General features: G+C 37.2%; 7 protein-coding genes across 12 annotated transcripts; 4 read left to right on the top strand and 3 right to left on the bottom strand.

Annotated features, from left to right (window-relative positions):
- The first annotated feature begins 4,642 nt into the window (after positions 1 to 4,642).
- Positions 4,643 to 72,803, top strand: LOC126371871 (dual oxidase maturation factor 1). 2 transcript variants are annotated; one of them, XM_050017270.1, is made up of 11 exons: positions 4,643 to 4,799; positions 14,155 to 14,338; positions 63,086 to 63,262; positions 63,773 to 63,830; positions 66,245 to 66,382; positions 67,394 to 67,619; positions 68,001 to 68,212; positions 68,486 to 68,666; positions 70,422 to 70,574; positions 71,331 to 71,444; positions 71,865 to 72,803. In XM_050017270.1, the coding sequence occupies exons 3-11, from the start codon at positions 63,098 to 63,100 to the stop codon at positions 71,911 to 71,913; spliced, it is 1,296 nt and encodes a 431-aa protein (XP_049873227.1). In that variant the 5' UTR covers positions 4,643 to 4,799; positions 14,155 to 14,338; positions 63,086 to 63,097; the 3' UTR covers positions 71,914 to 72,803. The 2 variants fall into 2 exon arrangements, with proteins under 2 accessions (XP_049873227.1, XP_049873226.1); XM_050017269.1 differs by lacking the exons at positions 4,643 to 4,799; positions 14,155 to 14,338 and adding an exon at positions 40,448 to 40,757.
- Positions 72,797 to 79,259, bottom strand: LOC126372010 (EF-hand domain-containing family member C2-like). Its single transcript, XM_050017509.1, has 16 exons — positions 79,203 to 79,259; positions 78,799 to 78,954; positions 78,088 to 78,238; positions 76,868 to 76,980; positions 76,678 to 76,767; positions 76,498 to 76,574; positions 76,041 to 76,206; positions 75,631 to 75,793; positions 75,360 to 75,543; positions 75,134 to 75,284; positions 74,869 to 75,057; positions 74,640 to 74,785; positions 74,417 to 74,533; positions 73,905 to 74,084; positions 73,257 to 73,398; positions 72,797 to 73,094 (listed from the first exon to the last, which is right to left on the bottom strand). The coding sequence occupies exons 1-16, from the start codon at positions 79,257 to 79,259 to the stop codon at positions 72,987 to 72,989; spliced, it is 2,190 nt and encodes a 729-aa protein (XP_049873466.1). The 3' UTR covers positions 72,797 to 72,986.
- Positions 79,260 to 79,941: 682 nt separating this feature from the next.
- Positions 79,942 to 83,117, top strand: LOC126371869 (vacuolar fusion protein CCZ1 homolog). 2 transcript variants are annotated; one of them, XM_050017266.1, is made up of 11 exons: positions 79,942 to 80,228; positions 80,304 to 80,401; positions 80,556 to 80,646; positions 80,721 to 80,783; positions 81,042 to 81,167; positions 81,395 to 81,567; positions 81,759 to 82,033; positions 82,195 to 82,391; positions 82,504 to 82,589; positions 82,708 to 82,835; positions 82,926 to 83,117. In XM_050017266.1, the coding sequence occupies exons 1-11, from the start codon at positions 80,157 to 80,159 to the stop codon at positions 82,982 to 82,984; spliced, it is 1,368 nt and encodes a 455-aa protein (XP_049873223.1). In that variant the 5' UTR covers positions 79,942 to 80,156; the 3' UTR covers positions 82,985 to 83,117. The 2 variants fall into 2 exon arrangements, with proteins under 2 accessions (XP_049873223.1, XP_049873224.1); XM_050017267.1 differs by having other exon boundaries at positions 82,195 to 82,379.
- On the bottom strand, positions 83,102 to 84,878 carry LOC126371865 (protein RFT1 homolog). Its single transcript, XM_050017257.1, has one exon. The coding sequence runs from the start codon at positions 84,876 to 84,878 to the stop codon at positions 83,196 to 83,198; it is 1,683 nt and encodes a 560-aa protein (XP_049873214.1). The 3' UTR covers positions 83,102 to 83,195.
- Positions 84,879 to 84,899: 21 nt separating this feature from the next.
- On the bottom strand, positions 84,900 to 85,447 carry LOC126371891 (ragulator complex protein LAMTOR4 homolog). Its single transcript, XM_050017306.1, has 3 exons — positions 85,366 to 85,447; positions 85,149 to 85,287; positions 84,900 to 85,056 (listed from the first exon to the last, which is right to left on the bottom strand). Exons 2-3 carry the CDS (start codon positions 85,280 to 85,282, stop codon positions 84,900 to 84,902), a joined length of 291 nt encoding a protein of 96 aa, XP_049873263.1. The 5' UTR covers positions 85,283 to 85,287; positions 85,366 to 85,447.
- Positions 85,448 to 86,302: 855 nt separating this feature from the next.
- LOC126371876 (tetraspanning orphan receptor) lies at positions 86,303 to 96,502 on the top strand. 4 transcript variants are annotated; one of them, XM_050017277.1, is made up of 7 exons: positions 86,303 to 86,427; positions 86,831 to 86,945; positions 88,581 to 88,785; positions 90,280 to 90,418; positions 91,875 to 92,031; positions 92,315 to 92,566; positions 92,991 to 96,502. In XM_050017277.1, exons 2-7 carry the CDS (start codon positions 86,838 to 86,840, stop codon positions 93,087 to 93,089), a joined length of 960 nt encoding a protein of 319 aa, XP_049873234.1. In that variant the 5' UTR covers positions 86,303 to 86,427; positions 86,831 to 86,837; the 3' UTR covers positions 93,090 to 96,502. The 4 variants fall into 4 exon arrangements, with proteins under 4 accessions (XP_049873234.1, XP_049873236.1, XP_049873237.1 ...); XM_050017279.1 differs by having other exon boundaries at positions 93,006 to 96,502; XM_050017280.1 differs by having other exon boundaries at positions 90,310 to 90,418.
- Positions 96,503 to 96,773: 271 nt separating this feature from the next.
- LOC126371881 (CUE domain-containing protein 1) lies at positions 96,774 to 103,584 on the top strand. The gene is made up of 3 exons (XM_050017284.1): positions 96,774 to 97,420; positions 99,171 to 99,466; positions 100,938 to 103,584. Exons 1-3 carry the CDS (start codon positions 97,152 to 97,154, stop codon positions 101,096 to 101,098), a joined length of 726 nt encoding a protein of 241 aa, XP_049873241.1. The 5' UTR covers positions 96,774 to 97,151; the 3' UTR covers positions 101,099 to 103,584.
- Positions 103,585 to 112,079: the final 8,495 nt, after the last annotated feature.

The raw sequence follows: 112,079 nt of genomic DNA on the forward strand, positions 1-112,079 counted from the left end.
ATTTCTTAGTTCCGTTTATCTCAATAACCAGAGTGAATCAAAAATAAATAAGCATGCAGCGTGAAGGTCTAATATGAGTATTAACAAAAACCATTAACAAAATCCCTGCCGCAGATTTTTTTATTTTTTTTGTATAGCAGTGTAATCATTGTCATCCAATTTCGTATTTTATTGTCGTAAAGCCCAATATACACTGTTTTATTAATGTTTTTGGAAACCTGGGCTTTACGAGGTTAAGTAAACAATGTGAATACTCCCTAAGAAAAGATTCAACTCATAAAGAAGCTATTTTATATAATTTGTTATGTAAATAGTGTAAAAAATATAGATAATTGGTTTTAAGAATTACGAAATGTTCTTTTTAAAATGAATGTAAATATTTAAGCATCTATTTAAATAAAAGTTTGTTTACTATGATGAGACTGGAGATTTTATTCAACCGGTAGTGAATATGAGATTGGAATTTATGAAGTAGCACTAAAAATTTGCCATTTAGAATAACTAGCATTGGCATAAAAAAAAGATATATCAACCTCTAGAACATTAGCTTATTTGTATAATAAATAGAAACGTATCTATATATCTATATTTGCTTAAATACGATAAAAAAACAGGCCTTTAAAGACTAATATGACAACATTAGTCTTTGAAAAACGGACTATCTGAAACTCAATTCCAAAGATTACCTGACCAATCTTTCAATGACCTTGGAATTCATCAAGACTGTTCAGTGATTGACATTTAATTACAGTTTCCAGAAGCTTCTAAACTGATTGTTCCCAGACCTTAGGAGGCGGTCTTGGATTATTTATGGTCGGTAAAGCGAGACTGCGAGTAAGAGGTAAATGCAGCCTTGCACACTCGAGACACACAGACCCTCACTTCGGACAACAAGTTTGAATGTTTATCTCGAACTTTTAGAACACAAGTTAATAACGTAAACTGCCTATATACGTCCTACTGCTGGGCACAGGCCTCCCCTCTATCAACCGGAGGGGGTATGGAGCATACTCCACCACGCTGCTCCACTACGGGTTGGTGGAGGTGTTTTTACGGCTAATAGCCGGGACCAACGGCTTAACGTGCCCTCCGAAGCACGGAATCATCTTACTTTTTCGGACAATCAGGTGATTCAAGCCTGAAAAGTCCTTACCAAACAAAGGACAGTCTCACAAAGTGATTTCGACAATGTCCCCATCGGGAATCGCACCCGGACCTCCAGATCGTAAGCCTAACGCTCTAACCACTAGACCACGGAGGCTGTTGTGTTACGGTGAATCGAAAATTTTGTTGCCACCAATACTTCACAGTAGAAACTTACTACTGTACCAAATTAGATATTTTTATGATTATGATTTATGTAATATCTACCTACTACATGAAAAAAATAATAAGCCAATAAGTAATTTTATCCCAAATGGCCTCTATGTTAACGAAGGCTCGCTGTTTTGCACGCCCATGTATAACTCTACTCACAAATTACATTTCTACTAAAGGCCACAATACAATAGCCACGTGCATTATTGCACATTTTGCCCGCGTTTTGATGCGAATTAGTGCACTTACGACATCGAGATACATTTATTATATTCTCCTTAACGGATATTAAAAACTCGTTAAGTATATCTTATTTGAAAATCTTCCGCAAGATAATCCATTTATAGTATTTAAAACTCAAAAATGGAAACACATTCTAAATTATAATATTATATAAATTGCATAACTATGCCTAATCAGTGCACATTCGTAATACATTAATACGAGTAATGTTTTAGATAAAATTGCGCAAAAATCAAATAACATACAAAAGGTTACAACTATATCCCAATTGAGGTAATCAGAGGTACGGTCACGAGCATTAATATGTATACACTTTGGTACCATGTCAAAAATTGCCCAAATTGTACTGTTTTCATGTGTTATGTCTGATTGTTGAAATTTTAGTTCTGTGCAATAAAGTATATTTGATTTGATTTGATTAACTTATTTGACAAATGAAACCGTAAGTCTCATCAAATGTCAAATATGATAGTGCGACAGGGTTCCAAAGTGGGTACATGATATTGCTCATGACTGTACAGTCATGAGTCAAATTGTTGAGTAATTAGACAAACATATAAAAAGCTATTTTATAAGTTGATTTAATAATATGCGTACCTACCTCGTCAACCTAGATTATCATATTGGACGTAAGTAATTTCCTACGCATCAATAAATATTATTGAATGTCGATTTTCTTATAATTCAATCTTTAAAGCTGCTGAGCCCAAAAAATTAAGATGTCAGAATTTATGTATAATATGACCTCTCCTGGTGGCTCGAGAAGCCTGTTTGAATGTAGTCAAAAATTTGCAATCACACAGTTACATCACGTATTAGTAGATGAGTACAATTAGCGAGTAGATTCGACCGCGATGCATCGTGATGGGTCGATGCTCCGGTGCACTGTTGCGACACTCGCTATCTGTACTCCGTCTAAACGAGGCTTGCACTCAGTAATGCCCCTTTTAGCATAATGCTAACAAGAACACTTCTATTAAGCCTATTGCGTCTTAAGTTAAGCGTAGGTACAACAAGTTACTAACCATTACCCATCGCTTATTTTAAGTTCGCTAAGTTGCACAACAAAATTACTTTTGCGGACAACTTACACAAAAATTACTTTTGCGGATTGTCTTTCCATTAGATTTAATCATATTTGCTTATAATATAAGTACTTATTATTATTCCGAGAAGGAAGCTAATAATTTTGACTATTAAAGATATAATGACGAAGTTGAATCATTGTCACATTATAATTTATAAATACGTTAAAAAAATCTTGTAAGTATTCATCACAAGACCGTAAAAAAGGACTTACAACAACAATTAAGTCTTTTCTTCTAATCTTTTTTTTTTAATATAATAGGCTCGTGTTTCACCACAATTCTCCGGCCAAGTAGTTAATGCCATCTGCGGCAAATCTACAATAAGTCACGTCAAAAAAAAAAAAAAAACACCACAATCTCATCTGATGGTAAGTGACGATGTGGTCTAGGGTGGATCACACTTACGTAGCAAATGCCTATTCACTCCAGCCTTGAAGACTTCCAGATTATAACGAATCGGAAAAACAAACGACACAGACAGTTCCAGACCTTTGCAGTCAAACAAAGTGCTTAATTTTCCTAAAGTTGAGTTAGCAAGCGAGCAACCATCCGTATCTTAAAACAGAATCACGCTCATACACGCTCTGTTTGCTTCGAGAATGAATTATATAATCAGTAATCTCATAAATAAAACATATATTACGAAAAATGGAAGTCGCCGTGACCTTACCTAGAAACGGAAAAAAGAGAAATGGACCTATACAAGAACTTGAAATAAATTAAGGGGCTATAGTGTGTTCGTATTATTTTACGTTAGATAGGAGGAGAGCGGGTGCTCTCCTCAGCGCTCCCCATTTGCTCGGCCAAGTAGTTAATGCCATCTGCGGCAAATCTACAATCACGTCAATAAAAAGTCACTATACAGTTCGCCTCATCCAGTTCATCCTGGGTCCCCAATATCAAAACAGTGGCAATAGCCGAGTCATTGCGTAGTTTTTTCTTAAAAGTTTACCGGGAATTTTGAAAACTGATGATTTTATCGATTTTGACCTTCTATTTCCAAATTTCAACTTTGCCACCTCGTATTCTTCACGCTTGCGCCGCGTCGCCATATTGGAAAAATGACGCGCAGAAACAGATTTTTAACAATATCTCCTTTGCTTTAATTTAACTCGCCTTACCTCTCCTGGTTGCGCTAATTTGTTGCCGGCAACCTAATCCCGAATAATTTCCCGCTGGTAGGCCAACTATGGTGTCCTAGTGAGTTAGCTACGGCTCTAATTATACATTTATTCAAGGAAGTCACAAATGGGCATCTTCACTGTTGCAAACTAGCTTATACTTAACCCATCTTTCAAGAAAATAATATATTAATTATCTAAGTACCTACTACTACATTTGCCGCAGTTATTTAAAAAATAATATTGTTTAAGTAAACATTATCTAATTTCAAATCACCATATAACCACAAAACATAACGTAATAGACAATAATGTACTATGAAAGTCAATGCGATGGCGGAAAACGCCGGAGGGCGGGCGAGTTCCGCGCGGGCGCATCCTCAATCCATCACGCTTCCTCATTACGACCGCAGGAAGTCGGGAAATTGATACCATCGTGAGTTATGAGATTACTACTAACAACCTGTTGTAATCATTGCCTTGTCAACTTAGGAATTGAGTAGCTATTTTCTTTTGTTGGCATGGAAATGTAAATCAATGTAGGCAAGTAAAATGCCGTAAAATGGGGTCGTTTTTCCACTCATTTTCCCTATTTAAGAATTACCTCTAGTATTCTTGGAATATATAGTGCGTGCGTGTAAGTAGGAATGTAGGTAGGCAACAGTTCATATTGATTGATGTCATTTTGCAAAACCAGCACGCATAATCAGACGCGGACTCGCGCAGCACATTGAACTATCAACCACTGATCGATAAGAAAGCCTGTTTTTCGCGGCACGAGTGAAAGAAAGAAACGAACAGTCGTCCCTTTCCCTCGCGCTTTCGTTCCGAGGCCGCGCGCAACTCGACGCGAGAGTGGATTTAGTTTTCAGTGATCACGCGGCTGCGCGGGCGCTCTCTATCGGCGACCTCCAGCATTTCGCAACAGTTTCCTAGTGCAGTGTGTGTAAAGTATAACGTGTCCGGCGGAAGTTCACTCATGTTACGGCAGGGCAGCCCGGCAAGGACGAGCCTCCTCCGATCTCCGCAGGTACGCCGGCCGCCCCCCGACACCCCGGCCCCCTCCGCCCTCACCCGCACCCAGACATCCTTGTCCTCAATTAAAACAATTTGCCACAACTCTTATTTGAATTATACATTTAACGTCTCAATACTAAATTATTGTCGAGATAAGCACGCACTTTACACCGGTATTCGCACTTGAAATATTTACGACGCATTTTCAATATTCGCAACCCGTTGAACTCTTTATAAGGAGACAATCGCATACCGAAATAACATTCATTGGCCTTAATTCTAGACAATGGAATGTGAAGGCATACCTATACGTAGGTATACCCGCTCGACTGTCAACAATAGGCTTCAAAAAATCAATTTATTTAACCGTCAGTCTAAACTGGATCGAAATCTAACATCTTAATTGTTTTTGATTTCATTTTTGTCAAATAATACGAGTATGTTTTGAGCACTAACTTGCTCCCGTCAATATGCTACAAAAGAATTTGAACGTATTTGTATGAATTGTTCCCCCCTGGGAAAACCAAAATTGAGAAACTACTTACCATTACAGCGGCTAAGCAACCGAAACATTTAAATTATAGTTACTACCGTCTACCAGAGCTAATTTGACACCCAAAGGCAACGGTTTGGTGTTCCAAGAAAACCGCAACCGTTTCTGATCATATTTTGTTATTTCTTAAATAAGTGATAAGTATTAGGCGGTAAAGGTGGTAGAACGGTAAAAGTTTTGTAAAAGATGCATTGGTTACCATTTAGCAATTACATCTGTAATGCAATCGAAATGATAGCTAATCATTTAAATTAGAAAAAAAGTACCTATAGACAAATATTATGTGAGATACATTATTTGAGGTTTACGCGGTCATATCCCTGATTAACGCAGTAAGAACCCGGTATTATGTATTTTAATTATATGTTAGATGTTATGACAAAGAACCCTTCTCTTGGTAAAATGACTTTTTAATTAGCAATAAAGTATACCATTTAAATTTTAATATGTCTTATATTATATACTTATAATATAAGTATGTAACTTTTTATAAATTGATATAAGTTATACAGATTTCATTACCAGAAACAGTAAGTAGAGTAGCCTATAAAAAAAAAAGTTTATTTAAGTAAAACCTACGACACACATATACATTTACAACATTAAAATATTACACACATTAATATATAGTTGGAAAACGGAAAAAAGGCCTTATCAAGTGATAAGTGTTCGCCTACGTCACTAAAATACTGGCATAAAATACTTACTCGAAACATCAACATGTTAAGCATACATTTCCTTTCTATTCTACACTATAACGACATGATAAAACAATGGAAGTACTGCTAAGTAAATAAACATATAATTTAGTATCATATCGTCAATCTTTCAAACACACCAAATAAGTAAACACAGCATCGTAAGTATACTTATGATGCAACACTATATTTAAACTGCATACAGAATAAATCTAATTTCTAGACTCACGGCTTCTTATACAATCACTAGGAACAATAAATGATGATACTTAAACTTCCCAGGTCAGGATGAGCAAGACCTTATTGAGTTACGTTGCTGAGTTTATCGTGATAGTGCTAACTATAAAAGGTACCTACCTAGATACAGACATTACTGCTTTAGTTTGTTTGTTATAGTCTATGGAAGTTAAATATAGGGATAAAACAAACTTATACAGCTTTGTTTCTGGTCAGGTTACCGAATTAAATGCAGCCAGTTTGTATAGGGGTCACTAGGAGTGGGTGTGATCGATCTACCCTAGAAATTTCTTTGCATAACCTGGAAGAATCGGTAATATTAAATAATTATTTTCAGAGGGGTTAAAAAGGCTACAATAATTTGACATTTGCGCATATAAAAGTAAGTGCGCAATGCAAACAAATGTCAAATAACAGCATTGCTTTTTTAGAAGAATTGCTCCGATGTGGCCTTATAACCCCACTGGTTAATTTGTCGTTAGTCCAGTTGGATATCGGATTGCATTCCCCTAGACAACATCTCTGCTACTGCTATGCCAATAACTTTATAGATTTTGTGTTTTTATACGGTACATCTAAGTATTTTCAATCTTGAAATCCAGCTACTTTCAAAATACACAAAAGCCCTTACAAGACCATTGGCAAATAGAAAAGAATCGATTATTCCGCGGGCCTCTTTGTCCAACCAGCAGTTACCAGTTACCACATCTGTGAAACAATTCGTTTGTCAATGGTACTTCTCTAATGATCCCTGCGGCCTCAATGCTGATTTCATTTAGGACTTTAGAGTTTACTCAAACGTCCAATGTCTTTTGAGTGATATTTAAAGGACTTTTGTTGTCGTAGTATGAAGATTGTTGGTTAAACTTTTGCTTATGTGTTAACAGAAAGCTGATGTATGCTAAGTACTTAGCAACGCATTTGAAAGAGAGATACCACGTACTTAATGAAATCCACAAGTGCCTAATGAAATATTCTTATCTGAATCACTGTCTTTCTACTACAAGCACAGAAGAAGAGTTAGATAATACAGAAGATAGACTTGACATTACTAATGCCCTGAAATTCAGTAATTTGTTAAATTAGTTGTAGTAATTTCTAAATATATTTATTTCTATTAAGACACATTACAATTTCGAAATTAAAAAGTAAACTATGTAGAGAATCAGAAACATACGTAACTTCGTCACGTCCAACTAGGCGTTTAAGTGTTTTGAATCTGACCTTGTCCAAACGAACCCATTACACTAGCAATTTCACATTTCTAAATAGATTAAGTATTTTATTTTATTTTTTAGAAATATTATTATAAATGAACGACTTTTTTAATAAACATATCCTCTGAACGTGTTACTAGTAAGTAGTAGATATTAATCGGAATTTTCATCACTCATCCAGTTTTTAATTTGCGTGCTAGACGTAATCTTCAATTTAGGTTAGTTGAGACACTTTTTGTGGAGGAAGCAAGAGAAGTGTGTCAGGATCGAAGCAAATGGAATTCTATAGTCTCTGCTTACCCCGGTGGGAAATAGGCGTGAGTTTATGTATGTATGTATGAGACACTTTGCTTTACAGCACAACACGAAGTTTAATGTACCGTACCTACACATTTACAGACAAACATTGCTACATGTATAAATTAGCTTCGCGCGGTGTCTCTAGCGGGGAGGCTAGAGGGGGTTAAAGTTGCTACAACATATTTGTAATTTTAAATACTATATAAGCTCAAGCCGTGGTAGCCCAGTTGGTAGAACGCTTGCCTCTCACTTTGAGATCGCAGGTTCGAATCCAGCACAGACAACCAGTGATTGTTGAATTGGTTTTAAATTCATGTTGGGATCATAAATAATTATCACGTGCTCAGCGGTGCAGGAAAACATCGTGAGGAAACTCACATTCACGCTAAATGCATTTTCGGGGGTATGTGACCTAACCTGTATTGAGTTGGTTTTCCCTTCGCCGGTTGGAAGGTCAGACAGGCAGTCGCTTCTGTAAAAAACCGGACCTGTCAAATCTTCAGGTTAGGTAAGCGGACTTTGTGAAAAACGGGATAATGCTAGGGAGATGATGATGTATACTCAAGCTCGTCATTTATCTAATATGTCATGGATAAATGAATCGTAGCCAATATATAAATGGATAAAAAAGATAATAAATGCTACCTGTCAGTGTTTATTTGATAACAGAAATAAAAAAAAATTGATAAATTGAATTACGAAAGCGGTATATAAAGCGAAAGTTCATGGTAGGGCTGGCAGAGGAAGACCTAGAAGGACTTAAATACATTGAACAAATTGGAGATGTCCTTAGAAAAGGTTTAGTACGATCTACTCTAAACCGGCGTGCATGTATGAAGCGATTGATGAATGTAGAGGAAGCAAGAGAAGTGTGTCAGGATCGAAGCAAATGGAATTATATAGTCTCTACTTACCCCGGTGGGAAATAGGTGTGACTTTATGTATGTATGTACAAATACTACAAATATGACGACGTGTAACTAATTTTATTTGTGTTATTTATAAGTTGTTTATTAGCTAAAATGTCCAGCAAATGTCAATTTACTTAGCCAGTCTGCGTGTCTGAGAGATTATATCGTCAGGCATAAAATATACTTAGAATGAAAGTTAGTTGTGAAGCCTGTTTAGTTCACTTCCGTCGCCTGACGTTAGATCAGAGTATAAAATGAATGTTATCTATTATATACCTTTGTACTCTGTTACACTTTGAATCTAAAAACCTCGGCACCGGCCCCTAGATGTTCTTTAAAAAAACTTAGAATATTAATAATAAAACACTTGCACACAAATTTACAAAACATTTACAGGATAAACTTATACTTACTTACTTATATTGTTAAATACCTATCATAAATCTCAAGCGACTTATTTAGTTTTATGGAATGAGCTAATTTCCAGACGACGTTCCCCAAAAAAGATACAGATGGCACTATACATATTTAAATTCGCTTTAATTTCATGGATAACAGACATATGCGTGTTTTATCTTCCAACCAGTATTATTCTGATCAAAATAAAGATAAACAATTTAGGTAGCAACATAATTCTATATGTATCTGATCCAAATATCAAGCAACAAACATTTTAATACTGTATATAATGCCTCTGCCATTAGATTATAGTTTTGAATAATTACGTAAGTACCTCGAGTAATGAGAAAATAGGTCAGTAATTATGACATTTAAACTGAACACCGCCATCTATTTTTTATTTTTTTTTTGGAAACGTAGCCTGGAATGTCCCTTATTGGAACTATGTCTGCTTCGACGCAGTTTGTAACTGAATATATAACCTGCCTACATGATATAGACTCGAATCTTATTCCAAATTTAAAACTAAGTGTTAAACTCTTATTCTTCTAAAGCATGTTCCAATCCCAGTTGTCATTTTTAGAACCTAAAGCTCAGTTTCAGAATATTTTTTTTCTAATCCTTATTACGCAATAAAAATATACGTCGATCTTGACATTTGTATCATAACTACATCACCGTCATCGCAACTCCTTATCGAGAATCTTGTCCGGCACTCAGGCCATACAAAGACTCTTACATCTATTAACTCTTTTAATATTATAACTCAATAGATAGACTTATTAACGATCACAAAGAGACCTTATAATCATGAAATATGATCAACAATCATACAAGCGCATTGCTTCATTATAATGTGATTTAGCATATTATTTTCAAATGAACGAATATCAAATTATGGATCTCTGAATATCACTTGCAGTGAGTGTGTAATTTTAAATTAAATATAAGTGAACCGTAGTCATTATAATTAACATTTACCCTCGAACATGTTTTGGGCATAAATAACATCACAAGGAGAAAATTAAATCTAAAAAATAATCTAACTTATACGGGACTTGAACCCGCAGCTCCTGTCAAGCCAGGACGAACGTGTTAACCATTACACCACCGGGTCCTCCTCCTGCCCATGCGAAATTCTTTCTATTTATGTATTATCATTAAGCCGACGCCTCATTTTTTCCTCATTTGTTAATGCTGAGTTTTATTTGGGACGTATTTGAACAAATGGGAGATGTCCTAAGAAAAGTTTTATAACGATCTACTCTGAACTACTATACATGTATGAAACGGTTGATTAATGTGGAGGAAGCAAGATAAGTGTGTTAAGATCGAAGCAAATGGAATTCCACAGTCTCTGCTGACCTGCTGCTGATGTATGAATGGTTTTTTTTTTTTGTTTATTTTATTAGTTAGTTTCCCTAAGCAAGGATAAGTGCTATAAATATAAAAATCATAAGTTCAATTTGACCTTTACTTTATATTGAGTATACTGTAGTTAATGCCATCTGCGGCAAATCTACAATAAGTCACGTCAAAAAAAAAGTATACTTTATGTTTGTAAACCCTGTTGGACAGTTAGAGTTCCAGATATTTTAGTAAGTACTTATTACTTAACTTCACTATTATATTAAAGTTAAGTTTATAATCCATCGTATAATATTACTCAACTCTGCAACATCCACTCATGCTAAGTTTTTCTTCTAATCTCGAACTGTGTATGGAAATATGACCTTTACCGTATGCAAGTAATCTCAGGCAGACAAGTTTTCCTCAAGGCACCTTAACACAGTATACAAGTAGATATCGGAGTAAAAATCACCAAACCTGTGTGATGTTCACAACGTCTCTGAATAGGCAGCCCCCTATTATTAATGCTAATTAGTAATTAATGTTTGTTTTCTTTGTTGGCTCCAGTCGCCGAGACTAAGCTTTAGCCGTGTTTGTCGCGCATTGTCTGCGTGTTCCCCGACTGTCTCTCCCACAGACCACCTTAGCCCCCCACAGTACAATGCGTTACAATTTCTCACGAAAACACACGAACACAGTTGCAGGAATTTGAATATTCTGACGTAAATCCTATTGTTTTTGTTCACCCACGTGTCACGATTGCGCTCGATGTCAACTGTCAAGTATATCAATTTTCATAAACGCGATTGGCTCGGAAAAACTTGTGATTTGTATATACAAAAACTACATTTGCAACACGAGATACATGTAAGCCTCAAGAGTAGAGAAACAAGTATCAAATTCAACATTTTTATTATAAAAATTATGTGAGCATTACCAGCAATATTTCCACTCTAAAAAGCCTAAAGATTTTTTGCCTTAGTTTTTGATACAATCTGTACGTGATTGATCGGAGGTTGCATATAAGTGAGTAGTACCTTCTTTTATAAGTGACGCACAATTTACGTGTTCATAAAAGTGGAGGGTGACGTTAGAAGAAGAATATCGGGCAAGGCCATCGAGCGGTGATCGATGTTTGAACGTGGTTGCGCAAGCACACGACGAGTAAAGCTAGCCACTGCGAACGCAGATTTTTATTTACTCGTAAACGTGTTAATGTCAACGTCCTTCTGCTAAAACCGACGCGGATAATCCAATTGAAGGTTTGAGACAATTTGAAAACTTACGTTTTAAAATCTATTTTCTCTTTTCATTTCCCAATTAACATCTGAAATTTAAGTCTTGATTTAACAGCAGGCAATAATAATGGAGTCCATCAATCCACTGATGATCAACAAAGATTTGCGTAGGTATCAATGAATCGAAGCAGTTTGCAGTCACGATGTTCGAACTTGATAGGTGGGAGGACAACACAATTATTAATGGCATTATGGAGTCGTGACAAAGTACATAATGTACGCGATTGGAAAACCATTAGTGCTATAGTAATTATTGTAGATTTGAGCGATTGTAGGAACACAAAGCAAGAGGCAAGAGGCACTGGACTCCTAGTCGCCTTGAAGATCTATTTCGCAATAGATACCGTATTCTGCGCTCAAGTGACGTGCCTTAGAAGTGTCCATTGCTTATGCGTTAAGATTAATAAGTTAAAGCTAACTATCCAAATGGGGAAATGTACGTCTAATATCAGACAAAGCAATATGTTTGCAATCGGTTACGGAACGAAACGACAATCGAAGACTAAAAAAATCCCGCGGTCGCGGCGCTAGTGTCGCAGTATCTACATAGAATTATTATGACCTGTCAATTAGTTCCATTAAAATCCGTGGATATTCGTTCGTGGCGCGTACTTTACCTACATTTTTAGAACAAACATACCTATACATAGGAACTATGTAATCACACTGTCACTGATTATGACTGTGTGTGTGTGTGTGTGTGTATAGGTACACTATACAGTCTATATCTATCTATAGTCATTAACAGTCTTCTACCACTAAAAAATATTAATCAAATTACATTATCAAAGGGCATTAATTTAAATAACAAACCGATATATCTTTTAAAGTGGATGCCATTAATATTAATGTTATGACTTCTTAAAAAGGTTACTGCACACCTTATCGCTTTAAAATTTAAACAATAATGTAAATATTAGCTGTAATGTATAAAGTTCGACAGACATAGTTCGTGTTGCATTCTTACATATTATATTGTTGTGTAAATATTTTGATAGACCATGATGGACGTGCACTTTGACCACTGAATACAGTTACTGATTCAATAGGTGTAAATTACGCGCGCTGCTATATTTAATGTTTATCCTATATACAAAATTCGACTAAAGGAAGTAAATCTAATTTTAAGACTCGCAAAGAAGAAGTATATGATGGAGTACTTACTTATGGCCTATGGCTGGTATGTCACTTATTTTGTTAAATGAAAAAATGCTGCCTTTCTTATATATTTGATAATATAAATACTAAAATTATGACGACGTATACCAAATTTTATCTGTGTTATTTAAAAAAAGAAGATTATCTAAAATGTCGGGCAAATATAAATTTAAACCGGGATGTACTAGAACCGATAGCTTAAATTAATATGGTCTATTTTTAAGGCAGCAGGCAAAATTTTTAAAAGATCGTAACACTAGTGGTGATTTTTATTATCAAAATAAATTGTTTAGAGAAGCTTAAAGAAGATTTCCAATCAAGTGTGGGTGAAAACTTGATTTATATATATGATATAGAGAAAATAGAGAACGTCTTCTTTTAAAACCCATAATAGATGCAATGGAAACTGAAAATAATATTAAGAAAATTCTATTAACAACACGTAATGAACTTATACGTAAAAGGAGCGTAAAAGCTAAGAATATGAAGACAGAAATAGTGATTTAATTTGCCTTGAATGCGCTCCGTTCAATACACCAGCATCAGCGCAATCTCGATGGGTTCAATTAAAATGGCGACACACATTATTCTCACGATCCACTCTCGAACAATGTTTTGCCTCACGGATTGAGAATAATCGATGAAATTGTACGTGATGAATATTGTAGATAAATTCATAACATTTGAGTAATTCTTGCACGTCCAGTGTTTCGCAAGCAAATTTTGAATTTCTGCCTTCTTTATATTTCCGCTCGTAGCTGCCTATATTTTCTATAGGTTTTTAAACACACTTATATTTAGTCACAAAACATTTTATTTTTAACGAGATTTTATGTTTTTGTATTATTTTGAATATAGTTTCTGAAACAGTTTGAAAAATTTAAGTTCGGTTAGATGAATGTACCACTGACTACTCAAATTGGGATATAGTCGTGAGCTTAAAATAATATTAAAATTCTTCGTTTAATTTTGTGGTATAAGTTATATAAGTTAACCCAGTACATTCCATTCATAAATCACACACACACACAATAATAATCACACATTCTCGGAAGATATTCAAAACTAAATTCGAAGCCTCTAAAGAATCAGCAGATAGTAATCTATTCCCATTCAAACGATTTTTAGAAAGTAAAAAAACTTTAACAGTCAAATCTTTACTTCACGTGCGTAAAATTTTATAATATTTACACTTTCACACGTCGGTGCAATTTGTGTGTAGCTAATGTGTATTATGTTTGTTTCAGGGCGAGCAATGACGTCATGAGCGGATTCCTTTAGGATTTCTAAGTGATACTTTGTGCTTATGTAACGTAGAGTAATGATGACTTGTGAACTGTGCAAACATGCGTTCTGTGAACAGTGAAACGTTCTGAACAAACTTGTGGAGATGAAAAGAGAAAAGTACAAGGTCACCATCTCAAAACTTGGGTGAGTATTCATTGTTATTGAAGAGTGTTAGTTGTTATAATACAATTGGATTGTGTAAGACTACTCATTAACACCCGTAACAAAACATTAACAATTTCTCTATCGTTATCCCGTTTTCACGGGGTCCGATTTCCGAACCTGAAGATTTGAGACAGGTCCAGCGAAGGGAAAACCACAATACGTCACAAACCTCCAAAATGGGAATGTGGGTTTCCTTAGGATGTTTTCCTTGACCGCTGTGCACGTGATAACAATTTGTGATCTAAACTTGAATTCGGGAACAATTACCGTATAATTATACTAATTATTTTCTAACCTAAAAAAAATATAAATTTGGTGAATCGCATTTACGGATCTTTATTTATTTATTTATAAAGTAGAACCTCATCACATACATTAAAACATTTTACATTTATAAGGTTACGGTATTGTGACTAATATTACGGCATACATAACTTATACAATCTCGATCTTTGTCGCTTGCTATCGAAATCGATAGACCAAATGGTCAAGAGGAAGACTTCATGGACCATTTTATAAATATACACTTTTATCTAACTACGGAACTCTAAAAATGTTGCGCTACAAAGAAATAAAAATGAGGATTCTTAATAAAACATCATTATCGAATGAATACGCGATATTTCTTCTTACAACCCACTTCACATACCTTATCGTTGGAATGTTTTCAAGTTAGTAATTCTGCTTATACCCCCGCTGCGTCGCAATCGCTGTTCAAGTAGCCTATTACATATAATGCATATACATCGACTTAGGTAGATACATGTGTAATATACGACCATAACAGAAGTACAGTCACAAACAATTTTTATGTTTTCTAAAAAATAAACGATTTTGCAAAAATATTAATATTTGCGACAATATCACTAGATAAGTCACAGTTCATTCTAATTTGACCCCAAGTCCTAAAGGTTTTGGACGTTGAAGGTCAACTGGCGTCTTCATAAATGCAATACTTACTTGCATATTCTTGCATCTTGCATGTAATTCCGGATAATTGCCGACTTCAGTCATTTGCACCAAGGATGTTCTTGAACGCCGCGGGCAAATCCGAGCGTTGCCAACTTCACTACGGAAAATTATTGTGAAAGAAATTGCACAGCGCACTGAAATTTTGATGTATGTAAATTGAAGAACTTGGTGAATTGCACAACTTTATAGTAGGCAGTAAAATCTTACACACCGTGACAAATGGCGGATAACGCGCGGCAAGCAAACCACAGAAACAACAGTTGCACCGTTGCAGCACTCGCAAGATCGCCCGTGTTGCTGCGGCCAGTAACCCAAGTGATGAAAATTGCTTGCGTTACAAGAAATTTGCAAAATTTTATACCCTTTCGATATCTTATTGTGAAACATAATTAGGTATTCGTCCAAATTATGGCAATGAAAATCGACAATGGTGCTTCCACAATGGAATGAATGACGGAAAGAGAATTCGGAGCCAGTGTGCCAATGCGCCACTTATCCGGCAGCTGATTTCGTGATGATATAATTGCACCGACGCTGCTCGACCGGTGACGTAAATTCTGGTAAGGCCCGCGCGGTGAAAGTGTCAACAGACAAGCTCGGAACCCTGACACCCGCCGCCGCCTGTCTCGTCGTCGCCACCGCGCCGCCGCCGCCGCACCGGCCATGAAAGCGGCGGTAACTCGAGCACCCTTACCGCAAAGCACTCATAATGACCGACGACATTCCAAAGAATAAATCGAGACAGCGGAAATTAAATGCCAATGCTTTTAAAGCGTTACCCTTGCAAAATACCTCGGACACACTGATATAAATGTACAATTCAGAACAGACCACTGAAGGCGTTTTGTCCATTTTGTTTCCTTGCGCAATTGAATAAAGTCCTCCTTCGCATGAAGAAAGTCAGCTTTCTACCGGTTACCCAACGCAGGCGCGGCAAGGTCGTCATTGTTGACGCGCCTTTGTTTTATTTTTGCAGCAAACTGCGCGCGCGACGGCTGGTCATGACCGTAAATGTTAATGGTGATTTTACTCAAGGTACCAATGTGGAAATATGACGAATGTTTTATTTATGATCGATTATTCCTGTACTTGTTTTCAACCAAGTTGGTTTTCCCCATGTCTTACCAGACCACACACGTTCTTACTGTCCTGCTTCACTTATATGCAAATTTGTACAAGCGTTCAATACACATCAGAGATGTATTCGTACCACACCATTGAAAGTAATGAGGGACCTTCCAGGTTACGTACTCCAAAAAAAAAAAAATATATATATATATATATATATATATATCAAATATATACCAACTTTTATATTTGTTTTTACCGACTTCAAAAAAGGAGGAGGTTCTCAATTCGACCGTATATATATTTTTTTTTTTTTTTTTTTTTTTTTTTTATGTTTGTTCGGGCATATCTTCGTCGTATATGAACCGATTTTGATAATTCTTTTTTTGTTTGAAAGGAGATATACCCAAGGGGGTCCCATGTCAAGGAAGTCAGGATCTGATGATGGAAGACCAGAGAAATCGAGGGGAATTTTCAAAAATCGTAGGAGCGACTAGTGCGTTTGTAAAGTCATATTGATCGGATCGATCTTTAGGCTTCGGGAAAACTTCCCGACCTTCGAAAACTGGTCAGCATCAGGGAGATACCCTATGGCCTGGCAAAACTATACAACCTGGAGCAATTTTTCTTTCACGAAACGTATTTAAATCTTGATCAAATTCAATCGCCGGTGCAAAAAAACAAAATGGCGGAAAAAAAAGATGGCCGCCATACAAAATTTTGTCGATTTTGGAAGAAGCCCGTTTGGGTAAAAATAATGTATGGGGCGCTTACTCAAAACGTCATGTAGAGTACGGAAATACTTTCTGGTCACCAAAAACTGCTCCGCATCAGAGAGATACTCTACGGCCTGGCAAAACTATCGCACGTGAACCAATATTTCTTTCAGAGCACTTATTTAAATCTTGGTCAAATTCCATAGCGCGTAAAAAAAAAAACAAAATGGCGGAAAAACAAGATGGCCGCCATACACAATTTTGTTTTTTCAGAAAATGTCTCGGGATATAAAATATATATCGGGGTTGTGATCGGATCGTCATGTTAAGTATGGAAATACTTCCCGATTTTCGAAAACTGCTCCGCATCAGGGTGACACCCTACGGCCTGGCGAAACTATCACACCTGAACCAATTTTTCTTTCACGAAACCTATTTAAATCTTGGTCGAATTTAATGGCCGGTGAAAAAAATACAAAATGGCGAAAAAACAAGATGGCCGCCATACAAAATTTTGTTTTTTCAGAAAATGTCTTGGGGGTAAAAATGATGTATAGGGGTGTGATCGGAACGTCATCTTTGAAAACTGCTCCCAATCAGGGAGACATCCTACGGTCTGGCAAACCTATTGCACCTGGATTTTGTTTGTTTCCACGACACCCATTTAAATCTTGGTCAAATTCTGTCGCCGGTGAAATAAAATAAAATGGCGGAAAAACAAGATGGCCGCCATACGAAGAGGGACAGTTTCGAATAAACAGGACACGCGAGCTGCTTTAGCAGCGAGCGAACCACGCGAAATCTACTGTATCTATATGTATGCGTGAGTGTGTATGATAGCAGCTTCCACTGACAACCACATGTGTGTATGTACACATACACATGTGTGTGTGTGTGTGTGCGTGTGTGTGCGCGCGCGCGCGTGTGTGTGTGTGTGTGTGCGTGTGTCTGTGTGTGTGCGTGTATCTGTGTGTGTGCGTGTGTACGTGCGCGTGTGCTCGTGTGCGTTAGCGCGTGTGTGAGTGTGTGTGTGTAAACATGTTCATCAATAATAATTGTGATCACTACTAATAATATATTATATTATTATATATGAATATAAATCAGAAAATCTGTCTGTCTGCATCCTTGCTCGGTCTAACCATCACTTAAAATCGTAAAATAAAATAAAATTTTTAACAAAAAAAAAACCGACTTCAAACGCAAAACTAAAAAGCAATAAATAAATTTACTTCGCACAAAGTAATAAGTACGTATTTTCAATTAGTTAATTAATTTATAATTCTGAAGTCGGTGCCAAGTAAATGCTACAACAACCCTACTACAATATCAAATTACTATGTACACACAATATTGTTTAATACCTATATCAAAGCAATTACAAAACAATGTCAAACAAAAAATTACAAAACAATCAGTATTGAAAAATATATGAATCGGTACTTCGTTGTAGCATTTCCTTGGCACCTGGCTTCAGATTTATAAAATAATTAACTAATTGAAAATACGTACTTATTACTTTGTGCGAAGTAAATTTATTTATTGCTTTTTAGTTTTGCGTTTGAAGTCGGTTTTTTTTTTGTTAAAAATTTTATTTTTTGGGTATAAATGATGACCCTTGTTATTACACCCAGGCCCAACACATCTTCCACACATTATTATTCTGATCAAAATAAAATGAAGCAATATAGACAGCAACATAATTATATACGTGTCTGATCCAAATATCAAGCCAGAATTGTTTTAATATTCCTTTGTCATTACATTATATTTTATGTAAATATGTACCCAAGCTATGAGTAAATTGGTAATTATCACGTTAAATCTGAACAGCGCCATCTACATTTTTTTAGGGACTGTAGCCTGGAAAATCCCTCATTCAATAAAGCACTCGTAAAACGAACGATCCATCCATCCAACTATATTTCAAATCACTCCAACGTGGTATAACTTAAAACACACAAAACGCACAACAAAGCGTACAGAATATCAATCATTAAACTCCCATTGAATCATAAGTATAAAATATGATCCTTGAGCGACTCACCTCGATGACCGAACGCTTCTAACGACTCAACTCCGGCGCAGGAAGCAAGCGCAGATAATAAGCCATTTTAATAATAAGTCATCCCACGCGCATGACATGCGTGCGCGGGACCAATACACATCCTGCGACCTTCACTCACAATCATCACAACCAATCATTTATCCCGCAGTCAATCAATAGATTCAAATAAAAAATACCTTATCAAATATTTATATAACTAAAAATATTTCGCAATCAACGTATCAGCAAGTATTCGTCCGCCAGGTCATGGCTACCAACCTCTTCATATTTGCCAAGTCGCTAAGTATGGCAAAACCCTTAAAAGCCATGTTTATTCCTATACTGGTTTATAAATTCTATTCAGAAACAAATTTTGGTCATTATACCTATTTGGGAAACAACGTTTTTATTTCATTTAATCTGTCAGAAGACTTGAATTTAATATTCCGTCAAAGAACATAGAGGTGGCACCGTCGAACGTACCTATAGCTGAAAATGCTGAAATTGGTGACAAACTAAGAACTTGGTACCTGGCGGGCGCGCGTGCACGAGGCATTTCCTGTACAATGCAGGCGACGCGCCAGCGCACGAATTATGCAATGAGGTCATTTCGCCAAGAAAGCATAATCGCCGACGATTAGGTACTTCGCACTCCATCAATGCAACTACTTTACAAAACATCTCCACAGCCCCATACTGGCAATAAACATGATGTCGTGATTAGGTAGGCTCCATATATCTACACGCGTCACGACCACAATGTGAAATATTTACTTTTCGTGATGAATGAGTTTCAACAGCTCCCTGTGTAGCAGAAAGACAATGATGAAATTCAATTATTGCGGAAAAGCAAGCGGTTATAAACAGTGTCGAGGTGATTGCTTGCTTCTATATTTTTTTTCGCTTTTCTACTACAAAAAATAACTTTTCGTGTTTTAAAAGTAAAAAATCTAACATAATCCTCACAACCTGGTACCTACTGAACTCTCGTATGACGCACCTTGGTTATCAGCTGTTGAAAGTAACCATAAGAAAGAATTACTTATGAGCTTCTTGCTCGCCGTAATTCATGTCCTGATGATTGTCTAGTCTTTATTTTTATCCAGCCTTCTGCATAAAAATATTGGGCCAAACCTCATAGAATCGCCACATCCTGTAAGGTGCATCGCAAGTGGCTTAAACTAACAATGAACTAAATGTTTATGCTGACTGACGATGATAACAATACTTACGCTTATATAACAACCGGCATGGATAGCTACTAAGTAGATACTTCTAATACTATTTAATGAGAGAAATAAGCATATATAAGCATAACTAATATAAAGAAAACTGTCAGTTGAAAGAATGCGGCCTCACGTCGGCGGTATTTCCCATACATACCAAGCGTCTGTGGGCGCTTACACGTCATTATGCAATACAATTTCGCCAGCAGTTCGTCATACGACACTCAAGCGGCTTAGCAACTTAGACCTGACCTTGTTGGTCAATATTATGCTTCGATACTCAAATTACTTTGGCTTAATCTGTCAGTTTTGTATGGGAGTACAATTTCTACCACAAAGTCTTTGGCTTCTGCAGCGCATGTAGAGGGCAGGGATCAAACTTTTTCTGAATTGCAAATCTTCCTAACATGTTTTAGCAATACTTAAAGTAGAGGTTATTCAAATAATATAATATAGTTGCGCTGTTCTTTATAGTTACTATAATTTAGATTTATTTTTTATTTATTTCATTTTATGATGAATGAATGATGCCGTTAAACCACAGAGGTTTGTCTCGGCACCCATTCGTCGCATTAAAACAGAAAAAAGAAATATATAATTATACGCCCCTTCTATGGAGTGAGAAGCACATTCAATCAGATATTGCTTCTCAGAGAAGTGTAGCAACTTCTCATAGGTACTGTTGACGATATAGAAATCTTATCACTCTTATATTACTTACTATTAATCTTATCACTATTATATTACTTATTATTACTTTTTTATTATTATTACTATTACTTATAATTATAACAAGACTTAACTTTAGAAATCATAAATCTACATCCGCATTCTACATCTACCTCAGGCGTACAAAAAGCATTGTCACCAAGTTGCCTCCGTAGATCAATCTCTCGCTTGCGCCATTCTCACAAGGTATTATCGGAATTCCTCTCCAACATTGATCGATTGTTCGAAGTACTTTGGAGGCATTTGACAAGTCATTCGACTTTCGATGCTTATCATTAAAATTCTCAGATTGTGAATTATGAAGCAAGAAAAGGTCACCGCGGAAGTGACTCTTAACTCTTAACCTGCGTATATCGCACGCAGCTAATTATGAACCTCACTGTTGTGCATTATAGGGTTGCCAAAACGCAACGACGTACGATTTAAAAAGAAAACGAATCTTATTTTCATTGCCAACATCTATATCGCCAGAAGCAAATGTTAAACAAATATGTTTAGCGGTATTCAAAGCTTCACAGACAAATTAAAAATACACTCTTTCACACTGACAAGAAAAATTTACTGAACTTTTTTGAATATTTCACTTCTCTTAAATCTTTCCAGTCCCATGCCACTTTCATTCACTGACAAACCAGGCCGCAGACATCTGCCTGAATGCCATTCAAATAATCGTACTCCTTCTTCCAATTCTTAAACCTGTGTGTGGTTAAAGAACAGCATATCTGCATAGGGCAACCATGCGGCTCTAAATTGTGTGTCAGCATAATACTCACGCCTATTGATTGCCGCCAGTATAGCAATATGCAACAATAGCGGCGAACTCTATCTACCTGATTCTGACGAAAGAGGTCTATTATATAACTCCTGCGGGTACCTATGTACTTGTCTTCCAGGTCGCGGGTGTCACATTCTCGCTTTTCCAAAATTACTTTTCAATCTACCTAAGTGATTTATCATAATGCATGGTATTTCGCTTGACTGCAATTTCATAGGTCAGCAATTTATTATAATATACTCTTACTTACAAACACGCACACACATATCATATATGCATATTATAACTTATTGTCTATAAGTAGTTTTTAGCAAATAAAATATTTACGACATACTTAACAAAAAATCCTCACAAACACTGAAAGATCGCCGAAGTGTGGGTTCTTAGTTCATCTTGCGATGAAAGTCTCTCTATCACCACTATCACCAGCCCATTAACGTCCCCACTGCTGGGGCACGGGCCTTCCCTATGGATGGATAGGGAGATCGGGCCTTAAACCACCACGCGGGCCCAGTGCGGATTGGTGGTTATTAACGACTGCTAATGCAGCCGGGACCAACGGCTTAACGTGCCTTCCGAAGCACGGAGGAGCTCGAGATGAAAATTTTTTTTGTGGTCACCCATCCTATGACCGGCCTTTGCGAAAGTTGCTTAACTTCGACAATCGCAGACCGAGGGCGTTTACCGCTGCGCCACCGAGCTCCTCAAAGTCTCTCAGATTACCCCAATTGGGATATCGTGAGCTTATGCTGTGTTGTTGTTCAAGAATACCTACTTCTGCAATTTTACCCAATCTTGTGCGTAGCAGACCCAGGTTAAAGAATTGTGCAACAAATTACCAGGTAGAATATAAACTGACCTCTATGGATGACCTAGCACAAGCTAAATAACACTAAAGTTTGCTAAAATCTAATTAAATGCTTAATTATTATGACGAAATGCATCATGAAATGTAAGTAGTATTTCAAACGTCTTTTAATTGTGTAAATACTTATTTATTCACGAACACTGACGCAGGTTTTTCATTAGAAGTTTAAATAACACAAGCGTTTATAGGAAGACTAAGATTTATTACTTTACATATTACAGAAATAATGGCATTTGCTTGTTTTTGACAAGATTATCTCGCACAAGCACCCCAAAGCTCTCCCGTAGAAAGAATCTTCTTCTATAGTGTGAGTTGTGAGGTGGAGTACCAACCTCATCAACCCTGGTGTCAGTGTTACTATTGAGCCGCCAAAGGCCCCTGACATAGCTCACGTAACGACTACTTACTTACATCAGTAAGTAGTTACCGGAAGCAACGGCTTAACGTGCCTTCCGAAGCAAGGATCATCTTACTTTCGGACAATCTGGTGATCAATCAGTAATGTCCTAACTAAACTAGGGACCACAAAGTATTTTTTGTGATATGTCCCCACCGGGAATCGAACCTGGGACCTCCGGATCGTGAGCCCAACGCTCAACCACTGAACCACGAAGGTCGTAGAAAGAATCCAAGATAGAGATTACGATGCCTGATTACTCATCACGCAGTCAGCCAGGACATTATCATAACGAATTGCGATGTTATATATTCTGTACATGTCACAACACCTTTACAGACTGATAAACAATAGATATAACACACGACTGTATTCCTTATCAGGATCTGACGAGTCACAGGCAGGGTTTAAGATGACAACTGATTGCGCGGGATGAAGCAAGTGAACGCCTTTTTTACTCTCATCAAATGTATAAAACACATACTTACACACATAAGATCACGCCTATTTCCACTTACTACGATCCTGACACCTTCGCTTCATGCATGCTCGCCGGTTCAGAGTACTCTTGACCTGGTTTTTCTTTTAAACATCCTGGATCTGATTGCAAACATAGAAAAAAGTTATATATACCAACTATTAAATTATGTAAATTAATCCTAACTGTCTCGTAGACGTCTCCGGCAGAGAAACCGTCTTGCGCAAGCGCCGCACGCGACTTTGCCTGCACTTTCTTTGTTTACCGCCTCACTAAACACATTGCACACACAGTCCACAGTGTGACATAATGATTTATTTCTAAACGCGTTTGAATGCCGCAGCCTAAGTTATTTATTTTTAGTGTCAACAAACACTGAGTTTGCACATTACTTGACGTGTCAATGTGATTTACTGGATTTAGTGAAATCTTTAGTGTGGGACATGTACTTATTTACTTATTATGATAAGTTCGAGTCGATACAACATCTAGTTTTCATCACAACTACGAAACGATGTTATAAAACGATATCCTGTTTTTTATAAATTGCCGTCCATATTACATAATTTAAAAAATGCTAAAACTTGCGATTTCCGCATGTTGTTTTTTCAAGCAATTAACAAGTTTGTTTATGTCCAATAACTGAGCCAATTTGTTAATAAATGCAATGTCCTATGTAAATTCCTCGACTTAGCTATTCAATGGTATATCTTTTTACGTAGGATGTATGTTTTGGTTATTTTGTAGAAAAATACGTTATTTTACATTTTGATTTGTGATTTTGATATATCGATGCTGCTTACAAAGGCCAATGGTATTTAGAGAAAAGGTCAGGGGGTCAATATCGTAGCGTACCATGACAAATTTTCGCTTATTGCATAAGACACTTCATTCAAAGATTTGACAGGCCGACACGGTTCTTTTAGAGACAATGATAAAAGTATCAATACTAGGTACTTAATAACCTGCTTACCTAGATAACTGCTTTGTGTGAAATGGTTTCCCGTCACGAATACCAGTCATGGAAAGATAATAAGTAAGTAATTCACTAAAGCAATACCTTGGTATCTATTCATAAACCTGCTATCGCTACCAGAAATGGACAGACCCACAAATTGACTCCTCTTAATCCATACTTAACATTATAAATGCCAAAGTGTATGTATGTGTGTGTCTGTTTGTTTGTCCGTCTTTCACTGCAAAACGGAGCGTCAAATTTACGTGATTTTTTTATGTAGAGATAGCTGAAGTGATGGACAGTGATATAGGCTATTTGCTGTCTCTTTCTAACCCCCCCACTTTCCTAAAATCGGGGTGGAGGTTTGTATGGAGCATTCCGCAATTTTTAAGGTAGAAGGCTAAGAATTTGTATGCGGACTATTTGCGACTAACAAAAAAAACGTGCATCATTTTTTTTCAAATCCACCCCAACCCCCCTTTAAAGAGGGGGTGGTACATTGATACATTAGAAAGGGGAACCGTGTTACCCCTTCTTTAACGCAAGCAAAGCCGCGGGCAAAATCTAGTAGTATATAAATAGGTGCCACCATAAGAAGGTAAATTATAAATGCAAGAAAAATGACCCACATCAAGTTTTATTTTAAATATAGTTTTTTGCGAGAGGAAAAAGTCAATACAGCGCAAAATCAAAACACAAAAAACAAAGCGCAAATCAATGTAGCTGTTCTTGGTGTACCTTTTATAAAAAAAATAAATACAACATAAAGACCTACTTACCTACTTGTCGCTACTACTTACTACCACTATTTGTAGTAAAATAACTTCCCATCACAAAAACTATTCGTGGAAAAATAATCAACTAATAAAACATCTTGTGTAAAGTTATAAAATAATTATAAGTAATAAACTTATAAAAAAACAATTCGCGTGCGGTAGTGAAGTTATTATTACATTATTAATTCATGTAACATTTAGAAATCCCATAATTGAATCGTATATCAATAATTACATGGGAAGTAATCTGTGCATGCGATTTTGTAAGTTATTATCGAACCCATACATCATTATTATGTATAAGCCTAAATAAATATGAAACGCATGTAGCCTACATATTAAATCTACTTAATCGTGAAACTCATTTCCGTCGTGGTTATAACGAATCACTTTTTCATGTTGATGAAATGATATAACATCATAAATACTTAACATAAACAGCCTATATACGTCCCACTGGACACAGGCCTCCTCTCAATCAACCGGAGAGGGCATGGAGCATACTCTACCACGCGCAGTGGACTGCGCACTGCGGCATAATGGAGGTGTTTTTTAAGTTTAATTGCCGGGACCAACGGCTTAACGTGCCTTCCGAAGCACGGAATCATCTTACATTTTCGGACAATCAGGTATATCAAGCCTGGAATGTCGTTACAAATCAAAAGACAGTGTGACAAAGCGATTTCGACAATTTCCTTATTGAGAATCGAACCCGGATCTCCAGATCATGAGCCCAACGCTCTAACCACTAGACCACCGAGGCTGTTCATAAATACTTAATACTAAGAAATTCGAAAATAAGTCCGTCTGATACACGTCACGTCTAAGCTGCTGAACCGACTTGAATTAAAATTTGCACATAGATAGGTAGATAGGAATCTACGATAAAAAAAATGGGTGGTTTCCAGACACGGACTGACCGTGTTACTCGAAGTACATGAAATCGCGGGCATAAATAGTATAGGCGAAAGTACCTATTTAAGGAAAGAGGAGGCTGATTTCCCAAACCGTTGTTCATCATCATTAATTACAGACGGACGATTAATTTGAATTCTGGTATCTATTAGTACCACAATTCATTAGAATTCTGGTATCTTTGTCAATTTTCCCTGTAGATCATCCAAGTAGGTAGTAAAGTTAATGAATTCAAATGAGCGGCGTGATTGAGAGGTCGTGTGGTGACGTCACCGGTCGTGACTGACACCATAGTGATGGCCAGTCGATCACTCATCCCCCCTCTTCACCCTTTATGTACGCCTGGTACCAGTATAGGCGATAAGCATACTTATAATCGGTAAAACTTACAAGAGGAGTTTGCTTTTCACTCATAAGTTACTTCAGTGTATTGTATTGTGGTCAAAACAAAGCATTTTTCTTATCATTTCTACTTATAAAGATAGAGTTCATTCATCATCAACCCATTATCGTCCCCACTGCTGGGGCACGGGCCTTCCCTATGGATGGATAGGGAGATCGAGCCTTAAACCATCACGCGGGCCCAGTGCGGATTGATGGTTATTAACGACTGCTAATGCAACCGGGACCAACGTCTTAACGTGCCTTCCGAAGCACGGAGGAGCTCGAGATGAAAACTTTTTTTTGTGGTCACCCATCCTATGATAAAAGTTGCTTAACTTCAACAATCGCAGATCGAGCGCGTTTACCGCTGCGCCACCGAGCTCCTCAAAGATAGGGTTATTATTAAAATTGTTCACAATTTATCCACTGCAATAAACAACTCAATCTTAATTTAATTGTCCGTAGACGCTAAAGTCTATGGTCCAAGTTTAAGAGCTTCGTTAGTCATTTAACAAATAACAAACATTCTTTTCCTATACGAATAGTCATAGACTTAGTATAAGTAGGTACTTACATACACTAATAGTGTTAGATGTAGATGTAGTATATTGACTTATAACTTTCCGCTAAACGCTAACAGTCAGACAGCTGCTAAGTACTTAATTACATGCTATTTACAATTACAAAAACCAGTTGCCAACCCGACCTCACGCTTCGTATTCCATACCATTTTCACATTTTCTCAAGTAATTAAACTTAAGTAATTCAATAATTCAACACGATTTCAATAAATATTTACTGTTACGCGATAATGCAAAGCAAGTAGCATTATAAAAATTTAATAATTTAAATTAAAAATCTTTACACTCCATAATACAAATCTCTTCGTCTCCAATCGTGTGGGTTTGTGAGGTGAATAACCAACCTCATCAACCCTGGTGTCAAGGTTATTAATGAGCCGCCAAAGGCCCCTGAGATGGCTCATGTAACGACTACTTACAGTAAGTAGTACTCGGGACGAACGGCTTAATGTGCCTTCCGAAGCACGGATTATCTTACTTTCGGTGGGGACATATCACAAAAATCACTTTGATCACCTGATTGTCTGAAAATAAATGATAATACAACTGAAAATGATTTACTTAATGAAAATAAAGATAAAATAAGAAAATTTTCGCCAGTAACAGGCTACATTCATTGAATTTAAGAGTAAAATATACCTAAATCTTTAACAACTCATACATTTACATCACATGAGTATTGATGACTCCATCACTAAAGTTTTTAAAGTCGATTTTAATTTATTATTATTGGATAATATTTGCATTGGATGAGCTATTAATCTCATATGTTATTAATCAAACTGTAGCTTCTAAACTGCTTTAACTTTCACATGTGCCTTATCATTATGATCACACAATATCTTTGAGTTATATATTGACATAATCGTGTAATAACAGTCAATTCAAGGGAAATCGTAGCAAATGTAAATACATTTATCATCTAGATACAAAAATGATTACATTATGGCATACCATTTAAATGCACCGTACATAAACAGCCTAGATAAATAACAAAGTACTTTCTATAGCTGAGTACCAGGCATTTTTTTAGTCAATCGAAGGAGAAGATTAGCGAAAATCCAATTTTTTTATCAAAAGATTTTATGCTGTCCATTTTCGAAGATACGTATTTGATGTCCTGAATGTTTATACCACAAAACACAGAACGATCGAACAGTCTCATAGTTTGTATATATCCGGGTACAACCGAATATGGTTCGCAAAAACTAACAATGAGTGTCAAATGACTCGCGCATTTACATCCTATGGAAACTCCGAGATTTCCATCAGGCGCCCACAGCCTTACGTAAAACCCCATACTTACAACTTGACTGCATAACGCCCTCTTTAAAAGGGCTGGTCTGAAAGGGGGTCACGAGTAAAGACTTGCGAAATTTCAAATTCCAAAAAATATTCATACATCTTCAACATACTTATAAAGCGCATAATTGTAATAATATTCAAGAGAGTTTGTAACTAAATATTACTTAGATTATAATGTATTGTAGTGCTTAAATAAATAAAGTGATATTCGGGTTGAGTACCCAGCAGACCCAAAAACTCTTTCAAGTACTTAAATAGGCACATATTTTATCTAGTTATCTCGTCAATGACATAATTACTTACAAAAGAAACTCGTAAGATGTATCGATTTCGTAACATTTCTAAAACGATAGGTGCAAATTAGAAGCCATTTTCTTACATAGGTACTTAATACTTACTTTAGAGTTAATAATTCAGTTTGACGATTCCCCGAAAACTTCAATAGTACGAAATTATTTAATAAAAAAAAACAGTTACTTATGCTAAATACACCGCAACGGTGAGGTCAAATACCCAGATTCTACTTCCAGTTTGTTATTAGGCTGTACATAATAAAGATAAAAGTGTGCTGTACCGTTGAATTTTATGTAAACGACGATGACGTGTCAGTTATTTATGTCACACAGCACAAGCATTTGCGAGTACTCGGTAAGAAAAGCTTTGTCAAAATGTCACATAATGTCCTATGGCTTATACGCCGCCTTTTGTACTTTTTATTCTCTAAAGTTGTTTGTCTACTTCATGTTAATTCTGTGCAATAAAGAGCAGTATTTAAGTAGTTTCCATATCTCGGGCCTATAGAGTCCCGGACTTTTTGAAAGGCGTGTATGGGCCCACACAAGCTCCTTAAGACCATTTAATCTATATGTGGTGAGATACCAACCGGTGATTACTCCTCTATGCACTGTTATTATATTCGCATATGTTCGCTTTTATACAACATATTCTAATCTCTCAACTTTTTACCCATCTAATGTCATTTCTCCTTTTAAGTAACGATAGCCACGTGAGGACAATCTTCAATCTTACCTTAATAAACCTTCGCTATTATCTTTATTGTGTTCAAAATGTAAACATCACGCACCTTTAGACTTTAGACATTTGAAATGTGAAGGTGAACATAGAAAAAAACATACAGCAGTGGCTCAGATAACGCGATCACAGAGATCATTAGAGAAGTACCTACCACAGGTGCACGGAAGTTAAATTTTCCTGTGCATTGTGCCGAGGAGGTCGCTGGGTCACCTTGCTTTGCTTGCTACCGTTCAAGGTAGACCCTAGGATGTGACTAATATTGTCAGAAGTACCGACCTGTACATTCCTCAAAGACAGGCACCCGGACGTGAGCCGTAAGGAAAACATACCACAACCAATGATCGAAATAATAGATCATTAAACAGAATTACATCTGAGTAATATTTCCAAGAATTGTGGGCTATCTATGTGTTAGGCATTATCATTGCCGGATTTCTCACATTTTGCCGTATTAAATGTTTTGATGCAGAAGGTCAGTGGGTGTTATAGAGGTAACCTCGTTTTAAAAATAATCTATAAGTATCGAAGTATCTCTTGACATAATAATCGTTCTTAATATTTTTGTTGTCTCAGTTGGAACATTTTGAATCTTTTTTTTGTGTCTTACTCTGGGTTAAGGAAATTCTTTAACGGAGTGAAAACCCTCAGCGGTCCCCATTTGTCCGGCAAAGTAGTTAATGTCTTTTCCGACAAATCTACGATAAGTCACGTGAAATGAAATTCTTCATATTTCCTCTGTCAAACATTGAATTTACGACAACCCTTCATCTATACCAAAGCCCAACAAACGACAACGACTCTATGTATCATCACTTCCAAACACTACCCGTCTGTTAGATGCTATCAACATAGTATCAAAACTACGTTATCTAAGAAAACCGTCCCCTGATTTTCACTTTTTAAAACAAGAAAGTGAATCTCTCAAAAACAAATTAAGTAAAAACGCCGAATAAATGACGGCAGTTATTTAAATTCTCGTAACAATTTAGTTTTACTGCGGCGAGCCTCGATTATTATTTAATGTACGTACTGGTGCCGGGCGGCCGTCTTCATCTTAACTGCCCACATCGTATTTAAATGTATGAGGATGCTATCATTAATGTTACCGGCTCACGATTCTGTAGAGAATTTATTGTCTTAGTTCTGATGGAAATGACTAACTCATGCCTGCGGGTTTACACGACATTTTCAACAGAATTCCTTTACATTATGCGGCAAAGTTATTATTACGCCAAACATTAATATTACTAACGTTCTATTCGTAACAGCGATTTAATAAAAATGCAGCAGTGCACGTTACAATTAATTAATTTAAGTAATTCTTCTGCCTGCTACCTAATTACCAAATATTTAATTGAACATTAAAAAAATAAATGCAATTTAAATGTAATTCAACTTAAAAAAGTTTACATAACTCTTCGGAAACTTAGCATTTGGGAGCAAAAATCTGTATATTATTTAGATGTTCTAAATTTAAATCATTTGAAATTTAAATGTCTTTAACACAAATAGAATAATTATTATAATAAAAGTTCGTTCGAAACGATAGAATTTACGAAAACTTTTCAATTACATAACAAAGTGAAGAAAAATATCAATTTAGTTCTATCACACCATCACCACTACCATCAACATCATCACATCACTAATTACACCATACTCAAACGTAATTAATTCAATAACCTAGCTTTAACTATAAATATCGCAACTTACAATGAACGTTATTATAATTCCCGTTGAATATTAGGTTCTGTGTCATTCCCTGGATTACTTAATAATGGATTACTTACTAGATTACTAAATAATTTAAAATAATTTTAAAGCCTCGGTTTCAGCAAATTTTAAAATATAAAAAGGCCATTTTTTAGAAGATTACTCTGCCAAAGGGGAGTATATAACCACATTGCATTTTATTTCGCAATCATGTTATTAACACAGATACGTAGGAGGATATGTGTACGGAGGTTTAAAAATAGGCGACCTCATTACTGACCTGTAATTTCTACCAGACAACCTTGATTGCTAAAAAATAACATAATAATGTCGGAGCCGAAAATGCAAGTTTTAGACTTTTATTCGCCATAATTATTTTACTTTACGTCGACAAACTTGCTTTAAATTCGTTTTTGTTTAAATATAACATATATTGAAGCCATTACTTTATTGCCTACTAAGTGAGTATTCTTCTTCTATTATGTGGGTTGTGAGGTGAATTACCAACCTCATCAACCCTGGTTTCAGGGTTACTATTGAGCCGCCAAAGGCCACTGACATGACTCATATACCGACTACGTACTTACATCAGTAAGTAGTAACCGGGACCGGGACGGCTTAACGTGCCTTCCGAAGCACGGATCGTCTTACTTTCGGACAATCAGGTAATCAGCCTGTAATGTCCTAACCAAACTAGGGACCAAAAAGTAATTTTTGTGATATGTCCCTACCGGGAATCGAACCCAAGACCTCCGGATCGTGAGCCCAACGCTCTACCACTGGACCACGGAGGCCGTAAGTAAGTATGATTATTGTATACTTGTTATAATGTAAATATAAAAATGTAGCGGATGATATTTCATAAGACAACCTCGAGCGCTGAGCCGGTGACTCAGCGCGTATCAAATTATTGCGCCTGCGACTACTATTCCTGTTACTTTACATACTGAAGTTTCAGACATTCTTCTATTCACAGACCAGTTATTGAGAGGAAATTGACATAAATACTAGCCACCACCTCCCACTACCTATCTAACTAGACGGTTACTCTAGTGTTGCAGGTCCTCTTTGTGTTTTCATCAAATCAATTCATTCATCAATTTCGCTATAAACGTAAATTACCCACATAATCAAAATTAGATTAAGTCCGAGCAAGTACGCAGAACAGGTACGCAAACTAATTTTTGATAAGTAAATAATATTTAAGTACTTACAACTCACAAGTAACAACAACTCAAATGAACAAAAAAACGAAAATATATTTTTTCCTATGAAGACCACGACCCTCACTTTATTGAATATCTCTATCAAATTTATTATTAATTTATTTTATTTATTTATTATAGAATACAAAGAAAAAATAAATAAAACATTAGTATTTATTTTATATAGTTGTAACTAAATGTCAGGTAATTAAGTTAGTTATCCGTAGTCAGTCTGTTAAGTTTAATTTTAAGTTTAGATTTACAGTCAATAAAGTTTATCCTCGACGGTTAATAAGTAACTGGCTTATAGAAGGATTGTTTGGCCTTCTTTATTGAACCTTTCAATATATTAAACACATTCTCGACACACCTATACATAGTTACAGTTAAAGGAATCTATAGTCTAGTCGTCGACCTGACTTTATTGGGCTTCCCTTCGATCAATATAAATTTATATTTCTCCAAGAAATCACTGTTAAAAATTAAATTGAATACTAAGATAGCGAATGAAGTTGGCCGTCTGCTTTTACTAGTTCAAGCGATTGGTTTTGGCACTTTATAAGGCTGACGCTTCATTTTTAATACAAATTGTTGATTAGAATTTCACATAAATAAAACAATCCTTAGTTTTATTGATAAATATACTTCTTCCCTTTACTTGTATGGCATTTAAGAATAAGTTTTCAATTTGCAACGTCATAGATAGGTCGCATCCACGGATGAGGTGGGGTACAGTCATAAGCAATATTATGTACCCACTGTAGAACCCTGTCGCACTATCATACTTGACATTTAATGAAACTTACGGTTTAATTTGTCAAAAAAGTTAATGTGACATGGTTTCAAAGTGTATACATGTTAGTAATCGTGACCGTACGGCAGGCCCACTCCTCTATTACGGTCTAATATATTTATGTACTTATTTATCGAACTTTATTTATTTTTCTGCCGCTGTTAAGCACTTCTAATGTCTTTTTAACATCCAAACCCCATTTGAACTACTGTGTCTGAATATCTGGGTCTTATAAGGTTTAAGACCTCAACGGTTGCAGAGGCGAAGATGGGAGCCATCGGTACGGGAATGCAGGACGGAAGGGGCAAGTCACAGGGACTGTAACCTGGAAACTGACAGAGGGTAGGAGTAACTGTCAGTACTATTCAGAGGCGGAGGACAGGAGTCCTAGTACGGATTTGTAATAGACTACTCTGGGCGCCATCCCACTTGCGTCAGACAGAGTACAGCGGGGCGGAAGGAAAGAGGGATACCACTGCCCTATTTTACCCTAAAAAAGTAGCATGGAAAATGCTGCACCGACAAGAGCGTGGCTCTTAAATTGATGATGATGATGAGGTTAAAAATATAATTACTACTTAAGTTTTATAAAGTTAAGCTTAATTTGATTATTTGGTAAACTTGTTCCTACCGTTTTGACTATTAAAGCGTATGGTCAAAATTATCATAGTTAAATCACGCGGCGCGTAAGGTTGCGCGCTAACACAGAAATCTTCATAAGAATCTGTTAATGTTTCGAGTGACCTTACATTATTTTTTAAATTCTGGCGTTGTACAGACTAATGTCGTAATTCGAGTGGCTTCTTCCTCTAATCTACCTAATCCTACTGTATCTAAATAGAGGATGCATAATATGCCCAACCAAGAAAAAAAATGTTTTTTCAAATCAAGAACGAATATTCTATTTATGATAATATATTATAATCTAGAGGATGCATCATGCTCTACTTAAACATATTCTGACGTACATAATTTAATTTTGCAACAATATGCATATTGTATTTTATTCAAATTCTAAAAGAATGCCTGTGTTGTGATATTACGTGCCTATGTATGAACTTACAAAATCAAATTATAACTTTCGAATGTCCCGAATAAGGTAATTCTTTGTTTTATAAAGAATTGTGTAATCTTTTGTTATAATATTAGCCATATATAAGAAATATCCAGGTTTATGTACAATAGGCCTAGAATAAGCGATATACCGATGAGTCATTGCAGCGGTAATAATATAGACAGTTGAATAATTATCTACACACTATAATCAGCACGAACGTCGTATATTTTTATATTACTATTATATTTATGTTTTAATATAAATAATATGGGAACAGTCCAACGAAAAAGTCATCAATCGAAGGAATTTAAAGTATATTTCATATTACTGTGCAACGTGATATTTGTACTTCATATACCAGTATCATATTTTACCTACTCAGATAGCCAACTCAGTTTCCAAAATTTTTCAAGCAATCTGAAGAAAATCTTTGACTCAATTAATTCGCGACCTATGGTGTTATGAACCTCTTTATTTTCAATACTCATATAAATATAATTAATATCATTTTTTGTGAATTAAAACATGTACATATTTTACTTTCAATTGGAAGCCTAGAACTGAAATCACAAAAAAAAAACCAGTCCATACTTTTTGCTTGGCATCTACAAAAAACAGATATAAAATGCGTCGATCTATTTTATTCATCACAGCTTATTTTACGATAAATTGTATCTATCTGATGTTATAACATTTAGTCACCTTGCATTTTTTATCGTTCGACTAAACTTATTTAACACGCAATGCCTTTATTTAACAACATTCGAAGCGAATTCTAAATAAGATTTATAGACACAATCGATTGGCTATTTGAATGTAAATCGATTCTATTTTGTGCTTGTTTAGACTATTTGCTTGGCATTTGAAAGATCAGCGGCAACAAACCAGGCCGACAAATCAAATTGGCCATGCTTGGCCAATCTCTGCCGCACCAATATGTCACTAGCTACAAATGCGTGTACTATATAGAGAAAGTATGTAACGTCTGCTAACATATTATTCATCGTTTGCATAATATACGTCAGTAACGTTATGACCACATTGGGTTTGCAACTATTTATAGATTTGCAAAATGTGATGTATGAATCTTATGTCGGTCTATCTTTATTTTTCGATATTTAAATTTAAAGTATTTCGTTTTAATCATTTTATCGAAATATAAATTTTGCTATTCAGTTCAAAACCAACAATCTCTTCCTTGTGGTAGAAAATTACTACTTTTATTTAAACATTTATTGAATAACAACTTTTATCCTATTAGAACAAACTTAATTGAATTAGAAATAATAACAGTGATCGTTTAGATCATTTTCTCCTGATTGTAGTTACTTGTTAGATATGTCCGTCGTAAGACTGTTATCCAACTGAGGTATGTTTCTCACTCGGTCTGTGACAACGTAATACTAGTGGTTATATGGGACCAAGCTCAAGCTTGCATGAATATGGAGAAATACTTATATATAAACTCTACAGAAAATGAATAGTAAGATTGTACTGAAAAGTTATTCGTGCATGTAATTTTTCATAACATCAATCCAAGTAAACCACAAAAAGAAAAATGTTCTATTTAGACCTGACCCCAAGTTCCATTCATAATAATCAAGTAAAAGTTCAGTAAAAGTAAAAACACACTATAATTGTGACAGTTACTCCTTGACCCAATCTGACAATTACAATTATAACAATTAGCGTAATAATATAATTTATTCATCTCGTGTTCTATTGGTCATTAACCGTAGTACCAGTTACGTCATTAAACAATGGTAGTAGAGGTTTACGTTACATTCACGTGAGGCCCCGAAACTGTGATTACGGTAGACAACGTAGTTAAGGCATTAACTTTAATAATTACACGGTACCCACATGTGCTGACTTTTCACGTTGAAAGTAGAACCTTATAACGATGACACACTTTACTTTTTTATCTACTTATTTTTATGTATACATATGTATGAAAGCATTGATAACACCAGTGTTTTGTTTAAAATACTTCAATATACGAATATTGAAATGTGATTATCGTATAACGTATTATTCCTTATTCTATGGTTTATAACTTTAACAATATTTTATATGAAAAAACCTATGAAGCGTAAATATTGACTGAAAGATTTATTATTTAATTTAAATAACTTATTAGTACAAATTACTGTAATGATAGGTAATAAATCAGGGGAAGTATAAAAAAGTATTTTATTTTATTTATACAGGGTGTTAGTGACATCGTAACGAATACTCAGGGGGATGATTCAGACCATGATTCTGAGTTAATATCAAGTGGAATTTTCCGTCGCAAAAGTCATGTTTTTTTTTAGTTTTTTTTAATATTTTCAATTCTATTCGACTTGATATCAACTCAGAATAATAAGCTCAATCATCCCTCTTACTTAGTATTCGTTACGATGTCACTAAGTAGGTATGGGTGTTAGTGACGTATACCGAGCTGGATGGTTCAGGCCATGATTCTGAGTTGATATCAAGTGGAATTTCCTGTCGGAAAATTCATGAAAATTTTAGTATTTTTTCTTTAAATATTATCGGTTCTATAGTTTTGCGACGGAAATTTCCACTTGCTATCAACTCAGAATAATGGTCTGAATCATCTTACAAAGTTTTCGTTACGATGTCACTAACACCCTGTATATCCATATTTTCAGTACTTTAAGACGCAGATACCATATTCCATAAGCTGCATGTTGTAGCTCTGCTCAGTCCGATAGAGACGATTAGCGTAACTTTTATTAAAGTATTAAAAATATTTAATCATGATGTTGGTAATGGATACGTAGATTACTTACCTACTACTCGATCAACACTTCCGATATAATTATTAAGATTAGGGCACCTTTCAAGGTTATTATCGTTATTAACCATGGTAATTGTTTGTCGACAAAAAAAAATAAGATTAATAGTAATTTAAAATGTGTATGAATAACAAGTTATAATGTATATAAAAACTTTGAAAGGAAGTGAGTAGTACATAATTATTTATTAAATCTACTCACTGGTACGTCATTAGTTCGGCCGGATACTTGATATTCAAATCAAATTATCGTCAAGGAAATAATAAGACAGTGAATCTATAATAATTCGACCTTGTGTCTAGAGGAAGTTGATTCTTGTGGTTGATATTTTAAAGCGAGTTTACATTGCAGCCGCATAATAATAGAGTTGACATTTATGTCCACAAACAAACATTTTATACAGTAGGTATATATAGTATGGTAGGTATGTATTTATATATAAATAGTATAATATTTACATTTATTTGTATAACATGCAAGCAGTACTGTTAGAATTTTATTATGTACTTAGATAAGTTTTTATTTATATATATAAATGAAATATATATATATTAACATAGGTACTTAATTTATGAATATCATCATACATATCATTCATCCCTTCTTTTTTTACTTAATATCAAAATCAATTTCTGAAAATTCCCCAAATGTAGAGGTATAACCTAATGTAATATCATCTTAATCATTTAGAACACAATATCTCGAACAACATCCGATCTGGCCGCCAACCCTGTCAAATAAAAGGTCATCCAGTCAGATGCAATTTGTATTTCACTTCCGACATACCAACCTCAGCCATATAACATTATTCGATATGATCGGAATGCCACAATTAATAAATAGTTTGTATTCTTTTAATTAGTTCCGGTGCATAGGACTCAAGGTGTTACGTAAGTGTGTACTGTCGACGGTGAATGTTTGTGAAGGTAAAGTACTTGTCACTGTTTTTGAAACGAGAAAATAAAAAAATATATATTATTTTCTTCAAGGGTCACGCGTTGATGTCTTCTGTATGAAATTAGTAATCTAATATTTTTATCATTATATTCTTAAGTCATATTTTAGGAATAATTTTCATATTAAGCTTTAATCCCTTCCAGATTATTTCCTCTTCCAGTATTTATTTATACGTATATATTGTTTCCATTTGTTCTTAATATCTTAGCCTGTTAAGATTACGATGGGTTTATATGCATCTAAAAACAACTACGGAATTACGCCTTATTTTATATTTAACATGAATTTGATCAAGGTCTACAAACATTGAAAATATAATATGATAATAAATCTTCTTTTATCGTGTGGGTTGTGAGGTGGAGTACCAACCTTATCAACCCTGGGGTCACGGTTACTATTGAGCCGCCAAAGGCCCCTGAAATGGCTCATGTAACGACTACTTACTTACATCACTAAGTAGTAACCGGAACAAACGGCTTAACGTGCCTTCTGAAGCACGGATTATCTTACTTTTTTGGACAATCAGGTGGTCAGCCTGTAATGTCCTAACCAAATTAGGGATCACAAAGAAAATAAATAAAAACACCAATGACGAAACAGATACAACACTGCAATCATATCATTTTCATTTATATTCATAATATATGACAAGTTCCGGCTAACATACAATAATTACAGACACATACATATATATACAACTAGACTGTTTACCATTCCTTATGGCAAATATAGTATGCGCATACTCGTATGGAATGGTAAGTAATTTTATGCGCTATAGTTGAAATACGTGAAGTATTGCACGGACCACCGTGAGCATGCGTGATCACATGCAAATATGTCCTTTCAGAAATGTATTCCGTCTACAAGACCCTTAACACGCCCCATTCGTTCGGCCAAACAGTGAATATGGATGAAGACTGGAAAAAAATCACATCAAGAATACTTAAAAATATTTTCAGCTAGACGTTCTTCTTCTTTCGTATCGTGTGGGTTGTGAGGTAGAATATCAGCCTCATCAACCCTGGTGGCAGGGTTATGATTGCGCCACTAAAGGCCCCTGACATGGCTCATGTAACGATTACTAACGTATATCAGTAAATAGTAACCGGGTCAAATGCTTAACGTGCCTGCTGAAGCACGGATCATCTTACTTTCGGACAATCAGGTGATCAGCCTGTAATGTCCTAACCAAACTAGGGATCACAAAGTGATTTTTGTGATATGTCCCCAGCGGGATTCGAAACCGGGGCTTCCAGATCGTGAATCCAACTCTCAATCACTTGACCACAGAGGCCATCAGCTGGATGTGAGTAAAGGTTTTATCAGTCCGAATGATCCTTGGGGGAGTCACGCCCAGTAGGGGAGAAGAATTGTACATGTTTTCGGAGGTATGTGTCCTAATCCTAACCTGTAATTGAGCTGGTTATCCCTTCGGGTTGGGAAGTCAGAAAGGCGGTCGCTTCTGTAAAAAATAGGACCTTTCAATTTTAGTTTAATTTTTAGTTTAGGTTAGGTAAACGAACCTTGTAAAAACCGGGATAATGTTGGGAAAAAGATGATGATGCATATTTCATCATCAGGTAGTTTGTCATTCCATACACTTTAGTTACCTAGCTATTGATTGGAACGTTGCTATAGTAACATTATGCATTAGCGTGAATCTGAATAAACACACTTCATTGGATTTTCATGTGTATAAGGTACCAGCCGCCTAAGCAACTTTGCGTCTCCTTAATTGAGTATCTCGGACTGCTATGAAGAGGATGCTTTGCTTTAGCCTCACTGTGATTAATGCAGTTTATAAGAAGACTACTCACACATCTAAGTAAGTTAATAGAGCTATTCAAACATGACACCGTAACTCTAGGCCGATTGTCACATGTTTACAAACTACTAGTCGCAAGTCACAACGTCCATCGTACGACACTAGCAACAAATGTAGATACATTTCAGTTCACACGTGAGAGTTCGACAAAGTTGATGTTTTCAAACAAAGGCCACGAGTGAATCAAATTGACGATATTGATCCATTACTATTTCAACAAGCTGAGACACACGTTATGCTTCTAGTTATAGTGTTTTTTGCGGGCCATTGCAGCAAAAAGGGCCAGAATGTAACTTGAAACTATCCGTCTCCACAGTTGGTTATTATAACATTGAAACAAGCATATGTGAAGCTCCTAGCGCTGCACGACCTTTCAAGCCGAACCAATCTCGATAGTGTCACGAGGCGAGTACGCCGCGTACGCGTTCGTTAGTTTCGTGGCGATTTCCGCGCGATACACGTAATGAGACGAGCGAGGCGAGCGGGTCGTGAGCGACAAAGGCGACGCGAGATAAGCCTCGGTACGTGCGCCGGTGCAGGCCGCGGCCGGAACCTTGAACACAGCCGCCTTCCCGCGGCACAATAATACACTCAGTCCGGCTCGAGCCTCCGATACAACACCACCGCCCTGTCTCACTCGACCGTTCATTGACTATACTCGAACGAACGGACGATGTGTCCACCCCTAGTGAAGTGACAGTGAACCAGTGGTAACTATGCAGTGACACAACACACGGATAGTGCATATTTGTGATGTTTTGTGCCAACCCTTGTGCCATATTAGGAGATACTTAAATTCCAGTGTTGACAAAAGGTGGGTATGTTCTAGATGTTTGGAGTAATTATATCGTGAGCGAATTACTAATTGTCCACACAATTGTTTACATAAATAGATACCAAAACTACCCAACGGTATACCTAACATAATTATCTTCCGATTTATAAATAACATTTACCTAAAGCTAGTTTTAATTTAAAAACAAAGCTCTCAGCTTACAAAATGACCTAGACACTATTGAGCCGGTTTCTACAAATATTTGTATACGAACAAAAGTAGGTTTCTTTCTGAATTCTGTATCATATGAATTTACATAGTCTCAATTACGATATTGCACATAAAGTAGGTTCGTTTCGAGGCCCGGCGTATTGTTTTGGTATACAAAGTGTGTTTCCTGCGTTCTAATACTCGTATCATGTATGTTTTGGTTTTGTTGGACACATACTATGTACTACGTGATCGATCACACGTTATGTTGACGTACCTATCCATTACATTGTGTCAAATGCGTACAATCCTTTACTTTGTAACTACATATCTAATCAAATACTTAATTATTACTTGTAAACAGTATAATTGTCCTTACGCTATCGTAAAACCAGACTAAAGATGAGAACTTTTAATTCTATACTTCATTTAGTTAGATAGGTATTTATATTCTAATTTACTCAACGGAAATGAATTGAATCTACGTGTCATTATGTTATCGCTCATTAAAAGCTTTAGGAACTTATGTATTATATAGATTTAAAATTGGTAAATGTAAATTAGAGTCACAGCATGGTCCTTTGGCACAGAACAGTTTAAAACACCGGTGTTGCTATTACATACAAATTACCAACAATTACATAATTAGAACAAACATCGACAGAGTATTGCGAATACTTCTTCTTAGTCATCTTTATTTAAAATACCGATTTCAAATTTCAACATACATTGCTTCTCTTGGTTTTTAAAAGCTAATTACTTACACTTGGAGCAACAGAAGAATACATTTTATTCTTATGAACGTAAAAAAATTGCTTAGCTAGTTTTAAGTAGATTCATCGTATAAAACAATTTTGAGTAAGTACTTACACAAAAGTTACCATTGCAAATCTGCATACAGAACCTGATAATATGAAAAAAATACAAACTCACAATGTAACAGGATACCTTAACAAGAAACGAAACGAAAACGAAAAATTTCTTGTTATGGTAGATTTAATTATTACGGCTGGTTGAAACCTGCACTGAAAAACGATTCGTCAAATAATTATGTCCAGGATATTAGTGACATCGAAACGAAAACTTTGAGGGATGATTCAGACCATGATTCTGACTTGATATCAAGTAGAATTTTCCGTCGCAAAAGTATGAAACTGAAAATAATCAAAAAAGCACTAGACAGGAAATTCCACTTGATATCAACTCAGAATCATGGTCTGAATCATCCCCATATAACCCACACGATAGGAGAACAAGTTAAAACTAAATAAGATGCATCACTGATTTAAGAGCTACGTTCTTGTCGGTGTAGTATTCTTCTTGGTACTTTTTTGGGAAAAATAGAGCAGTGGTTTCCCTCTTGCCTTCTGCCTCGCCGTACTCTGCATGACGCGAGTGAGATGGCGCCCAGAGTAGTCTATTTCAAAACCGTACTAGGACTCCTGTCGTCCGCCTCTGATTAGTACTGACAGTTACTGCTGCCCTCTGTCAGGTTCCAGATTACAGTCCCTGTAACTCGCCTCTTCCGCCCTGCATTACAGTACCGATGGCTCCCATTTCCGCCTCTGCAAACGTTGAGGTCTTCACCCGTATCCCTGGGCAAGGGTTCTACGTTATATCCCGTAGGTCCTTATCCGAACTCAGCCACCATCTCACTCCGGCCTACTGAAGTAAGAGGCGACCACCCCCGCGGCAAGATCGCGCCGAGCAGAAATTGCCCCAGTGGAGGGCAGAGAAGATGACTCTGTCCTTCTTGGGGCCTGGTTAATGGTCTTGTATGAAACCAAAACCAAAGGCAAATAAGGCTAACAGAACTGAACTGCAGTTGGCATTTGCAACCATGTCTACTTATGCAAAACACGGACTATTTGTTCGGTTATCCGTTATTGATCAGTATGTACCGGTTACTATACAAAATGTAGATAGCTATCGGACCCGGTAGGTGAAGTTATTATAGCTAGAGTTGCTAGAGTTGTGCTGTATAGTATAAAGTAAGTAACAGTATTTATACAAGATATTTAAAAAGTTCTCTTCAGCCACTGCTGAGGATCACAATTTCACAAATCTACAATAAGTCATGCCAACATGGTGTGTTTTATAGTTTTTGCAATAACACGACACATATCATAAGCTCACGACTATATCCCAATTGGAGTAGTCAGAGGTACATCCATCGCAAGATGAATTTTCTGTTAGACCAACGTGATGAGTGGTGAGCCGTATCGCCGTCTATAATGGTCAAGAAAACTAGAATTTTGAAAATAGAATAAATTGATTCCCAATTTATTTCTATTACATATAGGTACCTACTAGTCGGCAGATCGCGTCCAAATGTAACTAAAGACCCACTCAATTAAACGCAGAGTACGTACAAATCGCATCGAAAGCCGTAATTTTTTCAGGTAAATGTCAATATTCGAATCAAAAACTAAACCTCTCAATTAAGTTCTAGACAAAAACTGTTTCTCTATGAAAGTTTCAATGCCTAAAAAAGTAAAATAACATCATTAGTTCGTATAAGGACACCCTGCTATTATCTAATATCAAACCGGATCTGAATTAGTCACGCTATCACATTTTTTATACGTTAGAGTTTAATAAATAATGTTTTTATATGGAACATGGTAATTTACTATGGGGGGCGTGTTTGTCCGTAAAAAAACTTTGTAAAGTAATAGCTTAATCATTTAATAAAATATATACGATCTTATATAATACGATAACGGTGTAGTGATCGTGATATTACGCACAAAATTGCTTTGACAACGTCATCAGAATTTTTCAAATAGGCTACTTGACGACCTAGTCAAATGAGATACTATTTACGAAACGCCCGCGCCATAAAGAAAGTTTTCTTTGGAGTTTGTATGGAAATACTGTCATATAAATACTGTGACGACATCAATAAAAGCGGTCAAACGTCATACTCGTTGATACATAAAATTCGAAAATAAGTTGAAAAGTAAAATGAAATTGATTTTTGATCACCTTAGACTGGCTTCTATTTCTTTTATCAACACAAAAATTCACCTTTATTCTGTGATAGGGATTATAATTCCATATAAAACGTGGAATGATAAGCAGCGTAGAACATTATATGTATACATTATAGAGGTACTTTTGGTCCTCGACCGTTCATATAGGCATTGTTCTCCGATTTACTTTAGATAACTGAAGCTTACTTATATAGCTATATCTCCTCGACCATCACAACAATGCTTACAAAGTGCTATTCATCTCGCTCGTCTAATACTACAACAAGTCTGGATGTTTATCTAACCGCCATGTCAGCCTGTCTTCATTTTATACACAGTCTATTGTATCAGCTGACGGTTACTACATCAACATTCTTAAGTTCAATAGAAACAGGATGTGTTCAACGACCTTTCAAGTAAGTATACAATTGTTGAATTAGCTAAAAAAAATAACAAAGAACTTGCTAAATTGCCTGCACTGTTTTAAAGTTTATCTAAGAATAAGACTTAAATAAGTGTATTGCTAGTAACAGTTTTTCTATAAAAACAAGGTACTTAATTATTACGAATACGGGCAAAAGGATGAAAAAATAAGGACCATGGCACCATCCAGCGCTGGTTTCCAGTCATTTCGTCTTATCTGTTGTATCTCTTAGTCTACGTTTATCAAGCCGTCACTGGACCCAGGGAAATCGATTCCAGTCTATAATCTAGTCCGCGCACACAGTAAAGTAATCAGCTGTAAGAAAACGCGCGTAAGTCGCGCAATCTGGACAAGCGCGACGGAAATATGAATTATGATTATTAGATTATGTGATTAACTACGTCCTTAATGTTCAATTTAGAAATGATAGGTAGGTTTTCTACACTAGTTTTTGGAATACTAAACAGTCATCATCATCAATCTCATCGATTTGCAGCATATAATTCCAGACATAGGCATCTTTCGAAGTGTACTACAATATTCACTTTTCACGATTTCCTGGTCCTTATAGGCAGGTGCATAACTAAGCAATAATGTAGTTGCTTACAAAAGTTTTGTAGTGAATAATAAAATAAAATGACTCATACAAATTTTCTAAATATTGTGTTGTAAGTATTTATTTTTTGTAAGGCGAAATAGTGTTTAATTTTCCGTCTTTGAATGTATTTAATAGAAACGAATTTATAGCAATTACCGTTCTACTTCAAATCGGTCGACAGATAAATCACTAAACTAAAGTTGCCCAACGAAACTTTAGTCATAAAGCCTTTAATGGCTGAGATTATAGCATCCAAAAAACGCCCAAAACAGGAGCGCCCAACTATGTTAGCAAGAATAACAAGCAGCCAATTATTGTTCCGTTTTGTAATCTATCTATTATAGTGATCGTGGGACCACTCCTAGACGCAGGCAAAGTGATCATAAGGCGCAAAACAGACAGAAGAGGCGGAAGACGAATGAAGAGCGCCGACGGGTCCGGACCTTGTCTCTTCTGCATGTTTTGCGTCCCACGCGACCAGTTATGGGCCGTTTCCGGGAATGTTACCAAAGTGGGAATGTTCCCGTTGTAAAAACTCTTTACTAGTAAGAACACTGGCTGCTTTTCTTTTTCAAATTGTTCTTTCTTCTACTCTCGTCTTATCTGCCTAAAGGTTAGGTAATAAAGCTCATTTTACAAAAGCTTCGCGCCTTCTTACTGCCGAGAATGTTCCCGGGAAAGGCACATCACTGCACGGAACGCTTCTATTTTGTTTTGTATGAAAGTAAGTATGTAGTTAATAAGAGCGCCAAGAAGTCTTATTGCTTTTCAACGTGACTTATTGTAGATTTGTCGTATACGGCATTCACTACTTGGCCGGACGAACGGTAAGCGCTGAGGGCTCTCACCCGGTACAAAGTTTAAGACAACAGGCCTGAGAGTGCCTCGGCACAGGGCTTCGTCTGAAGGGATTATATTTGGAAGAATTAATCGACCTAATCGGGTCGATAGCGATAAGCGTTGAATGAAAGATTCGTGCGCCAGCTCGGTCAGCATAGGCGTCTTCATCTTACGTATTCTATGTCTGTCTTGCGCCTAAGACAATCACAATGGTTAATCACCGCTCACCCACCCGTCTAATTGCCAAAACGAGGCTAGCCAATGAAAAACTTAACTTATTTAAACCCCAATGGAAATGAGAAATTGCCGAGTAACGCCTGCGCAACGCCTGGTAATGACCTCAGGATATTTATTACCTTTTTTACGTTCCAATCTTAATTGAAAGACTATAACATTGTGATAAAAAAATGTCTGTCTTCGTCATCGTCTCTTTTTTTTACTCCGCTTATACTTTGTAATACTTAAGTAAAAATGATTCCTCGAGCGTAAAAAATAAAAGGTAAAGTAAATATGCCTGAAAACGTATAAGCCTTTGTTAAGTTGTAAATAGAATGATGTTATTATGATCACATTTCACATGCCTTCAGATTTAATCATCAAAACGTTTGACAATAAGAGCAATAAGGCCACCAGAGTAGGTCATGTCACTCACACTGACACGGTACATCACATTAATGACATTTCAAAACAATACAATAGGGTAGTTTCCAACTATTCAAATCAGTTACTTTTTACTAAACGTCAAAACACGAAATGACTATGGCATTTTTATGAAAAAGCAACCTGGGACGTCATAGAAAAACGTGACAAAATGTCGCACTTATTTATTACATTTTTCTTTATTAAAATTCGTAAATAAATTAAAAAGAAAAAGGAAAACTTTTTTGTCACCTTTAGGTCTGCCTTTATTTATCTATCTTTGACCTAGTAAACTACCCAATTATTAAATTTCTTATATCAAACGGTAAAAAGTATGTTAAAAAATTATGACACAAAGTTTTATTTTTTTATACTTAAGGGGTTTTTTTTACTAAATTATATAGTCGTCTACAAAGCTAACCTAACCAAATCCTTTTGATACGAAAGCTAGAAGTAAGTTTATCGCGTAAGAAGTTAGTGAACATAAACTAAGTATATCGCGTTGGTACCTACATTGAGAGTACCCAGCCGCTAAATAAATCTTTATGAGACGACAAAAGCTTTTTAATGTTTGACGAGTAGACAAAGACTTAATAATGAATAGTAGATGATACTTATCAGTTTTCTCCGCGATTCCAACGACTCATCCCATTACGGCACACTTTCACTCATAAACACCTATTCACGGTTTTAAAACGCTATTATTAATATTTTTTTCTCACCTTGCTACTGACTGTCATTGTGAGAACGTAAAAAATATATTTTACAAACATTGCAGAACGAGTTCTATCGTACCTACTTAGAATTCGTAGAATTAATTTTTGTGCATGTCTCTCTAGAATACATACATACATAAGTACTATAATTGTACTGTATAATTTAAATTTTCTTTGTTTGTAATGTAATATACATCTGAGTATATAAAAATGTATAAGTGCTTGCTAGGCACTTTTAATTGGACAAACAAATTACATGTATATCGAATAACTTTACACTACCATATATAATCAGCTAAAAGCTATAATCATTCGTTAAAATAATAACAAGTAATTTTCAAGGTACAATTTTTAATCATCTATCTACTTTCTACTAGTTATAAGCACTTATTATCATCAAATTGAGGTTCTCGATAATAACAAGTTATGTAGGTAAACGAAGCTGGCCAAGTTACATGTATTGCAACAATGTATCCTAGTAGACCAATCACGCGAAAGCCCACTAACTAAATATCCTCACAGGGGTAACTTCTTACATACATACATGCATAAACTGCCTATATCCCACTGCTAGGCACAGGTCTCCCCTCAATCAACCGGAAGGGGTATGGAGCAAACTCCACCACGCTACTCCACTGCGGGTTGGTGGAGGTGTTTTTACGGCTAATAGACGGGTCCAACGGTTTAATTTAACGTGCTCTCCGAAGCACGGAATCATCTTACTTTTTCGGACAGTCAGGTGATAAGAATGAAAAGTCCTAACTACACCCCTGACTAATGTGTACTACCAAACCGCACGTACATCGCAGAGACCAAAAAACACCACTCTATTCCCTAACACCTAACCGTACTACCATACTACTAGACCTCGTATATATTAGCATAACAGCACTGTCACCAGCTTGCGCGGGCGCATCTCGACAGGTACCCGTCTCGTTACGCTTGATTCCCAGCATTGTGTCCGTTACGTCACACTGTTATGTCGTGCAATGTCCCGGCTCCGCTCCACCGACTTCGCTAATAGCCTCGCTGTTAATTGCTTGCTTTTTGGACCTTCTAAATGCTATGTACTATTGACATGTCCTGGAGAAGCGTTGGCTAATCTAGATTTTGGCTTTGACATGTACTCTATATTTTGACTTATGCAACACTACAATATAATATTTATGCGCTCACCTTTATATTCATTTGGCCGACACAACCTTTTCATATATTATTTACAAATAACTTATAATTAACAACATTTTCTTATTTTATTGAAACGTAAATCTTTTTTAGAGTCTTTCTTGTACTTACTTACCCATGATAAATTTGTACAACATAATACACCTAAAATCGACATTCGGAAAAAACATCTTCGTCTTCTGCAAATTTATGGTTTCAATTAATTTAAAAGTCCGGTGGAAATTCCTAATTGAAAACACTTAAGAGCACAAGTAACGAACAAATCTTTTGTGTTATTTTAAATTGATGACACGAAGTTAATTTCAAAGGTTGTGACAGACGGATGCTAGTGTGAATAACACGGAGGTTCATTTATTATTTTTTTTACAAGCAACGAGGTTAAATCAATATTGAACATTTAACAAGGCTTAAAATTAATGATATTACTTATAAACAATATTACGGACGATGATACGAAACTGATAGGTACTCACATCAAACGGCTAAGAGATGAACAACAGATATACAGATAGAGACTAAAGACATAAAGGCTACGCAAAAAGCTGTATCAATCCACATCTGAAACTTCTGAAATATCACAATAATGATTTTTGTTTTTATAGCACACACCCGTGCTTTGGGTAACTCACAAAGCGTCGCCTTAAAGACGATACATAGATGGAAAAAATTTCGCATGGACCGGCTTGACAAGAGCTGCAGGTTCAAGTCCCGAGGCTAAAAGTTTTTTCGATTTAATTTTCTCTTTTTTCACAATGTCTACCGGAAACATAATAGGTAATTATTATAACCTTATTGCCGTTAAACAACTACAACTAGTCAACAAAACAGCTACAGTACCAACTAGTCTTTACTTCTTTGTTTCTGTGTACAATAAATTATTAAATAAATAAACTTAGCCTCAAGTGGCTTCGGTCATGCTTTAGGTATCTATAAAAATACAATTTATTACTAAATAAATCATTACAAATATGTAAATAAGTAAATATTATAATAATTTTAAAGTCTCGTCATGCTAACTAAACCTCGTTGTAAATCACTTGCGCTCAGTTCACGCTCGAAGCACAAAGGACGTGATTTTACACTCCAGTGAGATAGACAAGCACACTTCCCTCAATTAAGATTAAAAAGATCCATTGTGCAATTTGTAAGTGCACACAATTACATGTAATCTAATTGTTGTTTTTATTCATTGTTGTGCTAAGGTTATAGAAGCTCTAGACCAGACGATGAGATTTTTTCATATTACTCCAAAAAATGACATCATTATGAATTAATGTTTCTTTTTGAAATTATAATTATATAATACTACTTATTTATACTTTAAGTAACTAACTTTGTTCGTTTAAACCTATTTTTGTGTAAGTTGCACTTTTATACAACTGGGCACTCTCAGGCCTGTTGTCTTCAGCGCGCAGCGCACCCCATCCACGTAGTTAATGCCACCAGAGGCAATCCTACGTACAATAAGTCACGTCTAAAAAAACTATTTCATAGAATAGAATTTTTTCTTTCTGCACATATGGAATTTAATTATATTTCTCGGTGGAGTGGTTCGCAGCGACAATACTTACATAAGTAGTTACAGAAGTCCATTCAAAGAATTGCGCTATTTCGAAAATGTCCAAGGAATAGCTTTTTAAGTTCATATTTTCTGGTCAGCTCGCTCTCAGCGCTTGCTAGAATAGGTAAACGCATTGCAGTGCAGTACCTGTGCTTAATAGCGAAAGCATAATGCCCTATGATAATTAATTATCATTTTTAGTAGTATTACTCCCAACATAAACTGAATGGCATACTAGACAGTAGACAATTCATTTGGGAAAACACAATTTAGCGTTCAAGTGTCCCTGTGAATACTTCGGCTGCATCATTCATTGGATTAACACGACGTGTCGTCATTTACGACATTTTAGCAATATTACGTGTTTACATACTAAAGTACGTATCGATATGTAAGACATGCAAATCAGAAGAACGGCAACTTTAAGCAGGTGATTCACTAAGGATTTTTCTTACACAACAGATTGAAAAATATCTTACCTAGACGAATGGTATAAAAATATATTCCACTGAGAAAAATAACATATTTTTCAACAAGGGTGTTAAGGACATATTTTACCACGCTACACCACGTTCATTACACTTTCAGTAACAGATATTAACGGACATTTGGGAAATAGTCGTGAGCTGTTATGTTAGAAATTAACACAATTGGCGAAAAATTAACAACAACAATTACTTACCCTTTTGCACTGTCTAGAAGTTTCTACTTCTAACTGTTTCGGTCTAAGGATTAGAACTGTCTCGGTCTAAATTTGTGTTCCTATCCTTTTGTCAGATACTTATAAATATTATTTCGTCCACACTAGAAATAGTGTAAACCAGATGTTATACTAAACAGTGTTGCGGTTAGACGCGCACGGCGTCGCTGTGGCCTTTGCGCCGACCTCGCCGCGTCACATCTCGCACAAACAACTAGTTGCGGAAATTTGGGCTAGAGGAACAATAATTGGTCCGACTGACAAAGGTGCGACTACTAACTAAAGCACTAAACTGTACGTCAGTTCTACGTGTAAACACTTCCTGGTTATGTCCAGCTTCCGTCTTGACAGAAACCGACTTTATACTTCACTAGATTTACAAGAGTTGCAGAGACTATGGAATTCTATTTACTTCCATCCTGACACACTTCTCCTGCTGTAACAACAATTTGATAATCTTCAGTGTGGGTTGTAAGGTGGATTACCGACCCCATCAACCCTGGTATCAGGGTTATTATTGAGCCGCCATAGGCCCCTGACATGACTCATGTAACGACTACGTACTTACATTAGTTTAATATTTATAATATCTAATACTTTGCCTAGTATCCACCCTTTCAGTATATTAAATAGCATATTCAATAGATGCGATGATATAATGTAGAAGTTACGTGAAGTTTTTTCAAGAAAGTGAATCGTATCGCTTTACGTTCCGGTATTATGCAAGACATCGCATGCAAGGACGATTTATATTTACTTGCAAACTTACTCTAATAATCTGCTTACTCGTATTATAAAATTTAATTCGAAATGAAGCTAATAAGAAGCATATTGATGATGAAGGCGTCTAATGAAATACGTAAGTACTAATACTTTGAATGAAAGCCAGAAATTATTTCATAACATCCCATTGATAATAAACAGTTTGTAAAACCATGAAATTACGTCACAATATAAGTTAAACAACACTATACACGCCGGCGACGTTCATTCACAGTTTCATATGAGATAGGGAGATTTTGAGTGAAGATAAATACGTACTCGATGGAAAGACGGTTTTCCCACGTTAATTTGGGTGCAATCGTTGAGGCAATGTTATTGTGTGGCGGTTATAAAATGTTGTCGGTGCCCTCATCTGCTTGATGACCCGTGCTGATGATTATCGGATATTTGCATACATTCGAGGCATCCAAGTGTAATCATCAATCAAGAGTACTTACCCTGAAAATGTTTACAAAGAATCCGGATCTATAGCCCCATGTTTCATTATGCAATAAAAGTGCATAGGTACCTACTTACTTACAAAATGGGTCTTTTTACTACAAACAGAAATATTTATTATTTTAAGTAATTAATATATTTATTGGTTTATTTTCGGTGTAAAAGACATGTCTTCAAAGAGAAAGTATTTAGTGTTACAAGACATTTGTGCAACAACAACTCGCATTAAGGCATTACAGCCTTCGTTAGTCATTTGAGTTCCTTTAACCCACACAAAGCCCACGCAGCCTTATAATCGCCTAAATAATAAGCACGTACAATATTAATTAAACGTTCCGAGACGTTATCTGTTCAAGCAGCGGAATTCTTTTAATTCTCTTAGCGCTGTATCTAACTAACATATCTCATTACAGGACCTTGGCTCGGATACGGACTGTCCGTTGTTTTTTATGCCCGAGTGTCATTTGAGAAGGTTGTGCCCGACTGCCGGCCACCACTCAATGCAAACGTGTTACATTGGAGCCGGGTAATGTCGGCACCGATCACTTGAAAAATGAACTAGTCGATGAACCATTACTGTCGATGCATGTATTAGAATAATGCCCGTAATTGATGGACACGAGAGTTCACCATCCACCAGCCAACTCGTCCGAGTCGCGCTCATTAGACGGTTTTTTACGTTATTAGATTTCACGCCCACCAAGGCCGAAGTAATTTGTTGAGAACATAAACCACCGCCATGTCTATTATCGCGATAAATTATGAAATCAGCAGACGTCTTCCTTGTAAAATATTTCAAATCTCAGATTCGATTTTAAGAGCTGCATTACAAATTCAAATACGGAATTGATTATTCTAAAATGTCTCGCCTTAAACGCTATTAGTCATAGATCACTAAATAAACTTTCTTTATCATGGTCCCCGTTGTTACAATTTCTTGCTACGTAAACTGGATAAAATTATGTAATATTGTAGTTAGAACTTAAAATACGCGGTCTAATAATAACTAACACTTTGAAACAACGTCAATATCGTCTTAAGCTCTGAGAATTTGTTTCTAGTCATTTCGAACAAACTATGACTGATTTCTTAAAAAAGCTTTTCCCGCCTAATGTAGCACATTCCAATCAGCTGTTTGTTTGGCTCGGCAAGGTCAAGATCCGATCGGAACACACGTTGGTTATGTAACTCGGCGATCTAGTTCGTACGATCGATCGCGCTCACTCGACCGAACACCAAGCAAGTTGATCGACATTGGAATTGGTGTTTTAAGAACACCAGTTCTTAATTCAAAAAAAATATATTTTTTAATATTCATATCTTTTTCTCTGCCGTTGAAAGACTTAAGTACTTCATTAACAGTTGTAACTTGTAGCATACGCACCTACACTTTTTTTGTAATTATTTCTGCAGAAGAACTTATACACACATTATGAAAGCACTTTTAAAAGTGTAGATACTATAATTGTAACATAAACCGTTTAGAAATCTGTTTCACAAAACATCGTTTGTAATAAAATACTTCAAGTTGTAAGTGATAATTAAGAAGACAAAATTATATCAGTTGAAGTATTACAACAGTACAAAGCCTCAAAACAGTTACTATTGAATCTCCCAAAATGAACTGCTATTAACCAAACTATCACTTGCGTTCGCATTACAAAAAAATAACATGGATACCTTCTTCAAAACAAATTCGACGACAGTCACGCTAACCATTAGTAACGCAGATTATAAGAGGGATTAAAATGCCATTCAAAAACCATGGAAAGGGCATCAAGTACCCTTGTGGAAGACACAAGTAGTAGGCATTTAATATTAAGCTATGTTGGCCTTGAATAGGGCTCAGTGTCCTATGTACTTATTGCCTCTACTCTATAATGAAGACATGAGGCTAGTCGAGTCACGTAACCATCTATAGTGACCCTTAAATCACGCTTCATCCACAGGCCTTGATTCTCAACAATATAAATGTTAGTATACAATGTATTAATTTATTACATTATTAAATTGCTGATGCCCTTTGATAGATATTGAAAATAACATCCTGTCCTTTAAAGCTATATAGTTAATAATATCCGTTATAAAGGTAGGTTCTCTAGTCTTATAAGAAGGTTACTTATTGCGAGATCAGTACATATGGTAGTCATTTTAGGTAACCATTACCATGATCAAGTACCTACCAAATAGAAAATGCTATAAATAATTTGAAACGCAAAGGGTGACAACCCGATTGTGTTAAGGCCAAACCATGTAATTTGGTCACAATTTACCTTCACGACAAGGCTCGGAGGCTAGCCACAACAAAAACCACAACTCGTTTCGTTGTAAAGTAAAATATTATCCGCGAGGACGAAACCGCAGTCAAGTCAGGTCAGGAACTTTGAACTTTATGGTGTATATAACAATTATAGAAGATTGAGTGTAATCACAATGTCGCCAAGGTGAAGTTCAATAAACAATAAGTTACCAAGTAACTTAAGTAAGTACCGGATAACTTATTTTTGTACTAAGATAATCAAAACTGAAAATATTGATAGTATGACAAACATAGAGGGCTATCAAAATTAAAGAACCACGCATATAATGTAACAATAAACACAACTTCAAATAAGTAATGTGAAATCTACTACTATTTTGAAATCAGAACAATACAAATTGATAACCTCGTGCGCAGTGTGCGGAAATTCTAAGACTTATATTTCGGCAGCACCCTTAGGTTGTCTTTTTTCTTGCAGTATAGATATTCACTCATCAATTAAATATAAAAAAATGACTGTGAAGAACAATTGCTGTGCAGTCGTGCCTTGACAAGGTTATGTTTGAGTGCCCACTTATCTGCAGACATTAATGATGCATATACATGCAAGATGTGAACTTCACTAAAGCGTCGTACATATGCCAAAAAATTAAGCCTGTACTAAGGTAAAGCGGTCCAAACATACTACCCTGAGGAAGCACTAACCGTAGTTATTTGTAACTTTGTGCTATAACGCAGCTTTGTATTAATGCAGATAATACGTTATAATCCTACAACAAGCAAGATTTGTTAATGTGTCTTCATTTTTAAATCACTGACATGTTTAACATAATAAATGCTTTAGCATAATCAACATCTATTCATACATAGCATTGGAGACACTGATTACTCTTATGTATGACTCTTGAATAAACAAGTTGCATTTATTGACTATTATGGCTGCGTGATTAAAAGGTAATCTAGGTAATAGGTAGGCAGGACTCTGAAGGCTGTTCTAGATAGGACAAGTCTATAAAACGGGTGATAAGAATGGCGGACCGTTTTGACTTTTTATATTATAGTCACTGAGACGACGACCCTAGGAGATTTGATTTATCATCCGTGCTATGAAAGAACCCCTTGTCCATTCCTGAGTACTTATAGATTAAATTAGATTCATTTATTTTATATTTGGATGTTTTTGATTTTTCATAATATAAAAAGATGTTCGTCAAATAATATTCATTTGTAGAGGTACACGTCATCTATAAATTTTGAGGACGTGATCAGCATCGGTTAGTTAGTGGAGTTCCGACCTGAGTCATTGTGGTCGCACAAGGTGTCCTTGCGTTACTGGCTTGCCCTCGACTTCGACCGACCGTGACTTCCATGCATCAAACCCAATCCTGAGTAACCTCATCATCATCCGTTTTCCTTCAAGTTTATTGAACTAGATACCTGACCGTCATTTGGTTTTTGTTCGTTGGGTTCCCTGTATTAATTAAGGCAATATGTTTCGGCGTTATAAACAATATTAATATAATTTATGAGTCGTAAAAGGAGCTAAAACCTGGGGTCGTAAACATCAAATGATATTGACTAATTAATTTGCACCAAATTGTGAAATAGAAAAACTTGTGAACTATTTCTTAATGAGCTTTAAAATGCAAAATCTATCAATTAATTTGATCAAAATTAAATTTTCAAGGTTGCATAAAGCGACAAAATTTACACCATTTTTGCAACAGATGACGGTAAAATTTAGGCTCTGTAAGTATCTACCTTAAAACCTTAATTTCTACAAAATTCAATCAACAACTGCATATCTTCGCTTTATAGTAAAAACCTCGTAAACGCCTTTTTGAAGAATGACATTCTGATGATGAACAAAATTTCTATTTCTTTCAATTAATTTTATTCCGGGTGAAAAATTAGACCCCATTTTTTTGTCTAGATTGAAACTACCTCGTCTATTGTGCGGTTTTGTTAATAAAAAGTCCGAATGCGATTTTCCAAAAAAGCGCTTTCGTGGTTTTCGTTGTAAGGCGCTGATATTAAAGATAAACTTGTATTAAAAGTTCACTTGATTCTTGATGACTAGTGACTCAGTTAAAAGTCGTATTTTTTTTTTATATGTAATTTAATCGGTTGTAAATCGGTTCGGCCGTGGCATCTATGGCTGCCCTTGCTGGTGGGAACCAAGGTCGTGCGTCGGATCAGCGGCCGCCGCTTCCGGGACCCGGACACTTACCTTATCCGATGGACTCACACAAGCCGATACAAAGTCAAATGCGGCGGTAATTTGTTTTTATTGCATCCTTTAGTAGTCTTTAGTGCTCGTAAATTAACCATTTTGGTTGTATTCTGACTCTGACGTTCACAAAGCTCTTCCGTGATCCGGTTTCGTCATACTACCTTTAAACAAGATTAAATATTAAGATTACTAAAATAAGAAGACATTTAAGAAACTTACTCTACTTACATACATACATAAACTCACGCCTATTTCCCACCGGGGTAAGCAGAGACTATAGAATTCCATTTGCTTCGATCCTGACACACTTCTCTTGCTTCCTCCACATTCATCAATCGCTTCATACACGCACGCCGGTTCAAAGTAGATCGTATCAAACCTTACTTACTCTACTTCATTTGATAATTTTGAGATACTTTCAGCACAATTGCGTATTAACGCAATTCTCGTAATAGCATACATTTTGGCACCTATGTAGTTTTCTCACAAATAACACAGCCTAGGTAACGTTATTATTTCTGTAATAAAAAAAAATGTAGAACTATCATGTACGAAGAAAGTTAACAAAGCATGACGCTACCGTTTGGTGTCGACAGCGATATATATCACGTAGAGCAGTTTTATCGCTATCTTACATAACTTAAACGCTTGTTTCAAGTTACGTCGACACATACTGACAAATTGCGCTTGTATAGTCTACTGTTATTTCAAAGGTTTAAATCCACTAAAACATTACCCTCCTTTCCCTGCGCAATCGGATAGCAGCCGGAAGTTGGTAGGTAGAGACAACGGCACAGAGTAAATAATAGTACTCCACCAACGTAGGTACTGTCAGTTTATCATAACTTAAGCCCCTGTGCCGATGGTGTGAAATGCATTGTGATAAATTACCACAAAGTAGTTACATATTATAGGTACGGACACGGACGCGGACCTTCACGTATTGGTAGATATGTATCATCCGTACTTATATAGAATCAATTAAATAGTAAACATTATTGTATGGTATAGACAACGCTAACAATAGAGTATTTGCCTAAGTCGAAGATAAATTATAAAATGCTCATCTAGAAATATAAGCCAGTCTAACATAATGAAAAATCAATCTCATTTTTCTTTTTAACTTATATTCCAATTTTATTTATGAATTAAGTAACAATAAGTACGACTTTTGACTGCTATTACTTGGCTATTACTGATGGCGTCACAGGTCGGTATTTCTATACAAATTCCATAGAAAACTTCCGTTTTGACATTTCGTAAAAAGTATCTCATTTGACTAAGTTGTCCAATAGCCTATTGCGGTAAGTCACGTCACGAAAATAAAAAGAAAAAACGCGTCGGTCGCGCTATAATCCTTTCAGTGCGATGTCCGCTAAGAAGGTTTTTATATTTACTAACATCTAAACTTACAAAATCAGTTAATCTTAAAATCCTAGCTGATTAATGAAACATTTATATGTAAATTAAAATAATATTTAAAATCCTTATTTGACGACACAATAACTGTTATACGACTAACGTGTAACAAGTTATATTTATACCTAGTTAATCCTTTATTGTAGCTAAGTATAATACTGATACTAAGTGAAAATTACTAAGTACGTAGTATCTTCAGTGGCTTTTGAAAAATAAATATACTTACCTAAGTACAATACAATACAATACAAGTACACTAAACAAGAACAACTAGCTAACTAACTAGCTATCATCATCAGCCGTAAGACGCCCACTGCTGGGCATAAGCCTCCCCCAAGGATCTCCACGATAAGTACTTGAAAAAAGAACAGAAAGGTAATGTCAAAATGGTTTCAAAATATTATTGTGTCTATGCAATAAGATTACCTACTTTCCGTCCTTGAGGTGGAGTAACGCGTGTATGCTAATAAAATGCCAATGAATATTTATCACATGAGTAATAATAGCAAATCTATTTATTATCTTCCTCGTCACACTTGCCAACAAGATCGCAATCATCTCACGCTTCAGCCGGGAAAGCATATTTGAGCAGGAAACCAATTTATATCATGTTTAATTATAATTAATTATGCCGATCAGCAGATACCTGTATAACCTACCTAATTAATCGCACGAAGCCTGTACGTTCGTAACCGGTTCAATATACTTAGCCATTTGCTCAAAAATATATCACAACGAGTAGCTAATATTAATCAACGATTTAAACATGTGAATAAATATTAATGATCATAACAGTCAATGCATAAAATTACATAGTCGACCTTTGTATGTTTTATTTTTGTGTAGCCGCAAAAGGGCCTTTAATCGCAGCATGTTTGCCTCGACAAAGGTTATCTTTCAATATTGTGTGTAATAATAAAGATAATGGCCTCGGCTGTATTCTCTTAAACGTTTCCGGTAGCCGCGAGCTGTAATAAATAAAACTGTAGGCGGAATAGCAATATGCTTCCGAATAGTTCCTACTCGCCCGCCTCAATGAATTCATGTCAAGAACTCTCACGCCACAAAGGTCAATTCTGTATTTTATAAGTAATTAACAAATAATTCTAACAAACACTCGCGTTTTGAGAGTTTTGACATAGATTAAACATGTTCATTAACTCTGAACACAGGGACTGCGCGACTTTATCATTGTATAGCATTGCGACAGTTCTACAGCCTCGGCTGAGATTATTTAAAATTCGAATTTGTAATACAAGCCTAGATTTAGAAGCCTTTTTTTGGCATTAAAACGTCTTCCTAAGGTATATCTCCAAATCATACGATTTTTTTCAGAAAAATTGGCGTACCTATATACTCTGTGATGAAAATTGACAATAATCTACAACAAGCCTCCCTTTTATCCACATACGACCACAAAAACGTGACGTTTATATATAAATACCTTTATAATTTTACATATAATAAGCAATCTAGTATGTTATACTCGTACCCGTGTGTATTGAATTACAAAGTATTACAAGAGTACAATCTACGGAGTATCAGTTTAATTATTTTAATTACAACTTGTAGAATGCCACGTGCATACAACTATATGACTGGATTTATAATGAGACCAACTCGAGTACTGTACGTAGTTCCACAATCTGCCTCGACAATTTCAATTAAGTGTTTTACAACAAAATGGTCGCTTTCCTGATTTGGAAATCGTCATCATTAACTAGCTATTTAAATATTAATGGAAATCCTTTAGATATGTTTTTTTATTGTGACTTGTAGATTTGCCGCTGATGGTATTAACTACTTGTGTGACATGTACGTACCTGGGTCTTATTTCCACTCAAATACAGTAACACTACAACAAGAAATGTAACATAGCATCCTGTATCCCCGAAGGGCTAGGCAGAGATATGCAGTACTTACACCGAAAATCTAGCATTTGCTTGTCCATCGTGTGAATAGTGAGGAAGATGAGCATATAATGCTTGTAAGTAAATTTTACCGCAAGTGCAATTCAAATATGTACTTAATGTACTTATGCTGAATAATATGGAGGCATTTCACAAAATGCGTAGTGAAAAAGCAGTTTAGGGTTTAGCGTATTGTATTATTTCTATTTCTGTCTTGTTTTGTATTTCCCGTGTGTTCTACATAGTGTTTGTTATGTTGTAAGAGCGATAGAGTAACAGTTGGTTAACAACAACTGGGTAGTACCGCCATGAGATATTGGAGATCCGCCTTACAGCGCTTTTATTAAAAACTAAATCAACAAAGCAAATTTTACAAAGTGTAGGGCGTTTGCTAGCACAATTCACGAGTAAACGGTTGGCTGCATAAAGCACGGCTACATCCGTTTCCCGGAGGCGAGCTGTGTCGCAACTCCTGCGCATTCCAGCGCTAGATCTCGAACGGCATTGTACCACCCGTTGCTACAAATCCGGGTACCTGAACCCTTGCATTATTATAGTACTGGTTTTATACATATCTTACGTCTACGTGTTCTATAGGATAGACATTTCAAAATGAAGAAGCTATGACCGGATGGAGTATGAAGTGAAGTGGTTGATGAGATAAGCCATTGATCTCACAACCCACACTTAGGAAGAAGAAGACAAGATAAGAATCTACCAGGTACCTTCTTCTCTCACTTCATCTCGCTTTTAGTTCCTCTTTCTAGAACTTAAATATTGTCGATGCTTCTAGAAATAACTAAAGAAATCAATCCTGATTTAAGCTTCTCTTAAGGATAACATGTCAGTAGATCTGCAAGGAAAACACTGATCATAACTGATGCTAGAACGTTAGATATTAATAAACTTTACGGAATGCGTAGGCGTCACATCCTTGCTATATATCACTTTGCCGCAATCTTAGTATGATTTATCAGGTATTGTTCAATAGCTACCTAAAATCTAACAGAATAGCGACCAATGTTGCGAAATCCTACAGTTTATCTGATTGGAAGTTAGAACTTATTATGCCTTTTAGAGTAATGTTACTGGCAATTTTATGGTTTAAAGCCAATTATTTGCTCTGCATAATTTTATAGTTTAACTTAATTAGGTTGTGTAATATTTACTTATTTATACTGCAGTTCATGAGTATTGTCATTGTTTGAATAGTAGTCATAATTTGAATTTCTCTTGATGGTCTTTGAAACCTCAGGTAGGTTTCATTGTTTTCCTTCAACGTTAAAGTATGTGTTATTTTATTCACCGGGTGAGAGCCTTCAGCGCTCCTTATTTGTTCGGCCAAGTAGTTAATGCCATCTGCAGCAAATCTACAATAAGTCACGGCAAAAAAAGTTTATAGATTGAATTGGATAGTCAAATACAAATGACTCTATCATTAAACGCAGCTGTCAATCAGTTCAATCCCAGCACTAGGTTTTTAAAAACCACCACCACAGCCACAACAACCATAAACATTTATTGCAGCATCCTAAATCCATTACGGTGAAGATCGCGATCCGTGTCAAGTACGAGACACGTCTAATTAGCATTTTAGAACAGTTAACTATTCATGTACACTGTAATTTGCACTTACCGCTCTACAACCTGGCCGGTTTGGAATGACCCGTCCGATTTAAGATCACCCTATAGCCGATATATTTGCCATAGACTTTTAAAATATGACACCCAACGTCAGAGGTCACCTTTAATTAGTCGAATACCATATTCCAGTGACCAGTAAAGCGAGCGATGCGCCTAGTAGGTAATTATTACTGAGTCTTCCTATTACGGCATGAGTAACCATGGACCAATTATGCGAATGACATCACGTTGCCACGAACACGCGATTTACGGAATTGCACTTTCCTTGGCCACTACGTAACGATTCCAGTTATTACGGTTATCAATCAAAAGGCCAAACAGATTCATCTCTTTCCGAAACACAGTGTAATCAGAACAGCTACTTATTTTTAAAGTAATGGTAAGCATTGAAACATAATATCCAAGTAAAAGAAAATGGAACAGTATAGAAGCGGTAAAATAATTTTAAGTCGAGGTTGAGATCATTAGATTTAGATTTTTCGTGCTTGAGATGTAGGTTATCCGTGACAAAAATCTCATTCTTCATAATATGACACCCTTACTACGAGTCCTATTTCACTAGGACACCATGGTACAGCCTTGTAACCACCTTGTGTACAGGGTAACTCACCTGCAGGGTCTGCACGGCAACCACGTCGCGCGCGGCGCAAATTATATCGACCGCTTTGACCAATAAACGCAGCGAATGATATCTACGTTAGATAGATGTCGTTCGGCTATTGGTCGAAGCCCTCGATAAAATTCGCGTCGCAGCGCGTGCAGATCCTGCTAGTTGTGCAATCAATTTGTTACCGGCTACCGAATCCCGCATAATTTTCCGCTATTGGCGCAATCATGGTGTCCTAGTGAGATAAAGCCTTATAACCAACACGAACAAAACATAGGTATCTGATCTACGTTCCACCCAAACCAACGGTCTAGTAGGTATTAAATAATACCACAATATTCAAGATCGTATGATCTTGTGGGCGATTCGATTCGCTCAATCCACTGCACGATATGACGTAAAACGTGTAGATAATCCAAACACGTGGAGACGTGATTGAATCTGACCTCTATAGAACAAAGATGATGGTCGACTTGACAAGAGTATGACGACATCAAAGTAGAAAAATGTGTGGGAACCTGACACCACGCCTGCGTCTCTCATACTCACATTAATCAGGCGATTAATGAGTCGTTTTGCTGAGTACTATGGGTGGACTAGCATACACGGTTGTCGCTAACTGACAAAAGAGTATTAATATTCAGATCATATCCACATTACGATCAATTACGTCTAAAAAAACAATTTGAAAAAATATGGTCTAGATACTTAATCGCTGATTTGTCCAAGGAAATTATCTCTAGGTGGGTACATTAAATTTCTCTAATGCAATTCGATTACATCTTTCTAGATGCGGTTAATTTCAAATTGTCCGAATTATTTGAACTGTTATCTAAGAACAATAAGATAATAATATTTTGCTGTTCCAAACGACCACTTTTCTCTAGTACTTATTGATTACTTTGATTAGACCACAAGAAAGTATCTGTAGGTACCATAAACTTCGGATTTTCACGCACACATTGTGTATATGTTCCTATTTACTTACACAACCGAGGAATTGGTTTTGTGGGGTTTTTATTGTACCCATATTTTCTGTATTTCTTATGAAAAATCAACATTTTACTTACTTACAAGAGCCAAAGAAATCCGCCAAAAGCTTAGTTCATGACATTGCAGTGATGTTTCTTTGGCAGTGTAGGCCCTTCGTACTCAACGCTGCTCAAAGCCGACATTTGTACAAATACATTTTTCCATAAATTACTAAGTTTAATGTTCCTTTCAGGCTGGGAGAGCGATGAAGGGGTGGTTCGACGCGTTCCGCGAGGAAGGCGGGCCGACCCTGTACGCGTACCACAACCGCACGGCGGTGGCGGCCGACGTTCCTGCGCTCGCGCTGCTGTTAGCCGCACTCACGCTCTACCTCGCCTTCCTCGCCATCTTCCCCGGCATCAGGAAAGAGGTAACCGCTGAAACTCAAACAAACTCAAACTCTCCAAGGTCCCAAGAGCAATCCGGCAGGATTACATGTTTAAATGTGTATGCTATGCACCCTGCCATACTATAAGTACTATGAGACGAGGTAGGCCTCGTCCCGGAACAGTCCGGAGACTTTAATGAATGCAACTACAACCGGAAAAGCAGGACAACCGGAACGGGACGCGGGATTTTGTAACCACACATTTGCAAACCGCGTCCTACGCAGGTCTGTGTGCATCTATTGGAAAATATTGAACATAGATTTCGTTCCACAAAAGAGAAGTCTCCTGGACATTAATGGAACTAAATGCCGACAGTTTGACCATAATTAATACCACAATACTGTCAATTTGCGGTGTTATAAGGTATTGGCTATAGTTACATCCCTTCGGTTATTCACCTACTCATATTTACTTTAACGTAACCACATTACGTCGATGTGTATGATAAACATAATGTCAAGGCGGTCGTAACAATAAACCCTTTGTTTCAGAGGTTCTCCACCTTCACGATAGTCACACTCAGCCTATTCGTCGGCACAGTCATCCTAGGTAAGACCCCACCCCACCCCACCGCAACATTGCTCAACAGAGCCCTGAGAAAGTCTTGACTTTTAACTACTTATCGGAATAAATATTGATAGAGGCTGTCTATCAAAGGAATGGCGCCGGTGGCAAAACGGCCTTGTTACAACTGACGTTAAAATTATACCTTCTCAAACTGTAGTCAACATATTAATTATTCCAATTTGCAGAGGAAATTTTAATGGACGCTTAATTACAACGTGTCCTTACTCCCTCTTATGTAACATCTCCACGGCAACAGATGAGTGATGTCATCGCCCGACAAAAAATAATTAATAGGAGAAATAAAAAACCTGAAAGAGAACCGCCAACAACATAATTAATTGGAACGAAATACTAAAGAAAAAGTGTGAGGATTAATATGTTCAAGCGATTTAGTAATAGGACCACATAGGACTCACTAATGAAGCTTTTACAACGAACAAAAGCTGTTGATGAATGCTCTTGACAGGTACATTACAAAACGTTACGTTCTATTGGCTGTATAACTTAACATAACATAAACTGCCTATATACGTCCCACTGCTGGGCACAGGCCTCCCCTCAATCAACCGGAGGGGGTATGAAGCATACTCCACCACGCTGCTCCACTGCGGCTGTATAACTTATTCTATTGTAATTATGATTACTACTATTATTTAATAATAATAACATGTCGTGCGTGTGCGCATGTACACTTTAAATAATATACGTAAATAGGTATAACCTTTCAATCAGTAATACTTACCACGTGCACAAAGATAATTTTCTTCTTTGTCTGTAAGTTTAAATAACGTCTTAATTTGTTAAATTATTCGCCTATAATTAAAACCAACGAGCGGTTAGGTGGCCATTAAGTTTTGCAAAAAAAGAAATCATTTTTCGTAATGAGCTCTGGCTATTGTTTTCGGGTGACCGCCCAAGTGGAGAAATCCACACTGCATTCTGCCATTGACCGCGATATTTCGTGTGTCAAACGCAATCCGGTTCGACATAAGTGTCCATTAGGCTTGTAAGCGACCCCTAATGCGCACAAAACACTTACATGAAGATATCGATCTAGCTGCAATTTTTATAACCTAACCTGCTTAATTTTGCTTAGTTCCCATTTCGTACCTCGAATATATAAAATTTGCAAAGTTTTAAAATTAACATTCGAAATAACAGTTGCTTATTTGCGTAGATTAGTTTTTTAAACAGATTGGTGTATCCTGTGTTACTAATTCACATAGATATTTCAAAATAAGTTCGTCAATATATTATAACAGAACCGAAAAATAAAGTACGAGTACCATGAACCTACGGTGCAAGCTGAAATGTCCGAAGTACCGTACAGTCAGACGGTCAAACGTTATCTCTAAAGGCGTTACAACTGCAACTTGTACATGTTATGTATGACCGTGAGAAATGGCACGTAGATGTGGTGGTAAGGAGTTTGCAGTGAAACGTCAAAGAATAAAAATAAATGCTTAAAATAAACTGTAGCTTATCAGACAGGTTAGCGGAAGTGTCTGTGCAGTACCAGAGACTATACAAGAATAGTACTTACGTGATAATGCGATGGACTATTAAAAGACCTTAATTCCAAATGTACTAGAGGTATAATGATCATGTTGAAATATTCACTTGTCATCAAACGGTTATATCTTCCTACGGGCCAGATTTCTGGACGCAATAGTTAAACAATACTTTGGATCTTAACACCATATTATTATATGTTGAACATGCAACATAACCGTACTGTCTTCTAACACATCGCTGTATAATTAATTTATTTGACTTACCAACAGTTACAACATCTATACAATAAAAATTTTCAATTCAATTCTTTATCCATAATAAATATTACACGTCAACAATTATTTTCACAAGTTACACATTTCATAAATTACGTTACAATATTTCAATATAAAATCATAATATACAAATTACATCGCTATATTGTCGTCATCCTAATTTTATGTTATTGAGAAACTCTGTTAAGTCATAATAGAGGCTTTATGAACCAAATAGTGTTTTAATTTATTTCCGAAGCATGCGCCTCTGGGTGCACCCCTGATATCGCTGGGTATGGTGTTGTAGACTTGTGGCCCAATACATCGTTACAATAGCATACATAAGTACTACTATTATGCAAACGCCAGATCCAAAAAACCAAGACCCAAGCCCTCTTACCACCACACTTATAACTCTATGGGGTGCTTCTTGCAACAGGACTGTCAAAACCAAGTTTGGTTTTGTTAGTCACGCACGCGCCCATGCAAGGGCCCAGGCTAACACTAAGGATGTCGCCGTCGAAGGATTCGTCTGTAAAGACATCATCACTAATAGTATATTGACTACCAGTTACCAGTCTAAAAGCAGTAACTTAATTTTGTAGTGTTAACCATCTCTCATTTCAGTGTGTAAGCATGGGTCTTCGTGGCACGTGGCGGGGGCGCGGGTGGCGCGCGCGGCCTACCGAGCCTTCTCGGCTGAGAGGATGGACTGCTGGCTCGCGGTCCACGTCGGCCTGGGCCATGTCAACGTCACGCTCACTGGTAAATAATATAACACGAACAGCCCAGCAGTATTTACGACTCACTGCTCTGGCCACCCCTCACTCAACTGGAAGGAAGGTAGAGCATACTCCATTAACGTGCCCCTCGAAGCACAGATTCAGCCTACAATGTCGTAACTAATCATACACACATAACATAAACAGCCTATATATGTTCCACTGGTGGGCACAGGCCTCCCCTCAATCAACCGGACGGGGTATGGAGCATACTCCACCACGCTGCTCCACTGCGGATTGGCGTAACTAATCACTGAACAAATATTAATAGTATCTGTCAAACTAAATTATTTATTTTTGTCCGCCCAAGTATTTAATGCCATCCAAGGCAAAACTACAATAAGTCACTTAAAAACTTACCTGTTATCAAATAGCGAAATAAAACAGACAAACAGTAAAATATTAAATCGTAAGTGGGTTAACGCTTAAACAATCTAAATAAATGCACTAGATTGTTTAGTGTGTATTATTTATGTTTACGTTTGCAATATCCGTAAAGTACCTATAAAGAGTATTATTTAATGATTGTGTGAAAAATAGCATAACATAAAAGCTGTGAATCATCTCTCAGTAAAGTATCTCTCGTAACTATTACAATCATCTTTTCAACTCTATGTAATACCTCTACGATATAGATAACGATTTGCAGTAACACTAACTGCTTGCCTTACCTTGCTGACACCTTAATGATATCTGAATCACCGTACTTTCTTTTTCAAAGAATTTGACCACAATCCCCCTAAGCAGCGATGTGGTCTAAGCACACAATCTCAAATAGGGCCTATTCACTCTTGCCCTGAAAATCCGCAAATTATTTGTACCGGGGACGCAGGGAGAAAATTCCATTCTTTACCAGTTCGCATCGCAAGTAGGAAGCGAATCAGGAGCAAAGAGGAGGCAGGTCGTCGCCGTGTCGACCGATGGTGGAAAGGTGTAGGTGGAATCAGTTCGTGCACACTCACCGAAAATTCGCCCCAAATTGAAATATTTCCAGCGGTGTCCTGGAGCAACACGTCCCTGGGCGACCCTGGTGTGGACTACAACGAGCAGTTCCGCTGGGAGGAGGCCGGGGCCATCCAGGAATGGTACCGGCGCGGCCTGGAGCGCGGCCTGCCCTACCCGGTGATGTCGGTCGCCGAGCACTTCTCCGTGCAGCACGAGGGCTTCGAATGGGGAGCCAAGTACAGAGCCGCAGGATATACTACCTCCACATTACTATGGTGAGTCAAGTTCAGTGGCATAGCTTGCTGAAAAGTCCTCTATCATGTTGAGGCGCCCAAATTGCTCACACGTGTTTGCGGTTCTATAGCCTGGGGTGGTTTCTATATAGACAACTTTTATAGTGCTAAAGTACCTTACAATTGTCTAGTAGGTTTCCAACGTTCCGGTGCGTTTTATACACTTTTAAATTATACTCACATCCTTAAATTTATTTAACAAACTTAAACAAAAAGGGTTCTTAATACATTCCTAAACACAGACTACAGGATCTTTCATTTACGTATAGAATAGTATGATCAATTGATCACGCTTGAAATTCGCTTCGCTTGTTGACGTTCTGTCCCGAAACGTGTTAACATGTTTTGTCCCTGTGTTTTCAGGACGGCCCTCGCATTATGGTTGCTGATGAATCTGCTGCTAGTCGTGGTTCCCCGATACGGTGCGTTCGCGATGGCGTGTCTGGGTGTGACGCTGTGCGCGGCGGCCGGCGGCTACTGGGCCTCCCTGCCGCAGACGCCACTGGTGGTCCGGCTCGACGGAGCCATGCTCTTCTTCTCGCTGGGCTGGTGCTTCTGGCTGGTGCTCATCGCAGGTAACTAGATTATTATATTGTTCATTTTTCACCTTCTCTCCTGTGGATTGTGAGATCAATGGCCGATCCCATCAACCCTGGTGCCAGGGTTAATGTTGAGCCGAGCGCGGCCTCCGAAGCACAGATCGTCTTACTTTCAAGACAATCGATCATAAATAGATTTTTGTTATCTGTTCCTACCGGGATTCGAACTCAGGATCATGAGCCTAACTCAACCACTGCACCATGAAGGCCGTTTGTAAAATTTACTAAGTTTCATCGTAATGTTTCCAGGTTGTGCGTGTGTAGTGGTGGGACTAGTGATCGCAGTGCTGGACATGATCTGGCCACACCGTTTCTCCACCGTGCTGGAGGTGGACTACGACACGCCGTATGACCGACACGTGTTGATCGTCGACAGCCGGCAGCGCGCGCGCCCGCAGACACAGCACTCGCTGCCTTCTAGGATACTAAGGCGAGTCCAACAAGCCGAAAAACAACATACCTACTTGACTTAGCGAGATAAGGTTGGAGGACTACCGCAAACAATTATAATATCATAATATGTAAGAATACGCGTCATGTAAGCAGTCTCACGCATTTCAATGAATTAGAAGTGAGGCTCTAAAAAGGCTACAGCAAAGCGACTTGCTTTATATTGCGCACTTGCTTTTGTATGCGCAAATGTCAAATGGTCTTTTTAACCCCTTGTATTGAATTTTAGCGATGACAGTGAGCCACCCAACATCGATTCCCCCTACGGTGACTCTTTACAGTGAATGGCGCGTCGTTTCTGTAATTTTTGTACGTACTGGGGAGTTAAAAAGGCCACATCGAAACAATTTATCTAAGAAAGCAATGTTGCAATTTGACATTTGCGCATATATAAAAGTAAGTGCGCAATGCAAACAAATGCCAATTATATTGCTTTCTTAGATGAATTGCTTCGATGTGGCCATTTTAACTCCCCAGTACGTAAACACTGCCTCGTCTCTGCGGGACTTAGTTCATATCACTTTCTGTTAGTTCGGTAAGTTGCTCTAAATCTTAACATCCATTGTCTCTGTTGATCGGTTTATCAATGGATTTCAATAGTTATTAGTCTTTATTTTTTATCTTTTGGCAATCTAATTGCAGCTGATACCATTTCCTTGCATTAGTGCAATTATAAACCGTTACAATTACTTTTTTAACTAAGACATTTCCTCTAAGATAATGTAGCATTTTAATGCAATTTGGTGAGTCAAGGCTAGGTCTAATTATAATGAGTACTTGCCTAGCAAACGAGGCTAGACGATACTTAACATGTACCTATGTTAACACTAAACTAACCTTCACATTGGCCTTTGTCAAAGCATTCACTTTACTAGAAAACATTAAAACACCTGCTGTGCAATTATTGCTTTAAATTCTTTTTTTTTTGCTATGTACTTATGTCATTGGATTCGTGCAACCACTTGGGAGTAATTCAGTTTCCCCATGCAAATAAAATTCCAAGGCATTGTTGTTATATAATATATTATGTTAGGTAAGTACTATAAGTAACATAATTCAATATAGATATATCAAACCATATTTTACTAACTTTTACTAGCAGCTAGATTTACTACGAGAGCGTTCCCAAATCCTTCCCCTTCCAAATTAACCAGCTCCCTCGATCCTCAAGTCAATCAATAACTCTTCATATCACACAACATTATAAGACAATTAGAAACGAACAGAAGAAACAATAGTATTATAATTTAATTATTCTTCGCCTTTTAGTTGTCTGGAAGAAATTGCTTTAAGCGATAAGGCCGCCATTTGCCATGTTAAGTCTCTTTTGTAACTATTTTCTTTTATTTTGGTGCAAATATACTTTACTTATCGTTTTTTTTTTAATATACTTTAACGTATTATGTATCTATCTATCTATCTATTTGTGTTTGTATTTCTCACTTGTAGGTAACCTTATTGCTAAACAGTAATTTCAAGTCTTGCCAGCTCAATCAGCAATATGCAAACAGCAGTAGTGTCAGCAATGTGAACGTTTTAAAGTATCTCGTAACAAAACAACATAAGTTCATGATTATATCCCAATTGGGGTAGTCAGGGGTAAGTACATCCATCGCAAAGTGTAATAGATGGTGAGCCGTACTCGCCGTCTGTGATGGACTGATGGTCGAGCCAATTAGGCTGTTAGTGAAAACTGCACCAACTAACCAATGATTCAATGTGTTATTTTTAACAGGAGGCTATCATCAAAAACGCGAGAGACGGAGGGCCAGGTGTCGATGTCGGTGGTGAACGAGAACGGCGGGCGAGACAACCCCGCCTACCAGCACGAACAACGGAAACCGAACTCTCCTTGGAGGTATCCACTGTTCAGGAGGCAGATCGACCGGTGAGTGAACACGCTTTTTAACTTATTGTGGATCTTCTTCTATCGTGTGGGTTGTGAGGTGGAGTATGAACCTCATCAACCCTGGTGTCAGGGTTACTATTGAGCCGCCAAAGGCCGCTGACATGGCTCATGTAACGACTACTTACTTACATCAGAAGGTAGTAACTGGAACCAACGGCTTAACGTGCCGTCCGAAGCACGGACCATCTTACTTTTGGACAATCTAGTGATCAGCCAGTAATGTCCTAACCAAACTAGGGACCACAAAGTAATTTTTTTTTAGTTATTGTGGATTTGCCACGGCTTGCCCGGACAAGGAGTAATTCTATCCATCTAAATGTATGATTTCTGCCCGATTAATGGCAATAGGCCCGCTATTACATGGAACTTAAATATATCTGGCAAGGAGTGCATATATTACATATATTATACACCCCAGCCTAACCTTTCGGGGATGCAGGCGTGATGCCACCTTATGTATAAAACTGCATGATGTGGCATTACCATGCGGAAGTATACAAACCATAACTTGTTTTAAAAAGCTGCTTGAGGATTGTCCAATTAGTAGATTCAAAACCAGACACTTCCTCCTGAAGTGTTTCCTTTGGGTATTATTTATAGCGATAAGTATTTAAAAGAAAATGAACCATCTCCTATCAAATGACTCGTCTGTTCTTTTACCTTCATTTCATTAAGTTATGGAAAAGAAATAGGTTAAGTATGTAGTCTGTCTTCTATCGTATTATTGTTTATCAGAGCGGACTCGGCGTCGAGTATCGGGTCGAGTGTAAACGGCAACAGCTCCGCGATCAAGATGTCTCCTCTGGCCGGCGCTCACGTCGCCTCCACGCCTGCCATACCACCACATAGGTAACATATTACCTCCTTGCATACATTATTTTACCGACTTTTACCATAAAGCTATGAACGTGTTTTCGTAAAAAATCGACTCTTGCGGATACAACCACAGAGGAACAATCGTAACCTCCCAGGTGCTACAGGCGGACTGGATGACACTTGGTGGTCCTGCACCAGTGTTTTGTATGCATGAATCGACTTCGTACGAAAGTGTATTCAAAGTGTAACATGCCTAAAAGCTCACATCCTGTAGAGCCATTACAAGATAAGTCAAACAGAATATCTGTCAATTTTCGAGCTGTCGGTGTCGGTGAACTAAAAACCCTTATAAAATCTAGATCTTCCCACTGTAACTACTTATTTCATAATGTATCAATTTGCTCCTTATTTGTAAGTATTATCACATGGTGAGTCCAACGACATTATTTCCAGGTTTCGACCGCAGATACCAGCCGCGGAACGAGTGAAAGACATGTGGTGATCACATTCCGTATTAATTAGGTATATGTAAATTGGTGAATGAAGAAAGTATTATAGACAACTTTTATTGTGCCCGATCTCCGAACATTTTCAAATTGATAGACATTATACGTAAGTGGGGAATAATGGAAGAGACTATGTTCCTTCGTTAGTTTTAATTCTACGACAACTTCACCTCTTGCGTCAAAAGTTGTAAATATGTACATTTTAGTTAGGAATATAAATTATAACGAATATGTCCAGTGTCATAAATTGTAAATGTATAGTGTACCGACCGATAATTGTATACCTCTTTTGTAATTATTTGTAACTATGATTATTATGTGAGTTGGGAGTATACGACTGCATCGACACAAGTGAATGCTTTGTGCCATGTACATATTAGATCTAATGCGTGACACATAATATCACAACTTCCTATTTTCCTTATCTTAATAGACTTGTTATATTATCTACTAGAACAATCTCCATTACTTTAGCAGCCAGGCTAATTAACGTCCCAATGTTCACCTGTCCAAACCGAAAATAGTTTCATTCATAAGAAGTCATTATTAACAGTAACAATACCATTGACAAATTTTTGTATTTAACTAATAGAACAAAGTCATAGATTTAAATAAGTAGTTGTAAGTTATTTATTTTTTAATTAATTTTCATAATGGTTTGTGAAAGTTTGATAGTGAGATGTCTGTGACTGTACTATCACAATTGTCTACGATTTAAGCTTTACAAAATCACTGATCATGTTCAATGTTGTGAAGATGTGTTTGCAACAGTGAATATGTAACTGCGACATTCTTGTACCTAATGTAACAAAGTGAGAGTTAGTGTAGAGAATGACTGTCATATTGTATTTATTGTGATGGAAAATATACCAATTAGATACAGAAACTAGACTTTTATTATTAAATACGACACGTGATTACAATGAAGATATTATAAAATCAAACTCAATAGTGTTATCAAACGTAATTTTTGTGAGCACTAGGCTAAAAAGTTGTCATATGACACCATCTAAAACTACTCTTCGCTTCTGAAATCCGTCGACTCTAATCAGACGACCTACCTATTCATTTAAGACTGATCTTTGACTAGGTGATCCAAGTTGAGCTGGCACAGGAATGCGCTCCAGTTTACGAAGCCGTCATGTATCTCTAATTCCATTTCTGTCCAGATCTTGCACTGTGCGAAGAAAAAACAAATCAATTCAAAGATCACTTTTGCTACTACTTACCTACCTAATTGTAAGATAAATTAAAACAATTAAGCAGAGCTATAAAATCATACTCCTTTTTTGTTTAATGTGAGTACCTTATATTTTTTCCCATAATGAAGGATACATACCTCAATATCCTTGAGTGGCGGAGCATGGCGCACGATTTTTTCATAATCTTCATCGCAGAGGTTATACACGGGACGAGTTTGGAAGTCGAGGAAGGCCAACAAGTCCTCCCATCTGATGTTACACTGCTCATCTCTGTCCAGCCTGTAAGTAAATAACATATTTTTTCATCTTCATATAAAAAATATGATAGAAATTAGGCTCTATACACACTTGATTTTTTGAGGATATATCTGGATGTCGATAGCCCAAGATCATCGGAAGTGGAAAACATGGAAGAGGCCTACGTCCAAAATTGGATATGAATTTAGGCTGATATAGATAGATAGATTGGCTATGTCCAACCATTCTGCAATATTCATCATTCTCAAGCACATGCAGACAATACAAAAATTCGCGCCTGAAATAGGTGGAGCCACAAATCGTCATACACTTGTACCTTTCACCCTTGTACCTTCCCCCTTGTCCCTTGTACCTTGCTGCTTACAAATTACCTATATCGTTACGGCCGTTGGTCATATCTGCATGAGACATGAATTTACTCACAAAACAAACTAAACTATTGGCATTAACTGACCTCTGATCGTTGACGTACCAGACATTCAAAGAAAAATAGACCTTATTATCTCTCTTTTGCGGGTTTAACTCACACATTGAGCATGCAGTCCATAAGATCTTCGCTCAGTGGCAGCCGGTTGGCGCGCAGGATTTGTCGCAGCCGGTGCATGGACAGTTTGCCGGAGTTGTTCTCGTCAGCGTGCAGCAACCCCTCACGGAGACGAGCGCGGTCGTCCCACAGACCTCGGGTTAACGCGGTGAATACCAGAGACCTAACACGAATTCCATAGAAATAATCAAATGTAAGTTTGAAAAACTGGTTGACTTCTCTAATGCCAGGTCAACGTGAGGTGTTTATACCTAATATCTACTTACTTGATTTTGTGCAATTAACTATTCATTCTTTCAAGAAAGCTGAAACCTCTCGTCTTCGACTTCTAATATAAACCTAATTCATTCAAAGCCAGTATGTCTGACTAGACCGACGAAAACGATGATTGTTTAACTGATAGCACAAAATTTCAAGTCGTCAAAGTTCGCGTCAAAAAAATCGGCAAATATTTTATTTTTTATTTTCTGTTTAATATCTAACGATAACACGTACCTGATCATCTCTCGACGTGGACTCTTCTCTTTGCCAGGGTCTCCGCGGAAATACCGAATCAATGTTATAAATTCGTGCTCTGTCATTTTCTCACACATAACTTCTTTCAAAGCTTGCCTGCAATATTAAGAATACTCACTGACACTCACTCTGTATACCTAAATCAAAAATAAGTAAACATCTACGCGTCAAATATGTAGAAAACTATGTTCCAGATTCTCACTTGAAACACGCCACGGTCATAAGGTTCTTGTCATTTGGCAAAACCGCATCCATGTATTTGGCTACGAAGTTCTTGTAACCATTTTCTTGAGACGCCAATGTGCGACGAATCTTGTCCATTATCACTGCGATATTTGCCTTTGGATACTGAGAAAAGATCACAAATATCATAATGAAGGTAAATTCTGTTCAAAGTAAATTTTCTGTAGAAATAGTGCCAAAAAACTCACGTCTTTAGCATTGATTTCCAGGTATCGTAAAGCATATTCATCAGCGCCGACGAGTCGGAACCGATGTTTGTTGATGACCACCTCGTTACCAATCCACATGTCCTTATCGGTGTATGCCGGAGGTTCGTTGGGCACGTAGAACTCCACATCGGGAAGATACATTTTATCCCGACGGAAGAATTTTCCACCCTGATGTTAAAAAACTTTAGTCAATAAAACAAAGTTATATAACAATACTAATTAAGTACTGGAACAACAGCCTTACCAAGAACCCAGAGTTACGTTCACCAAGTTCAAAGATGCCAATGGTATCATCGCATAAGTAGTATTTTATAATGAAGTACCGCCATTTATCTACTGGATTATCGTTGATCAGACGAGCAGAGAAACGAAGTACGTGAGAATCAAACCCTACTCTGAAATTGTACCACAATATGAGCCAAATGAATAAAATATTATATAGTAGTAAATAAATATCGTCATTGCCATACTTGTCTTTATGCAGAAACTTCATAAAGTCCCTGTGCGGAGGTTTAGGTTCGACAGTTCGGCAGTTCTCTGCTGAATCCTCATAAGAACCGTAGCCATTCCAAGGAGGAAGTTCACGTTCAGCCATATTTGAGCTGATACATTCAAAACTTTTGTCCTTTGGAACATCAAGCGGTGTAAAGGCGTCTGCAGGGAATAGTCAAACTTCATTAGAAAATAGGTTGTAAAATGTATCTTGAATTTTGTATTTCTATAAATAGGAATGGAAATTACCAAAACCGTAAGTAACGCGATAGTATTCCTTGGTGAAAGGGTCGCAGTCTGTCACTACAACCTTACGGCCGAATACGTTGAGAACAGCACCGATGCTGAGGTCTGCAGGTGAGTATGAAGGGATCGGTGGACCTCCCGTCATTTCCACGTGTGGAGGCATTTTCTGAAATCGATTTTTATGGTGATAAAAGAAAATATTGCGAGATTGATCTACTATTGCTATATTAAAGGTGGTAGGTATATCTCCATATATATGCCGCTGGATGCGGGCAGCGCAGGACCGATCGTCGTGGAGATCCTTGGGGGAGGCCTATGTCCAGCAGTGGGCGTCATACGGCTGATGATGATGAGGTATATCTCAAACATAATGATTGTCAGTGCTAAAAGAAGACAAGGAATAAAAATCTTACTCTTGGCAAACGCATTCTCTTCATAAACATGGGACCGGCTTCCATGCCGGAGTTGGGTGGTAGAATCTCCTTGATCTCAATGGTATCATCGGCCAAATAGTAGTGAATCTCCATCTGATGTATCGTACCGAACTCGGAGTCACGGTCATCCCAATAACCATAGAATCTGAGAATAGAACATCCCACAACGTAATGGTAAGTGACTTTATATATAAAAAAAAACCAGTGATGGCGGTCGGTGGTACGGTCACGAGCATTAATATGTATACACTTTGGTACCATGTCACATTAACTTTTTTGACAAATTGAACTGTAAGTCTCACTAAATGTCAAATATGTTAGTGCGACAGAGTCCTAAAGTGGGTACATTATATTGCTCATGACTGTACGTGTATAAAACAGTTTACTTATAAGTAGTATTGTAGTTTGTATATAAAAAAACTAGAAAACATATCACCGCAAGACTTGTCTATCCAGCTCAAGGAATTGCTTAAACGGCCAGTGTTTCGCCGGCTTGCGTGTTTCTGGCAATATCTGTAAAACAAAATTGACATAACAATACAAAATATTATTTGTTGTTATATTTGTTGGTACTTACATCAAAATTCAACATTAATAATAAAATAATAAATCTTACTTCTGGAGCATCGGGCCATGGAATAGGGTCAGGCACATTAATTCCAAGTCTATTCAGGTAGACCCTGGTGAAGTTATCGCAGTTTACGATCTACAAACAAAATCATTTTAAAAAGGTTTTGCAAATATGAATGCGAGTACCTAAGTTATGTCTAGAAATAAAGATAAACAGATAAATAGGTTGTTGTTACCTTAAACACTTTACCAAAGAAAGTGACCTCCCGGCCAACGTTTAAGTCAAGAACGTCGTGGTACAAGTCGTAGCTGTGCGGGAGGCGTATCCTCTGACGGCTGATCATTAAACCTAAAAAATACACAAAGGATCAACTTTAATTGGAAGGATAACGGCCTCCGTGGTCCATTGGTTTGAGCGTTGGGCTCACGATCCGGAGGTCACGGGTTCAAATCCCTGTGGGGACGTACCACAAAAATCACTTTGTGGTTCCCTCGTTTGGTTAGGACATTACAGGCTGATCACCTGATTGTCCGAAAGTAAGATGATCCGTGCTTCGGAAGGCACGTTAAGCCGTTGGTCCCGGTTACTTCTTACTGTAAGTTAGTAGTCGTTACATGAGCCATGTCAGCGGCCTATTGCGGCTCAATCGTAACCCTGAAACCAGGGTTGATGGGATTGGTAATCCACCTCACAACCAACACGATAGAAGAAGAAGATTGGAAGGGTAAAACAGGTAATAAATGTTTGACCTCATAATGAGAACATTTTGACAATGCCAGAGTTCAGGAAGACACCTGAACTCCAAATGTTGCTCTGGCGTTGCTGAACTCAAACAGCAATTCTAAGATTCCAAGCATTGGATGATACGTTAAGCTGAGGGTTCCGGCTTCTATACAGGGTGTTAGTGACATCGTAACGAATACTGAGGGGGATGATTCAGACAATGATTGACAAGTGGAATTTTCCGTCGCAAAATTCATGATTTTTTTTAGTTTTTTTTAAATTATTTTCAATTCTATACATTTGCGATGAAAAATTCCACTTGATATTAACTCAGAATAATCAGCTGTTTCATCCCCCTCAGTATTCGTTACGATATCACTTACACCCCGCACAAGTACATACTGTACCCATACAAGTAGGTATGGGTGTTAGTGACACCGTAACGAATACTGAGGGGGATGATTCAGACCATGATTCTGAGTTGATATCAAGTGGAATTTTCAGTCGGAAAATTCATGAAAATTTTTGTTTTTCTTTTTATTATTTTCTGTTCCATACTTTTGCGACGGAAAATTCCACTTCATATCATCTCAGAATCATGGTCTCAATCATCCCTCAAAGTTTTCGTTACGACGTCACTAACATCCTGTATATCCAGTGGCCTCTGGTGGCAACACCAGTCCACCACCAGGTGAGGTCAGACATAGACCTCTCAATAAGAAGAGTCCAAACCTTGCATCAACCCGCTATTGTCGGTCCTCGGCTCCATGACCTTGATTGTGCCATCCTCGAGGTAGAAGTAGATGTCCACCTTGCGTACCACGTGCGACCCTGACCGCATCTCGTGCAGCGATTGTTGGAAGTACGCTTGGAAGCGCAGGATCTGGATGTTGGTAATGTAACAGGTAGATTTATATTTTCAGCACCATTAAATGGAGAACCAATAAGTAATGAAAGCGTACATGTGCCAAACTAACTAAACTAAGACTGAGTTTGTTAATCATACATACATAACATAAACAGCCTATATACGTACGTCCCACTGCTGGGCACAGGCCACCCCTCAATCAACCGGAGGAGGTATGGAGCATACTCCACCACGCTGCTCCTATGCGGGTTGGTGGAGGTGTTTTTACGGCTAATAGCCGGGACCAACGGCTTAACGTGTCCTCCGAAGCACGGAATCATCTTACTTTTTCGGACAATCAGGCGTGATTCAAGCCTGAAAGTCTTTACCAAACAAAGGACAGTCTCACAAAGTGATTTCAACAATGTCCCCATCGGGAATCGAACCCGGACCTCCAGATCGTGAGCCTAACGCTCTAACGACTAGAGCTTGCAGTTTTTTCTTTTTTATGACAGTGCATATTATTACGAGATACCCTTTCTGTTTTACTTATATAGCCAGCTTACTTCGATGTAAAGTTAAAAGTTACAACTTACGTGTTTGTCATACATGATCCAGGTGGGCTGGTCGGCGGCCTGCTTGCGACAGTAGAGCGAGGGCACGCGATTATCACCCTCCGCTTTGTCAACCAGCATGTTCACACCGTCGATCGTCGTGAACACCGGCCGCACGCCGAAGCTCTTCTTGCCGATCTGGACAATTAAACGTTATAGCTTTTGTTAAGTATATGTAACTACATAACTAAACATAACATAAACAACATTATACGTCTGACTGTTGGCCACGCCTCTCCTCAATCAAGCAGACGGGGTATGGTACTTAAGCACCTATTCCAAACCCCGCTGCTTCATTGTGGGTTGATTGAGGTGTTTGGTGTGAAGTTTGTGAAGTAAGTATACTTAATAATTATCTAATCTAGCCCATACTATTCATTTCTTACCAACGGGGCAGACCCATAACCGGGTAAAAGCGGTAATCTTGGATTTCGTATAGCCATGATTTAAAGATTTTATATAATTTAACACACTTCGAAAAAAGGAATACTAATACAGAAAATTATTTCGTACAACAACGATCAATCAAAAAGTATTCATGACATTTATACATAGAATTTAAACAAATATGAGTCTCCACGGTAACCATTTTACAGAGAAGGTTCATACTAAAAAGATACTAAATCGTATTTTTATATGTAACTGGCCAAATTAGATCAAAAATATATAAAGACCTTTTGCTTTAAAAAAGAAATTAAGCATTTATTCTTTATTTCTTTTATTGGCATCTTAAATTATTTTTCCTAAAAAATGCCAGATTGATTAAGTATAATTTGGCGGAAATTTATGATGGATGGATTGTCGAACTAGATTATTAATGAAAGACTTTCCAGGCCACGTTCAAGCGTCATCTACAAAAAACGTAGAATACGCTGTATAAGTACTTTTTGTTTTGGTTTGGCTTTTAGTAGGATAAAGTGTTATTTCTTGAAAATACATTTCAAAGAGCCTGTATGTTATTTGCCTTTCTGTCAGGACAATCTTTTTTATGAAGTAAAATGTCAAAATCTGGTGTTCTTGTAGCTAAATTAACTACACCATCACTAGAAGATTATTTTTTTGTAAGCTTCGTGTAGGTATAAGTGTGTAATCTCATTTTTACTGATGCAAAGAACACACGTTATAGACGTCAAAATAAAATAACGTCAAAAAAGTCGAAGTAGGATTTTACTGTTTATCTCCTCTAAATAGTATTACAACTTATATTTGTTTGATATTATTATGAAAAAGTTCCGTTCTTAACTGATACCGCGAGTATGTGAAATATTCACGTAGATCACCATCCATCAAAATAAACCTTCAAAACTTGGTTCCTCCTGCCCTGTAAAATATCTGCAAATATGATTGATGTAAAGGCTAAAATCAGTTCGTTCTTCATATTCAACTCCAATTTTGGTCCCAGAGAAGGCGAAGTGAGTAAAATTTATGTTTGTTTTGCATTTTACTTTCGCTATGAAAGTGACCCAATCTGTAAATCTTTTTTCCAGGAATCCAAGCGAATTTTGTTCTTTCATCCCAGTCAAGTGGGCACAGATGCACGAAAAATTCAGGTGGGCTTGTGCGAAGCGGTAGTCAAGTTTATGTCGTAAGTATTATATTAATTAAAAATAATAATGTTTTTTTTATTTTTGGACCACATTATCTATTATGAGCACATTGATTGTTATTTGTAGATTTTTTTAAACTATTAAACCATTTTTTAACTACTGCTGCTTTGCTTATTTATTTTTTAATTACAGAACATTCTCGTCTGAACCATGTGAGGCCTTGCAAACACAAACAAAGAGACACATATTCTACCAACCTGAGAAAGGATTTTGGATGGTTTTGGTAAAATTATAATTCACAAATTTATTTTTCCTACATTTTGTTTCTGGATATTGAGTAGGTACATCATGTTTCAGGTGGTCAGGATACCATATACAACAAAAGCGTTATCAGCTATAGGAGAGAGTCAAGGAGATGTGGTAAGTAAAAAATAATAAAATAGTGCTCTAACATCACATTCCTTTTAGTTTGAAAAGTTTCCAAACGGAACAAGACAAATACACAACCAACAAACAAAACAAGAATAAAATAACCACCTTTATACATGCATAGATACAGAGCATATTATTTTTCCTCCCTTTTGTGGGGTAGAGTAAGAATCCTGTGAAATTTGGATCCTATTTAGTAGTCTAGATTCTACATTGAGGTAATCAACACAGAAATATATTTGTTTTCAGGTGGAGCCCTCTGTAATGTATGACTTATTGTTGTCTGCATATAAAATGTTCAGAATGTTCAAAGGTCCCTTTAAGAACATTCCACAGGAAGACATTTACACAATATGTGAACAGTTTTTCACTGCAGTAAGTTTATTATGATAAACTCAAATTTGTACCTATGCCCGGAATGAATAGTCAATTTATAATAATATCAATATAATAATAGTCAAATTTAAACATTTATATGTATTTTTCTGCATTTAAACAAGCTTTTGAATACTGTATGATTTCACAGGGATTGTACTGAAAGAACTTTTATTTAAAAATAAATGTTAAGATGACTAATTACTGGTTTCTGGTTTAAATTTCAGTACCTGATGTCAAGGAACCTAACAAACGACATATCAGATGTGATCCAAGGTATCAGCTACTTGCCTCTGGACAAAAACTCCTTCTTCAAAGTGGTCTGCTTCATTGACCTCCTGGAGGTCAACTACCCTGACTTCAAATGTGTCTCCTTTGTCTACAATGAACAGCTGATTTGGTAGGTTACAAACATTTTTCTATAATAAAACTAGTTTGAATTTTTGCCAACTCTCACAGCCAGTGCAAGTCAATCAAAATAATCACTGTTGATATTAATGGTGTATCTTTACCATTAGGATAAAAGGAACAGAAATAATTTCTGCTTATTTGCTCTTCTATGTATTTATTTTTCTATACAAATCTTTACAGGAATGGTCTGTCTAATGAAGACATGCTGACACTGTATCAGTACTTAGTTCAGTCTTTACTGCCGAAACAAGTGGAGAAGGAGATCCAAGGAGGCGCCGTGGCGGCTGCCCAGAGGCACGGCCGCTTCATCAGCCCACCTGAAGGCATCCGCTCAGTCGAAGACCTTGAGAGAATACCTAAAGTATACCTCACCAGGGAAGATGACACAGAAGCAAAACAGTATTACTTAGTTATTTACAGAACTTTAAGTGCAACAGTGTGTTTCACAGTTGATGGTGAGTGCTTTATATTTTTGTGTTCTTAAAATTATTTTATTAATTATTTTAATTATCTTTACGAACTAGTAACGTACAAAAATAACTAGGCGGTCATGCGACGCGCCGTGACGATTGTGCTGTTCCGACATTTTAGTAAGAAATCCATCCTCCAATTCCAGTAAGCGTCAAGTTAGAACTAGAGATATTCAAGTCACTGGATGCGTTCATCGGCCCGCAACTGTCAACCATAGCGTCAGCAATCAGCGAACAATGCGCCCTGCACGCGTTACAGACCGCGCAGCTCGCCGTCTCAGACAGCAAGTTCGTCTACTTCAATAGACTCAATTTGGCATATAAAACGTCCGTAAGTATTTTAGTAAGTATTACTGTTTTATATACTGAGTTTTAGGAATATTTTTAGTTTATCTCTAGTTTTAATGTCTTGACTAGATAACAGAGACTGTTGATTACCAAGTGTTTTATTTCAGTCGCCGGTCAGCAAACTGATGCCATCAACAGCTATAAAGCCCGAAGTTCTAAGTATAATAGCAGGAATACATTCCGATAGACAAAGGTAAGTAATACAACAAATATTATTCTTAAATAGTTTTATAAATTGCTATATCATGTATAGTAAAAAAAATAGTATAAAAAATTAATGAACGAAATTAACATTCCTTTTAATATTTCAGCCTAGGAAATTATGGAGAAGTAATAATAAAGACTCCAGATGAATATTGGATCACAGGGAAGACATCAAATGAAAGAGAATTTTATGTTGTCATCCAAGAGAAAAATGCTAATCTAAAGGATATCTCAGGTTTGTGAACTCAGCTCGCTTTATTATACTACGCTTTATTATAAAGTATTATTATATACAATATTCCAAATTTACATATTTTATTTTCAGATGAAGTAAAACGGATATGTGAAGCTCAGATGAAGGGTATATTCTTTTACCCATTATAAAACTCCAGCAGTAGTCATATGACATTGTTTTGTATTATGAAATCATATGCAACATGATAAATGTTTGAAATATATTAAAATATGCATTGTTATAGCCAGATAATAAAAATAAAACAATTATTAATAATTGTAACTTGTCTATCTATATTAATATACAACCAATATACATTCTGGAAAATATAACTTATGTTAGTTTAATAATAACCGAATGCTAGTCGCGCGCCAATTTTTCTTTATCTTCTTTATTCGTAATTTTCCTGTACATTTTAACAACAAAATCTTTATTCTCATAGGCCCATGACAGAAGCACACAAAAGAAACAAACGGCTCCAATAGCAATGTGCATAATCATGGAGCTATGCGATAACTTATTTTCAGAAAGTTTACAAATGCAGCCAGCCACAAATAATGTCAAAAGAAATATTTTTCCTACATAAAGTCCTTCCAAAGGCTTGTAACCCGTGTCTTTGTATTTATTGTTTATAAAGTGAATACTGTGCATAATCCTAGCAAACATATTTATACAATTAGAAATTATAAAACCTACTGGTCCAAAAACATAAGTCAAGACATAGGATAACACTAGAAAACTTATGGAAAAGAATACCATTAGATAGTTGTAACTATTCAGTTGAGCGCTAGTCATGGTGGCGAATGCGTAGCATTCAGTGACGCCATTGATGGCGAGCAGGACTATGGCCAGACAGTGGCTGCGCAACAGCTGCACAGGCAGCCCACTCGCCACAAACACCTCCCCCCCATACAAAGTCAGCAAGGTACAGGCATAACTTTGACCAAACACTAAAACAATTAGACCAATAGAGCTGACAGTTTTACACACTTGTGACAACACTGAACAAGACTCTTGTATTTTGTACTTATCTTGCTTGTGAAGAGGTAAGTCTCTGCTCACCATCTGTGTAAAATAAAAATAGCTACTGTCCTCAATGGGTCTAAAAATAAACCGGGCTGCTAGGCTGCCAAGGTTATTTACCACATCATAGGTTGCTTGTTCTGAAAAGCTCATCACAGGGCTAACTGACATCACATATTTTTCTCCCTCAGTCAATAGTTGCTTGACTACTCCTTGCTTAGCAAAACTAAAAGTAAGAGTGCTTAATTTTTTATTAAAAGTAGCATTAACAGTACCTAAATATTTTGGAAGAAAATCCTTAAGAGATGTGAAATGAAAATCATCCATATTGTCATACAGTCTATGCAGCACAAGATCAGGTACAATCTTACTCTTAAGAGCTCCTTTGGCATACAGTGGTTTATTTTTAATATACCAATAAAAGAAGATATAATAACTTAATACTATAGCTCCAATACTACCAACTTGTGCTACTGAAAATGCAATGAGAGCTAGAGACCTGTCATAAACTATTATAGAAAGAAATAAAATAGTTCTAACAAAAATATGTAATGTGTCAAGTGCAACTTTAAACTTGATAAAGCAAAATAGTTGTGCCACAAGTACCATATTTGCTGAGCACAGCTCTAGGACACATGATAAGGCCACGCTCCAGCAGCCAAAAGCATACTGGAATGCATATTCTGGACTACCAAGTGGTAACCAATTCAGCCAGATATATACGAAAACCAATGATAACACACAACTGAGAGGCACAGAAAGCCAAATTTGATTAATAATCTGACTCCAACTGAACTCATCTTTCTGGCCAAGACACGCACGGTTGAATGGTTCCCGACTCAAAAATAGAATGGTACTTTCCAATAGCAGTAGCCTCACATTCATAATACCCAGAACTTCATGCCCAACATTCCTGATCACCCAAGCATTGATAATAAAAGTTATGACCCTAAATAGAATTTGAAATATTATGTTAAAAGAAGCATTTTCTAAACTGCTCATCAACAAATTTCGCCCCATTTTGACTTAATAATTCGTACTTCAAACATTAACAGTGTTTCCATCTGCTGCTGGTTGTATGCTCCTCTTCACAATATATATTTTCTTGTTAGAAAGGCATATCACAAACCAATGATCATCGTATGTTATTGTGATTTTTTTGAACTGCTCATTTGGAGCAAAAGCTACTGGATCGACCCTGGAAACAAAAACACGTCAGCTATTAATGTTCAAGGTGTCAACAAAACAACACAAGGCGATTGTGAATGAGACGGAACAAGCGTTACTCACTTATTAGATAAGGTGATGAGATCAGTAATTATTCTGGCGACACGTTCGTCGTTTTCCAGTTCACCGCCAGACTCGAGGACGGCTCCGTCATCAGTTAGCACCAAGTAACCGATCTGGTCTGGAATTTTGTCCATTATAGCTGCAATTGTGGCACACTTTATTTACTTGTATTGAAACATTTACAAACACAAATTATGTACAAGAAAATATTTTTTACCTTGTACACAGAGACATTCATATACGTTCAGTTGTCAAATTGAGCCAGCAGTCCCAAGTCATGAACAAACGTCAAACTTGACATTCTTAAACACGGATTGCCATTTTAAATAAAATGTAGTGAGTTCAAATCTCTGATTTTTAATACCGTTCCGGTACTTGGAACTCACTTACACGATATCATTATCATTACCGTAAAGGCAAAAACATGTTACAATATTTTGTTTTTTGCAAATATTCTAGAGTTTTTCAACTATTTGCAAATATCCAGTATATATGTCGCTAACTATAACATAAGTTCTAACTGGAATTAACTGGATATTTGCAAAAATATCAAAGATTGTAAGATATTTTTGCGTTCATGGTAATGATATTGACTTCTGGCGTTCGAAGAACTACCCCAGTGGTAAAAAGGCGCAAAAGTTATTTAAAAAGAGCTTTATTACATAACCTAAACCATTTATAAAGTATTAAATGTCTGTGCCTTAGGCAGAAAAAAACAGTACAAGGAAGAACAATTTGAAAAAGAAAAGTAGCCAGTTTCGTTACTATTAAAGTGTTTTTAGAACGGTAACGTTCCCACTTTGGCACCATTCCCCGCATAGATTCCCCGGTACAGCACGTCACTGACTGCGACTAACTAACATACAAAACGTACAAAACAAATAACGTTATTTAGTTACAAATGTATAAAAAAAAACAATCACTTAAACGGGCAACACCGCACTTTTTTTTAAATCTATATTTTCTGCCCATGAGAGAGATTGAAAACTGAAGACAAGGCACTGGCCTAAATTGGATATTGAAAATTGAAGACAAGGCTTAGGCCTATTTTGATCGTGATTTTCGAATTTTAAATTACTAAAGTCAAGGCTGTATGGTCCTGAGATCTTTGCCTGCCTTCTATAAGGCGAATTTAAACAACAACAACAACTCTATGACGAAAATTGTTTGACGTTTCATTCTGGAGAAAATAGAAATCTTGAGAAAATAGTGAAAATAAAAAACGTTTTTTGTTAAATTTGACCGTTTGTATGATAAATAATTCATATAATTCATAAAGGTGAGTACCTACCCTCGAAATGTAATACCGTATTACAAATAATCGGTACGAATACGCAATATTGCATATGTATTGTTTTTATGTGGCTGATTGATTGTCCTTCATGCAGTTTTATGGGTACATGTTATCGTAATCTCACGGGAGGCAGTTGAAGTCGTCACATAATAGAATTGATTGATCTATATTATTACAATTGTAATTTAATATCTCGTCCCTTTTCGTCTTCACTTTCACCTACTGCAGGTATTGGTCATCCCTCATTGGTATTTTACAATAATATATGCATTTGTGGCATCTGTTGGTAAAGCAACTTTATAATTTTAAAATTTTATAGTAAAATGAGGTAGGTACCTTTAGATAATAACATTGTGTAAAAGTTTAAAACAAATGTTTTATTTGTCAGAGTAAACATGTTGCGATTTCGTCCCAAATTGGGAACCGAGCGCAGCAGCGAGTGGCGCTGCTGCTTCTGTCTGCATGTCCGGACTGGGACCATCCTTCTTGGGACATGGCACCTTGTAAGTATTCAATGTTTTGTCACTTTGAAAATGGATTTGTGATGGAGCACAATCACATCTCAGGGGATGATGCTAATAAATGCAATATAATATTCCATGGGATACTTCAAGATTGAATAGTTCAACATTTAAGTAATAATTGTATGCATGTATACATGCATTAAGTATAGCCAATGAATCTATTTCCATTGGCCTGGGCACTGCTGTAGCTGAAGTACAACTAATTTGTTCTCCCAAAATCCAACTTATATCTTGCTTCTTGGTTTAGTTGTCTTGGTTATAATATTTAAACAAAAATACAAGCTTTGCAGCCTTTTCATTGCCGAATCCGTTCCTTAGCTTTGACTGCACTAGCCCGAATGTTAAAATACATATTTCTAACGCCGCAGTTGAAGCAGTTGCGGTTAATAACTGTTCACAAAATTTTATGAACTTTTCTTTTTCTGGCCATCTTTCTTCATCTTCTAAAGTCACAGAAGTCCACCACAATAAAAGGCAGGTGCTTTTGAATGATTCTCCAAACATGAATTTAGGAAAAGGGTGAGCTTTTGCTGTTAATGCCATTATGAAAGGAGCGAACTTTTCATCAACATACACATTCGAGAGCGCATTTTTTTGTTTTTATCAATTGATAAATATCAACCTGTTATTATCACGATAATTATCATGATAAATATCATTGATAATTATCCTTTCGAACCCTGATAATAATTATGGATATTTTTGTAGTGGGATAGAGGTAGAGATTTGAATATTAATGTAAATACTTTTTCTTCTCACAACCAATTCTATAACAGCTGTATAGCAATTATGTCTTCTAGGAATCTTGAACAATAACATTGTTTGTTACAGGTATTGCATAATATTGTATTCATATAACTAGACTCTATCAGTGTACCTTTCTTTAAACTAACTTGAAACTTGATATTACACCATCTCCTCGCCAGCTATGCTTAAGTCCCGTGTAATAGGAGTCAGGCCCATTGCCATTAACCAGGCACACATGCTGGAAAACGTGATATCAATTATCTATGACCTAAATAAGAATTTGATCTATTTACAAGAATATACCAAAAGTATGGTAAATTGTTCAACCAGTTCTAAAATGTTTCAATTGGCCTTGTAGATCTATTTATTAATGAGACTCATATTGAGATTAGCAAAGACAACTTGACCTTCTTACCTCATTTCCTCATCATAACCAGAAAAAGAAGGCAAGGCTAGATAGACATTTTAATGGAATCCCATACACAAAACATACATATTAGGCTCTCTGTTTGTCATACTGGTGTGACAATGAGTCTGGAACGTCTTGATTACTGTCTCATCTATTTTTATTTTATTTTTTTTACTTGATTATCTATAGATATAGGTACCTACTATATAATAATATAAAGAAATATATTATTGTTAGATATTTTTCTATTTAAAACTGTATTGTGCACAGAACAGATCATAAAAACAAATAAATTATACACAAGATAGACAAAGACAAACTGGTCAGCTTATTTCCATTGGAAATCTCGTCCAGGATACTGGTAAAGAGTACACCAAGTTATAAAATGTTATTGCAAAGTTTCCTATTGACACTAAACCACCACAAGCAGTCTCATAAACACGTGACCCATTCCCCAGTTGCTGCACCTGATAGCGCTAGGGTTCCTAGCGGCCATCGTGCGGGACCCTCGGTTGCTGGACGAGCTGGAGCGCGACACGGCGCCCATGGCCGACTGGAGCGAGGTGGGCCCCGCGCTGCCCACGCCGCTCTCCAACGTGGACGCCCCACCCAGCCCCTATACCCAACACTCCAGCCAGCCTAGAGACCACAGCTTAATATACCGTGAGTTTCGCGATTAACCTACTTCATGTTTCAATTGTTATAGATTGATGACCATTCACATTAATAAATATTGTTTGGAAAATTTCTTTCCATAGTATTAAGGTATGGTCATTACTAATTTCAAATTTTCTCGGGTGTAAATACCGCGCTAAATACTATTTACTACCCTTATCAATGTGGATGTGGTTTTGAAATAAAATAATCAACGCTTTTTTACATACTACAGTAATTTATTTTTTAAGTTTCTATAGTACTATATTGTTCATAAAAGTATGTCAAGCCGAAGGATGTTAATTAATGCATGCACTTTTATTTTACCTTTTGCAAGATTACTCATTACTCCTTGAATTTACATGCCGAGATAGTATTCAAGAAATGAATAGAAGTGGGTTCTACAAACAGATATGTGGTTATTATCTGATGTCACTTTGTTTATTTGCATGAGTCATAATCGCAGCTTTCATGAGTAGTCCAGGTCAATTCATTCTTATCAAAAAAAAACGTGATTAGAAGGCATAATGATTAGAATTCCATTGTAATGTAAGATGACTGATAGTCATAATGATAGAAAATACTTGCTTGAGTTCTTTTAAATGTTCAATTGATAAAACAAGCAAGCTATTGTCTACAAACATATAGTTTTCCTAGACTTTGTTTAATTGAATGCTCATTTAGAAACAATAACATTTTTTATTGCATGAGGCAATAGCGAAGTATATTATTTCCGTTTAATATATTGATATTCATACCATATAGTTGAACTAATTTACTTACGAATATAAAATAATTTCTTTATACCTAGGTAGATATTCTGTAGTTCATTTCACTAACTAGTTTGATCACAAAAGAGGTTTTTATCATCATGCAAAGTGACTGAAAGTGTGTAGCAATTCCAAACAGTGGCGTAACTATAGGGTGGCATATCTGGCACAATGCCAGGACCCCAGGCGTAGAGAACCGCGTGTCTGCAACATCATAAACGTTTTTTTATTAGTGTATTGGAATGAATCACACATCTTTATAAAAAAAAAACAACCTTATCTAACTTGAACTTTATTTAAAACTTAACAAGACAAATTCTCTAATTCTCAGGTCTGCACATAAGCATAAGAGTAGTAATAAGACGCACTGTTTAACTCGCGCCTGAGAAATTGGACAATTGTCGTGATCTTGAGAGTTAGATTGAGCATCACTTTCACTTGATTACGTCTTCTTTATTATTCTTATGCTAAGTAAAAGCTCAGCCACACCATGTACAGGTCCTTATGTATTATGTGTTTCCAGATGGATCGATATACTCGCATATTCCTATAGATTACGCACTTTGTATGGATGGAAGTCTGTATTTATATACACGCGCGTATTTCACCTGGTCTGACCAAATACTAATCCTAGGCATTTGGTGTAGTCGTGCTTAAAATTTTGCCACTTTAAAGTTACGCCACTGATGACAAGCGGGGTAGAATTAACTGGTTGGCCCTGTTGTTGCGCTAGATGATGTGGATGTGGGTGCGCTGGTTACAGTGTGCACCCTCGCGATCACGCTCATGCTGATCTACGGAGCCATCCGCGGGAAGCCGGCGCACCTCCTGCCATTCTTCTGCCTACAGATATTTGACTTTGCCATCACTGTGTAAGTACTTAGCTATCTCTGTTACTTTTCAATAGTATTTTCAGGAATAACTCTACTTTTAATTTATCTTATCTACTATTCTAAAATATACGACGAATACTCAACGATGAATCAATACAATATATTGATAAATAGAACAAACATTCAATTGTTTTTGTCTATAGAAAATACCTAGATGTAGCCCATATTATCGAAGTGTAGTCCTAAACCTGTTGTTTGTCTGAATGCTGCACAGTTATACGAATTGGTTTACAAATAAAGGCAAAATACATTTGTATATTATAACGTCTTAATTACGTATACATACTTAGGTACCTATTGGAATTTGACTTTGCAATACGTGACTTGTATTATTTGAACAGCTTTTTCGAGCGATAAAAGATAAGAAGAACCTATTCCGTATCGATTACTTTGGGTACACCTAGTAAGCCCGTGGCCACATTCATCGGAAATTACTTTGCTGTCAAAGTTGAGTTGAACTTCACATGTCGGTCCTATCTTAGGGTGCATCGTCAATTCGGCACCACTTAATTATTTTCAAAACGTGCTAGATAAGTTTCACTACACGTTCTTTCTCTTTTGGTTTACCATACTTCACATGAGTCAAAGTACTCGGTTTTCTATAATTCAATTCAATTTAGGTATATTAATTGTGAAGCGGTATAAACCTGATAAGCGACTCAGTTTATCCTATCCAGTACCTAAATATAACGATTGTTTTAATATTTTTTGGCAACATTTCGAACTGAAGATATCATTGTTCTAATCATTGTTCTAATTACTGACTGATACCTAAGTTTTTTGTTGAGTCAACCTATTTGTGATTAATAGCATAGCAGTCGTTTTTATGACTTATGATGTATCTTTATAAGTTGATTCAATATTTAAATTTATTAATTGACTATCAATTTTTTTTATGTAAGATAAATGTGACAGAAAATATAGTTGCCTTTTCAATTTCAAGGTAGAAAGGGGGTCTCGTAGACTAGATTTAGCTCCTTCGTGTAAGCATTAAGTGCATGTACTTTACATGATATATTTATCTAATCCATAAACATTTACAGCGTGTTCTTACGACTTGTTGCCACTATATTTGTCTGCCTTTTCCTGTAAAGCTAGAGTGGTAATTTACTCGGCAAGCTTACTCCATCTTAGACCGCAAAGTTAAACTTCTTTAGGTCTGAAATTTCAAACTATTTTCTTTTTCATCGGTCCCTCATTATTGAGGAACGCGACCATTTCCATTCAAAGAAGTTCTCATCATTAGGTGCATGTAGCCCCCAACTGTCCTCACCGCTCGGACCATCTCGATGGTGCGTCTTCTCTTTTCCTGCCCCACGATCATTAGGTTCTTCAGACCTTGTTTCTAACTATAGATAACCGCGATTCAATGTTGCCCTACTTCAGTCACAACTACTGTTATCGAAGCTTTATTGCGCGTTGTTTCGCTTCCCAGACTGACGGCGACGGGATACCTGTGCTACCTCCGCTCGATCCACCGGCTGGTGGCGGAGACGCGGCGCGTGCCGTGGCGCGCGCAGCTGCTGCAGCTGCCGGCGCCGGCGCTCGCGCTCGTCGTGCTCTCCGCCTTCCTGCTCGCCGTGCTGCTCAAGGTACTATAGCTACGTGTCATCCACGAATAAGATAGGCACCCCGCTAATATACCCCTTTCACGCGTGATGTTTAATATCTAATTGAAACTTAATAAGACGCATGTTGTCCCATCCCCACCTCTACACAATCACGACTACTTTTAAAAAGCATCGAATCTAAACTATCCTATGTCCGCCATTTTGAAAATATTACTTTTTGTGTAGTTTTTCAAAATGGGGGATTGCTTGTATGCCAGGCTTCATATAAGAAAGATTGAACTTATGTAAGTGTTTCTTCTCCCAGGGCTACTGCATCAGCGTGGTGTGGCGGTGCTACAAGTACCTGACGATGCGCGCGCACGCGCTGCAGAGCCTGACTCCGTTCGTGATCTCGTCGGAGGCGGCGCTGGCGGGCGCGGGCCCGGCGCCGGCCGCCGCGGCCGCGCCCGACTACTCCAGCCTGCTGCCCGACTACGACGAGGCCGTCAAGCAGACTCCACCGCCCAGCTACCGCGCCGCCACGCTCATGGCCGCCGCTGACCCCGCGCTCACTACTGTAACTATTACATCATTCCCATTATAAAATAATTCAGAGAGTTAGTCTATGAATGTCTATAGCCCAGTTACTAACAATCCGACCCTGCAGGTCCCCTTCACGTCTGTTCTTAGCTCAGTGTACTCGATGCCGTCCCAGCGCTTACCTCCAACACCACATTCTTGTTGTCCCGTGCTTGTGCCTCATTCATTACCATCATTTTTAAAGTGCAATCGCGGGATAATAAAAACAAACAAATTCTAAGCACTCACCATAATATGCAATTTTAACATCCACATCAACTGTTTATGTGTACCCTCATTTTAGTCGCACATCACGACGCGTTTTAGCCTGATAGAGGGCGTTAGTTTATCACCAATCAAAACCTAACCTTGAGATCATTTTCATCGACACCCACATCACAACCACGTCTTACTTTAAACAGTGTCTGGTCCCGCAGCCGGAAACCCCGCCGGGCGAGGCGCCGCCGCCGACCAACACCGTGGTGATGCTGCCGCAACAGGGCTCGCAGGCGCGCGTCTGAATCTCACCACCGCTACCACTGAGCTACTATGACTACATAAATAGTTCAGTGACCACCTCCGCCGTCGTCAACGCCCGGCCAACACTCGCCACACGACCCTTGAAGTATGCAACCACATTTTTGCCAACAATTTATCAATAACTTTAATAAATTATAGCCATTGAATAATGTTCTCGTTGTAATAGTAATTGGGTGTTAGTACAATCGTTCTTAAATATGTTAAGGGTTACGGTTTTCTTGTCATGTGAGATCAAACCAAAAATGAGTAGATAAGATCAATTTTAAACTCATAAAACTGCTTATTAGGTACTTTGTCCTTTGGTGTGGCCTTTCCCAGTAGTTTGTCCGGCCACTGCATATGAATAATGGACTACTAAAACCATGTTATATTGAGTATCTATTTTTTACTAAACAAATCCCGTGTATTCCTTTTTTGGTTTGATCTCATACAATTAATTACACATAAATATAGATGTCGATACATTTTATTATAGACAGACTGATTTTCTTGAAATAAACTTGCAACCATTTGTTTACATCCATAAAGGGTGTCTCTGGAGTTTAAAGTACTTTGAATCCTTTCATTATCTGGTCCATGACTTCAAGTACTAGCTTGAAGTAACTTACAACTTAATTCTGCTCATATAACGTAAGTAACGTACCATAGTGTATCATACTAGCTTTGATTGTGATGTGACACTGTAATGACCTGTTAGTAGAATTATAATTAAATAAAAAAAACTGGTGTTAAACATATACAGTGTTACTACAAAACAAAAACTAAAAGATAAACTATGTTTAAAATATAATCCGTATACGAAAGAAGTCCCGAACGCCGCGGCGCTACTGTCGCAGATTCTGCATAGAATTATTATGACTTGTCAAGTTAGTTTCATTTAAATCCGCCGACTTCGTTCGTGGCGCGAAATACTATTTTAAACGTATTTTATTTTTAGTTTGTGTTTTGTAGTAACACTGTTAAAATTCATTGGCAATTATGATAAAGGATTAGATATTTAGTCGATATGTAAAGTACTAAAACTTCCAGCTAAAACCTGGGTGGTTAAAAAGGCTACATCGAAGCAATTCATCTAAAAAGCAATATTGCTATTTGACATTTGCACATATAAAAGTAAGTGCGCAATGGACACAAATGTCAACATTTTAGATGAATTGCTTCAATGTGGCCCTTTAACCCCAAAACCCCCTGTTTGTTTTTGCGCTTAAATAGTGTAACCACAGTGGATGCATTGTGGTATGATTACGTCTACTTGTACATGAGATATTGATATTTTTGTAGAGCTTTTATTATAGTCTGCCAGGTAACAGAGACTCGTCTTAAAAGTACATTGAAGTCAGCACAGATTTTAAATTTAAACATAATGTCTGGTACATTATTTTCGAACTTTATGTCCAAGATTTTATGCTGTATGTCCTATCATAGCACTGATATAATTAAAACTATTTTTGGAGTACTTAAATTATTTGCTAATAGGGATTTTCCTGCTTCATAATGCAGCTTGGTTGGATTACTATTAAATTCTGTATCTGAGAATGTAAAATCAGCGAAATTAATTTAAAAATAAGTTGCTCTTCCTCTTCTGTCTCCTTGGAATTAAAAAAAGTCGTGTAATTCAAATTACGAAAGCATGGATCGCGTGAACTCAAATTAAGATGGTTCGAGAACTCTTAATGTAGATAGCTTACTATTTCAGCCTGTCGCTTATCAATTTGTAGCGTTTCTATTAGAAACCGAGTATTAGGAACTTTGAACTCGCTTAGTGTCCTTTAATCTGAACGTGTACAATTCATACGCTTGTACTTTGCTGTCGTCTTGTGCCGTCTATTGGTTTTATCATAGGGACTGAGGTGTAACGGTGTTGATATTCTTCTAGTCACTGCAGGGAAAATAAGTAAACAAGATAAATATAAATAGTAAAATGTTCACTAAAACTACAATTTTATCTAACAAGAAAGGAGCCGGCAAACGCCAGTTTATATGCCATATCAAGTTCTATCTTTTGTTTTAGCGCGAGTGAGGACATAGGGATAGCGATCAGTATTTTTTTACTTACTGAATATCTTCCCGTGGCGGTGACCTATTTTCGTAATATAATAGAAAAAACAAAAAAAAATATTTTCAACAATCGTGCATAATCTTTGTATGTATTTATCGCTTTTTCTTGTAGTTCATTAACTTTATGATTATTTTTATTTTAATTAATTTCTCTTGCGCAGATAAAACTACTATGATCATATTTTGAAGTATTGATTAGTAAATGATAACTATTTCTCAAGTTTTCAGCCGTTCTCCATCATTTGGGTTGATCCACTGCATATTCATGTAACCTAGTGCCATTGCGTTATGTTTCGAAAATTTTATGATATTTATATCGTACAGTGCGTTTCCCAGTTAATTTGCAAAATAAGTTTCCTTTTATTTCTAAAAATATCAAAAGACGTGTTTAAATATCTACTGGGAAATGTAACGCTTTTATAATTTAAAATCTATCTTTTTTTTCACGGATACCTTATTCCGTGACATTGCCATTAACTTATATTGTCTATCTGATACTTACCAACATTCCTATATACATATTTTTATATTAAAATAATATTTTACGTGTCAATTCATCGCGCCACACCGTCCACTGCGGATTTGATGTTAGCGATCTCATCATAGGGCATTCATCATCGCAATTTATGTAATTTTAATAAATAACATTCATAATAAAATTGTTCTATGTATTTCGGTGTGTGTCGCAATAGAGGGTATCCTTAATAAAAAGGCAAATACTTAAAATCTGCGGTGCCTTATACCAATTGTATCTAACATTCGACATTATGACCTTGGATTTAATATGCTAATGTTGAAGTTGTAAGAAATAGTGCTAGCGTCGATGTCTTAGCAAATTGCTTGAAAACTGCTTCACTAGATCTAACGTAAGACCGTGTAAGTAGTTTCACAATGGCCTAAAGAAATGTACAAAAAATCGAATTATTATTTGTTGTATCTTCTTATTGTATTCACATAATAGATGCTTGTTTGTATATCTAAATTAGGGGCTCTACATTTACATGTTTTTGTCTAATGACGTAGTTGACTGGAAACTTGGACTTTTTTGTATTGTACAAATTGTAACACTAGGTCCTTCGTCCGTCACTGCTTGAGATTTATATGTTTGTAGAGATTGGCGTTTTTAGTCACGATCATTTGGGACGTTTATTTTAAAAGTTTTAGATTTTACATTTATTTGGGAGGTTTTTATTTGTTTTCCTTAAAAATTATGATGTATTGTTAATGTTGTATTGTATTGTAAAGGCACTATTGGTAAATCGACGTGTTCTATTTAAGTCTTAAATTACTGACTGTGTAAGACGTCAAATAAATTTTAATAAATCATACACCTGTACCACTCTTCTTTCTTGTGATCATCCCAATATTACTTAAGCCCTACACTACACCCCCGAAAGGTACATCTGAATGAATAATTCTATTGAAAGCCGCAACGGAATTTCTTATAAATAGGATTTTATTTACCACCCTACATTTTATAAAAGTCATTACGGTCTGAACACGGGACAATGTGCTAATTAATAGTGCGTCACGAAGCGAGCGCTACAGCCGCTGTAAGGTCAATCATACTCGATATACAAACAATGCGGTGCGATGCGCTCGACCGACGTGTAGCGACCTGAGAGGGTCGCGGCCGCGCGCCTAGTGATGTGTGTGCCTCTATTTATATCGACGGCGTCCCCCGCTGCTCCTCCTGGCTCGCGCATGCGCACAACCACGCCGAAAGTGAAAATTGCACAAATCATGATATCATCGTCCCGTGCAGCGTACTTGCGACAGTATCGCTGCAAGTAGAGCGGTAGCGCAGCGGAGGCGGCGGCGGCCGCCAGCACGCAGGCGGCGCGGCGCGAGGATGGGCGATGGTGGCGCGGAGGCGATCGTTGTCGACACTGCGGTAGTGCTGCGTCACGTATCAGCTGAGCCGGCGAGGGGCGCGCGCTCGTGACGTCGCTCGCTCGCGTGCCGCGTGCCGGGCCGGCGGCGCGATGGCGTCCACCATGCAGCTAGAGTTCACGCAGGCGATGACGGACTTCAAGACGATGTTCCCGGACATGGACGACGACGTGATCGAGGCGGTGCTGCGAGCCAACCAGGGCGCCGTGGATGCCACCATTGACCAGCTGCTCGCCATGAGCACCGACAACCAGAACGAGCGGCTGCGGCTGGAGATGGAGCGTGTGGAGGCGGCCACGCCGCGCCGCAGCCAGCGTCGCGCCAGGGCCGCGGACACCGACGACGACACCGCCGCCCTCGTGTAAGTTGCTACTCACCTTTAAAATCCTACGACGTAGTTTAATAAAAACACCAAACAGTGAATTGCGACTCTAACTATAGTAGGTATATATACCGTATTTCGCTATTGTTTCGACAAATTTTAGCCCATTAAAAGTGACCGGCCGGTGGCTGTATACAATTAGCATTCCTGGTGACTAAACTTGCAAATGCGTTAATGTGCAAATAAGCTTGAATAACAAAAGGTACGGAGCAACAGGTTCGCATGACAAGCGAAATATCTTCGTTTCTCTCCCGTTGCATTTACTTGGTAACTACCTAGTAAGTATTATCTAATGGATGCCACAATTCGCACATAACCTTTAATAGGTTGCTGTCGTGTGCGCTAACAAGGAACTATGGAAATAGACCGGTTGTACAATAGAGACATAGCTAAATGAGTCACATAGTTGCACCATGTAAAGGTCACGATGCATTTATATCATTGTATCTACAATACATTGTGCATGTTAGGTATTTGCGTCCGGTTACACGGTAGCTGCTAGCATTGATTTGGTCGGCTAAGTCGGGGTGAGAAATAAATCAATACCGAACAATTGAGTGGTTTGCATTCCAGAACAACAAGTCACAACATAGCCGGCGTTTATCCGCTTCGGTCAACCAGTAAATAAGCTAAGGGCTTATTCAATCGAGAAAGTACATGATAGACCCTTAGCTAATTTCAAATTACCTACCTACCTTCCTATTGCATGTAGGGAGATACTTAAGAACTGTTATAATTTACAGCATTAGAACTTCTTTAAGTATTTACATACGAAACTCAACATTCTAAGTTCCTGGTCAAGCTACCTACAACAAAGTAAAAAGCATTTATTTTACAAAATACTTATATAAGTAGATACATAGAGCAACACGGACCTCCGAGGACCTTTAGGTAGATACGACTCATAAATGTCAACGTCTAACTTAATTTAGTATCCAAAAGGATAGATTATATTACATACTTCGCAAGCTTCCAAGTTCGCAAGGCAACAATCGCAACAAGGATGTACATACATTATCATAGGCATACGTATCGTGATATTTTTTCTTTTGTTAAGAAATTGCTATCTTGATCAATAAAATACTTAGCGAGTAAGAATATAAATACTACAGTATAGTACATGTAGCACACGCCGGACACTTCATGGTTTTACACAGACATTGACGTTATCCTACTAGTGTACGCCTACATCTATGTGTGTGACTTCTGACGCCCGAGCGCCCATACGATTGAAGACTAAAGTAAGACCGAGGGGAGGTGAGGTAAACCTAGCTCAGCCGCTGGTGGGGAGCGAAGAGTGGCCTTTCTATACGTAGTATTATACTATGAGTATTGCTCTATATTATTCTATGCGTAGGTTTAACCTAATCTCATCGTGTTCATTCAAACTTTTTCACCCTTTAATCCACAATTAATTAGCCAACCTACTCCTAATTTAATTGGGAGAAAAGCTTATCTATCAGCAACTTATGCGGAGTTTTGTAAATCGACTAGACCCACATGTGTAATAGATGTGGTCGGAAACTTTAACGTGCCCTTCATAGTACCGAGAACTTCGAAGCGAAAGCTAGACTTCACTTTGTAGTTAGTTTCGGGATCGTAAACAAACACAGCTATTAAGTCTATACTTAATAGCTATACTTAATGGCTATACTTAATGGGTACCTATGTACCCTTATGCAATCGTTATCCTCTGCCATCCAAAAATCAAATGTTATCGTATTCACAGTGACGTCGATGACGAGTCTATTCCCCTCGCGGTTAGAAGAAAATGGGTCCCCCGAATGCTGGGGCCCTTACCACCAATGTTCCTGCGGATCCCTCCTGGGACCGACGCAAGGATAGACCTCAGTCTAGAAATGGATGACGACCGCATCGCCACCTTCTTGCAAAACGAGGAATTTATGGCTGAATTGAGGTGGAACCAGGAGTTCATGGCAGCTCTAGATAGCGAACAAGGGCACAAATCCAAAGGGCACGACGATGAGGCCGACTTCAAGGAGAGACTTAAGAATATGGGTAAATGTAAGTACCTAATCTAATTTTATTACATTATCATTCATATCCTGGCCATACAGACCTGTATGGATAAGGCTCAAATTCCATAAGTAGGTAAATCTTAGTCATATACCTATTTAGAGTTCGTTCCGTTTAATTTTAAATTTCCTTTGGCAAACTATGCGCCAACATCACATGTCAACCATTTTTTTACGGTTTCCCAAGATACAGGCTCCGCCTAGTTTGGGAACCTCTGTTCATTTAGATATATTTTTAATATAAGTACCCATCATATTTTATGTTACTCATTGTATTGTTTTCTGGTAATAAAAACATTTTTCATTTTCATTTCATTTCATTGAGTGATTCCCCATAATAAAGGCAGGCTGTACGATACATTCTAACTAAATTTTCCTTGTTGGTTTCGACCCACGCAAGGAATATTTCATATCAAATTTTAATTACTTAGTAGTAGTCTTGTAAGCGCATCGCTTGCCTCCGCCAACTGCAAAGTTATTTCTAACAATGATAAAAATATTGCTGACGCGAAAATGTACATCGAATGTTCAATTACGGTGAACATTGTATGGAATATATTAGCGTCTCCTGCTGAGCCCAGTGTCAGTGTAAAGCGGACCACGGCGGGTGAATGTGGGTGGCGGTTCGCTCGCCATTACTTGATCAGCAGGGCGCGGCACGACGCTACGCATTCAAATTGCTGCCTTACAATCTACTAGCGGTTATGAACAGTATTTCACAATGACTGGCTCATTGCTATTTCACCGATTACAGCCTTTGTTGTATGTCCCTAGACTCCTTAATAATCGCTCACTATGGCTAAGATATACCTAAATTGTAGAAGACACTAGGTATAGAATGTACCTACTCTGCTTTTGAGATATTTCGCTACCAATCGGGAGAGGATTTAGAATTCCATTGTGCGACAAGAGTCGATTCTTGATAGTCTATGTAAGTAGGTACATAGTAGGAAACTTTTTTAAATCAGCTTACTTGTTACTTCACTGCATAGTTATACAATACAATATAAAGTGGGTAATATTTTAGACTGAGACACGGGGCTGACTATAATGGCAGAGGATTGTGCACCTCACCACAATGTATTAATTGGTCCTTTGCAGCCTACCGACGAAATTTGATCGAAGTCTGTCGACGAATCTTGATTATTAAAAGACTTATCGAGAGGTCCAGTGGGTCCAGTTCCGTAGATGAAAGCCTAATTCGAGAACTTGACCACAAAAAGCTGAAGCCAACTATCGGTCATCCTGTCACTATCAGGTGTTATTAAATGCAAAAGTAACTCTATAAGTACCTTTATTTGTCTGTCATTGTTACTTTTTCACACCTAAACCGCTAAACCGATTCGATCGAAACCCATAGAGGCAACATCTATTCCATAATATACTTTAATAAACTTACTTTTACAGACCATTAAAAAATGAAGTAAGTACTTTTATTGCATTGTTTTTTTTCCTTGCAGTGTCGCGCAAGAAGTTCGCGCAGCTGTCCCGCATGTTCAGCCGCGGCGGGTCACGGCGCGCAGGCGGTGCGCGAGCGCCGCCGCGGGGCCCGCCCGACAGCTTGCTGCTGCAAGAGGAACACAGCGATGATGATGAGAGAAACCACCATCCTAAAGTCTAACTTTCTCCGCATTTCACGTCTTCATAAACAGCAATAGTGAAAAAATAGAGTTTAGTGAACAGCTGTTTTGGTATTACAAATTACAAAAGTGCTCGTGGTGTCGCTTTATACGCTGAATTACTTCTATGGGTATATTCTATTTTAAATCAATAACTTTAAAAGACGATCTGGTTAGTCCACACTAAACATCCAGAGAAGCTATTTTGGTAAATACCTAGTATCCCAATTCATACGCGACAACCAACTTGAGATGTTTTCTATAATCTAGGAAAGAAGTACCTATTATCTTAGTGCTGTTATTCTTATATGTTGTGTTGTTAATATGTTGTGGAAACATTTCGACGTGAACAACGTAAGGCGGGATGGACATCGATATTGTACGGATTTTACGAGACTGCACAAGATATATCTATTCTTAAGTAACACCCCACTTATTATGTGTGGGATTATACTTATAGCCATTGTATCGTGGGCTTTCCTCGTTTGTGCTTGGTGGAACGAGCCTTAGATTGGTAGGCCTTATGAAGTCTCACAAGGTTTCGGATAAGACTGGGTTGTATATAGAGTTGATATGATTGTTGTTGTTGGTATAATTCATTATTCTCTAAACAGCTCTATCGACTATTGCTGGTTAGGGTTAAAAGGTAAGTATAGCCTTAAATATTGAACTTACAATAGTCGATAAAAGTACTAAAAATGCTTAAAGCTCTTGAAAGATCAATCTGTAAAGAGTATCTAGAAAGGCTGTTAACAAAATTTGTATAAAATATCCACGTAATAGTTAGATAATGTAAATAACTGTTGTAATAGTCTCGATAAGTAGAATGCTTTGTCTCTACGTCTGAATTTAGGTACCGTTAGCGGTATTTTGTTAGATATCTCGCTGATCGCCCCTGCTAACTACAAATTGCGAGTTAGAAGTATGCACCATTACCTTGTCTGCACGATTGACCATGATGATGATCCGCTCATGTTACCTCCACGTACAGTTGGCAACAAAAACACTCACGTTGGCTTCGGATTTAGATTTAACTCGATATAATGATTAGCGTTTTGTTACCGGCTGTACGAGTTTGTAACGATCCAATCAGCGAAATAGACCAGTTTTACGCTTATAATTCTATTAACGAAAATATCTCCCTAGCCTTATCTAATGCCGTAGCGTTTTCAATAAAGAGTAGATTTATTCCGTCTAGTCTCCGGCTCCAAAGTACCTAGTTGTAGCGTTTATGGTCGCTGCATATGCATCGGGGTGTGAAAGGAACGAACGTCAATTTTGTATGTAAGTCTTAACGATTTTGTTATTACGCTACTCTAGTTCGGTGGCCCCTACCAACAAATTAGTTTAACATACTTACTTTATGTTTCTATCCACACTCACGTCTGATTACGAACTGAGTGATCTCAGAACGAAACCCATAGGTAAGTATCTAAAAATAAAATGTTTAATAGATATTGACTAGTTCGTACAAACTCAAGATTTCGAACTGATATAATTACATCAGCCCCTATCACTACAACTGTCAGGGTTGCCCTAACACCTTAGTAAAGAATTAAGACTTCAAATGTCATCTAGCACGCCTCGTTTCGCACCTAATGTCTGACCTTTGGATGATATACAGAACGCTCTAACGATCTAAGACGTAATATTTTCCCGACGCAATTCTACGAAATACGTGCAGTTGACAATTAATTATGTACTGGAAAAATATGTTAAGTAAATTATGTTTATTTTTCAGTAAGTACCTATGTTAAGTTTTAGTGCAAAGTGCGTTGGATAGCAATAATTATTTTAATATAATACATAATTTAATTTAGCTTACGTGGAAATAATTTGTCCAAGTTGTAAGGAGCTTTGAACAAAGTGATACGAGTACCACGGTACACATATACCAACTTACCTATTTATTTACCTATTGAAAAATGCATGTTGCGTGCATATAATTATCATTATCATACATTTATCATGCATGGATGAAAAAAGTGCAACCATCTCGAAAGAGGAAACAGTATAAATTATTTAGAAATGTGGTTGTTGAAATGCAAATTCATCTCGTTCGGTATTTTTGTCCGTAACATGATATTGATGATAAGATAAGGGTAGATATAATGCATGAGATGGTAAATTGTGGGCATTAGAGACAGTTAAAATTATAAATGAAATGTGTATTTAATAGATAACTGCCTCTTCTAACAACACACGCATCTAAAAGGATCCTACATGTCTCTTTAAGTCCAATTTTATTATAGATATATTTACAAAATCATTTAAGAAAATAGGGATTGTAACGCATTATAACTATGTAGAATATTACATGCAGAATCGGTTAAAATTTTTAGCGACATATGGGATCAGTTTAAGTCGATTAAGATAATTAATTACACTAAGCATCGCGATTTGCAATCTCGTGTATAGGTACAATTCACAGCCGATAACCAATTACTGATTTCATATGTGATTGAAATAAATAAATATTTCTAAGAAACATTTCCTTTTATTTACAAAAAGAAAATGGCGTTTTCAGCTACGAGTAAATGATTACCCGCTCGAGTGATCGGGGTTACATATGAAGTGATCACTTGCAGTATATGGGGCGCCGCTATACTACGGAATCAGCTCTGTTACACTTCATTGAACGTATTTTTTCCTAAAAAGAACGATAAAGTTCAATGAGAATATCATTGGCAGAGGGCTATATACAATTTTACCTTTAATTACGCCTGTCAACCTAACTTAGAAAGCTAGCTCGACAACAACAAAGTAAGTGCTTTTGTATATATTTTACCATTACAACTTTAACAGTTCGACCGTTAATCGAATGTTTCTATGTCGTTAAGTTCAATATTTTACACCGGTCATCAGCATCTCCCTATCCCTAGCGTTATCCCGTATTTCACGGCGTCCGCTTACCTAACCTGAAGATTAGACAGATCAAGTTTTTTACAGATACAACTACCTGTCTGACCTTCCTACCCGCAAAGAGAAAATCAGGCCGATGCAGGAAACGCATTCTTCGGGAATTTGGACTTCCTCACGATGTTTTCCTTCACCGTTGAGCACATGATAATAATTTATAATCCAAACATGAATTAAAAAACAAATTCTGTAATCATTGGTGTAGGCTCGGGCCTCGGGCTGGGATTTGAACATGCGACCTTATAAAATGAGAGTCAAGCGTTCTTCTAACTGGGCTACCACGACTTAATATTCGGGGAATAATTTACACCGGTTTTAGCCTATGAATACAGCAAGTATACAAAAACCTTATCCTCACCATATTACAGGCTTATTGTTCCCCCACTGCTTTATAGCAATGTACATATGACAAAAGATAAGATGCATAACATGTTGTATGTCGCACCCCAGTCGATCACCGCGTATTTATCAAAGAAAGGCTCGTCAAGCGACGCGGCGGCGCGGAACGGGAAAGTCAGCGACAGCGTGGGCGATATGCGCCCGCGCTTGATGCACTCCTAGAGTACAATTACACGGTGGTGGGGATGTAGGGAAGAGTGAAAAAAAAACTTACATGCGAAAGAAGGGCGATAAATCTTAGCAACTCAAGGAATCTGCGAAATTCTTATTCGTTTAACGATAATGCAGTCATCAGCCTGCTGAACTTATACCATAAAAACAAACAGAATGTATCTGTATCACTAGAACAAGTGACATGTCGTTCTCTGATCTTCTGTGTTACGGCTTCCCCTCATCGACTGGAGTACGAAGTAGAAGTAAGGCCCAAACGCGAGACCTTCAAGCAAGAGACGTATTTAGTAGGAGTATACGATCATTCATAACAATTTTATAAATTTATATCTACTCAGCCTGTATCTACCCACTGCTGGGTACAGGCCTCCTCTCTTTCACGCCACCCTTTTCAGTCTTGTGCAAGTCTCATCCACTGCTTTCCGCCTCACAATGTCATCCGACCATTGGGCTGATAAAGTTACATATATAGTTGTATTATAGATACGCGATGCACCGCGTTGTCGCGTAAGCACGCCACAATCCAATGTGACCAGAATAGTAACAACCATGGAATTACTTTCCTCTGACTCGCCACGGTGAGAATTTTATAGTCTACAGTATAAAAAATCACTTTAGATCATATCACGTTTATGTTTTTCCAACACAGCTTTTCATAGAAAAGAGTTCAACGCGTACACCTACCTACTCACAAGATAGGTAGAGGTATGGTCACGAGCATTAATATGTATACACTTTGGTACCATGTCACATTAACTTTTTAGACAAATTGAACTGTAAGTCTCACTAAATGTCAAATGTGTTAGTGCGACAGAGTCCTAAAGTGGGTACATTATATGGCTCATGACTGTACTTACGCGTAATGATAAGTATCTATTTATTAACATAACATTTATAAGGTCACAACTATATCCCAATTGAGGTAGTCTGAGGTACATCCATCGCAAGATGAACTAAGTACCCCACACCTTACCGAGCTTTTTGTAAGACCAACATTATAGGTGATTAGAAAACCTACATTGTTATAAGTGTAAGTACGATACGGCACGATACAGAATCAAATAGATATTCAAGAACAATGCTAATAGTAAGTACTTACCGTTTCTTTTTTTACCGTGAACGTAGGCAGTGCAAAAAGCAACATACAACCAAATCAGTCAATCATTTTTACTACACCATAAAATACCATAATATATTGCTTATTTTTATGCGTTGCAATATCCGAAGAGTGTCCATCGTATGCGAGTGGCTTGAAGCTTTTGTTTTAGTGCGTTACACCCTCTACCTTATTTACATGACTGTCCAACTTATAATGTAAAAGTACCTGCTATGTACTACTACTATATTTTAAGACGAATGCGAATCAATCATTTTCAATAAGGGACTTTCCATGCTACGTACCCAAAAAAATGTAGATGGCGCTGTAGAAAATTGCTTTCGTTTTATGTAAATTAACACTTTTTTTAAAGTTTAGTTTCAGCAAGTATCTACTATAACAGAGCAGCGCGGGACTCCGGCAGACTGATTGTGTCTGACCTTCTCTTCTTCTCTCGTACGGGTTGTGAGTACCTCATCAACCTTGATTTAATTACTATTATTGCGTATGGCAAACAAAAATAAAATATTCTGCGTGGATCATATTATATAGCTTAAGCTCCCTTAACCAAGTCTCTGCCGTATCCGTCACACAATACAGCTCGGCTATGCCACCTGGGAACCGGTGCGGTGTAGAGGGCACTCGTTCACTGTTACTATTAAGCCTCCAAAGGGTCATGTAACGACAAGATACTTACTTACATCAGTAAATAGTAACCGGGACCAACAGTTCAACGTGCCTTCCGAAGCATGGATCATCTGTCGGACAAACGGGTGGTCGGTCAGCCTACAATATCATTGAGGGATTGTGTCATTTCCAACATGGTGGACAATTCTTACGGACGACGGACTGATCCCTTATTACAGTTCACATATCCTTAGGACTTCGTCTCAACAGTGGCTGCAAGCTGTCTTCTGAATACTTATAGCTCTGCGCACCTAATTAGGGAATACGGGCGTGAGTTTATGTGTTAAGTAAATATCATAACGACGCCCATCATGCAGCATTGCTTCTAGTCATCCATGATTTAATAAGCAATGATCCAAAACACTATTTCCCCAGTGCGCACGCGCAAGAAACGCGGAGAAAATAAAATTTACGCGCACCGACGACGTCTTGCTATTATGTTTGACACACATTTTCCATTCTAATGGCTAACATAAATTAATGGTAAGTGAGACGGGGTAGACCTACTCGTTTCTCATACTTTGCAATTAAAAGTTCTCTCAGCCGGAAAAATCGCCATACAATGAGCATTATGTCTTAATTATTTTTGGTTAAAACGGAAAGTTTCCGCACGAAGTATCCAAGTACTTGTACGTTTGTTACACTCGTAAAATATCGCCAATTGCGTCACGACGCCGTGAGTTACGTTTGTTTAGACGAAGTGTAAGTACCTATCTCAAAGATTCGCCCATCAAAAATAAGTAATTGAGATATTTGATATAAATAGCTACTTACTTACTTTTAATAAACATGATTAAATAAGATAAAATGCTTTAAAAAAATTCTGTGTTCTTACCCGAAAAATGTGTAGTGTAAAGGCGCGAAAATCACACTTTAATGAAAATACCCTCCAGCTTTAAAAAATCAGAACAATAGAAATCTAAAAGAGCGATAAATATTAAGTAAAAATACTTATAACACACTGCGCCATCACATCAACATTCCTAAAGTTTTTATGGAAAAACTGCAGTTTTTCTAATGCAAATACGAATAACACGTTAATAGCGGAGCTTTTGCGCCTATGCGCATTTGAGAGGCAGCTTACGCAGTTATCTGTACTTACTTATACATTTTCAGCAAAAAAATATGATAATGACACGCGTAACCGGTTTTTGTTCGACTATGATATAACGTGTTATACTTACTTAGTGATCAAATGTTGCATGTGTGACGTAAACTTTGTTATCAACAAAACTAGTCAGCGAAATACAAGAGCAGGCATAGGCTCGTGCTTACGATGCGATAGTGAGAGGAGCCTCCATGTACCGTGGACTTCTATAAATATTATGTGTATAAATATTAACTAAGTAAAGGTTGTCTGGAAGAGATTGCTACTTAGCAATAAGGCCGCCTGTTGTATTCATTCTATTTCTCTTTTGTTTTTTCCTGTTTGACGATTCAAAGTGTAACTGTGTTACCTATTGAATAAATATATTTTTGAATTTTGATACTTTATATTCCATAAATGTTGTAATCTAATGTAAATACTTAACTAGCTTAGTAAGTATGTTTTGATAGAAATTGATTTATTATCTTCAAATACCTATTTTCTTCAATTTCAAAGAATTCTGAAAGGTGGAGAATAAATACTGCACAAGAAAAACATACAAGGAAGATCCAGCAAGAAACCTACCTACTTTCTGGGCTATCCCCAAGCAGTTATCAAGTAGAGATGCGCGGGCGCACCGCACGTGCACCCGTCACGCTTAGTGTTGGGTTCTTACCCGGAAAATTCCCGCGTTTTGGGAATTTTCCCAATTCTGAGGGAAAAAACCCGAAAAATTCCCATTTCAAGGGAAAATATTTTTTATCGCATATATTTGTATTAAAAGTAAGGATTTCCAACAAAGACCATTTAAATATAATGTATGCCTACTTATGCCCAATTTATTTTCTGTCGTAGTGTCGTATGAACTCTTAAAAAACTTAAAGGAGATCATCGGATTTCGGCCCAGAAGTCAAAGTGCCGGCCATAAAATAATTTTGCTATATTCCGTTAGATCTTATCCGTATGAGCATTTATTACTATGGCACCAAAGCTGTAGGGTCAATATATTCGGTTTTATTCGATTTTAAAAAACTGTATTTTTCATACATTTTTGGTGAAAATGTAAAGTCCCGGCCAAGTAACAATAATGGTATTATCCTTAGAACTTATCCGTCTGAGCATTTATTACTATGGCACCAAAGCTGTAGGGTCAATATTTTCGGTTTTATTCGAATTAAAAAAAAACTGAATTTTCATACATTTTTGGTGAAAATGTGAAGTGCCGGCCATGGAACAATATTTGTATATCCCGTTAGAACTTATCCATTTGACCATTTATTATTAGGGCACCAAACGTCTATGACCATTATTTTGACTTTTGTTGGACTTTACGTTATAGTTTCTGTGTGAAAAGTGCCGGTCAGCAAAAAACACATGTCAAAGCTATCGAGAAGATACCTGTAAACATTATTCACTATGACAAAAACGTGTATGACCATTAATTAGTTTGGCTTTTGTTGGATTTAAAAAAAAACTTGAATTTTGTTTCATTTTGTATAAAAATAAAATATAACAGGCGCGTTATTTAAAGGATCGTCAGAATGTTTATTACTATGGCATTAAACGACTATGACCAATATTTTGAACTTAATTCGATTTTTCAAAAATCAAAAAAAAGTTTTATCTAGTGATAATGGAACTATCTTGCTAAAGGCGTAATATGGTGGTCGTCTTTTGAAAAATAGGTTTGCGTTTGACCACTACCTTACCTGATGGTGATACACGCTTAAGAAGCTACTTTTTTTTAAAGAAAAGTGTATACAAGGAATAAACAGTGGGGTGATAGAGGTACTATGTTATCGGCCGAGTAGCACCATGACATTGTGATAGGCATACTTGCAAAGTACAACTACCCGACTCCTGTTTTCCCTAACAGATACTTCAGACGTCATGCCAAAATACGAGTTTCGTCACTAGATGGCAAGCTTATCTTTGGAGGGTGGTAACCATTTACGGTCAAGGTGAATCAATACCATAATTCAACCTAAACTTAGGCCGTAATGTTGAGTCGAATGCAAAAACTACAGCCAACGTCATATCTAAAATCAGATAGTATTAATATAGAAGTTCACCTAACAACACACAAAACAAAAACACAAAGTATTTATCTGACTAATAACTAGTCATTGGGAAAGCTCTACTTGTTGTCATTGTTAAAATGTATAAAAAAAAGATTTTTTTAAAAGTCCAATAAAAGCCAAAGTCGACATTTGGTAGTATAGTAAAAATACGTTTCAAGTCGTTTACCAAAAGATTTGACTTATTTCGTTTCGCTGGCTGACATTTTCCCATTTGAACCAAAACGGAAAGAGAGACGAATAAAAAGTCAAGATAACGGTCAAAAATGTTTTGCACCAGATTATTAAATGTTCTAAAGGTCCTTTTTGTAATACGCCTGTATACCTCTTTTTCCCAACGGACATAATATTATTTTTTACAAAATGTATGAAAAATCGAGATTTTTAAAATCCAATTAAAGCCAAACTAATGGTCATACACGTCTGGTGTCATAGTAAAAAATGTTCAGAACAATCTACTCGAAAAGTTTGACACATTTTTTTTTCTCTGACCGGCACTTTCAAATTTGGGCCGGCCAAAGTATGGAAAGCCGATGATCTCCTTTGTAATATATTTTGAATGGAATGTTCGATTTTAATAATTCCATGCAAAGATATCTATATATTATAGGATATATAGGATGCTTTTGGCACGAGAGAATGTCATCATCGAGGAGCAACATGGTTTTGTGCAAGAAATTGGGAGGCACGAATACCTACAGATATTATTTACTTGGACTATGAACAAGCTTTTGATCGAGTTCCTGTCACACGATTGATTGCTAAATTAGAGCCCTTTGGAATCAGAGACAATGTCGTGAAGTGGATTGAAGACTTCCTGTCAAATCGCACATTCTCTGTGCGCATCGGAGAATCATACTCTGTTCCCAGAAAAGTCCTCAGCGGTGTGCCGCAGGGATCGGTGTTAGGACCTATTTTATTCAGTATCTACCTTACAAATCTTAAACATGGTATCATGTCTGATATATCACTCTTTGCAGATGACACGAAAATAACGGGGAATCCACTTATTAGCCATAATATAATCCAAGATGATCTTGATAGAGTAATTGCTTGGACCCGAGATTGGCTAATCACATTAAAAGTAGACAAATGCACTGTGTTGCATGTTGGCAGTAACCACCCCACGTTGAGTTACACCATTGACTCAAAACCTCTCGAGTGTGTTAAATAACAAAATGACCTTGGCATAACGATAACACATAATCTAAAGTGGGACGAACACATTATTGGAATCACTAAGAAGGATAACTCCCTCGTATACATAATTAGAAAAGCTTTTTATCATATAGATACGGAATTGTTTCTTAGGCTTTACAAAACTTACTTACGTCAGATGGCTGTTAGAACATGGGTTTCATCTATGGAGACTTTACTATAGGAGGGACATTGCACTACTAGAGAGAGTCCAAAGAAGAGCAACAAAGATGGTGACAGTACTGGCTGGCCGGAGTGGATCTTAGCGGGGGCCGCAGGACTCTCACCTCTGGCTTGCCTTCATTGGCCAGCCAGAGTGGGGCGTTAGAGCTATACGCTCGCAAGGTGGAAGTGAAAGATGCATAAGTCGCGAGTTGGTAAGGCGGGTAAACCGCCTCGCAGAAAGCGGTGTACACCTCTTGACACCCTGAGATGCTCACAACCATGTTGCTGCCTTGCCGTCCAGTCGCGTCGGCTAGATAGGTGGCCCAACCAGTGAGTGACGAGTCACCGCCTGCCCAATATATCTCTGTAATTAACATTGGTCGAGCAGGCGCCATAGTCCCCCATAGCTCCAGTATCTTGGTCCACTAACCCCCAACCCAATAGCCCAGTTCCCTTTGTTCCCATAATCTGCAATAGTCCTACACGAACCAGGAATTGTCTTTGGGTGCACTCCCATAGTGCATACAGGGATAATCGCCGGTTGGTGTCACAACACATTTAGAGTAAATTGTCTTAAGGGGCCTCTACGTGTTAGCTTCGGCCCCACGCACGCCTTCCAAAAGTCCGGGACTCCATGACAGACCCGACCCGAGACATGGAAACGAGATACAAATAATAATAAGATTAAAAATAATTGAATAAAAAATATTTTCCCATGATTCGGGAATTTTTCGGGTGTTTATTTTATTTTCCCATATTTTCCCGATATTTTTTCTTTCCCACCCAATTTTTTCTTTCCCTGCCCATCACTAGTCACGCTTCACGGGCACCCAGCAATCCGCTTAGTTTGTCTCCAATCGCTGAGGCGCGTGCACGTCTCACTCTAACGCCTATTCACGCGAGTGACTATGAAACGGTGATGTTCCCGGCCTAGCGACTCCCAGATATCGGTCTAGTAGCAGCTCTGAAGTAATAGTTTCGTAAGTATTTTTATACTTTCACATTCGGCATCTACAAGCACCCTCGGTTGTCTTATGTCTGAACATTACTTTTAACGGCACCAGGTTCGAATCCCGCGCCAATTTTTTTTATTATTTTCTGTCTTGTCTGCTTCAAATCTGAAGGATAGTTGGGAGTTAAAAAGGTATCCTTTTACGGGCGGCTGGGGCTTTGACCGTCGCCGG

The sequence above is a fragment of the Pectinophora gossypiella genome, chromosome 13 (genome assembly GCF_024362695.1).
Source record: "Pectinophora gossypiella chromosome 13, ilPecGoss1.1, whole genome shotgun sequence".
In the NCBI taxonomy this organism is placed as follows: Eukaryota; Metazoa; Arthropoda; class Insecta; order Lepidoptera; family Gelechiidae; genus Pectinophora; species Pectinophora gossypiella.

Bases quoted from the DNA above. Each gene is read 5' to 3' on its own strand.
- LOC126371869 (XM_050017266.1), top strand. From the start codon at position 80,157: ATGATTGATGTAAAGGCTAAAATCAGTTCGTTCTTCATATTCAACTCC. The intron at 80,784-81,041 runs GTAAGTAAAAAA...ATTTGTTTTCAG, and splicing joins GAGAGAGTCAAGGAGATGTG to GTGGAGCCCTCTGTAATGTA. The intron at 82,836-82,925 runs GTTTGTGAACTC...TTTTATTTTCAG, and splicing joins TAATCTAAAGGATATCTCAG to ATGAAGTAAAACGGATATGT.
- LOC126371881 (XM_050017284.1), top strand. From the start codon at position 97,152: ATGGCGTCCACCATGCAGCTAGAGTTCACGCAGGCGATGACGGACTTC. The intron at 97,421-99,170 runs GTAAGTTGCTAC...TCGTATTCACAG, and splicing joins GACGACACCGCCGCCCTCGT to TGACGTCGATGACGAGTCTA. The intron at 99,467-100,937 runs GTAAGTACCTAA...TTTTCCTTGCAG, and splicing joins ACTTAAGAATATGGGTAAAT to TGTCGCGCAAGAAGTTCGCG.
- LOC126371871 (XM_050017270.1), top strand. From the start codon at position 63,098: ATGAAGGGGTGGTTCGACGCGTTCCGCGAGGAAGGCGGGCCGACCCTG. The intron at 68,213-68,485 runs GTAACTAGATTA...TAATGTTTCCAG, and splicing joins CTGGCTGGTGCTCATCGCAG to GTTGTGCGTGTGTAGTGGTG. The intron at 68,667-70,421 runs GCGAGTCCAACA...TATTTTTAACAG, and splicing joins CTGCCTTCTAGGATACTAAG to GAGGCTATCATCAAAAACGC.
- LOC126371891 (XM_050017306.1), bottom strand. From the start codon at position 85,282: ATGGACAAAATTCCAGACCAGATCGGTTACTTGGTGCTAACTGATGAC. The intron at 85,057-85,148 runs GTGAGTAACGCT...TTTTGTTTCCAG, and splicing joins CTCATCACCTTATCTAATAA to GGTCGATCCAGTAGCTTTTG.
- LOC126372010 (XM_050017509.1), bottom strand. From the start codon at position 79,259: ATGGCTATACGAAATCCAAGATTACCGCTTTTACCCGGTTATGGGTCT. The intron at 76,207-76,497 runs GTGATATGTTTT...TTCTATTCTCAG, and splicing joins CTGGATAGACAAGTCTTGCG to ATTCTATGGTTATTGGGATG. The intron at 74,786-74,868 runs GTGAGTTTTTTG...ATCTTTTCTCAG, and splicing joins TGGAAATCAATGCTAAAGAC to TATCCAAAGGCAAATATCGC.
- LOC126371876 (XM_050017277.1), top strand. From the start codon at position 86,838: ATGTTGCGATTTCGTCCCAAATTGGGAACCGAGCGCAGCAGCGAGTGG. The intron at 88,786-90,279 runs GTGAGTTTCGCG...TTGTTGCGCTAG, and splicing joins AGACCACAGCTTAATATACC to ATGATGTGGATGTGGGTGCG. The intron at 92,567-92,990 runs GTAACTATTACA...TACTTTAAACAG, and splicing joins CTGACCCCGCGCTCACTACT to TGTCTGGTCCCGCAGCCGGA.
- LOC126371865 (XM_050017257.1), bottom strand. From the start codon at position 84,878: ATGGGGCGAAATTTGTTGATGAGCAGTTTAGAAAATGCTTCTTTTAAC.